Raw genomic sequence first — 133,779 nt, 5'->3', positions numbered from 1 at the left:
AGTTTCCTATTGTGATTCCATATCCTCTTTATATGCCTTGACTGTACGCTCCTTTTTCCTCGATATGAAGGCTAGGTTATCTTTACCGGCTTTTAGCTAACATGTCAGCTTACTAAATTTAGATGATTAAAGAAAATCGTATGCACATGTTACCCTCTAAACTCGAATATGAATCTGGATTCCAGGTTACTGGTTATCCAAGTAAGAATAGAGGCCTATATAGCAAGCCTCCCATGATATTCAGGTCGGACTCCAATGGTGAAGATCTGGAAGGATATGCTGGTGCTTGGCTTTATGACTGGTCTGTTTCTGAAATTCTGTTTTTAGATTGGCGCCATGGATGAAAACTGCTTTTATCTTTTTTAATCTCCTTCGGTCTGGGGTCTCCAAGGTTGAAACTACTGAATTTGGCGAACCAGGAATATCCACCACTAGATCATGGAGAAATCCATCAATCTGATCCACATCACTAGTGATGAATATATGGTGGTTAAGATCTCATTGCAAATTACTTGGAACCCAAATATAGTTTAAGGTTTTGTGCGTCCTTTTATATGTATTCATTGATTGCATCTCAAAATCTAAGAAAATCTTTGATTTTGGGTTTCATTGATCAATAGAAGCCGGCAGACTAACCCAGCTGTGGAATATTCGCAATTAGGTGATGGAATAATTCGTTTATATGTCATGTTGTCCTCCATTTTATTTGGTGGTTAGGAACTCATTGCAGAATTTCTTGGGACTCAAATGACCTCCCTGCTAGGCTGCTAGCATAATCGTCGGCTCTGTGCAGCAGCCTTTTGTTGGCTGTGATCTACATTCGAGGAAATCTCTGTTTTTAGTGGTGTGCATGGTAACTCATCTGTCCTCTTGCTGGGCATCATTCATCATTTATGGGACAGCTGGATCTACTGTTTCATTTCCACAGTAAACAGCCTGAGCTGTTTTGGTTTTTTTGTTAAGTGACGATTCAGGAACGTGCAAAAACTTGTTTTGCATATTCTTTTTCTCCGGTGATGATAATCAATATAATACTTATCGTACTCATTGCAGTGCTCTCATTGATGAAAGGAGAATATTGTCTTAGATACAACTCCAGTGACCGGAAAAATCACAGAAAATCTCTACGGTCGCCCCCATGATATTGAATGAGTGGTAAAAGATGGAGCACTATACGTGGTGCAGGCAGGACCACGAATCCAATATTAGCAGGCATCTCCAGATATTTGGTTTTTATATTGCATGTAGCGTGTCAGCGGTTATAATTTAAAGTATTTTTTATTTAAAAATATATTAATATAATAATTTTTATTTTTTAAAATTATGATATTAAAACAATATAAAAATATTAAAAAATTATTTAAAATTTAAAAACAACACGATCCGCATAGGCCTCTTTTGGAGTCGCTCTTGTTGTAAAGCAAGCAACTCCTGTAGTAATTTGAACGGGAGCCCACAAACGCACGTGAGAGAAGTCAGGACTAGCATCACCTCTGCTGGAGAGTTCTAGCTACCTATCGCCTACTCGTCATCCTTCGCACGCTATACTTGAACATCTGGAGAAGAAATATCGCCTGCTACAGAAAGAGGTGTTTGGAAAGGGATATTTTGAAATATGGTAAGATTAATTTTTAAAGTATTTTTTATTTGAAAATATATTAAAATAATATTTTTTTATTTTTTTAAAATTATTTTTTGCATTAATATATTAAAATGATTTGAAAATATAAAAATAATAATTTTAATAAAAAAATAAAAATAAAATTATATTTTTTCAAAAACACTTTTAAAATACAAAAATAAATAAGCTTGAAGAAAAAAAAGACTATTCGTTAAAAATTTGTACCTTTCTTTAAAATTATATAAAATAGGCGAGTGTTTTTGATGGATTCAAAGAAAATCTTTCAAAAAAAAAAATACTGAATTCCATGGAAAAGATCGCTAAAAACACGTTGAATTTACAAGAAGTTACTGATAAAAACTTGCTTCAAGTTCTAATGAACTAAAGGTAAAAGGTTTTGAGGAAAAGGGATTGCTTCTAGGAAAAGGGACTTTTATGATGTTATGTAATTAAAGTAATGAACAGTGATGATTTAGAATATTAAACGGAAGAGTATTGGATGATAAAGGTATTATCAGGTTTTGTTTGCTCGTTATTGTTTATTATCAACTCTTCGCACAATCTTAAAAGCACATTAATCACCTCAATCTTTCCAAGTGACAGATCCTTTTATATTGATATTATAACCAAAGTTAAATGACGTGGAGTTTTATTATTTTATTGTTAATTTAAATAAAAATAATTGTGGATTGGAGTGGTGTAATTATATAATTCTCTTGATCAAAAAACCCTTTGTAGTCATGTAATTAGGGGTGGGGTTGTTTTTTTCGTGGGATATATTTAGTGTTAAAATAATGGTTAAGGACAAAATGGTCTGTTCAGTTTTTTTGAGATCTAGTATCGGGGAATGGCATGGCTGCTAGTTTGCAAACCCGCGTACCTCGATTGGCAAACTCGCTTACTGTACTTGTTGAGATTTTGCCAATAAAGCAGGCTCGTTTTCATTATTTTGAGGGTGTTTAAGAGAATGGTAATGGTTGATTTTTAAAGTATTTTTTGATTAAAAAAATATTCTTGGTATTAGGACATTAAAATAATTTAAAAATATTAAAATAATTTAAATTTAAAATAAAAAAAAATATTTTTTAAAATACATTTTTAAAACACAAAAATAATTATTCTTACTCTGCCTGTTTTGGGCTTTTCCTCTTCCGGTGATAGGTGAAGACTTTTTCTTGCGCGCACACGACACGTTTTGTGGACCTACTGCTGGATAGAAAATGGAAAGCCGAATGAGAGAAAGGGTTTATTCGTGGGATCCTTGGGCTACCGTGCTGGAAATATTCGTTTGTAACTTCCTTATTCCACTCACAACCATGGTTACATGACATTATCATCTAGGAGTCAGACATGGTTAAAAATCCAGGTAGTGGGTCGGAAATTGAACGTATCAACTCAAGTTTTGAATTTTTTTCTTATTTTTTTTAAATAATATTATTTTAATTAAAGAATTCAGTTTTGATTTTTTTTGTTTAATTTAGTTTGTTAATGTGAAAAAAAATAATAATTTAGTCATCATACTTTCATTACACGGATCTTGATTTTTTATATATATTAAACTGATTGAGAACTTAGCTTTGTAACTTTTTTTTTTAAAAAAAAAAAAATACCTATGGATTACTACAGTGTTTCCCTTACATGATTTTTGTTTGGCTAGTGTTTCCTCCACATGTTTATTTTTTAAATTATCTTTGTTAAATTTATTTTTTTAATATTGAGTTAGTTGAAAATTTAGCTTTAGCTTTAGCTTTCCCCACGTTTTTTCATTATAATTATTATTATAGTGTATTATATTATATGACTGTTTTTTTTCTTTTTAATTTTTTTTTAATGAATTGTTTTTGTTTGATTTAGTTTGTTAATGTTAAATTTTTTTTTATTTAGTTATCATATTTTCATGATATAAATCTCGGGTTTGATGGGTTAACCTGATTTGACGAGTTATTTTTTTCATTTAGTTTAGTTTGTTAAAGTTAATTTCCTTTCTATTTAATTATCAGACTTTCATGACATGTATCCTAAGCTTGACATGTTAACTTGGTTTGATGGGTAAACCCGTTATTTTTTTTTCTATTTAGTTATCAAACTTTCATGACGCAAATCCTAGGTTTTACGGGATAACTTGGTTTGAAGGGTTAACCCAATTAATTCAATTTCTTTTTTTTTTTCTTCATTAGTTTTTTCCTTTATGTTGATTTTTTTTCTTTGTTTTTTTTAATTAATCTATTAAATTATCACACTTTTATGACATGACCTTATAGCCAGACCCACATCCAATATTCTTGGCTCCGGTGTTATAGTCAGCTTCACTTAAACTTGGGTCATGCAAGTTTAATTTTATTATTAATATTATAAATATTACTTTTAGGTCAGGTGTTGCAGCCAGACCCGAGATTTTTGGGTATAACTTTGTAGAAAAACCCAAAATTTTTAAATTTTTATTTTTTTTTAATATTTTTTATAAAAAAAAATGATCCGCAGCATCACGTGGTATCAAAGCTAATATATATATAAAATATGAGCATGGTTGTGCTATCTCGGTGACATTTCCAACAATATTCATCAGGATTGACGAAACATACTGTCGACTATTCTCCCTCGGTAACTCGTTTCAACATTGCCGCAATCATTAGAACAGATCTGTGGTGAAAGGAGGCGTCGGTCAATCTGTCATCTCAAGTCAAGCATGAATTGCATGATCATGCTCTTAGGATCCAGTTTTATTCGGATCCGAATATTATTCCCGGTGCAATTCATATGAATGGCCCAACAAGCCACTCTTGTTGGGCTCAATTGCAAGACTCGGGGTAGACGTCTAGACTTCATGTATGATTGAAAGATTTGGATCCCACAAAAAGAAAGGAGGTGGTGAAAGCTTCTAGGACAAGAAAGGGTAATAGAACAAAGAGGGGAAGTCTCTCTCTCTCTCTCTCTTAACGAGAAAGGAGAGAAAGCCAGAAACCCTAGGGCACCGTCTCATCAATTCATTGACTAACTACATATTCTTGTAAATAAAAAAAGGTGCCAAAATCCATTTAATGGAAAACCCTAAAACTACCATGGTGCTTAATTCGATCAGGAAGATAAACCGTTCTTGAATCCATTGACCATGTGCTAGAAGAAGAATCTTGTTTGTGCGAACACTTAAGAAATGGATTTTTTTTTATAAAAAAAAACATTATTTTTCTTTGTAAAATAACCACCTGGTAATACATAAAACCAATAAAGTATCTGAAAAGTGTTTGAATATCTTTACGTTTAAAAATGTTCTTTTTTTAATATTTTATTATTTTTATTTTTTTCTATTAATAATTAAAAAATAAAATAAAATTTTTTTTAATATATTTTTAAATAAAAAATACTTTAAAATATAACGATTACAAAACTACCAAAAGATTTCTTAACCGGCGTTTGAAAGATTAGCTTGAGTATGTGTCAGCTCCCCTCACCCTAGCACAAAACTCATCCCTCATAACCGTGTAAATTACAATTAAGTCCATACAGTTCCAGAAAATATTGAATCGGTCCCTATAGCTTCGAATATCATAATTAATCCCTTGACTAGCTTTAGTTATGAAGAATCTCTACTCATTATTAGATTTAGTTTTTATCCGTTAATGTACAATTCACCTTTAAATGTATAATAAATAAAGAAAAAACTAAATAAAGGACTAAGTTAGAAACATACATTAAGAATATATAGATTAAATTTAGATCTTTATAAAGTGAAGGGACTAAAACAAACAAATACTCACGAACAGTGAGTATGTTATAATTTAGGTGTCCAAATCCAAAGACGCATCCTAATTACGCAATTCTGAGAGTATTATAAAACCAAGACAATCCTCCCCGACTCCAAACACACAAAACAAACTCAACCCCACACCACACCACACCACACCACACCTCTCCTCTTTGCTCTGGGGTTTCGCCTCTCTCTCTCTCTCTCTTAGAAAATTAAAAAAACAAGAAGAAGAAGAACAATCTCTCGCCTTTTTCTCTTAACTCCACTCTCTCCTCATGTGCATGCTTCCTTCTCAGGTCACTCCCTCTCTCTTGATCTATTTTTTCTATTCAGTTCTCTCTTTTTATTTACAATCAATCTAAGGGATTTCTTTCAGATTCTTCTCCGATTCCTTTTCTCCCCCAATTCCTGGCTTTATTTTGTGGTTTTGATTTTGATTTTTTATAATTTTCTTAATATTGCAGTTGTAGTAGCAGTAGTTGAAAGGGTAGATTGTAATAAAGTGGAAGCCTAATGGCAACGATACGATCGAGTTTGCCATCGAGATTACGGCAGCTTTTGTCCGGTGATAGCATCATCGGTCCATCTATTAAATTAGACTCTGAAACTGTAAGCTTTTTATTTACTTATTTTTGTTTGTTTTCAAGTTTAATTTTTTTTTACTGGTTTTTCTTTCGGTTTTGAAATCTTAAGAACCTATTAGGGTTTTTGTTGGTTTTTTGGTTCTGTTTGATGATTATAGTGGGATTTTAATAAAGGGTGTTGCTCTATGGCTGTTTAATCAGTTTAACTACAGTGACTGCATATTGACTTTGTGATTAAAGTCATAATTGCTGTTAGTGGTAGTTTTTTTTTTCTTGGTTTATTAGTAGGAGAGGAGGTTGCATATAATAAAATATATCTTTGGCATAGTATCTGGCTGGTCATTTAAATTTAATTATTATTTGAATTTGAATATAGCTTAATGAGTTTGAATAGCTTTATGGGTTTAACAGGCTGATGCGGGGTTGGTTGAAGTTTTTCTAGAGTAAGAGTGATAGTTTCTAGCAGGGGACATGAGATTGAGCATGTTACTATAGCACCTTTGCTTGAAACCCAAGGATTAAACTTTGGATCTGTGTGTCTTATTGTACCCGAGTGGATTTGAATAAAAAGTTCTAGTGGGGTCTAGAGTTTGGTCGAATTCCAGAAACAGAAAGATAACAAATGCTCTGCTTTTGCCCGAGTTTCTTCACAAGAATTTTTCTCTGAGGAAGTTTGTTCCCATCAACTCATGACAAGTACATTGAGTCTCTGCAGTCGAGCATCCCTGGTAATGGTGTTGTATAGAATGTGCAAGTAGCTATCTGATAAAGGATATTCTAGTTCTGCTAAGGTTTGGACATTGAATGTGATACCTTATAGTGTATCTAGAAGTAACTGTCACCTAGAAGGGTGCTTAGTTTCAATTTTATTTCTGTACCTCTAAGCAGTGGTATCTTCTTCCAGAGTGCATATTAAAAGTACAGATAGCATGCCATTTTGAATAATGAATAGTAGGTGGTTTGGCACTATAGAAAAATTCCCAATACATGTTAAAGTGACTGTCCTTAATTTCTGAAAGAAATTGTGCATTTTAAGTTCTACATTGCCCAGATTGTTATCTGTATATTCTCTGCAGACCAGTTGGTTGTATGTATTAACTGCTCTGACATGTGCACAATAATGTTAGTTAAGGATCTGCAATGCTAAATAATCCAATTTTTTCTTTTCTTATCTGGATAAAAAAGAATATATTATTAGAAAGAATTGAATATGATCAAAATAACAAGCACAGAGTATCCTATGAAGAAAATAACATCACAATCAAGACGATATGGCTTACAAATACCACTGAATATCAGCTGTTGAATCAATCGACTGTGTCTGCTTAGGTTGCAGTTACTGGACCATTTTTCTGTATTGAGAACCTGTATACTCCAGCTCGGATTTGGTTTTATACCAAATCTTAAACCCTTTCCTTATCTCCAATGCCTTTAGATAATTTAAAATGATTGATTCTGGATATTCTTTTGAATTTTTTTGAACCTATTAACTTTCATTTTCATTAACTTTTGCCCACATCTGAATGCTATTGCACTGTTACATTAGTTATTGGTAGATTTAATTATTTCTTGTTTCATTATTTTGTTGCCTATTTTTCACAATGTTGCTTAAAATGCTATTGATGCTAAATAGCAGTGTATTCCTTGCGTCCTCATGATGTCATGAAGCATTATTATGGTATCTGAATCATATTTACTTGTAAATTTTGGATAGGTGGCTAACAGTTTTTTTTTTTCTGAAAACCTGTTGTAGATATTACTTCGTTCCTTTTTGGTGAAGTTAAATTTTATTTAGATATTTTATGTTCATTGTCAATTTTTCTTTGTTTCTTGAAGTGTGTAACTTCATATAGCAGTTTATTCCTTTTGTCATTGTAAAGTAACAAAATAATATTGTCTATTTAAATCCTGCTTATATGTAAATGTTGATATGTTGCTAACCAAAATTTATGCAGATCAATGTGAATCCCTTCACTCATTTTGTTGAATTTTCAAAGTTCATAAATTCTTATTTTTTTAATCTCTAGTTTTAATCTCAATGAAATCTTATATTGCATTTTATTATTCATTTTTCAACTAAAGGTTATATACTTCTTTGAGATACCATTTTCTGTCACAAGAATTTCTTTTCTTGGCTCCATTGTGGTAATTATTTATCATGAAACAAATCACACCAGCCAATTCTAGGTCAAGCCACAAGAACAGACTCTTTAGTCTTTACCTGTTTTTGTCAATAGGAGAATAAGTTGTTTTGGAACTATCTGGATATTCTCGTTTAGTGAGAACTATTTGTTTTTTTATGCTACTATCAGAATTATAATTAATCCAGTATTTATTTTGTTTTGACGACTGGTGTCTTACTGCTAGTGTCGCATTCCTAACTATCTTGTTTGAAAATGAAAAACCACTCTTCTTTGCTTTTTTTTTTTTTTTACCTCAGTTTATTCGTAGGAATGATCTTGTTTAGTGCTATTACTCAGTTTTGAGTTTTCTGAGATAAGTTGCTTGCCATGCATCAGACACGAGGAGGGAGATTTTCCCCTCTAGAATCTTGGAGGATAATATATGTGGTGTTGCGTAGTTTGCATCGATTTGTTTTTCAAAAAGTCTGACCATGGTTTTTGTTTGCAGCCTCCTAAAATTAAAGCATTTGTTGACAAGGTGATCCAGAGTCCATTGCAAGATATAGCCATACCCCTTTCTGGCTTTCGGTGGGAGTACAGTAAGGTAAAGGCATTGTTTTGCTGCTGTACAAAGATTACTTGTTCTCCCCTTTTCTATTATTTATCTTATTTGTTGCTTTAACTTTAGGGGAATTTTCATCATTGGAGGCCTCTGTTTCTGCATTTCGATACATACTTCAAGACATACTTGTCTAGTAGGAATGGCCTTTCATTATCAGATAATATTTCAGAAGATGATAGTCCATTTCCAAAACATGCGGTTCTTCAAATTTTACGAGTGATGCAAATAATTTTAGAGAATTGCCATGACAAGAGTTCATTTGATGGCTTAGAGGTATGTATCTGATTTGAGTCTTGCATTCTGCTCATAGGTGTTTGATGTTCACTTTTTTTAAGCCACCTGAAAATGGATGGATGTTGAAAGTTTGTTTGTAGGCCTTTTTACTCTGTCAAAAGCTTCTGTAATGTTTGTTCTCTAATAAGTTTATATTGGTGACTTCCATCAGCATTTCAAGCTCCTTTTAGCATCCACAGATCCAGAGGTTCTTATAGCTACATTGGAGACTCTTTCAGCACTTGTTAAAATCAATCCATCTAAGCTGCATGGAAGTGGGAAGTTGATTGGATGTGGCTCAGTAAACAGCTATCTCCTGTCTCTAGCACAGGGCTGGGGAAGTAAAGAGGAAGGCTTGGGCTTATATTCATGTGTTATGGCAAATGAAAGAACACAGGAAGAAGGGCTTTGTTTGTTCCCATCTGATGAAGAAAATGAACTGGACAAGTCTCAACACCGAATTGGCTCAACCCTTTATTTTGAATTGCATGGTCTGACTGCCCAAAATACTATGGAAAACAGTAGTAATACAACTTCTAGTTTGAGAGTTATACACACAGCAGATCTGCATTTACAAAAAGAAGATGACCTACAGTTGATGAAAAAGTACATTGAGCAGTATAATGTACCTCCTGACCTTCGATTCTCATTACTGACCAGAATCAGATATGCTCGGGCTTTTCGTTCTCCTAGAGTGTGCAGGCTGTACAGCAGGATCTGCCTCCTCGCATTCATTGTGCTTGTTCAGTCTGGTGATGCGAATGATGAACTGACTTCCTTTTTTGCTAATGAACCTGAGTATACAAATGAGTTGATTAGGATCGTGCGATCAGAAGAAACTGTTCCTGGAACCATCAGAACTCTTGCAATGCTGGCCTTAGGTGCTCAGTTAGCTGCTTATACAGCATCACATGAGCGGGCACGGATTTTAAGTGGATCTAGCATCAGTTTTGCTGCAGGGAACCGCATGATTCTCCTGAATGTGCTTCAGAAAGCTGTTTTGTCGCTGAAGAACTCCAATGATCCATCCTCTCTTGCCTTTGTTGAAGCACTTCTTCAGTTCTATTTGCTCCATATTGTGTCATCCTCAGCTTCAGGGAGCAATGTTAGGGGGTCTGGAATGGTTCCCACTTTTTTACCACTTTTGGAGGACTCAGATCCCAGTCATATGCACCTTGTCTATTTGGCCGTGAAAGCCTTACAGAAGCTCATGGATTACAGCAGTTCAGCTGTGTCACTGCTTCGAGAATTGGGGGGAGTAGAACTTTTGGCACAGAGGTTACAGATAGAAGTACATAGAATTATTGGCTTGGCCGGGGAGATTGATAATTCAGTGACCATTGGTGAATGTTCAAGATTCAGTGATGATCATATCTACTCGCAGAAGAGGCTCATCAAGGTGCTTTTGAAGGCACTTGGGTCTGCCACATATGCACCTGCTGGCAATGCCAGATCCCTGAATTCCCATGATAGCTCCTTACCTTCTACTTTGTCACTGATATACAAGAATGCAGATAAATTTGGAGGTGACATTTATTACTCAGCTGTGACTGTTATGAGTGAGATAATTCACAAAGACCCAACTTGTTTTCCTGTTTTGCATGAAATGGGTCTTCCAGATGCTTTTTTATCCTCAGTATTAGCTGGAGTTCTTCCTGCCTCAAAGGCTCTTACATGTGTTCCTAATGGTCTTGGTGCCATCTGTCTTAATGCAAAAGGTTTAGAGGCAGTGAAAGAAACTTCTGCTTTACGGTTCCTTGTTGATATCTTCACCAGCAAAAAATATGTTTTAGCGATGAATGAAGCCATTGTTCCTTTGGCAAATGCAGTGGAAGAGCTTTTGCGTCATGTATCTTCATTGAGAAGCACTGGTGTTGATTTAATTATTGAGATTATTGATAAAATTGCTTCCTTTGCGGACAGTAACTGCTCATCATCAGGGAAAGTTGTTGGCAGCACTGCAATGGAAATGGATGCCGAGAACAAGGAAAGTGAAGCGCATTGCTGTTTGGTTGGTGGTGTTGATTCAGGTGCAGAAGGAATCAGTAATGATCAGTTCATCCAGCTAGGTATTTTTCATATGATGGTTCTGCTTCACAGAACAATGGAAAATGCGGAAACATGTCGGTTATTTGTGGAGAAGTCAGGGATAGAATTTTTGCTGAGGCTTCTATTACAGCATAACATTGTCCAATCATCAGAAGGAATGTCTATAGCTTTGCATAGCACTATGGTTTTCAAGGGTTTTACCCAGCACCACTCTGCACCTCTGGCACATGCATTCTGTGGCTCCCTTAGGGATCATTTAAAGAAAGCTTTGACTGGATTTGGCATGGATTCTGGGTCCTTTTTGCTTGATCCCAGGACAATGCCAGATGATGGAATCTTTTCGTCACTTTTCCTTGTCGAGTTCCTTCTATTTCTTGCTGACTCAAAAGAGAACCGCTGGGTAACTGCACTGCTAACAGAATTTGGAAACGGTAGCAAAGATGTTCTGGAGGATATTGGACGAGTGCAGCGAGAAGTTCTTTGGCAGATTGCTTTGCTTGAAGATGCTAAGCCTGAGGTGGAGGATGATGGCACTAGTTCTGCTGCTGAGTCACAAGAGTCTGAACTGGGCACAAATGAAACTGAAGAGCAACGAATTAACTCCTTCAGGCAGTTTCTTGATCCATTATTGAGAAGGACATCTGGGTGGAGTTTTGAATCCCAGTTTTTTGATCTTATAAATCTGTACCGTGATCTTGGTCGTGCTACAACTGGATTTCAACGAAGGCTAGGTACTGATAGTTCTATGAACCGGTTTGGATCTACTCAACAGCCACGTCATACTGAATCTTCAGACACTGCTGGTGCTATCAGTAGGAAGGAATATGACAAACAGAGATCTTATTATAGTTCTTGCTGTGACATGGTGAGGTCGCTTTCTTTTCACATAACTCATCTGTTTCAAGAATTGGGAAAGGCAATGCTGCTTCCTTCTCGTAGGCGGGAAGATACTGTGAATGTTTCCCCATCTTCAAAGGTAGTGGCTTCTACTTTGGCTTCCATTTCATTGGATCACATGAGTTTTGGTGGTCATGTAAGTTCTGGATCTGAGGCATCTGTATCAACCAAGTGTCGCTACTTTGGCAAGGTTGTTGATTTCATTGATGGCATATTATTGGACAGACCAGATTCCAGTAATCCAATACTGTTAAATTGTTTATATGGACATGGAGTTGTTCAATCTGTTTTGACAACATTTGAAGCTACGAGTCAATTGCTCTTCACTGTTAACAGGACCCCTGCATCCCCTATGGAGACTGATGATGGGAATCTAAAACATGACAATAAAGAGGATGCTGATCATTCATGGATTTATGGTCCCTTAGCTAGCTATGGTAAACTTATGGACCACCTGGTGACATCATCATTGATTTTGTCTCCGTTTACGAAGAACTTGCTTGTGCATCCTCTGGTAAATGGAGTTATTCCTTTTCCACGGGATGCTGAAACTTTTGTTAAAGTGCTCCAGTCTATGGTGCTCAAGGCAGTGCTACCTGTTTGGACTCACCCACAGTTTGCTGATTGTGGTAACGATTTCATCAGTGCAGTTATTTCCATCATCAGGCATGTTTATTCAGGGGTTGAAGTGAAAAATGCAAACAGCAGCACGAGTGCCCGTATCACTGGTCCTCCCCTGAATGAAACAACTATTTCAACCATTGTTGAGATGGGTTTTTCCAGGTCTAGGGCAGAAGAAGCTCTGAGGCAAGTTGGATCAAATAGTGTGGAACTGGCAATGGACTGGTTATTCTCCCATCCCGAGGAAGCTCCAGAAGATGATGAACTTGCTCGTGCACTTGCCATGTCTTTGGGGAACTCAGAATCAGATGCAAAGGAAGATGCTGCAACTGCCAATAGCCAACAGCTTGAAGAAGAGATGGTCCAACTTCCTCCAGTCGAGGAGTTGTTGTCAACATGCACAAAGCTTCTGCAAGTGAAGGAGCCTCTAGCTTTTCCAGTTCGGGACCTCCTTCTGTTGATATGCTCACAGAATGATGGTCAATACAGGTCTAATGTCATCTCCTTTATTCTTGATCAAGTGAAGCAAAGCAGTCTGGTCTCTGATAGCAGAAATAATACCATGATATCTGCTCTTTTTCATGTTCTGGCCTTGATACTTCATGAAGATGCAGTTGCACGTGAAATTGCGTTAAAGGATGGTCTGATTAAAATTGCATCTGATTCACTTTCACAGTGGGATTCTGGTTCAATTGACAAAGAGAAAAAACAGGTTCCAAAGTGGGTAACGACAGCTTTTCTTGCGATGGATCGGCTACTGCAGGTGGATCAGAAATTGACAGCTGAAATTGTGGAGCAGTTGAAGAGGGATGATGTCAGCAACCAACAAATCTCAATCAGTATTGATGAGGATAAGCAAAACAGATTGCAATCTCCACTGGGGTCACCTACAAAGCACATAGATGTTGATGAGCAGAAGAGACTTATTAAGATTTCTTGCAGTTGTATCAGGAACCAGCTTCCATCTGAAACAATGCATGCTGTGCTGCAGCTATGTTCCACACTCACGAGAACTCATTCTGTAGCTGTTTGTTTTCTTGAAGCTGATGGTGTGAGTTTGCTTCTTTCTTTGCCAACAAGTAGCCTCTTTTCTGGATTTGATAATATTGCTGCTACTATTATCCGTCATGTCCTTGAAGATCCTCAAACCCTCCAGCAAGCAATGGAAGCTGAGATAAGGCATAAACTTGTTACTGCTGCTAACCGACAGTCAAATGGAAGGGTCACTCCACGCAATTTTCTTCTGAATTTAAGTTCTGTCATCTCTCGGGATCCAACAATTTTTATGCAGGCTGCACAATCTGTTTGTCAAGTTGAGATGGGAGGTGACAGGCCTTACATTGTGTTGCTGAAAGATCGTGAGAAAGATAAATCCAAAGAGAAAGAAAAGGAGAAGGAGAAAGCTTTGGAAAGGGAGAAACCACATACTGGTGATGCAAAGGTTACTTTGGGCAGTATGAATACATCATCACCTGGGTATGTGCAGGGGAAACTTCATGATATGAATTCAAAGAGTTCCAAAGCTCACCGAAAATCTCCCCAGAGCTTTGTACATGTTATTGAGCTTCTTTTGGATTCGATCAGCAGTTTTGTACCTCCCTTGAAAGATGATGTTGTGACTGATGTGCCATTATCCGTGGATATGGATATTGATGCTGCTGCAACGAAAGGTAAAGGAAAAGCAGTAGCCACTGTTTCTGAAGAGAATGGGACCAGTTGCCAAGAAGCATATGCATTGCTTGCAAAGGTTGTTTTTATCCTAAAGCTTTTGACTGAGATTGTGCTAATGTATCCTTCATCTGTTCATGTGCTTCTTAGAAGGGATTCTGAAGTTAGTAGTTGCCGGGGCCCTAATCTTCAGAAGGGTTCCGCTGGTTTGTGTACTGGGGGTATATTTCACCATATTCTTCACAAGTTCATTCCGAGTTCTCGAAATATGAAGAAGGAAAGGAAAATAGATGGTGACTGGAAGAATAAACTAGCTACTCGGGCAAACCAGTTTTTGGTAGCATCCAGTGTTCGTTCTGCTGAAGCAAGGAGGAGGGTCTTTGCTGAGATCAGTGACATTTTCTGCGAGTTTGTTGATTCTTGTGATGGCTTTAGGCCACCAACCAATGATATGCAGACATATATTGATCTGCTAAATGATTTACTTGCTGCCCGTACACCTACTGGCTCATACATCTCCCCAGAAGCTTCTGCCACTTTTATAGATGTTGGTTTGGTTAGGTCTTTGACTCAAACTCTTGAAGTGTTGGATCTGGATCATACTGACTCACCTAAAGTTGTAACCGGGCTTATCAAAGCTCTGGAGTTGGTAACCAAAGAACATGTCAATTCTGCTGATTCTAATACTGGGAAAGGTGAGAGTTCAACAAAACCTCCTACAGAGTCTCAATCTGTCAGAACAGAGAATATTGTTGAGATATCCCAGTCAACTGAAATGGGCTCACAATCCAACCATGATGCTATGTCAGCTGACCATGCCGAATCATTTAATGCCATCCAAAACCTTGGTCGATCTGAGGCTGTTACAGATGACATGGATCATGATCAGGATCTTGATGGAGGTTTTGCTCCTGCTGCTGAGGATGACTTTATGCAAGAAACTTCTGAGGATATGAGGAGTCTTGAAAATGGCATGGATACTGTTGGGATAAGATTTGATATCCAGCCTCGTGGGCAAGAAACTCCGGATGAAGATGAGGACGAGGACGAGGAGATGTCTGGAGATGAGGGGGATGAAGTAGATGATGACGATGATGAAGATGACGAGGAGCATAATGGTTTGGAAGAAGATGAAGTCCATCACTTGCCACATCCCGACACAGATCAAGATGATCATGATATTGATGATGATGAGTTTGATGAGGAAGTGCTGGAGGAAGACGATGAAGATGAGGAGGAAGATGATGGAGTTATTCTCCGGCTGGAGGAGGGCATCAATGGGATAAATGTTTTTGACCACATCGAGGTTTTTGGTAGAGACCATGCCTTTGCCAATGATACTCTCCATGTTATGCCAGTTGAAGTTTTTGGTTCTAGACGTCAAGGGCGTACTACATCAATTTACAATCTTCTTGGTAGAGGTGGCGACAGTGCTGCCCCCTCACGACATCCCCTTTTAGTTGGACCTTCATCATCAAATTTGGGCCTTCCCAGACAAGCAGGTATGTTTCAGTAGTTGGATTTTCATCTGCTGTAATATTAGTTCTTGTTTTCATTTATTTCTTGCAAGTAATTGCCTGTAAGTTTGTGAAGTCATTGTGAGTTGATCTTAATTTCCACATCCTTAAAGTTTTGAAATTTATCTTTCACATGATTTTTGCATTTTCCAGAAAATGCCCGCGATATGGTTTTTACAGATAGGAACTTGGAGAGCACCTCATTACAGCTGGATACTATTTTCCGCTCGTTGCGTAATGGGCGTCATGGAAATCGTTTGAACCTGTGGATGGATGACAATCAGCAAAGTGGTGGATCTAATGTATCTGTTCCCACAGGCCTTGAGGAGTTGCTTGTCTCTCATTTGAGACAGCCAAACACTGAAAAACTCTCTGATCCAAACCCATTGACAGGGGAGCCTAAACGCAATGGTGAGAACGTTCAGTTACAGGAACCAGAAGCAGACACGCAACCTGATATCCAAGTTGAAAACAATGCAAACCAAGAGGGCAGCAATGCTCCAACTACCACTTCCATAACAATTGATGGACCTGGCAATGTTGAGATCAGACTGGCAGCAAGTGAATCTCACACACAATCTGTTGAAATGCAGTTAGAACAGAATGATGCTGCTGCCCGTGATGTTGAGGCAGTAAGCCAAGAAAGCAGTGAAAGTGGGGCAACTTTAGGGGAAAGCCTTCGGAGTCTTGACGTTGAAATTGGAAGTGCTGATGGTCATGATGATGGTGGAGAAAGGCAAGGTTCGGCAGATAGAATGCCTTTGGATCCACAGTCAACTCGGATAAGGAGAACGAGCATGTCCTTTGGAAATTCTACTCTTGCAACTGGGAGAGATGCATCTCTTCACAGTGTGACTGAGGTATCTGAAAATTCTAGCAGGGAAGCAGATCAAGATGGTCCAGCTGTGGAACAGCAGATTGGTGGTGATACTGGATCTGGTTCAATTGATCCTGCATTCTTGGATGCCCTTCCTGAGGAATTGCGTGCTGAAGTCCTCTCTGCTCAACAGGGTCAAGTGTCACAGCCTTCAAATGCAGAACCACAAAACATGGGAGATATTGATCCAGAGTTCCTTGCAGCCCTTCCCCCAGACATCCGGGCAGAGGTTTTAGCACAACAACAAGCACAAAGACTTCATCAATCTCATGAACTGGAAGGTCAACCTGTTGAGATGGACACTGTCTCAATCATTGCAACATTCCCTTCAGATTTGCGTGAAGAGGTACATTTCTTCTTGTGCTCTGGTCATAAAATTTGTTTGGTATGTGATATAAACATATAACTATATTTCCATCCTCAGGTTCTTCTAACATCATCTGATGCTATACTTGCCAATCTCACACCTGCCCTTGTTGCGGAGGCTAACATGTTGCGAGAAAGATTTGCTCATAGTTATAGCAATCGCAATCTCTTTGGTATGTACCCTAGAAGTCGTAGAGGTGAGTCTTCTCGACGGGGTGAAGGTATTGGATACAGCCTGGAGAGAGCTGGGATTGCCTCCCGTAGATCTATGACTGCTAAGCTTGTTGAAGCTGATGGAGCTCCTTTAGTTGAGACAGAATCTCTTCAAGCAATGATTCGGGTGCTTCGCATAGTTCAGGTACCCAGCAAGAATATATTTGCCTTTGTGCAGTACTCTTTTTTTTTTTTTTTCTTGATAGTGTGGACCATCTAGATTCTGATAATTGTACCAATTGTGTGACCTTGTAGCCGCTGTATAAAGGTCCACTACAAAGGCTTCTCCTGAATTTATGTGCTCATGGTGAAACCAGAGCTACTCTGGTAAAAATCCTGATGGATATGCTGATGGTTGATAAAAGAAGGCCTGCCAATTATTCAAATGTTGCTGAGCCATTGTATCGACTCTATGCTTGCCAGAGCAATGTGATGTATTCGCGTCCACAGTCTTTTGATGGTAAGATCTGTAATTTAATTTCTGTATCTTAACATTTTTAAAAAAATTAGTTGCTATTTATTATTATTAGAAAGATGCCATGTTAAAAAAAAAAATGGTTCATGATTTTGTACTTTATGTTCTTGCACTCTGGAAGGTGGTCGGCTCCCTATCATTTGGTTGCCATTACCATTCATTGTGCTTGTCATTGTAACTGACACCATGAACACCCCCCCCCCTCTGGTTTGCTGTGAAAATCATCTCAAGACAATTATAATTCATCTGTTACATGCTTGAAGCTTTAGAGCTCTAATTCTTGATGGTGTATTCAAGGAGTTTCTGTGCTCTTTCTGATTTTTATCTTGTATTACTGGTGCATAGAGTAGTTAGTATACACATATGATTTGTTGTTTATTTATAGGAGTTCCACCCTTGCTGTCTCGGCGTATCCTTGAGATGCTGACTTACTTGGCTCGAAACCATCCCTATGTGGCAAAAATTTTACTTCAGTTTAGACTGCCTCTCCCTGCAATAAGGGAGACAGAGAATACTGAGCAGGCACGTGGCAAAGCTGTGATGATTGTAAGGGAAGATGATAAAAAGCAGCACGAGGAAGGATACATATCTATTGCCTTACTCTTGAGCCTCTTGAACCAACCTCTTTATTTGAGGAGCATAGCACATCTTGAACAGGTGATGCTTCACATAGTATTATGCTGGTTTTTAGATTGCTCATTGGACTGCAAAGTGGATATTGATTGACATGAATTCATTTTGCAGCTGCTTAACTTGTTGGAGGTTATCATTGACAATGCTGAAAACAAAACAAGTTTATCAGATAAATCCGAGGCTGCCACTGAACAACCATCTGGCCCCCAAAATTCCAGTTCAGATGCTGACATGAATACTGAAGTTGGTGCTACCACTTTAGGTGTTGCTGGTTCATCTGCTGCCAAACCCACTTCTGGTGCAAATAGTGAATCAGATGCTCAAATCATACTGCTTAACCTGCCACAAGCAGAACTTCGACTTCTATGCTCATTGCTAGCACGGGAAGGGTATGATGTAACTTTAATATGCTTTTCCATGCCTCATGTGGTTCTTGTGCTCATTGATGTCAACAAATAATTGTTTATTATCTTTCTGGCAAATTTCTAGCATCATCTGCTGGTGTCATGCATGGACTAGATATCATGGACTAAAAGTCTTATTTTTATTTCCTCAGTATGGCTCAGCTGACAATTTGTTGGCTCAACAAATTTAATGGCTGTTTTTCTATTGTCTGCAATTAGTATCATCGTTATTTTAGAGGTTTAGGATTTATTTTCACATATGCTTAGTGCCTTTGTCTTGACATGCTATGTTTCTCAGTTTGTCAGATAATGCTTATACTCTTGTGGCGGAGGTAATGAAGAAGCTGGTTGCCATTGCTCCAACCCACTGTCATCTATTTATCACAGAGCTAGCCAATGCTGTTCAAACTTTGACAAAATCTGCCATGGTTGAGTTACAAATGTTCGGTGAAGCAGTGAAAGCACTTCTCAGTACAACATCCTCTGATGGAGCTGCAATTTTGAGGGTTTTGCAGGCATTAAGCTCCCTTGTTACTTCACTAGTTGAGAAAGAGAAGGATCAGCATCTTCCTCCAGAAAAAAAGCATACTGCTGCTCTCTCTCTGGTATGTGACATCAATGCAGCTTTAGAGCCTTTGTGGTTGGAGCTGAGCACCTGCATAAGCAAAATAGAGATCTATTCAGATTCTGCTCCTGATTTGCTACCGAGAACTTCTACATCTAAGACATCTGGTGTGATGCCTCCACTTCCAGCAGGATCACAGAACATCTTACCATACATAGAGTCCTTCTTTGTGATGTGTGAGAAGTTGCATCCTGCACAGCCAGGTTCCAGCCATGACTATAGTATTACAGTTTCTGAGGTTGAAGATGCGAGCTCATCTGCTGCCCAGCAGAAAACCTCAGTCCCTGGTTTGAAAGTTGATGAGAAACATGCTGCTTTTGTCAAGTTCTCAGATAAACACAGGAAGCTGCTTAATGCTTTCATCCGTCAAAATCCTGGGTTGCTTGAGAAGTCTTTCTCACTCATGCTGAGGGTTCCGCGTTTTGTTGATTTTGACAACAAGCGAGCCCACTTCAGATCAAAAATAAAACACCAGCATGATCATCATCACAGTCCTTTAAGAATTTCTGTGAGAAGAGCTTACATTCTTGAAGATTCATACAATCAACTTCGCTTGCGATCAACCATAGATTTGAAAGGGAGGCTGACTGTTCACTTTCAAGGAGAGGAAGGAATTGATGCAGGTGGACTGACGAGGGAATGGTACCAGCTGTTATCCAGAGTTATTTTTGACAAGGGAGCACTGCTGTTTACAACAGTTGGCAATGAATCAACGTTTCAGCCTAACCCAAACTCTGTTTACCAAACAGAACATCTATCATACTTCAAATTTGTTGGAAGAGTTGTGAGTACCATTTCTAGATGTTCTTGTTTGATTGCAATGCTGATTGTGTATTTTCTAAAAGACTCTCATCTATGTCTGGCAGGTTGGGAAAGCACTTTTTGATGGTCAACTTTTGGATGTCCATTTCACTCGATCCTTTTACAAGCATATTTTAGGAGTTAAAGTTACATATCATGACATTGAAGCTATTGATCCTGATTACTTTAAAAACCTGAAGTGGATGCTTGAGGTATGCTCAATGGCCATTAACCACCCCCCTAACCAATTATGTGTACACGCACTCTTTGAAACTTATTAGCCTACTCCTTCATGCTTGCAGAATGATATAAGTGATGTTCTGGATCTCACTTTCAGCATTGATGCTGATGAGGAGAAGCATATACTGTATGAAAAAAATGAGGTAATGACTTTGCACTGACTTTGTAACCAAGACGTCATGGATGATGAATTTTTAATGATCAAGTGTGATGAACACAACATAGGTGACGGACTATGAACTCATTCCTGGTGGGCGTAACATTAAAGTCACAGAGGAGAATAAGCACCAGTATGTTGATTTAGTTGCTGAGCATCGTTTGACAACCGCTATTCGTCCTCAAATAAATGCCTTCTTGGAAGGATTCACTGAATTAATTTCCAGGGAGTTAATTTCAATTTTTAATGACAAGGAGTTGGAATTATTGATAAGTGGACTTCCAGATATTGATTGTGAGTTTTCCCCAATCTGTTGTCCTTGCTTGCATTTATGTTGATATTTTTTCATTCCCTACCTTCTATCCAAAAATTCTTGTGATATATGAAACAAGGTTCTAAAAGATTGTTCCTTGTTGATGTCTTCCAGTGGATGACATGAGGACCAATACTGAGTACTCTGGATACAGCCCGGCATCTCCTGTCATACAGTGGTTCTGGGAGGTTGTTCAAGGGTTCAGCAAGGAGGATAAGGCTCGGCTTCTGCAGTTTGTGACGGGCACATCCAAGGTATTTTACTTTACACTTGTATGTTATTTTTACAGATTCATGCCATAGGGTTCTCAACTAGTTTCTGACAACGGATTTTCTTGATCATTGACATCTCGATGAGATTGTAGTATGCTTGCTAAAAAGTCTTGCTTGGAAACAAATTCATAATCTCGGGGGATTGTTGTTGCATTCTTTTGATGCTTTAGATCATTTTCCTGGATAAAAATGAGGGAACTCTTAAGAGGTCTAAGAATGGTTCTTTCTACTTCTTCCAGGTGCCTTTGGAAGGCTTTAGTGCTCTCCAAGGAATCTCAGGTTCACAAAAGTTCCAGATACACAAGGCTTATGGGAGCCCTGATCACTTGCCTTCAGCTCATACTTGGTATTCTTGTATTACAGTGGCTCTTGTTTTTGTTAAGATTATATGCAGTAATATGATGTCTCTGGCTGCATTCCTTCACTTCGCTCCCCCAGTTTAAATTTTTGTTGATGGGGAAAATATACATGAGATTCTAACCTAACCAATTGGTTCTTGTAGTTTCAATCAATTGGACTTACCGGAGTATCCTTCAAAACAACATTTGGAAGAGAGGTTGCTACTTGCCATTCATGAAGCCAGTGAAGGGTTTGGATTCGGTTAAGCTATGGGGGCATTGCAGAAGTTATTTGTAGATAATGTGTGTCACAGGCCATGATTAGAAAAGAATTCGGTGGCATTGAGATGTTGAGTTGAAACATGTTAATATACTGTACAGCCGTCCTATAATTGGCTATGGGAAATCCTTTGGCAGTTTTTCAATTTGCCAACCTGTGTTATTTGCTTGTGGCTTTCCTTCTTACCTGAAATTTGTTTTGGGGCTTGTTCAGTGATTATGGCCATTGCAGGTTTTCTCAACGAGTTGAACGCGATAATCGCAGCCAATTCCTGAGTGTTGGGGGAGGACACCAGCTTCCATTTTATGTCGCAATCCATGCTCTCCAGGCACCGAGGCTGCAAAGTAATCGCGTTGAACTTAATTTATAAAAAATTCAATTTACTTTTACAGGATTTTATGGTGGGCGGGCCGGTGGGGTAATGACGTTCGATTCACATCATAATAAATTTTCGGATATAAACATGGGTAGGGTTTAATAATTGAACATGTTTGGTTTCTGGAAAGGGAGGTGAAAATCTCCTTGTAAGCAAGTTCAATTTCCTCCGTCATTAACACGGCAGTAGGACATGGATCAATGAAACTTTATTCTAAAAATTTCCTTGTAATTTTATTTTTCCAAATTTACAAGGCATGGTCATCAGTTATTAACCTTAGCGTCGATCAAAACACCAGGAAATATAGAACGAAGAGTGAAAATCATAATAAAGAAACTAACCAATACCATCATCAAACTAAAGCTATCATGGCCAGGAATCTACCATCAAATTAAAATTTGTCGTGGTCGGCCTTGATTAGGGAAACTTGCGGGAAATTCTAAAAGTAGATGCAAACCGCGTGCGATGAAATGTTGATGTACATGTCAACGTTAAAGTGGGCTGATATGGACTGGATCAAGTTTGCTGTATTCTCGATATTGTAGAAGTTTTGGAAGTTTGTGTTCATATATAAATTTTAGTATGAAAGTGTGTTTTTGAGGTATTGTGGGTAATGTAAAAGCTTTTGCTAAATGTAAATTGTAGTTTGGATGAAATTGGATACTTGGCGGAAAATAAATTTCATATGGGAGTGTAATCTAGTACAATGTGCTTATGTTATTGATGAAGCATGAATATATTATTTATGTGATAGTTAAAGTTGAGATAAACTAAGAATATACAAATTCTCGTAGTAACTTGCATACCTTTATGCTTGAGTTAGAATGGTCATTGAAGGAAGGAATGCTTGATTTTGGCCAAATAAAAATGTTTGCCTGTTATCATTGGAATTATGAGAAAAATTTATATGTGTTGTGTACAAACTATTTATCATGAGATATTATGTCTTTGGAGTGAGAAGTTGACATCATAAGAGATTATGTTTCTGGAACAGGAAAAATATTATCATTATATATTATGTTTTTGGGGGAGAAAAATAATACTTGAAATATTATGTTTTCATAATTAGGTTCAATTTATGATATCAATATATCGTGTCTATTGGACTCAATTCAAGGAGTTTATAAATTTATTTTGAATTTTAATTAGTAATTTTATTTAGATTTTTCGAGAAACTTTCAATCTATGATCTTTTGTTGTTCATTTTCGAAATCTAGCAAAGAATTAAAATAATCTCAATTATTATAGAGCAATTCAAATATAACCATATTAAGAATGCAGAAGGCACTGCTCTATTTAATATTATTAATTTTTTTTAATGAAGATATACAGTGCTCATGTCAACCACAATCAAGATTGGATTGCATTTTTTATTTATTTTTTATTTTGTAAATACCCGTGTTCTTTGAACTGTTACAAATGAAGAGATTGTTTTGAAAGGTCTAATTTAATATGTTACAAGCACCACCGAAAAAGAGTAGTAAAAAAAATCCATACACTTCTTTTCACATATATTTTGACATGTGCTTTGATTAAATCACTTTCATTTCTCTAAATGAGAAATTGCAAGTACATTCAAACGACCTTCACCTAATCTATGTTCTGCTAACATATAAGAAAGAGCTTGAAAAGAATCACCACTGGCAGTTTTACAAATCACATTAGCTGGAAAGGCAATAAAACTTTCACCTCAACCAAACTTTGAATTTGTTATCCCTTGCTCCTGCACCTTGATCTTTGTTGATTCTGTTTGCAGTATTGGAGGTTGTCTTCTGAGCACCACGAATTGATTTTGTACTTGTTGTAATCTTTGCCGATACTCTAGAAGAGTCAAGATGCTTTGCCTTGCTTGATTCAGATGGCAATCTCTTCTTCTCGAGCGAAGAAGCTGATATCAAGAAATTATTCTCCATCCCTCTGCTCTTAATGTCTCCTTTCCTCCTCAATTCACGGAGGGATGTATTTCCCTGGAGTAAGCTAGGCTCTTGGTTTATTGTTCGGTTCGTGGAGTTTAAGCTTTTTTGACCAAGGGGATCAACTTCATATATGTTTTCCATTCTTGACAAAACTGGAGTGGCTTCTGGCTTTTCAGCAGAGGGTGGCCTTGGCAAACAATCTCCTTGTTCATGTTGTCTTAGCTCTTCTCCAAGAACATTGATCTACGTAAATCATAGCAAAAAAAATAATTGTTACATCGTAATGGCCAGAACTTTTTACAAAAATTACATAGAAACATACATTAAAGAAAAAAAGAAGAAGAAAGAAAAACCTTGTTTAGAAGTGACTGAGATTCGGAATTTTCTTTCTCCCATAGTTTGTTTTCAGCTTCCTTCAACTACAACACAACAAAAATGGTGTTAACCGTGTGCTAGATTGGTGGATTTTCATAACAGCAGACAACACAGTGTAAGCAGCACCTTTTGTTGGAGCCTCTTTGTATGAAGCTCGAACTCATGTGCTCTCTCTTTCATTCTGTTTTCAAGCTCCTTGACCTGTATAGCACACGAAAAATAACTATTCCAACTTCCAGCACCTAAAACTCTCTATCAGTCTGAGAATAAAATGAATAGTGTTTCCTTTTTTATTCACAACATAAAAAATCAACGTATAATTGACAAAAGGAATCACAAACATAATGAGTGGCATTGTTCAAGGAAATATTTAGTACACAAAAGTGCTGCTTATCAATCCCTGTCATCACGTTGAAATCCAGTAAATGTAGATTAATAATATGAACAATCATGATTAGAGGAACAACATTATTTGAATATCCACTAAACCTAAGACCTCCATTTTTCAGGTATTAGTGCTCAGTGTCTGCCAGTGGGGGATTGGTGGGAAATTGGTGTCTCAAACCCAAGAAAGCGGGGACTGCATTCAACCACTTCGATGTACCTCTCTTGTCCTAAAATATTTACTCATGCAGTTACACGACTTCAAAAGTTTATATTGTAAGTTAAGATTGTAAGAACCATGCAATGAAGATTCATAGACGCTGCTTCTTCCTGCTCTTTCAGCTTCTTCTCAAGCTCGTTGACCTATGAAAGGCATCGGAGTCAATTGCCAGATTATTATTCAAAGAAACAACATGAAGTAAAACCGTTTATCTAACAAGAAACCTTCTGCTGGAAATCTGAGCAAATTTCTTCCTTTTCTTTCTTTCCTTCTGAAAGTTGTAACAGCTGCTTCTCTAGCTGTCTGCATAACTCTGTCTTTGATGCAAGCTGACTCTCTAGTTCATTGAACTTTTCCTGTTGGTTTTTGAAAAGCTGATCCTTGACTTTGGCCTTGCCTTCTACATTTTGAAAACCCTCTTCTAGCTTGCGCATGGCATCCTCTTTAGATCTCAATTCTTGCTTTGCTTTGTCAAGCTTCAAAGAATTCACAAAAAGAATAAAACCTAGTCGATCATCCTTTCCTTTCATCAATATAACAAAATGTCTTTTACTATCTATAAGCTTACCATTGTTTTGAACTTTTGAAGCTCACCCATATCAATCTGCTTCTTTGCAGGACCCAACTCAACCCCTCGAACCCGAGTTGCGAAGTTTAGAGAACTCAGAGTCTCTCCTATGTCATGCTCAGAAGGGCTGATTTGCACTAACATAAGGGTTTTCGAATCACCTCCTGGAAAACATGAAGGTTTAGGATGATTATTAATATTATTATAATATAAAAGTCTTAAGCATTTGAATAATTTTAAGTGGAGTTCTGACAAGAAACCACTGTATAGTGTATACACCATATATTTTACAGTATTTCAATGCCCTTTTACTTGTCATCGATGGAAACATACAAACTTAATGCATCTATTGTATTCTATGTTCTAAGCATTATATAACCCCCTTGTATCATTGTCTGTGATGCATCATTTGCTATAATCGCTCCTTTTGCTTGGAATAACTCATTTTAAAAACAAAAATTATTACTTTGATATGTTGTCATGAGTAAAAGAATATTTGCGATGCTAATAGCTGATATATTAGAGGTTCTGGTACTGGATACGAACTTGTATTTCTTGTAGCTACTTACCCAACGAATCCTGGAGTAAATGTGTGAGCTTCGAGTTTCTGTCAAAAACCAAAAGAGGAAGTCAGAATAATTTAATTTGCAAGCCATATTTGAATATTACACATCAAGATTCAAAGGGAACCTGTATGGAATATGACTACTCTTATTTGCCAAACAAGAAATAACATCCCCAAGAGCTGAAAGTGATCTGTTTATATTTTGAGCTTCCTTGAGTCGTTCCCCTTGAACCTCTGTTTTTGCCAGCCTCTCACTTCCTGCCAAGTCCACAAGCCATAGCTTGCTCATAGTGCACTCATCATTTACCAAGTTCTTTGCTCTGACCATTGTGCAAAGCATGCTAAACACATAAGAATATGGTAATGTCAATGTATACGTAAATTTAACATTTTATTCTGTTAACATAAAGCTTGATAGTAAAGAAATGAATTGCAGTAAAAATAAATATGGAGAGAGTTCCATCAATGAACACTTAAAACTTAAGCATGGCAAAACCAAGTTCAAATAGGCACTGACCAATGAGATCGGCTACTACGTTCATTCACATTGTTTGACCCCACGGCCCTTGCATTGCTTCCAGCCTGCAAAACATCCCAGGCCTGCTTAATATTCTCGACCTTTGCTTCAACTATCCCCGGAACATGCTGGACCCCATCAGATACTTGTTTTATATCCAACCTAAAACACAAATATATTCTTAGACGAGATCTTTTTAATTTGACAATTGCATGGAGAAAACAGCCATAAAATATTAGAATGATCAAATTACAAGGGCAAATTCCTTCTCAGCCAATTTTTTTTTTTTTTTTTTAAAGTTGAAAGTTTTGAGTAATCAAACGATATTTGTAGGACAATGATAATACCTCTTTGTTGTTGCTGTTGAGGTGGCTAGCAAGTCTCTGATTTGCTCATTGTAAACTTCAAGTACGCTAACAGAAATGTCATATGTGACAGTTTCTTTCCTTTCCTCAGCAATTTTAAATAATTGATGTAAAGTGCGGTAGTTGACTCCTCGGTTTTGCTTGGTACCTTCCATGGTGAAAGTCTTTCCGGTTCCAGTTTGCCCGTATGCAAATATGCAAACATTGTAACCATCTAACACGGAGGTCACCAGAGCAGAAGCATCCGCGAAGACATCAACTATCTTAGTTTAAAAAACAATAGTCAATATCTGAACCTTTTCGTTTCACCCTAAGAAAAATAAATTGAATAAATAACCAATTTGTCCACTATTTTGTCGTCCAAAACTAACCAAACTACAAGTTACATAGTTTTGAAGGCCATTTCTCCGAAGGTGCTCTGTTCAAATTCAATAAAAGGCTGGTCATCACTTCTTCTCTCCATTAGAAAAATAGGGTTCTTATGCTTACTATTGAACTTATTGAAGAGATAAACTATTGAAGTGATCATCAGAAAGACTAGTAAAACGAGGTTGCACCTGGAAAATATAAATGCCTTCAAAAATAGATAATGTATAATAAAAGAAGCATTCACTGTGTGTATTGTTGAAGCTCAAAAAGAGTTTTTCAGAGAAACAAGAAATCTTTTACTATAAACATCACCCAAACCAGTAGCAGTGGATTACATGTCACAAAATCCAAGTACTGTTCAGTAAGTTGACAGTTGAAAAACAGAAAGAAAAGAAAAGGAATTTCAGAGGTGCATGCCTTGATCGTCCTTGGGAGCGTAGACTCGATCAAATTTGAAAATTTTCTTAGTGGAGCCACTTGTAATTACTGTAAGATCACCATCCTTAGCAGCACTAAAATCTACCACTGTTTGACAGCCAATTGACATCTCCTCCTTAGTCAACGGGCGGCACCTACAGAACACTCTTATGTTCCCTGAGATATTAAATAATAATAAAAAAAAAGAAGCAGAAGCAGAAGCAGAAGAAAAGAAAAAAACTTAGAATGGTTCAATCAAGAAAGAGAAAAAATGAACCCGAGTTTAGAATATTAAGTATACCCTTTGCCTCCAGCGCTTGGTTATAAAGCTTCTTACTCTTTGCCTGCTCTTCATTTAACTTCAGTTTGAGGTCTTCGTGTTGCGCAACTGCAATTCAGAAAAATCTTACAATTTTTTGTCTATCAATTTAATTTTACAGTTGATGCAAGATTACCTATGTCTTGAACTGCAATTATCATCTTGTTTAATTCAGGAATTGTATTGGCACACGCATGAGCTTCATGGAAGAGTTGAGAGTGCTCTATCTTCATCATCTACAAATGGATCAACAGATGGTATTATCACAGATATACAAATTGATTTCCAAACATTTCCACATAACATTTGTCATTCAAAAAGTAATTTACCTTTATTTTCTTTTCAAAATCATCAATGGCTGCAGCCCACAGTTTCTTATCACACTCATATCGTCTAGAAACATCTCTCAATTCTGCATTTTGCTTTTGCATGGCTTGATCTAAACAAACATCAAAACCTGGTCAGTGTCGCTTCAGTTTCTAGTAACAAGCCTCAAATCCAATTGGGTCTATCTTACCTAATTGCATATTTCTGAAGAACCTGTTGTCAAGTTCCATCCTAATCTTCTCGAGTTCCTCGTTCGCCGCAGTCAGTGACATCCAGGCCTCGTGGCATTCATCTGTCTTGAGTTGGCATTGAGCCTTCAATTCCTCTATCTTCTTTTCGTACCTCGCTAAAGAGTTCGTCCTCATAACTCTATTCTGCAGTCCACATCAATTTAAGGCTAAGTTTAAGCAAAAACTCAAGTCTTCACTTCAAATTTCAAAAAACTACCCGTCAATACAAATTGCATCTCACCTGATCAGATGAAACTTTTACTTCAGCGGCGCAATTGTTACACAGTAAAAGCTCCTGTTTAACCGAAGATTCTGCATTCAATTTATAAGATAGGAAAAACCTGAGTCTCGGAAACGAACCTAAAAGGACGGACCAATATGGCAAATACAAAACGGAAACGAGAGCTTTACTTGGCAATTCTGTCGCCTGCTTTATATAGATCCCGCTAACTATTGGGCTCCCTACAACCCCATCAAACCTCATAAAAATCACCCCATCTTCCCCGACAGAAACCCTAACATCCACCACTTGCAACGGTTTGTTGGCACCAACAATAGAGTACACATCAAGCTCTGATATAACCTGCCATTTAAAAAAAAAAAAAAAAAAAAAAAAACTTTATCGTTTTAAAACAAATAAATTCATTAAAAAAAAGAGAGAGAAGAGAGAGAGAGAGAGGACTGAGTGCACTTGCCTTCTCTTCTTGAATAAAGACATCAAAGACTCTCATTCCTTTAGGACCATTAGTGTGAACTATCTCTGCAAAATGAAGATCAACCAAATACTCTCCAGCCGGCATGTCATTGAACTTGTAACTCAAGTTGGTACCAAACCTCGCTGATTGATAAACAGAAGGTATATCACCACCATTGATTATGCTCTCATCTGTTCTTATAACATCTCCACCTTCAAAACAGCAATCTTTCTCAATATCAAGATTGATATCCCCCTCTTTCTTTATAGCCCCGCCTCCCGCGTTTACAAATATAACTGGCCTCTCTGTTTCAAGAAACACAAAAACTCATGCTTATACATTTAATCTTGAAGTTTATTGTTAATAATACTTGTAACATTTAAGAAGGCAAAAGGAATGTTTAGTATTCATTAAAAAAAAGTAAAATAAAACCTTTGAAATTATTGGTGTTTGTTAACCCTGACTGGATCGATCTCGAACCAAAAACGCACAGCATGGAATCCATGAAATCTTGGGCGTCAATTGGGAAAGTGCCTATCTTCTTGTTTGCGGAATTTTGGTCACCAGTGGTGTCTTTTAGGGTTAGAATTTCTGGGATCTGAGAGAGAATTCTGTATAGTCTGTTTGTTTGGAAGAAGAGAAAAAGGAAAGAGAGCTTGGAGCGTGTTTAATTTGTTATGTTATGCGCTTTCTTTTTCCGCTCGTGCTGATGAAGAAGGGAGATCTGAGGTTTTCAAAATTCAAATTTATATGACCGTTAATTATTACTCTTTTAATTAGTGGGCCGTGGATGAGAGGGTTAGCGACCCGGCCCCAAAATTTTACTCCCTTTCCTTTCCTGTTTTTTTTTTTTATATATATATATATAAAATAAGGTAAAATTATAACAATCCCTTATGAAAATTTGAAGCTGGCCAGGAAAATAGTGTTATCCCAGTAATTATTTATTGGTTCATCTTAAAAAAAACACAAATACAAAGAAATTTTTTTTTTACAAGCCACTAAAAATAATAAGAATATTTTCATCTAAAATTTTTCTTTTCTAATTTTATCTACTTTTTTCTTTGAAGCATGTCGATAAAATAATTAATAGGATGTCATTAGTTACTCATTAAGTATTAAAAAAAAATTTATCTACTTGAAACAGTATAAAATTACATTACATTTTTTTTTTAATAGTTAAATTAAAAATACATAAATAATTCAAAAAAGAAGGTTAAAAAAACACTAAATTGAACAAAACTAAACAATGAATTTTATATTGCTCATCCACTAAATTAAATAATTATCATATCCATTCATATTTTGATAATTGTTTGTTTGTTAATTTAAATAGTAATTAAGAATTCTTGGACATAAGATATAGTTTTTTTAATATTTTTTTAAATGTAGACTATGGAAAGGGGTTTATCATTATCTTAATTTTTTAATAATTTTTATAATTTCATAATAAATCAAAGAGGCTGATGTGATGAACTCAATAAAACAAAATTTAATTTTTATCCACACCATAGAATAAATAAATTACACTATCAAATTACATGTATGTTTTTTTTTATAAAAAAAAAGGGTTGGGGGATGATAATTTGGAAGTATATTATTCTGCAAACGCTAAGTAGGGTTAGGGAACTAGGAATTGAAAAGATGATGTTATTGCAGACTTACATAGAACTTCATCAGTATCAAAGTCTAGGATGTTTGGCTTGCCATATTTGAGGACATATTATTTTATAAACAATAGTCCTTTTTTTTTTTTTTGTGGCACTCCTCCTTGCTTGTTTGTTTCTCCTTATTTAGTTGTGTTTTTTTTTTCTATTCTTTTAATTACTTGTTTGGAGATACCTTTTAGCGTTGCTATTGTTGGTTCCCCTACCTTTGTAATTTTTGTTTCTCATGTGAGGTTTTGTTTTTTTTTTTTTTTTATTATTAACATAGGATACTCAAGTCAGCTTGTACGTACTTCGACTAATTTTTACTGGTTCTAAAATTAACAACCAAGTAAACTTTCAGTGTCCATTAATATTAGCAACCACAAGGCTCAAACTTGAGATCATAAGAAAAAAAAAATTTTGATTCCAAGTTCGTACCATTGAATCACCTGGTAAACGGTTGTTTTGCTCTCTTTCTATTTATTTATAAGTTGTTGTTATGTATGTTTTAGGTTTCTTTTTTTGGTACAGTGGAAACAAAGAAGAAGAAAAAAACTATCCTTGATATCTGGTATCAATAAAATCAGCAAACAAAAAATGAGAAACCATTGGAAATAGGATTCTCAAATAAACAACTCAATCATGTGTGTTAAGCTCCCTCAGGTACAAATTGCATAAATCTAGATTTCTCAAGGACCATGTTTATTCCTTTTTAGGATCTTCAGGCTAACCATAAACATCAGTTTTTTTTTTTTAATTTCTTAGATGATATTTTTGTGTTGCCTATCTATTTCTTTCTAAACTATTATCCGCCATGTTTTTTGTTTTTCCACCCAATTCTCTTTGTGTGTGTGTGTGGCCATTCTTGCTTTATTGTGTTTTTTTTTTTTAAAAAAACTTTTCCTTTTCCTATACCTTCTTTAATTAATTGTCTTTTAGCTATTTCCTTGGTAGATATTCTAGAAAGGTGGGGCATGAGAAGGATGCTGACTTCCCAACCAATAATGCCTCATTATCAATATCCCTGAATATATTACAACTCACGTGACAAAGGGAAACATCCTCACATAGAAAAATACTGAAGTACACTCATAACATCAGTCTGGGAAAAATTAACCTTTTATGCCATGAGACCAAACACCACATCATGTCCAAATATGGCAAAACTTACGATGAAATTAAGGAGGAGATTGCCCACCATGTAAACATATTTCCATAACCAATAGTGATGAAAAGGCTCCATAAATAAATGATCTTCATGAATCTCTATGATTGATCTCGATAAAAACCTCCATGAATAGTCTCCATGCAAATGAATCTTCAAGATCGCTAGCTCTCGTCAAAAATATCCTTGAACATATAGTCTTTTTTATGCTAAAGTTTTCCTAACATGAAAAAATATTTTAAGACAACGCTGGTGTTTTTTTAAAAAGCAGAAAAAAATATAGTTAAGCGTGGAGCTCCACTAATAAAAAAAAAAACAAAGAGAAAAAAAGAGAAGAAAAGGAATTAAAAGTTAAATCCATAAAAATAAAAGCATCAAACCCTAGTTCAATTATCATATTGAGAATTGAAAATACGAAAGCTAACTTTCATATGATATGACTTTGTTATTCTTTAGTAGCGTCCTCCATTTTTCTGTTAGCGGTCAACGGGTTTTAGGGTTCCCCTTCCGCTCTCTCTGAACGCTGAGGTTTGTTATTTACTGCCAGTAAATATAGTTTTGCTAATTTGGGCCAACTGGTAGGATCTTTGTAGAATTGCTGATTTGGGCTTCTGTTCTTATTGGTCCGCTTGCAATAACGGGCTTCTGTTCAACGACGCCCATTTTAACGGTCGAATTTCCACCGTGGACCAATGATTTTGAACCGTCACGTGTAGTTTATTTGCGTGCCCGTAACGCTGTCTTTACTCTCCGCTGACAAAATGGCCTCCAAATCAACCCAGTTACGAAGGACACGTTCCCTCCAACAACGACATCTGAAGCACGTTTCCCTAGAAACATCCCTCCACACTATGATCCCTGCACCCTCATTACACCTGATAAAACCCTTTAAAAAGGGTAAAAAGAATAAAGAAAATAAATACAGTCTTTCTCTCTCTTCCATGTCTCTCTCAGTGTGTGATCAACGAGCGTCTCACGGATCGGATCTACGCTTTTATAAATAAAAAAGTAAAAAGAAAAACGAACGCGATCAACGCGGCTTTCTCTCAATTGACTCGCACGATGGAAAAAAGAACTGTGAAGAAATTTAGCTTTTTTAGGGTTTCGATTGTTCTATTTTGATGCATTTGTGGGTTGCGACCTGAAATTATGGCACAGAGAGTTTTCTGTATTTGAATATTATTTTGTGGCTTATTATTTGGATAATTAGCAGTGGAAGAAGTCGAGAAACTACGAAAATGGCAGCCTCGCCTGTCAAGTTTCTCTTCGGTTTCTTGTCGCTTTCCGTCACTTTGTGGTTGCTCTTCATGTAAGTCATTCAATTAAGATCAATTTCTTTTAATGCGTCGAAACTTGGATTGATGATCGCTAGCATAAATGGATTGAAATGGCTGGTAATTTAGGCGCGTGAATGGATGTAAATAACCTTTTCTTTTGCGTGTTGTTGATAGAATGTAGTTGACTATGGTTCATGAGTGAAGCCATGGAGATGGATAAATGAATGACGGAGTCATGTTAATGTTACTAAAAGGAGACAAGGAGGAGTATATGATTATGTTTTGATAGATGATTTGGGTTTAACAAATTGTTTGATTTTTTGTGGTTTAAGACATACTGTTCAGTTACCTTAGCGTTGATGGTAGATAAGCTTCGTTCAAAGTTACAGGCAGTTTTACGTGCTGAGATTAGATTAATTTTTATTGTGCATCTCTTTGCAGTTTTGCTTCTAGGTTGATGGCTTGGATTTTGAGTCGGATCTTGGGGGCATCTGTTGGATTTCGAGTTGGGGGATGGAAATGTTTGAGGGATGTTGTGGTGAAGTTCAGAAAGGTCAGTCCCTTTTTTAAAAATTGATTCCATTTTAGTTGTTCTTTCAAGAGTGAATTAGAGAGGATCACCTTTTTTGACATTGTACTAAATCCTTCTTCCATTTAAAAATAAAAATAAAATTGAATAAATGAATGGCTTGTAAAAGTAGGTTTATCCGCTGGTCATAATTCACATTGGCTTATATTGGTTGAATGATTCCATGGTCTGGGAGAATTTTTCTTAACTGGAATCTACAAACTGTCTGTCCCTCAAAAGTAGATTTTGACTTCAAATATACAATGAGCCAATTTTACTAGAATTGAAATGTTGTTGTGAGTTTGAGATGAAGAACCTAGTGTATTCTCCTCAAAGAATATACTGGTTTAGTGTATGAAGCATCGGACCATGCAATTAATTTTGTTATGAACTTGATAACTTACAGGGTCCTGTTGAGTCTATATCAGTTGGCGAGGTTAGACTTAGCATACGTCAGTCTTTGGTCAAACTCGGGGTGGGTTTCTTTTCCAGGGATCCCAAGCTACAAGTATTAATATGTGACCTGGAGATTGTAATGAGGCCTTCTAGTAGAGGGACAAAGAAAACAAAAACTCAGAGACCCCGATCGCGCTCTTCAGGCAGGGGAAAATGGATGGTCTTAGCTAACGTCGCAAGATTTTTGTCAGTTTCTGTGACAGATTTGGCTGTGAAGGTGAGTATTTTTAATAGTCACTACTGTAAGGGAATAGCATATGTTTTTCACCATTCATTTCATGGGTAAAATATAGCATACAACTTGTAGTTGATCATTTTGTCAATTTCTGTTGTTTTTTATTTTCAATTTTGTATTGGTTTTTGATTATTTGGCTTCCATCTATTTCTTTTTTTTTCCTCCGCTTTGTTTAATAAAAGAATATTTTTTTACTAAAGGTGAATAAAAATGAATTTACAAAATTAAGCACCAGAAAATTTAGAAAGACACATTTTCTTAACAACTTGTTAAATCAGCATTTTTTTTTTTTAAAAATCTGCTTACCTTCTAGCAATCCTCTTCCTATTGATGTAATTGAGGTTAGTTATATATGTATCCTTTCATCAAGATAAGTAAATTGTAATAAGTTTAAAAATAATACATATGCGCTGATTGCATTAGCTCTTTATAAGTTATCTAGGAGTATAGCTGTAGTTTTTGCAGGGTCCACAACTGAAAGCTAATTTCATGTATTGATTGAGTCAAATTAGTAAATGTTTAACACATCAACTGATCTGATCTTAGTCAAATTAGTAAATGTTTTGGGTTTGTGTTTAGTATCAATCTGAACAGCTGAAACAAGTTCATTTTGTTCCAATTTTTGTGGACTAAACCCTGGTCAATGTAAACTTGGTTCTACCTGACTTGATCCTGACCTGCCCCTCGACCTACTGGTTTGCTTGGCCTCTAGTAGTTGGAGTCTGTTTTTTTTTTTCTTTTTTTGACAATGAGACTTGAACATGATTCTTTAAAAGGATTGGGCATAACAATGTGCTAAGACAGCTACTGCTCATGCAATGCTAGAAAAGGTGGTGCTGAAAGTACACCTGGAGGTTCTTAGAGCACCATTCTTTCTGAATTTGTGATATTAACTTATATTTTACTCACTTATCATTCCCCCCCTTTTCTTCTGTTTTATATCAAAAATTGTTTCTGGAAACATGGCAGACACCCAAAGCTACAATTGATGTCAAGGAACTGGGATTAGATATATCCAAAGATGGGGGGTCCAAGCCAAATCTGTATGTCAAGCTTAACATATTACCTGTTCTTATCCACATGGGTGAACCACGCATCATTTCTGACCAAATGCCTAACTTCAACAATGGAGGATGTATTTCTTCAGGAGAGGTGGCATTTGGTAATATGGACAGGTCTTCTGCTGCTTTTTTCTGTGAAGAGCTCTCTCTCTCTTGTGAATTTAATCATGATAGGTATTTTTCTCTTGATATGTTCTTTTCCTTTAATTGCAGTTGTCAGAAATCTGATCATAACTGCTCTATCAATCAGTGATTGAGTAATGGCAAGATTACCACTGCTGATATTCAGAGTTTTAGGATGTTCTTTAATTCAGTTCTGACAGTTTGGATGCATTTCTTTCCTGCTCTCTTCCTGTTAAAAGTTCTATAAAAAATGTCTTTGCCTCTTATTTCAGCTCTAGTTACAGACATGCCTGGTCTGTCAATTAAAGGTTCTTATGTACGTCTCTTTTGGATGTAGAGAAGTAGGTGTAATAATCCAGAATGTGGATATTAACAGTGGAGAGGTCACTGTTAATCTCAATGAGGAACTGCTTTCAAGAAAAAGGAGTTCATCTGATGCCTTTGCTCATATGGATAAAGAGTTGGTTGCTGATTCTTCAGTTTCTAAAAATCAACGCAACAAACAATCAAAACTTGTAGCAATTACAAAGTATACTTCCATGTTTCCGGAAAAGGTTGGTGGGCTTTCTATTTATGCCATTTAGATGGGATTGCTGATTACCACATGCCCTCGCTGTCTTCATGCTTCTGTTTTCTATTTCAGTTGCTTCTTTTTGTCTATGCAACTTCATATCTCATGCTAGAATAAGGCTATATATGCAACATGAAAAGCTGGTATTTGCACATCTAGATCCCCTAATTCTCTAAGTATGGTGCTTTTGTATTTCTTGCTGATTTGTTGTAATTCTCGGTAGTTGATTTGCTACATCCTCTCTCACGAATACCCTCCATATTTCACATTTAGTTGTTCCTAGAGTTTGCTCATGCTCAAAAAGTCTAGTAGTATTTAGTTCTCAATTCCCTATCTTATCCTAAGCTTACATGGCAGGCCTCTTCAAATTTGAAAATTTTAATTGTTCCTTGAGCTTCCTATTTTCTTTGTCAGAGAACATATTTTAGCTTTTATGAGTTGTTCTTGATCTATATATAAATTACAAAAGCCAGCTCTGTGTCAAGATAAGACACGTGCTACATAAGCCTGATTTTTGCCTAATAATCTGAATGCCAATGGAATCAACTGATAATCTAATTTTAATCTGACAGGTTTTCTTCACTTTACCGAAACTGGATGTTAGGTTTGTTCATCAAGAACATGATCTTGTTGTTGAGAATAATATAATGGGCATTCAATTAAGGAGCATCAAATCACGATCCGCTGAAGATGTGGGAGAGAGTACACTAATTGATGTTCAAATGGATTTCAGTGAGATTCATGTATGAGCATAACAATTGTCAGAGCTCTTCTGGTGGTGTAATTTTCATATTTCTCATGCTGTTTGGCTTCTTGATGACCATGCTTTTTACATTATATTTCAGCTTCTTAGAGAAGCTGGCACTTCTGTCTTGGAGATATTGAAAGTCGACGTGGTCTCATCTGTCTACATTCCTATACAGGTAATTCCTATAATTTCAATTACTGCAGTTTAGCATCTTTGTTCAGCTGATTTCCTATAGATGTATAATGGTGAGGGGCAATTGTATCACTGTGCTGAATCAGATAACTGACTTTGATGCTTACTTTTTCCTTATGCTGTTAGCTGAACATATATTGTTTTGTACTGGCTGATGCTTGGATAGCATTGTTGGAATATAAGAAATCACTTATCATGTTTCATGGTACCTTTTCCATATCCAATTAAAGAGATGCTCACATAGATTGCTGCATTTGATACTTTTCAAGGTTTCTTAAACTAGGAGGAAAAATAATCCTTGTTGGTTTGTGTTTTTTGGCACTAGTTAGATGTTTTAGTACCCTCAAGAGTTGCAGGGGTTTAACCCATTCTCCCTGCATATTTGGCCTTTTGATGGTGCAAGTTGCCGATTTATTGGCTTTGGAAGCAATTGATGCAGGCTGCTTTAATTTCTGAAAAAGCAGGCTTGATTTTAGATTAACTTTTTCCAAATAATTCTTTTTTTTTTTTTTTTAGTTTTACATTCCTAGTTCTTGATGGAGTCAAGTGTGATGATTATCATATCATTTAGTTTTCTTTGTATGGTGGTGAGGATAGATTTTTTTTCCATCTTATCAGTGGGAGTATTTTTCTTTAATTTTCCTGTTGGAACACAGGTCAGGTGGCAGATTATAACTTGGTGTTTACACCCTTATAGTTTTATGGAGACCCTACCCTTTCTTCTGAACTCTTCGGTCAGTTCTAAGAACTGATCGAAATAAACCTACATTATGTTTTATATGCATCTAGTATTTAATGCCTTCTTAACCTAATCAAAAGGCACTTACTTATCAGAAGAAGAACCTCATCAATATTGGTAGCTTTTATAAGAACTTTCTACTGAGAAAAACCTATATCATTTTTTCAATGAATCAAAAAGTCAAAGTTACCTTAGTTGCTGTTATTTTCTGTTGGAAGTATTATAAGACAGTATTTTGACATCTCCACAAAAGGAATACTCTTTGTCAACAGATCCCTTTTCTAGTTGCTAAACATTGTGGGAGTGCATATCCTCACTATTGTGGATTTGTTGGGTCATAACAGCTGATCAATTGAAGGAATGTGTGGATTTTCTTGCTCTTATAGGTCACAGGTCCTTAGAGTTCTTTATAGTGATTTTTTCCTATTGAGAAAAAGAAAATAAGGCTTTATGTATCAATTGAGAAAAAACTATTTTAAAAAAATTGCTATCAGATAAATAAGGTTGTTCGATCCAGGGATGCACTCTTTCTTTTTGTTAGAGAATAATAAATTGAGCACTTTTGTAACAAAAATAGCAGAGTGATTTATATCTGTTTTAAGGCTGGGGAACTTAACAGTTTATTAATGATTCCATGCCTATTGCTTTGCTTATTCGTTGGATGCTCTGACTTTCAGCCAATCTCACCAGTTAGAGCAGAAGTTGATGTTAAGCTTGGAGGTACACAGTGCAACATCATAATGAGCAGATTAAAGCCGTGGCTGCGCCTCCACCACTCAAAGAAGAAAAAAATGGTGCTTCGAGAGGAAATATCTACTCCAGTTAGGTCTCCGACCACTGAATCCAAAGTCATCATGTGGACATGTACTGTCTCTGCTCCTGAGATGACTATTGTACTTTATAGTATCAATGGTTTGCCTCTGTATCAAGTAAGTGATGTGCATATTAAATTATTAAATGGTATTGAATTTTGTGAAAACAGCTGAGCTCTTACCTTAGCTCTCTCATTTTGCTGGTGCCCCATATCTGCAGGATTTTTTTTGTGTTTGTTAATTTCTAGTAATCTTCCTCATTCCAAAATCTTTTTATTGTTATTATTATTATTATTATTATTATTATATAGTTTAGGGGAGAGAGGGGGGTTTTGAACTTGCAACCTTCTCTTTGGAGGAGAGGTTTGTCTATCATTTAAGCCATGACTTCATCGCTTTCTCACAGACCAGAGCATGGAAAACATGTATTTAAAATTTATCTCCTCATTTTAACTCTCAACATGATAATTTATCTTTAGTCACTTCCAGTAACTGGACCTTGCATCTTAAAAGTTGAAATCTTATAATGTTTATCCAGCCTTTTTAGCCAATATTGTAAGGGAACCATTTGAGTTAATGCATCTAAATTCCATGATGGTGAAATTGCTCAAACTTGTCAATCTAGTTGTCAGAATGTTAGTTGGTCATGTGCACTCTTGCTTCACACTTGACTCGAGACATTTATTGTGAACAGGTTGTTTCACCTTTTTAAGGAATTTCAGGGTCACACTTTAAAACGTTTAGGTATTGTATAGAGACTGTAGTGCAAAAATGAGAAGGAGAAAGTCTAAATCTTGAGTCTTTTTTGCATCTCCAAGTAAATTGATATTTCCCACATTCTTTTGTTTTTCTCTTTCAAGCTTCTCAATTATGAACCTAACAGAAGGATGAGAAGTTGAACTCTCTATTGGGTTTTATCTAGTGGCATAGCAAACCTAGGGTTAGTTGGGCCATCCAAACAAATACAATCAAAGTTTAATTTTATGCTTTAGGCTGAGTGAATGATTTTTTCATCTCAATTGCTCCTTTCTCCTCTTAAAGGATTCATTTCTACCATTTGCTTAGGACATCTGGGAATTGGTCCTCTTAGTATCTCTTACACCCAACAGACACTGCTGGTAAGATGTGTAATTAAGTAGTCAGCCATCTATATCTCCCTGCCCAATTCATAATTCACCATCTTTGTGAAATATTCATCAATATCAGAAAGCTAGCTTACTCTGAGTTTGAAACCTCCAAGTCTCAATCATATAGCATCTTAACTTTTAATTTCCTTGTGCAGGGCTGCTCCCAATCATCACATGTGTTTGCAAATAACATATCAAGCATGGGAACTGCAGTGCATATGGAACTTGGTGAATTAAACTTACACATGGCAGATGAATATCAGGAATGCTTGAAGGAAAGCCCATTTGGTATGGAATCAAATTCAGGTGCCTTAATGCACATAGCAAAGGTTAGTTTGGATTGGGGCAAGAAAGACACTGAATCATCGGAAGAAGATGGTTCTAGATGTAAATTGGTCCTTAATGTTGATGTCACTGGAATGGGTATTTATTTGAATTTTAAGCGTGTAGAATCACTTATAACAACTGGCATTTCCTTTCAAGCTCTCTTGAAAAGTCTTTCAGCTTCTGGTAAAAGAACAGCACAGAGCCGAGGTGGTCGGTCATCTAAACCATCAGGGAAAGGGACTCGATTCTTGAAATTCAATCTGGAACGCTGTTCGGTAAACTTTTGTGGTGACACGGGCTTGGAAAACACAGTTGTTCCAGATCCCAAGCGTGTCAATTATGGATCACAGGGTGGTCAGGTAATAATCAGTGTTTTAGATGATGGCACTCCTCGTACTGCAAGTATAATGTCCAGTGTTTCTGATGAGTGCAAGAAGTTGAAGTATTCTGTTTCTCTTGATATTTTCCATTTTACTCTGTGTATGAACAAGGAGAAACAGTCCACAGAGATGGAACTTGAAAGAGCAAGGTCTATGTATCAGGAATATTTGGAGGAACGCAGTCTTGATACAAAGGTTACAGTGTTTGACATGCAGAATGCAAAATTTGTACAGCGTTCTGGTGGTCTTAAAGGAATTGCCATCTGCTCTCTCTTCAGTGCTACTGATATTAAAGTCAGGTGGGAGCCTGATGTACATCTGTCACTAATTGAACTAGTTCTGCAATTGAGGTTGCTTGTACACCATCAGAAGCTCCAGGTTTATGGTAATGAATCCAAGGAAGATGCCTCTAACATGAAAGACACTGATCAGAAAAAAGAAGCCCCTTCAGCACCAGAACATTTAGATAAGCATAAGAAAAGGGAATCCATTTTTGCTGTTGATGTGGAAATGCTCACCATATCTGGTGAGGTTGGAGATGGGGTTGAAGCAGTGGTTCAGGTTCAGTCAATTTTCTCTGAGAATGCCTGTATAGGATTGCTTCTTGAAGGGCTTCTTCTCAGTTTCAATGGGTCTAGAGTGTTGAAAAGCAGCAGAATGCAAATTTCCCGTATTCCTAGCACTCCCAGTAGCTTGTCTGATGCAAAAATACCAGCCTCCATGACATGGGATTGGGTGATTCAAGGGCTTGATGTTCATATCTGCCTGCCATACAGGTTGCAGTTGCGCGCCATTGATGATTCCATTGAGGATATGTGGCGGGGTTTGAAGCTTATAACTGCTGCTAAAACTGCACTGATATTTCCCATGAAGAAAGAAACCTCAAAGCCCAAAAGGTCCAGTTCAGCTAAATTTGGAAGTGTAAAATTTTGTATACGCAAGCTAACAGCTGATATTGAGGAAGAACCAATGCAGGGTTGGCTTGATGAACACTATCATCTGATGAAGAATGAGGCTTCTGAGCTTGCTGTCAGGTTGAAATTCTTTGATGAATTTATTTCCAAAGTGAGCCATTGTCCAAAAGCTGCTGAAACAGTTGATTCTAGTCAAGAAAGAAAGGTTATGTATAATGGAGTTGAGATTGATCTGCAAAGCCCATCAAATATTCAGGAATTGCGAGAAGGTATATATAAACAGTCATTTAGATCGTATTACAATGCCTGTCAAAAGCTAGTAACATCAGAAGGTTCGGGTGCCTGTGTGGAAGGATTTCAGACTGGTTTCAAGCCCAGCACTGCTAGAATTTCTCTTCTTTCTATTTCTGCTACAGAGTTAGAAGTAAGTTTAACAAGAATTGATGGTGGAGATGCTGGGATGATAGAGGTTCTGAAGAAACTTGATCCTGTTTGTTGCGAGAATGACATACCATTTTCTCGACTTTATGGGAGTAATATTTTCTTGCGTACAGGGAATCTGGCTGTTCAGTTAAGAAATTACACATTTCCTCTTTTTGCTGCTACTTCTGGTAAATGTGAAGGTTGTGTTGTGCTAGCTCAGCAGGTAACACTCAAAGTTGCTTTCCACCCTCCCCTCCTTCTCTACTCCAGGATGCTTCAAGTTTTCATCTCTAGTTTATGCTCATTTACCTTGTCTGGCTTCTCCATTATCATATTGAAAGAACAATGGAAATGAAATCTACTAGCAATTACTCACTTCTATCATGCCATGGGCTTGAATTCTACTAATGAAATTTATCACAATACTGATCTGATAGCTGGCCTTCCCATCTCAACTTATTTTTCGTATTAGTTTAGTTGATTTCCATAGTTAAGATTAGATAAATTAGCTGGCCTGCTGAAGTGAGACCAAACCAAAAAATTATTATGTATGTTGACAAATAACTACTACTAAAAGAGGTCCAAACATTTGAATGTATGTGGATGAAGAGATGGTCTACTTTGGAGAGAGGCCATCCCTTTAACTAAAATACCCTGGAATTAGCAGTAACTGGTTTGAGGTCATTTTTTGACAATCTACCCAAAAATGGTAGAGAATAAAGTTCGGAAACCAAAGGTTTTGTGGCTAACAAATTTAAGGGTATCCTTTAAACAGCATTTCCGATATGTCTGCACCAATTAATTTATTTGCGAAGTCAGATAGATTAGAGATTTGACCAGAGCATTTATTTTATGGCCACGGACCACTCTTTGTTCAATTATATGGATAACTAACTACAGCCCCCTTTCTCCTGAAATTAAACACATTCCAGTGCTCTTCATAGTATTTGCTTGAAACATTTTAGAAAAGCATAAAAATATTATGGTACAGGCATTTGTTTTATTGGCTACAGTATTTGATAATGGAAGGGACTAGTAAGTCAGTGACATGATTTTTCTCAAATGCTTGTGGTGTGTCTAAATAGTACTTTAGAATTGTGGTAATATTGTTTTCCCACAGTGTGAGGTGCAATATGATGGCAGGCTAAACTTCCTGTTAAGAATAATGTATGAAACACAAGAACTAGTATCTGTTCTTTATTTGCATCTCTATTCATCTGTGATGTTATGTCTTGACTCCCCTCCCCCCTGTGATTATGACTTTTCTCCTTTGAATCAGGCAACAAGTTTTCAGCCCCAAATTTACCAAGATGTCTTTATTGGGAGATGGAGAAAGGTGCGCATGCTTCGTTCTGCTAGTGGCACGACTCCTCCAGTTAAATCGTACTTTGATTTACCTTTACATTTTCAAAAAGGAGAAGTGTCTTTTGGAGTGGGTTATGAACCATCTTTTGCTGATGTGAGCTATGCTTTTATGGTGGCTCTTCGTAGAGCTAATCTAAGTGCTAGGAATTCTGATGCTCCACAAGTTCAACCACCAAAAAAGGAGCGTAGCTTACCATGGTGGGATGATATGAGAAACTATATTCACGGAAATATCACTTTATTCTTCTCTGAAACTAGATGGCACGTTCTTGCAACAACTGATCCTTATGAAAAGCTTGACCAACTTCAGCTTGTATCTGGTTTGATGAAGATCCAGCAATCAGATGGTCGTGTGTATGTGTCTGCACAGGATTTTAAGATTTTAATTAGCAGTTTGGAGAAACTGGCAAGCGGCTGTGGCTTAAAACTCCCTTCTGGTGCATCTGGTGCCTTACTTGAAGCCCCGGTCTTTACTCTCGAAGTCACAATGGATTGGGAATGTGATTCTGGAACTCCACTGAATCATTACTTGTATGCACTTCCAATTGAAGGGAAGCCTCGGGAAAAAGTTTTTGATCCATTCAGGTCTACATCTCTGTCCCTCCGATGGAACTTCTCTTTTAGGCCGTCCCCTCCCTCATGTGAGAGTCAATTGCCTTCTTCCTCTTCAGTAGATAGCAAAGTTGTGAATGGAACTGTCTATGATCTACCTTACAAGCCAGAAAATGTTTCAACAGTTTCCCCAACTTTGAATGTTGGTGCACATGATTTAGCGTGGCTGATTAAGTTCTGGAACATGAATTATCTACCTCCACACAAATTACGTTCCTTCTCCCGATGGCCTCGCTTTGGAATTGCAAGAGCTATCAGATCAGGCAATTTATCATTAGACAAGGTGATGACAGAATTTTTTCTCCGCATTGATGCTACACCTACTTGTATAAAACACATGCCTTTAGATGTTGATGATCCAGCAAAAGGACTTACATTTAACATGACGAAGATGAAATATGAACTCTGTTATAGCCGGGGTAAGCAGATTTTCACTTTTGAATGCAAGCGTGATCCTCTTGATCTTGTTTACCAAGGTCTCGACCTTTACATGCCCAAGGCTATCTTAGATAAAGTGGACTCTAACAGTGTGCCAAAAGCAGTTCAAATGACCAGGAATAATTCTCAATCCTCAGCTGTTAATAGAATTCCCAGTGAGAAACGCAATAATATGGGTGGTTGCACTGAGAAGCACCGTGATGATGGATTTCTTTTGTCGTGTGATTATTTTACAATCAGAAGGCAGTCGCGAAAGGCTGATGCTGACAGGTTATCAGCATGGCAAGAGGCTGGGAGAAGAAACCTTGAGATGACATACGTGAGGTCTGAGTTTGAAAATGGGAGTGAGAGTGATGATCACACAAGATCTGATCCAAGTGATGATGATGGATACAATGTAGTAATAGCTGACAACTGCCAGCAAGTTTTTGTTTATGGCCTCAAACTTTTATGGACTATTGAGAATAGGGATGCTGTTTGGTCCTGGGTTGGTGGAATATCCAAAGCATTTGAACCCCCTAAGCCTTCTCCTTCTCGACAGAATGCGAGGAAATTGCATGAAGAGAACCAGTTAGATCCCAAATCTGAGGTGCTTCAAGATGATATCTCCAATCTCCCTTCTATCAGTCATAAAGTAGATACCCCTTCTCATCACGCGGAGACCTCAGGAACTCTTTCATCTCCATCACATTCAGCTAAAGTAAAGAATTCATCATTTCCTTCAATTGGTATGTCAGCAGCACACCTTGTGATTTCAGTTTAAAGGATCTCACTTGGGAATACACATGTTTTATTGAAGAAGCAACATTTCAGAACTCTCACTGTTTTTTGGTGTGATGCAATGCTATTCAGTGTGTTTATAACTCTTTTAAATATACTTGATGATTGTAATCTCAATTTTGTACAAACGTTTTCTTAATTGAGATCTACAAACTACCATATAGCATAACATTACTGTTTTTTGCTTTGTCATCAGTGACAAATGGAAGTATTGGTGATTCTGAGGAAGAAGGGACTCGTCATTTCATGGTGAATGTTATGGAGCCACAATTCAATCTTCATTCAGAAGAAGCCAATGTAACTTTTGAACCATGACTTTCTTAAATATTTGCTCATGCAGTCATTAACTTCTTCTCTTTTCCTGTGGTTATGATTTACATGTCCATATCTTTTTTCAAAAATTTATGCGGAGAATATTTTATTAGTGAGAAAGGAATTTGAGTTATAGCAAGGACTAAGGAGGATAAGAAATTCTCCAGACATTAGAAGAGGACCAAATAATTTCATGATTGTTTTAAATGTCCTATTTTGTGGCTTTATCTTCTGTCTCATTACTTTTTTTTCTTTTTTGGCGTTTTATTATTAATATTCAGTTGATTATTTTATGCCATTGATATCCTAAGCACACCAGAAGCCTATGGGTGAGGGATTTTTGTGCTTAAGAAAGGAAAAGAAACAAAATATAAATTACTATGTTGGAAACCAGTTTGGTTTTATTACATCTAATCTCTGTTTTTTGAAATCGAGTAATTCCTATAGAATTTCAATCTCTCTTGTAAGATAGGTTTCTGCAGTAATTCTGGTTCATTCTTGTGCAGTGTAGTTGTGCTGGAAATGTAACATAGTTGCTCGATAAAATGTGTATGTTTAAGTTTATCTAATGAAACCTCTAACAAACAATGCTTTTGCTTTGGGGTCAATTTTTTTTTTCCACCAGGGTAGATTCTTGCTTGCTGCCGTTTCTGGTCGTGTTTTAGCTCGATCATTTAACTCTATTCTTCATGTTGGATATGAGATTATTGAACAAGGAATGGTCAATGGAAATGTACAACAAATTCCTGAACACGTACCTGAAATGACATGGAAGCGCATGGAGTTCTCTGTAATGTTGGAGCATGTACAGGCTCATGTTGCACCAACTGATGTTGATCCAGGGGCTGGATTGCAGTGGCTTCCAAAAATTCTTAGAAGTTCTCCAAAAGTAAAGCGTACTGGTGCTCTACTTGAAAGAGTGTTTATGCCTTGTGATATGTACTTTCGGTACACAAGACACAAAGGCGGTACTCCAGACTTGAAGGTAAAACAGCAATGTTATGCTATAGGATAGTTTTTCTAGATTGTCTTGCATATCAAATACAAAGAGCTTGGTTGTGTTTGATCACTTATTTTACTTGTGTGCCCTTGCAATCCTCTGAGGTTAATATTTTTAATGCTGGTTGTTTTATCAAGTTGAATTCTTTGCTTTGAACAATATGCTCACCTTTGATTTCATTTATTGTAGGTCAAGCCTCTAAAAGAGCTTACATTCAATTCTCGTAATATAATGGCAACAATGACATCCCGGCAGTTTCAGGTTATGCTGGATGTGTTGACTAATCTTCTCTTTGCACGGCTCCCCAAGTGAGGAATTTTTTCTCCTTTCTTCGATGTATTTTAGGAATCATGTCTTGACACTCTTTGATATTCAAAATTTTGAGTTGCATTCATTTTAACCAGGTTGTTCTTTTATGTCATGTTTTTGGCATATCTTACGCATGTAGAATTGCCATTGGAGTTTTGTTCATCAAAGGGCTTTTATTCTGTTTCTTTTTGTGCATCTTTTTCACCTTTCCCATCTGCATGTAGTTGACTCTGATAACTCAAAACAGTAATTTTTATGTTTGTTTCGTGTACACTGTAGATTAGAAGTGAACTTTGTGGCATATGCTTGGACTTGTCAGTTAATTTCTGTTTCAGATTGCTTTTAGTAATATGTGTAGGCTCTTTGTCAGTTTTAATTTGTAAAGACTCCAGTTAATGAAGATATCATCAGATAAAATCTAGGTTTAGGCCTGTAGATTCTATCCACCTAAAGCAACTGCCTTTTGATCTATGAAGTATTAACTGCATTCAACTAATCTCCTGAAATCAATGCATTTCTGCTACTGACTGGTTAGAGCAATGTCTGTTATTTAGGCCTAGAAAAAGCAGCCTGTCATATCCTGCTGAAGATGATGGAGATGTTGAAGAGGAGGCAGATGAGGTGGTTCCTGATGGTGTTGAAGAGGTAGAACTTGCGAAAATCAATCTTGAACAGAAAGAGCGGGAGCATAAGTTGATTCTTAATGACATCAGGAAATTGTCTCTATATAGCGATACTTCTGGAGACCCGCTTTCAAGAAAGGAAGTTGACTTGTGGATGGTCACTGGTGGAAGATCCACTCTGGTGAGGAAAAAATGGTGAACAATGTTAAAATTAGAAGTTCCATGAATTATCATCAAGTTAATTACAAATAAAAAAAATTGTCTTTTATTTAAATACTGTTTGTTTCCAGGTTGGACATTGATACTCTCTTCAAACTGTGGGGGAGACACTATCTCACATGATATTTGAATTTGGACATCTCTTGAAACTGTTTTGGTTGTGGTTGTGGTTCTAGGGTAGGGATCCCTTTGCTAGCACGCCCTACCATAATGTTTAGAGCGATTCCATTGAACTTTCACCTTCACTTGAAAGGATAACAGTTCACTTCGTGTTATTTTTAGGTTTGAGGGACTATATGTACATATAATGTGCTCATTACATAGTCACTCAAGTAAACCTCATAAGCACTTATTGAATACACAAGTTAAACCTGATAGAGCACCGCAGCAGCTTGCTTAAAGCTTGTCTCATTGCAGAATTACATTGAGGAGAAGGATCCATATAAACCAATGAGTTTGGAACTGAGGCTTAGTTTAGTCAAGTGCTTCCTGTAACTTTAGGCATGCATGCCCGCACACTTGCTTTGTTTAACTTTCATATATGTGCTAATTGATGCAACCTTTCAGTGAAAATAGCAATCTGTGTAGATTTGTGGTGAATGGACTTCTTTCAAAGTCTGCATGTTCTTTTCTATGCCTCAGCCATGAATTTTCTCAATGCTGTCCTAATGAATGTACAAGAGGTTGTGGAGAGGAAATTTAGTGCTTATTTTGTTCAACTGAAAAAAAAATAGCAGCCAAAATATGACTTCTATAGGTTCCAATTAATAATGCTCAGATTTCAAATCTGAAGTTTAGTTTTGAATGCACTGCTATTTGACAATAGTAATTGATATATGTAAGTTGGTGAGACGGTTTGTTTCTGTGGCACACATTTTCTTCTGAATCTTCTGTTGCTTGCTGTTTGAATGTAATCTAAAGTTTCAGCATTGAATATTTCTGTCCTGTGCGAAAGTTTGTTTCTGTTTGTGTATCTTCTTCTAGTATTATTGATAAATTCTTCAGAATGCTAGACTGTAATCTATTCAAGCTTCATGCTCCCAGGTGCAAGGACTAAAGAGAGAGCTTGTAAGTGCAAAGAAGTCTAGGAAGGAGGCATCTGTATCTCTAAGGATGGCTCTGCAGAAAGCTGCCCAGTTACGACTGATGGAGAAGGAGAAAAACAAAAGTCCATCCTATGCCATGCGTATATCTTTGAAAATTAATAAAGTTGTTTGGAGCATGCTTGTAGATGGTAAAACTTTTGCAGAGGCTGAGATAAACGACATGGTGGGCACCAAAAGCTTTCCTTCTTTCCTCTCAATTTCTTGGTCTCTTATCATTCAATTACTAACAAAGTAACTGCATCTACCTTAGTATTTAAAACTGTCCTTCATGAGAAGTTCTCTCTTCTCTTGTTTATTAAAAAGAAAAAGAAAAAGAACTTGCCATATAGTTACTAGAGCTTGGTGTCCAAGTCTAGGGTATAAGACATTTGTGTGTTTTATATGGTTCCAAATAGATTTTGGTGGCCTGTGATTCTTTATGTACTTATTTCCTAAAAAATCTGATTCTTTCAAGGATGTTTATTTTTCATGGGTTTTTTTTATTAACAGATATTTGATTTTGACCGGGATTACAAGGATGTTGGGGTTGCTTTGTTTACAACAAAGTATTTTGTCGTGAGAAACTGCTTGTCTAATGCCAAGTGTGATATGGTGTTGTCACCATGGAATGCTCCAACAGATTGGGGAAAGTACGTACCTTTCATATCTGTGTGCATTTAATGGTACTCTAGGTTACTTCCATTGTTATTGGTTAATCATTTACAGAGAGTTGTGGTTTCATTTACCACTTTGTTGTTTATAGTTGTTATATATATCACTGTGGTGAATGTGTTCCATAGTTTTTATTTGTTGATTTACGAGGCATGTCTTCTTGTTTATCATATAACTCATATATCATATAAATAATCTTTGGACGTTATAACTTTTTTGAGGACAAGAAAGGGCTTGGTTTTAATTGTGTGACCATAATACCTGTGCCATATTCTTTTTTTATTGATATATCATATATATATCACCGTGAGAAGCTGTGAGGCTTGTGTTTACCATGCATGTTTCTCATTTGTTGAATAAATAATCAGATACTTCCAGCAGATCATAGTACAATGATATCTAGGTTCAGGAATGATTTGAAAATTGCTTTATTAATGCATTGCTAGTAGCCATCCAGTAGGTTGTTGAATTGGAGCAGAGACTGCTATTCTGATACTGAGAAGTTTAATCTGTGTTCCTTTCTAATACCCATTCAATTGTTTTAGCTTTAAGTACCCTCCTAAATATTGTATTTATTATTAAGCAAAATGCAATTATTTTTGGCTGCAGAGAAGTCATGCTACGTGTAGATGCAAAGCAAGGGGCTCCAAGGGATGGAAATTCTCGTATTGAACTTTTCCAGGCAATTCAGTGCTCCTTTATTTTCCCATTATTAACTCTTCATGATGAGCATCAAGCAAAAATAGATGTAGGGTGCACACTACATATGTGAAAATTCTAATCTGTTGAAACCTTGAAAGTTTAAACCTCTCCCCACCTGTTTGATAATTCATCCAAGAGCTTACTGGATACTGATTAAATAGGAAGAAAGGAATTTAAAAGAGGACAATGAAGAATAGGCATTATATATTGACATAAATACACATATGCCATGCACATGTATGTCCTCTTTATTGCTGAATGTATTAAATACATGTATGTGCATGTGCTTGTGTGTGAGCGCGCAGCGCTCTTATTGCTGAATGTATTAGATACATGCATGTGCATGTGTTAGTGTGTGCATGCAAAGTGCTCTTATTGCTGGGTGTGTCTGATCATTTAAATGCCAAGAAGCAGAATAGCACAGCTCGAAACACTGATAAAATGAGAACATCGGATAAGTCAGTTGTCTTCATAATATTTTTTTTGTTGGTTATTTTTGTAAACCCACCCAACTCCATTCGAAGGCCTGTACAACCCTCTCAGTGTAGACAACCACATAAATCTCAATCTTCAAAATTTGTAAGAATCTTAAAACTGGCCATTGAAACCCCAGTCAGGAAAAAAAAACCTGTTCATCAAAGAATCCATACACCGATTCTGCTGGAAAAGATCCTTTGGCAGTTTTGCTTCTCCATTAACTTCTCACCAGCCTACAGCAATCACCTCTAATTTTGTTTCTTGGAGGAAAACTAAATCCCATTTATTTCTCACCTTCTCACTCTGATCTCTCTGACTTCCATGCATTCTAACAAATTCTTGATCACATTTTACCCAAAAGAAACGATACAGGAAAAAAAAATATGGAAATTAAAAGCTTTTAGGTGGCTAGTCAACCACTTGTAAGAATAATGGCAGCAATCTGTGTAGCAAAGCACCGCACCCAAGCACCAATTGTCTCATCATCATCTTTTTTCCTTTGAACTCATTACCAGAAACGTTGCTGTAAATGGAAGACCTAGCCACTCCTGCACATATGCTAACAGCCATTTATCCTTTGACATTGATTATATGGAGCAAATGGTAACAGGCACTCTATACATCCTCTCAACCTTTCTTCACATTTTATATTTAATCTTCATCCCTTTCTAAGCCTCATAAATATATGCACCTGTCAGTTCTGTCTCCAGTCTCTCTCCCACTAGAAATCTAGGGGTTTTAGATGAAATGAAAGAATATACAAGGTGCTTTTGTCAAGGAAAGAGAATGGAGTTCAGTGAGGGCAGTGCACACATCCTTTGGAATATGGAGACTTGGGTTAGATATGTCTATGAGATGAGCTGGGTAAAAGGGTAGGTGGAACTTTAAAAACGTTGGCCAGATAAAACCAGAATAATCTGCTTCTTATATGTAATCAAATATTTACAAATTATTATTTTTTCTTTTATTTTCCAAACCAAACAAAACTGAGAACTGATCTCTCTTTTGAAAAGCAACCTCTTTAACCTAAATGCATCCATTTGGTTAAATAATTGGGTTTAAACAAAATCTTGTTGACCCTTAGCCCCAATGACATCCCTGGAGAGGAGGATAACACTGCACTGTGCACATCGATTAGCAAATAATGTTACAAATCAAAAAAATAATCTGTTAGCAGTCATGATACCTGTGTACCTCCTATTACAACTTCCATCGCTGTATTTAATGCATGTAATGAAAGGAAGGACTAGAAGGTTTCTTCATTCTTTTGGTTCTGATGGTCTCCGAATGCTTACACTACGATAACCACTCAAGAAAACATTATATCATGTGAAGGCTCATGTGTGCTTAATAAAATTGTTTTTATGAGATCCCTAGAGGTTATTTCCACCTTTTGAAAAGTTCCTATATTTGATCGTTGCTTTATTTTAATAGAACGTTATTTTTTTCTACTGCAGGTAAAGATTTTCCCCCTTAAGATTTATTTGACAGAGACAATGTACAAAATGATGTGGGAATATTTCTTCCCTGAAGAAGAACAAGATTCACAACGGCGGCAGGTTAGTGTGAATTGTCAATTCTCATAAGGCAAAAAAGATAATTTGTTGAAGATGCTAAGGTTGATTTTGCACTTCCTGAGCTGCAGGAAGTTTGGAAGGTTTCAACAACTGCTGGTGCAAGACGTGTTAAGAAAGGCCCATCAAGCCACGAAGCTTCTTCTTCATGCAGTCATACAACAAAAGAGTCTGATGTCCCATCCAAAGTGATTGGCAGTTCAGCCCCTGAATTAAGGAGAACATCTTCTTTTGATAGAACATGGGAGGAGACGGTTGCAGAGTCTGTTGCTACTGAACTTGTCTTGCAGGCCCACTCATCTGGCATATCTTCCTCAAAAAGTGAGCCATTTGATTCTATTGAGCAGCCAGATGAATCATCTAGAAGCAAGTCAAAAGAGACCAAGCCTGTGAAGTCTGGTCGGTCATCTCATGAGGAGAAAAAGGTTGGAAAAACAAATGAAGAGAAAAGATCTCGACCTCGAAAAGTAATGGAATTTAACAACATTAAGATAAGCCAGGTTGGTTCATGGTGGGAAACAATCATTTATTGTATTGTATTGCATTGATTTGTTGTGCAGTAAGATGTTTCGTATTACTCTGTTGTAGGTTGAGCTGCAGCTTACATATGAAAGCTCAAGATTTAATCTGCATGAACTTAAGCTGCTGATGGATACATTTCACCGTGTCGAGTTTACTGGGACTTGGAGAAGACTGTTCTCCAGAGTTAAGAAGCATGTTGTCTGGGGAACCTTGAAGTCTGTTACAGGAATGCAGGTAATGAATCTGTGCTGAGATACATTTGCCGCTTCTAATTACATCAATCAATAAGTTTTTTCCTTTCCAAGGATGCAGTTTGATTCTATCCAATCCTATCTAGCATGAAGTTTGTGTTATTTCTTATGGCAAATGAGAGATACATGGAGATACTTTGTCTCTGTAATGAAAATGATATAAACTCAGATAGTCACTACACTGTGACATTGCTTGATTGACTACTCATCCCTTTTAGCATGTGTATTATTTATACATAAGCCTGAGGGAGCAGTTTAGCAGTTTAGAAAGGTTCCATAAATCAAGTCCTCTTTCACTCATTTCTTGTTTCGCTTTTTCCTTCCAATTGTGGAGCACAAATTTCAAATTTTGTATCCTTATCATTTTCAGATCTCAAAGGTAGTTTCCTTTCACTTAACTCACCTAACAGCTAAACATTATATCATGAGACAAAAAAAAAAAAAAGAGAGAGAGAGAGAGAGAGAGAACTGTTTGTTGATAAAGTCTGTAGATCAAATTATGAATATTTTAGCTAAAAGATAATGCAATTTATGAATTTAGCCTTGTATATATCAGATGAAAATTGAGCCGTCCATAGTGATGAGCTGTTAGTGTCTTTATTTCTGAATTTAACTAATCTGGTATTGAAAGTATGATAAAATCTCCTGTGTTTTCATTTAAATCATGTATTGATTTCCCATACTTTCTTAGGGTAAAAAGTTCAAAGACAAAGCACACGGTCAACGGGATCCTAATGTAGCCAGCGTTCCTGATAGTGACCTTAATTTTAGTGACAATGATGATGGTCTGGCAGTGCAATCTGATCAATATCCAAACTGGCTCAAGCGACCAACTGATGGAGCAGGTGATGGGTTTGTGACTTCCATAAGGGGTCTTTTCAATACTCAGCGTCGCAAGGCCAAAGCATTTGTACTTCGAACAATGAGAGGTGAAGCAGAGAATGACTTTCATGGAGATTGGAGTGAAAGTGATGCTGAGTTCTCTCCCTTTGCTCGGCAACTTACCATAACAAAAGCTAAGAGGCTTATTAAGCGGCACACGAAGAAATTCCGCTCGAGAGGACAGAAAGGTTTGCCAGATTTTTCCTACATGGATTTTGTTTTGAATGTGGAGACATTAATTGTTCACTTAAAAAGGATTTTGTACGTCATTAGCAACCCCACCCTGTCCCGTAAAAAGAAAAGAACAGAAATAAGAAACGTATCATGTTATTTCAAAAGAAATTTCATGGTTTTGTGCTATTGTTATGATCGTCCACACTTATCTTTGTGGTATATGGTACCATATTCAATTTCTGCTCATGGATACACTCTTTTCTTGTGTTTAGATTTTTATAATCCCCTGATTTTCACCATTATAACTTTAGACTAACTTCCATGCTGCCATCAGGTTCATCATCGCAACAAAGAGAATCACTTCCATCATCTCCAAGGGAATCCACTCCATTTGAAAGTGATTCATATAGCGATTCTTCACCATACGAGGATTTTCATGAGTAATTAGTTTTCTATCAGCAAAAAGAGATTACGAAGACTTTCTTTCTTCGCGGCAAAAAGGATTTTCCAAGTTACCTGGTAAGGCAGTTCAAGGGACCAACAGCATGCAAGAATGGAGCATGCTCAATGGTGACAGGCTACAAACACGATCACTTTCCAATGGTCGTTGACGGAAGGTTGACCTGTGCCGATCCTTCCAAGCCCGCACCAAGAGCCCTTACTGCCCTCCTGGATTGATTCAAAAGGTTGTATGTGTACAGTTTTTTGCAGCTACCAAGTAGAGTATACAAACTCCCAAAGCATTATAAGAAGAGTGTTGTCATCGAGGACATGGTTGGTCTGCCAGGCCTTTAACCCATCCGTCGGGTTTTAGGCCGAGACTCTGCAGTATCTTTGGGCTTCTGGGACAAAACCATTCGCCATTTGTTTTTCCGTTTCAAAATCTACTGGACTGAAAATAAAAAAAGTAGTTAAGCTTAAAGGAGGCCATGACATGTTGTCTTGTAAAGTTGGGGTTCATGGGAATGCAAATCCAAATATATATATATTTTTTCACGCCGATGGAATCTCTTGGAAAACTTGGCCTATCTAGTTTTTACAAGTAGAGTATTTTTTCATGCCTTTGTTGTTTTTTTTACAAGTTCAAGGCTAGGCCGGCCCTTCATGCTTGCTCGCTCCATGACACGAGCATTACATGAGGCGTTAAATAGAGATACTTCCTAGTTTAGATCTAGATTTCTTTTTTCCTTGTTTTTACATCCTAGCTGAAAGGCCAACGTTGACAACAAAATCCAGCCCATAAATTGAATCAACACACACAAGGTTTATCAAGCTCTGGTAAGGGGGATTGAAATGATACAGTCAAGGTGCTCTTATCACAGGTCGTATGGATTGATTATTTGATCGATGTCAATCTGCAGATTTCAGATCGATTTTGCTTCAAGAAGGCAATTCCACAACACAACACAACACGGTCTGATTCCAAAAGAAAAATTACGCGGTCCAGTATAACACTCGCATTAGTATTTCTACCAACTTTGTCGCATGTGTCTGAGGCCTATTATAACCTGCTATCAAACAAAACCAGGTACTAGACATCAGAATACCAGAAGCATATTTAATTTAGTCTTTTGGGCCATGTTAAAAATGATTTAACTAGTACATTTCAATCTTATAACAGCCTAACAGCCTAATCACATATATACTGGTAAACGCACTCAGGTGTGTCCTAACGAATCAGACACACACATGATCTAGCATTAATATCCACAAGAAGCGTTGCCCCGTATCTTGGTGTCGGCTGTAAGTAGCATCAAATCTCCTGTCAAGAAATCAAATCTACGGTTGCTAAATGCCTGTTTATGGTTACAGCTCTAGTTACAATTCACAATTTACACCCTTCATGAGAGATCAGTAACTTTCCCCCCATGTAGCATCGTGGTAAGAGGGATGGAAATGGCACCACCCATCTCCAATCCAAATCTCTCATGCATTAATCGAGAGAACCAAACTGTCACCTTCTAATCAAAATTATCAGGAATGTCAAGTTCTGTATCTGAAGGATTGGCAAGCTCAACCAGTGGCTCCTGCAAATACCAAAACTTCATGAAATAATGTGGTGTCACTGGAAAGCCTCATATTTCCCAACATGTCATCTGAAATCATTGGTTAAGTGAATGATACCTTATCATAAACAACGTAAAAGAATTGGACATATTTTAGTGTAAAAATGAAAATAAAAAATAAACCTCCATTAAATTCAATACTTTTTGGACAACTCTTCGTTGTTTAATAGCACATAACCATATTCGTGTGCTCGGAGTTCTTTGTTTTGTGTTTCTGCTCAAGAAACCATTCTTAACTATGCACAGTTGCGCATTAATGTTATAGCCGTCCCTGGGTTCCTGTATCTTGGCCTTCCAAACTACCCCTCACGTTATGACAGGAACTTTTTCTCAAACACAAGTGACATGACCAATGAAGACTAATCAATAGAAAATGCACTTTTAGCTCACCAACAAGGAAATCAAGGAGCATACCACATAGGACATGAGCAAACATGGCATCAGCACTTAGCAATCATGTAGTATTCTCATCAATTGATGTTCATATATATACTATACCTGCTCATCATCATCTCCGGAAGAATGGATAACTCCCATTGGCAATGTATTTGTAATATCTTCAGTAGCTTCTTGCAAAACCTGCACCAAATGATAGACACATGACCTGTTTGGGTAGGAAAAATAAATCAGAGGACACAACCAAGTGTTGGCAGAAATACTGATTTGAGTGTTTGATAAATTTCCAGAAACATATGCACACAGAAAAAAGAATAGAGTAAAAACAAATCATGTCATTGCTTAGCCACAGATGGGGGAAAAAAAAACTGCTTCCATTCATTGTAAAATTGCTGAAGCCAGAAAAGGCAGGAACTGCACAGTTTTAATCCAAAATCAGCAATAAATGGTTTTGAACAACCAAGAAGTTCATTCGCTTGCATATGATAAGGCTGGGATTGGAAGCATACCTCATCTGGATTGATAGAATGGTTGTTGAATCCTTCGCTAAATGCCTTAGAAAGATCTTTAGCAGTTCCCTGCATTCCCCGAAGATCAACTTAGTAAGATGAAACATCCCAGTCCAGTTATCAGCAACATAATTGCAATGGTAAGGTGAAATTGTACATGCTCATCCTGGTTACCAGAGAATTCCCCTTCAATGATGGAAGGCTTGACTTCGATCAGTGTTTCCTGCAAATCCCATTAACATGAGAGGTTAAACCAGTCAAACAAGTTAGCAAATGTATCAGTGCCATTACCTCCACTATAAATAATCAAATTAGAATTGAGACTAAAATGTAAATTTCACTGCTGGATTCAGAATAAGAACAAAAAAACAAAGCCATTGCATGGAACTATCATGTACATGAAATTAAGATAAAGCAGTGACAGGCTAAAAGCAAGCTCAAAACCAAGGTTGTAAGAGAGCAACAAGTTTTTAAAGCATCAATTCATAAAAAAACAGAATCAGCTTCAAGAACTGAACTACACATTCTGAAAAGAAAAGCAGCAGTTACTCATGGAACATACAGGTTCTATTTGGTCCACTGGAAGATTCCTTCCTCCTTTACTGAGATCCCTCAATGTTCCCTGCATACTCAACAAGGGAAACATAGAACCAAAAGGATTAATAACGTTAGAAACCACAGAGAAGCTCGACCTGAAGCATGTCCGGAAATAATCGCGTAACCAATGATTTCTAATATAAAAAAAAAGGTGCAATTTTAATCACAACCGCACAGGATTGAAAAAGAAAAGAAAAAGAAAAGAGAACTATAGGACCATTCACTACCTATGTTCCAAAAACATGGTTAATTTCAAACATTCACGTGGTTTATTGGTTTTGCAGAACTTAATTATATGCGTGCACATAAATTTATCACAATTTTCCCTAAGGGCCCCAACAACTAAGACTTCAAATGTTCAAATCCTAGGAGGGATGGGAAGTGGGGACTAAATTATTAAGACCTCGCTATGTAGTCCAGAGCGCTTGTTCAGCCTTTTAATGAAACAAGAAAAAAATCCCATTTCAATCCTTTAATTTTTCATTACCATGTAATCAAGGAGTGCAACAGAAGATTGGATAATAAGATTACTCATCAAGTGTTATCCCTGGACCATTATGATAAATGAGAAGTGGATTGTTCCTCAAATGCAGCATGAGTATCACTGAGTCAAATTGTCAGTAAGGACATTGAAGCTGTTGCAAACATGTCCAATGACTAAATAAAAGCTTCTTTTTGTGTATTTTCATATAAAAAGGGCAACTAAATGAACACAATTGATATCGGGCACTGAACAGATTTGCATAGTTGAGCACATTAAACAATGGGCAAGAGTAGAGCACAAACTCATTACCTTTCTTGACAAACTTGAAGACATCAGAAACCAAGAGTTAAATATCACCATTTAGAAACACCTATAAACAGATATAACTCCATATGATTGGCAATTGACTGTTTAACTCTATAGCTCCATATGCATGCAAAGCCATCACCATAACTCCAACAGTTACAGTTAAAATGAAGTTTAAAGCAAACAAACCTTATTTGCCCACATTAGTCCACAAGCATTACATAAAGTCCTAGGTCCAGCTGGCCCACGACGCATTGCTGGAGTATTATTTTCACTAACACCACAGTGCTTACATCTCTGGACACTAAAAAGCATTGCAAGAACACATCATTGTCGTAAATATTTTTAAATGGAGGATCTCAAACCCAGATTATGTTTTTAACTCACACAGTTTCTGAAAGAGGGGTGCCATCCTGAAGGCAACTCTGACCAGAGTCCCAACTTGAATCCCCTGGATTTTCTTTTAAGGATGCAAACTGCCCATTCTTGCGGTGCATTCTAGCAGCACAACAAAGAAGAGAGTGAGACATTGCCAGTACCAAAAAACTAGCAATGATATTACCAAACTTAAAGGATGTCTGGAAAGAGGTTTAATTATGTAGATTCACATTGTGACTCATTATTTCCACCCCTTACATTAAAGCACATTTCTTTCTGTGATAAGCATCTCTAACACCAACTGCTTCCTTGTTCCAATAACCACCAAATCATAGATGAGCACTTATAGGAAAGTATTTAAAGAAAATTTCCAGCAATAATTGCTGCACATTCAGCTGTCTCCATCCACTAAACTAAAAAAGGTTTTCATTCTCGGTAGCTCTCACCCAAACAGATATTTAAAAAGGAAATAAACAAATAAAATCATCTTTTTTTATTACAAAGAGAACTTGCAGTTCCTGGCAATCTAGTTTATTATTTTCCATGAACATAAGCACTTAACATAATCAGACAGCAGAAGAAACATTTTTAAAAAGGCCAAATTCAAAGTTAAAAGGTTTCATTAGAAGTACCTCTGTGCAACCTCTTTTCGCACAGTGTATCTTATTTTCTTGTCAAAACATCTCTCCTTCCTTTTTTCACGGAACCTGACAAGAGAGGCTATTCTTCGTGAAAGATTTGAGCGCTTTGGGGTGTCACCCACTCCCTAGAGAATATAACAAAGGATGCGTAAAATGTAAGCTCAGGAAGCAATGGCATTGCTCTTGATAACCCAAAAACACAGCATTACCCTATTATTTTGATCATATTGCACTTCAATAGTAGGTACCGCAGTAGGTATATCTCGTCCTCCCAGAAGCAAGAGCACTGCTTGCACCTGACAGTCAAAACCAATAATATCATCCATTTAAAGTAAGTGAACTCGAGACAGAGAACTATAGGAAGATCTCTGGAAAACTAATGCAAAGATGAAAAGAACAAAACAAATAATTGCATTAATTGTAAGTGTCCAGGTAATTGGGGTAATCCATGTATAGCAAGCAAATATGCATCCAATGTGATTGAAGAAGATGCAATCGATTTCTTCTGCAGTTCCCAAAAAACCACGGAAACAAATATACATAGTTCATGTAGAAGATTTCCTGAAAACCGAAAGCATCTCCATTCACGTATTAATGCGCACAAATTTGGTATTACTAAGAAAGCATCAAAAGTACGATTACTACTTTCCAACATATATGAAGTAAAAAAAGAAGAGAAAAACATTGTAGCACCAAAATAACAGCCTTCACACAAAATTCAAAAGTAAAAAATAAATGAATGTATAGTAACATTCCGTACAATATATTAACAAATACGTAGATAAGCATCGCATTCATACAGAATTCAAAAGTAAAACAGTCTTTACACTAAATTCAAAAGTAGAAAATAAACGAATATATAGTACCAATCCGTACAATAAATTAACAAATACGTGCATAAGCATCATATTCATACAAAATTCCAAAATATTAGAGTTAAAATTATGGAGAACAGAAAAAATGAGAGACCTTTTCAGGGGTAACAGCAGGGAAAACGTAAACTTCTCCTTCAAAAGAGAGAGTGAGTTCACTAGTCCTCGAAGCTATAACCACACCACCACCCCCACCACCAGCTCCGTGGTTGTGCTCTGCCACACTCACGCCTGAATTCACTTGCGCTACTGCTGCTTCCTCTTCCATGTCATCCATACCATCACCGTCTTCGTACTCTCCGTCGTCATCGTCCTCGATCTGTATTGGAGCTCGCGTTCGGTGGTCCTTGTACGGACGCACCTGTAGGGGCTGTGGATTTGCCGCCGCCATATGAAACCCTAACCGTCACCACCGACCGTCGTGGAAATTGGAAACCCTAAGTTAGATCACTCACCAACTACCACCGCGCCTGTTTCATCGAAGAGGACATATATTTTCTTTTAACTTAAATAAATAATGATAATTATAAGTTATCTAAATAACCGGAATCGGTGAGCTGCGAGTTATAATTTAACCTGAGGTTAGAAGAGGAGAAGAAGAAGAAGCTTCGAAAATGGAAGATAGAGAGACCTTAAAAATAGCTAAGATTTGCAGGGTCTGTACTCTGTAGGGGCTCAATTTGGAAATTTATTTTCATTTTCCCCCTTTTCTCGTTTTCTTTCCTTCAATTTGCCCCCTTTTTTATTTTTATTTTTCGGATTGAAAGCGAAGAATTTGTCAACTTGTCGAGAAGGATTTCTATCTGTATTTTAATCGAGGAGTATTCTGGGCTTGCGCGGGAGCATGATGTTAGGACGTGTGGTAATTTTGGGTCCTTGATGCTTGTTTTCTGGTGGGGTCCATAGAGAAGACGGTTCGCATGGTGGGTGATCGGATGGGCTGATGTGTTTTCGGATGATGATCCAACGGCTGGTACTAATAGACGATGGCGTGCGGTGGTGACAATCACAACTATACTGTTGGAGATTCCAAAGAGGGCCGGGTATCTTGGGAAATTACTAATATGGGATAGAGTGATAAATGCACATGGCTTGCATTTATTTTGGATAAGCAACGTCTTACAAATTACATTACATTTACAAAAGAAACTGAATGGTCCGCATATTCCACTGTTATTACATCCACAGGGGACTAGAATAGTTCTCTTGCTTTAAGGCTGTTGCAAATATTTGGGTGGTTTTGGGTTTTCACAAGGGGATGTGTTTGGCTGTGGGTTCAGGGGATGTCCTTAACTTCTCCTTTACACGTTGCTCATCGCTGAATTTATTTATAGTGGGGTGCTTGGTGCTTGGTGCTTGGTGCTGCGCTGGCATTGAAATCCAGCATGATGGGTGCGTCGCCCTTGCTTGGAATTTCAGCGATCAGTGCCCATGTATACGCGCCTTACTTCTACGTTACCATTGATTTCAATATCGGGAGACGTTGTGCGTTTGATCAGGGGAGAGTGGAGTGGAGTGGAGGGTGGAGTATTAGGACAGTTTTTTTTTATTATTTTATTGGTGTAATTATGATAGAATAATGATTATTTTTAAAAATATTTTTATCATCACAATATCAAAATAACAGTAAGATATAAAAAAATCAATTTTTTTAAAAACAACGGTCACACGTCATGCAATGTACTGCACAAAGGCGCGTAATGGTTTTTAGGTTGCTGATGATTTCACGTTTGTTTTTGGATTTGGACAAGTGTTTTCTTAAGTGGTTCGTCTCTCCTCTCTGGGTTCCGTTGTAGTTCAGTTGCCATCCAACTAAGTTAAGGTGTCCTGCTCCTGCTCTTTTTAGATTGGCTAACTCCTTTTTTAATGTTCTTTTGCCAAGGTGATCCACTGTTGCTTTTTGTCCCATTATTTCGGGACTTGAGTTTACCATGCATGTGTAAACTGTAAACTCTCTATTGGGTAAAATGTGTCCTCCATCTGGCTTACCTTTTCTCTTCTTTTGCTCTCATTTGTGTCTTTTAGGTGCTTTAGGAGGGGGTTTATAAGCTCTCTATATTTTCTCGTGTGCCATTTGCGGACGTTGCCATTGCTCAGCTTTGTGGGTTTGTAGGTCAGTTTTTGCGTTCCCTATCATTATACTAGTGCGTTTTCTGTTTTGTTTGGTCTTTGTTTGTATCCCTCGCTCTGGCTTTTTTTTCTTCTGGTGCATTTATGCTGCTGTCTCTTTTGACTGTGCTTCTTTTTGTTTGTTTCTTTGAAATTTTATTGCCTGTGTTGCCTTCTGTTGCCTTGTGGTTTGGGCTGCCAGAAACAACAGGGAGAACAGGGGTAGGACTCCTTTTCTTTTCGTTTAGGTTTTGTGAGGCCTGTGTTTTGTTAGCTATGGGTGTTAACCAACAATGTTATGCACATGAGATGTCTGACAGTTTACTCCTTGACTTTCATATGTCCCTTGCATCCTTCCTTTGCTTAGCGCCTGCTGTGCCTTCCACATTTGCGTGGCCTATATCTATAATCCGCGTTAGACTCTTGATCTAAGCAAGCATGGAATATGTGCATTGCTTGGGATTGAGTTTATATGTGTCCAACATTCTTGAACATGCTGACTACATAAATAATTAGTGTCTGACATGGTCTTTTCAAAATAATTCAAGATGGATTTGGTGCGGTAACATTTTGTGCATTTTGATGATGATTGTTATTGATTGATTTCTGAATTGTGAGTTTTCGTATATGTTTGTTTCATAGTTCTTAAGATCTTGAATGAGCAAGCAAACCGAGTAGTTGATGTATAGCTGGCAAAGTTCAAAGGAGTCATATTTGATAAAATTGGGGATTTGTTTCGTTGAATATGAAACTAAATTGTTCCATAAATCTTCTGTGTTAGTTTTTGTGTCGTAGAGAAATCAAGTTCCACCGAGTGGCAGTTTCTGTAAATACATCAACATTTGTATTCTCACACCAACGACCTTGTAAGTGTCTGTTCACAGACAACATGTTGCCTACCAATCTTTTCCCCGAAATTAAAAGGAGAATACCAAAAACAGATGACCTACGGGGAAGCAACGACCGTAAGCTCATTTCAGACCAAAATTCTCCACGGGCTCTATAGAGAAGTTTATGAAGTTAAAAGCATGCGAGGTTGACATGGAAAGTAAATTCAGGCTTGAAAACAATTTGGAGCATCCGGAATCTGGGCAAACTCATTGATGAGACTGATTAAACTTCATTAATCAAAATCCCGGCTTATTCTTTCCTTATTTTCAGAAAATGGTGGAGCCCAGCCTGCATGTGATTCAGTGGAGTTATTGGCACATTAATCAAAGCATTTGGAGCTATATAAAACTACCAATATAGATCATTGAAACTTTTATGTTATACATCAAAGAAGAATCCTCCAGAGGTAAATCTCATACACTGCTTAAGGTAAGGACAAGATAACTTCATGTATTGATGATGGCACTATAATATCTGTACATTCCACAGGAAAAGCAGGAATTAATTGATATAAGACCTTCAACATGAATTGATGCCGATTACAGTAGCCATTCTTGAAATACAACTCAGAAACTCGGTCAATGATCTGTTATTAAGGCTGTATCACCCCCATTGGCGTAAGTAACAGGATTGTTATGTGTATCGATAGCAGGAACAGAGTCTGATTCGTTGGCTTCTGTTTCACCCTAAATAAAAAAGCACGCACAGCATTTGCATTGCATGGCGGATTAGCAAATTGCTTATAGGCGGCGGGGGAGGGGGGGGGGGGGGGGACAGAATTGATGTGATGAGCAGTACCAAAGAACTACAATTTTATGCAGATAAGGAATATACCAGATCAATTGGAGCCACAGAATGCTCCAGGGCTTTCTTGGAGTGATCTCTCAAAGTTCCCTGCAGAGTTTTATTAGTCAAATACGGAATCCAATGTCTATTTTTTAAATAAGGCGGGTTGCATAATGTTCTGTTTATTTTGAATGGCATGAAATGAATTTCGCCAAAATTGGACTTCGGAGAGTTGAACATTATTAGAAGAGAACATTACAACCGAGACATCTTTCCAATAAATTGTAGCGTGCAGATAGAATTTAAAGCAAAGCAAACAAGAACAGCCTTTTTCTGCACCAAAAGCAGCAGTTATCAGATGGTTAAAGACCATTTGGCACAAACGCAAAATATCATTAAATCAGGAGTCCAATTCCAAAATAACGTATATCCACACAAGGATGCAGATGGGCCACCTCGAAACATTATATGGTATCACTGATGATCTCATCCAGTGATCCACCATCCTAACAAAATGTGTGTCTAAACTCCAAAATACAAATACAGCAAACATTATTTCCAGAATTAATCTTAGCCCTAGACACTCTTAGTCTTACATGGATGTCTCACTAACCTAGCTTCATGAATTTCAAAAACTTTCCCACAAAAAAGGAAATGGATATAGAAGAGGGAGAGATCTCAACTAATATGCAAGGTTCCAAGATATCATCCAGCATCACCATAGGATGCCCTTATCCTTTTTCAATAAGCTATAAGTTATAGCTACACCACCTCCATTATCTAGTACCATGCTTCTTCACTGCAAGGGCTCAAAACTTCTTGAGAAGTCAAAATCAAACTCAGTAAAACTAATTCTTTTTTCAGGTCCCTCAAGATAACAGCAATCCATTTATTTTCCATAAGCAAAATCATGAATCCCCCCCCCCCCTAAAAAAAGAAAAACATTCACCAATTCATAAAATGACCACTACCATGAATTAACAGAAACCAGCTAGTGGACATCAACAATTCATAAAATGACGAATACCATGAATTAACAGAAACCAGAAGGTCTAGACAAAATCCATGCTCAAGAGTTGAAATTACTAATAATTGTTTATGTTCTACCCTCCACCTTGCAAATACAATAAAGCATGGCATGGCCTTTAACACATGCTTATTTTAGAGCCTGATATCAGAGGGCTTCTTTGGTTCACTGGATCTTGACCAATAAGCTTGCCAGGCAATCGCCAAACCATCATCAAGGTAGCATTTGGAAGCTCAATTGAGCTTGATCTCATAAAGTTTTATTTGCTCAACGGTGTCCTGCTCAGAGCCTTGGGCAGCTAAAGCTTGCAACCACTGGGCTCCTTTGCATCCTTAGCCCTGCCTACTACATGATCTAATTTTACGTGGTGAATTGTAACATCTAGTTTTTCCTCGCAAGTTATTAAATTATTGTGATTTTTTTTTCTTTTTCAAATTCTTCCTCCACTCGTTCCATTAGCATCTCTTAAGTCTGTTCCTTTTTCGAGGTCAGCTCTCTCATCATAAAAAAGCAAAAATGAAGACTTGGACTCAGCTACTGGCTGCCAATTGGATAGCACCAGAGCTACTGTCATCCTCTTCACCCAATTTACAAAGTTAAAATTATTATTATCTTAACCTTGTTGTCAATTCATCATTCATCAAACTGAACACCTTAACATGAATTCTGCATCATATGAAACCAAACATATATGCACAAATATAAAAGTTTGATGACTTATAGCGATGACAATGTGGCATGGCATATCTAAACTTCCGAACCATAATCAGCAGCAACAGGCTACATTTGAAAGGTAGGGCAGAAACAAGCAAATACAATATCCATCAAACAATCACATGCAAATGTGCAAACAGTACATATGGAACTGAAAGCAAGTGTACTGACTTACTAACAAATGACATATATAACAATAGATACAGGATAATCATTATTTTTTTCAAAAGACCTGGACGTTAACTCAGCACCGAGAATGTATACATGCACTTTTCACAACAGTGATAACAATTTAAAAAGGGACAAGTGATAAAAGCAACAAGGTATCCGTGTTTTATGAAGTTCAATAGATACTCACTCTATTTGCCCAAAAAAGCCCACAGGCATTGCAAAGAGACCTCGGACCAGATGGACCACGCCGCATCATTGGAGTGGATTTTGAATTAGTGCCACAATGTGTACACCTAGACAAGGGCACAAATGATACAAATATTCAAACAAGTTAACAATAAAACTCCTTTTGGGATATGTTTCATTAATTAAGAAATATAGCAACTTACGAGGTTTCATGTTGGCTATCATCTTGTGCTGAATCCTGACCACCATCCCAGCCATATCCTCCCTCAGACTTCTTGGCAGAGGTGAATTGACCCTTATTCCGCTGCATCCTGATGTAGTCATACATATAAAATTAAAAAGATTTTCTTTTTGCGAACTAGTCTACATAAACACATACTACTATCAAACATCACAAAAGTAAATCTATGAGTAGATGTATATAATATGAGAATGCTGTGGTTCTGCAATGGCTATTGCAACTTTTCCTCTCAAGTTTTTTGTTTCCTGATGACAATTCAGGTTTCCTGAATAATTACACTCCCATAAAAGCAACAGCATACCTAACTTCCATGATTTTCTCATTCAGATAGTGCAATGAATGTGGATGGTACTTTCCTCTCATACTATGTTTCTCGGCTACAAATTATCATCGATAGGTTTTCAACAAGTAATAGAAGAACTGGGAAGGCTACTGCATGCGCATAAAAAAGTATTTTCATTTCAATTTGTTTTTCTAGATTACAACTAAGGTTACTTGGCTAAGTTTTTAATACTTTTCCAAGATCACTAGTGTATGATTTCATCACTTCTAGAATACATCTTTAAATAAGTTTCTCAGATGTGGTAATTGAGCACGGAATCATAAATTCAACAGTGTGAACATGTACACAAGGAACATGAATTTTTATGATGAATAACCAAAACATGATTTGTGTGTGCATATATGCCTCCATAAAGGAAAAAGGGAGGAAATCCTTGATGCACGGTTAAGAGCTCCTTTTTTTATTTATTCTGAAATTGCAGAAACAAATCATTTTCAGTCTCCTATTTACTAAAGTATGAATGCTCCGAGAACATCATATGAAGTACAGTTTCTCGGAAAGTTTTAGACCACTGAGCTCATTAGTCTCCCTAGTTTCAACAACTTGCCACAATATGTTTCTACCAGACCAATGACTATAAATGCATATGTCCACCATTTGGATCATTGCCGAGAATTAGTTAATCTTTATACCTGCTGTGAATTACCTGAACCTTTCCCTGTTCGAAGTTATTTATATGTTAAAAACCAGTAGATGTGAATTGCTAGCAGAATATAAAAATGCTAATGGTCCCTGAAACAAGTTTTTATTTTTTTGAATTTGATTCAAAATGAGAATCAACAAAACAAAAACAACTTGACACTTTGTTAGAACCAGTATTCCTAGCAACTCATGCAGTCATGTAATCATAAATCCAGAACATACATAAATAACCAAACCTGAGTGCAACCTCCTGACGGACACCATATCTAACTTTCTTATCAAAGCATCGCTCTTTTCTCTTCTGCCGGAACCTACTTAATGAAGCTGCTCGTTGAGGTTGAGTACACCGCGGTGGGTACTCCATCACACCCTATATTAAAACATAAAATGCAGAAAAATCAGATCAATTTATGCTATATCAACATCTAATATCATCATGATTGAGAAAATACCCTTTGATTTTGAGGAGTCATTTCCAGACCAGGAGTTAATTCACATCCTCCCAGTAATAATAATACAGCTTGAACCTGTAATGATTACAAAAAATACAGTGATGTTAACAAATTTCCCAAAAGCAAATAAGTCAAGCCCTAATTGTCCTTTTCTTTTCAATTACAGAGGGATAACGTTGTTCTCGTCACCCTAAACCACAAGATTAAGCCTATTTCGGACTCGTTTGAACAAAAAAAAATCACAAATATGAAAACTCTCAAATCTTTTTCTTGAACAAAATATATATGTAAAAGAAAACCCTAAATTGCATAATTCAGGGACAGAAACAGTACCTTGTCAGGAGTAACGGAATCGAAAACATAAACTTGTCCACGAAACGTCAGGGTGAGCTGACTCGAACCATCACTGGGCTGAATCCCGAGTTCCGACGCAGCGACACCGGCAGTAACGTAGACGGAATCGGGAGAGACGTCTTCGACGACGACTGCAGGGGTGCCGTCTTCGTAGTGAATGTGATGGTGGTGGTCGATAGGATCAGCTGGGGCACCGTCGTCGTCAACGCCTGTAGAAACGATCTGATTGTGAACGTTCATAGGCTGCGAGGGAGTGTACATTGGCGAATTTCGGGTGGAATTTGAAGCATTACAGAGAGGGGAAGAGAATTGGGCAGGCAATTTACGAAACCCTAACCCCAGGTGAGCGAACCATTGAGTGAAAGAAAAAGAAGAAGAATTCAAAGAGAGAATGTGTTTGATAATAAGCTAGAGAGTTAGGGTTTTTGTTTAGGGAACTCTTAGCGCGTTCGGAAAGAGTTGAGAGATAGATAGAGAGAGAGAGAGACCGGAGAGTGAAGGGCAACGACGGACGGAACGGTGGGGTGAGTTAGGCAAGGTAAGGGGAAGCGCAACTCGATATAGGGAAAAGTGAAAAACGGCTAAAATTGGGCGAAGGCCTCCAAATTGGACTGAATGAAGTCTACAGTGAGAAACCCACCATATGCCTTTATGAGTTTGTGATTTGAACTTGGATCATATTCTTTTCCTAACAAAAATAATTATAATTAAAAAAATTTTTAAAAAAAAACCCTTAAAAAGAGGAAGCTCTTCTGTTACAATTATAGCTTATCTCACTATTTCACCGTGGATTGTTACACTACTATCATGGTGTTTTTTTAATTGTTCATTAGTGACGAAAAGTTCAATTTAGTTACTGAATTTGATTTCTTCGATATTTATAGTTTTCCGTGTTGATGTTTTGATTCTAAAACTTTGTTATTTATTTTAAGAAAATCACTCTGGATATTCTATAATTATATTTTGTCTTCATTGTTTCATGAATTATAGAAAATAACATCGGTCATCAAAAATAAAAATAACACCAAATGACCAAACTAACACATGTATATTATATACACAAACCCAATAAATGACAAACACAAACTCATTTTCTTTAAGCTTATTCTTGACAAAAATTAAAAATACCTATTGCTTATAAAATACTATGAATTGTTATAATAATTTATTTATATTAACTTTTTTTTCCTTTTTTTTGTGTTGTTTGAGCACATGGTTTACTTTTTTTCTTTTCCTTTTTTTTTTGTTATGATTCTTTTAAAAAAAAATTAATATTGAAATGGTTGAAAATTTAATTATGTAATTTTCTTCTTTTTTATTTTATCTTTCTATGAAATTAACGTTGTTTACAGATTTATCAATGTAACTCAGGTTGCTCCAATTCTACATTTTATGAGTTTGGTGGGATTTCTTTGTTTTTTTTTTTTAATTGAATTTGATTTTTTTTATAATTTTTTTTTCTCATATAGTTAAAAAATAATTTTAGAGAAAATTTATTTTATTAGACTCTATAAAGCAACAAAAATTAAAGGATGTGGGGAAATTATTATTCATCAAACACTCATTGCACTATGAATTACAATAGTTTGTAATCCACAATATTTTGCTTCCTCTTTTTTTTTATATGATTTTTTTTTCAAATATGTTTTGGTCGATTTTATCTTTTAAAATTGGGATTGTTGAAAATTTAGCTTTGCAATTTGCTTCTTTTGTTTTTCTTTCCTTATATTAAGTTAACTTGGTTTATGAGTTTGTCAAGGTAACTCAGGTTGTCTTGATTTACGAGTTTTGTGAGTTTTTTTTCTTTTTTAATTAAATTTAACCCTTTTTATAGTCTATTTTTTTATCATATAGTTAAAAAATAGTTTTGCATGAAAAATCATGTTATTAAACTTTATAAAGTAATAAAAGTTAAAGAGTGTACATAAACTATTGTTCACCTACACACTTTGCAGTGTAAATGACAATAATAATCCATAGTGTTTTGCTTCTTTTTTTTTTCTTTTTGATTTTTTTTTCAAATTTGTTTATGTCAATTTCATCTTTTAATATTAGAATGGTTGAAAATTTAGTTTCATAATTTTATTTTATTTTTACCTTTATATAAAGATAACATGGTTTACAAGTTTGTTAAGGTAATCCAAATTGCCCTGGGCAAGGTGTCTTTTTTTCCAATTCAACTTGATTTTTTTATCAGCTATTTTTTTCTCATATAGTTAAAAAAAAATACTTTAAGAGAAAGAAATGGTATTAAACTTTATAAAGTTCATGTACCTAGCTCTTCATAAGTTTAACTAGTTGACTTAGTTCACAGGTCTGACAAATTTAACTTTTTTAAAATTAGTTTTTTTTATTTCATCCTTAGATATTAAAGTTAATTGAGAATTCAGATTCATAATTGGTTTTCTTTTACCTTTTATGAGGTTATTGCGGTTCTTAAAAATTTCTTGGTATTGGGTTGGTATTTGATGTCACAATCATCTATTTTTATTATCATATAGTTAAATAAAAAATAATTTTTTAAAAAATAAATATAATTTCAATGGAGTCCATAACTCAGTTCATATGTTTAGCGTACTATCTCAAGTTACTCAATTTACAAGCTTGACAAGTCTATCCAGTAATATGATCATTTAATACTAAATTGATTAGGAAATAGACTATATTATTGATTTTATTTGCTTTCTATAGAGATAATTATCTTAAATAAGTGTTTATTTTTAGGTCGGTGCTTAATTTTATGAACATCTATTTTTATCATGTAATTAAATTAAACAAAATATAAAAAATTTATTGGACTTAATAAAGTCCAGTACCCGGGTTGCAGGGGACCAAAGTCGATCTAATCTGTCATTGTCTCAATATTTTTTAAAAAATTTATCATCTTTAGTTTTTTTAAAAAGTTAAATTATATTTTTATTGACCATTAAAGTTTTATTTGGACTTATAAAATTGATTGATGTAAGTCGAACTAGATCCTACACGATTTAATTGAAAACTTGAGTTGGACAAAAAACTAAGTCATGAGGTTTTAAAATTAATTTACTTGGTAGATATAATAATACTATTAAAAAACTCATCATATATTTAATATTTTTTTTGTATTTTAAAATAAATTATTATAATCAACGTAGAGCACGAGACAATGAACTAGTTTATAACTGAAAGCTCTCTAAAACTTGTTAAAATCTCGCTTGATTGAAACTAAAATTTTTCAATAATCAAGTTAGTGAATGACTCTATTTTTTTTCTATACAAGCCAAGATCTAATGTCCCATCCATCAAGTCCAGCCACTTTTTGCACTAGTGGATATGTTTCTTTTACTGGGTTTTTGTTTTATTGTCTCTCAAAACTCCAGTCTTTTCAAAAAAGAAACAGACTTTAAAGTTTGTCAAGGCTATTGTTTCTGTTGAGCAACAAGCCCATGAAACTAAAGTTGCTCCCATTAGAATTGGAACTAGAGGAAGGTAATCAAAAGTTTTTATGTTCACATCTAAATTCTGGTTTGTTTGGTAATGTTTGTCTTATTCTTGAAATTTTTTTGTTGTTTGAGTGAAATCAACTTTTGGGTTATTGGGAGAGGCACATTTCCTCTATATTCAGTGTCCCACCCACTACATGTTATATCTGCATGCTCTTCAACATCATCAACAATCTTATAACCATTCTTGTCTGCATATTGTATTTGTCAAAATAATATGTCGCAATTTAGGTAGCTGAAAAAAGCAATGCCAGCTCCCATTGATGCACTTGGCAAAGTGGTAGGATTTTACTTATTATAATTGTATATCATGATTATGATTATGATTATGATTATGAGATTTGAGAAATAAATGTCAAAATTGTATTTTCATGAAGATGTATATATGATACAATATGAAATTGTCCCGATACATGTATATAGACAAGATGTTAAAATAGTTGAGCATAGAATAATATAAGAGAGAATACTTACATATTTAACAAGAAATACGTCTCTCTAATGATATGTTCCATGAGACACAAATAAAGAAAGATATGATGAAAATGATGCCACATACCTTAGCTATAGCATCTATCAAATATTTGATACTATGTACAAGATTAGATGTATATTGTGCTTTGAGCATATCAAGTAGATAGCGATCTAATCCAGGTGAGAATCATTGAAAAATATTTAAAACATTATGAAATACTTAACACGAACTAGAATATCTTTCTAGTTTATGGAGTATATAAAATAGTACTTTATGGCTATTTTGATGCTTGTTTTCAACTAGATATTCATGATAGGGAATCTTGGTCATGAAATGTTACTCTGAATAATAGTGTTGTAAGTTAGAAAAGTTCCAAACAAGATACTATAATAGATTTTACAACTAAAGTTGAGTACACATGAATTTGATGGGATAAAAAAGATTATTTGAATCAAGAAGTTCACTACTAAACTATTTATCGTTCATAGCATTATTGATCCAATAACTTTATTTCATTATAATAATTACGCCATTACATAAGTAAATAAACCAATATCTCATAATCAAACAGATACTTAGACAAATTTATTTGATTATAACTTTGTAAGTTCAACCCAAATTCTGGATTCGGGGGAATTCTTGAAGACAAGAATTCATTCAAGGGGAGAGTATTGTTAAAACTCTTGCAGGAAGAATAAAAAGGAAGAAGGAGCCAGGCAGGAATTCTAAATGCCACGTGAAAAATGTGTCAGTTGACAGTTTGAAACAATTAGAAATAGTTAGTTACAAGAGAAGTTAGTCATTCATTCATTGACAATGTATATAAACCACTGCTGAGATTACGTGGGAATTGAGCAATTACAAAAGAATTCATTTCTAGCTTCTCTTCTCCAGTACTGTTTCCAAGGCTTGTTAAGGCTAGGCTTCAACACAACTGTTTTGTGGTAAGAACCTCAGGGAGAATAAGAAGGAAGGCCATGGTGAAGACAGAAATAAGGGACCCAGTTCTTTAATTCTAGCACAGTTCACAAAAAAAGAGTAACTGCCGTTGCTACAGTGACCCATTTCACGGCAGAGGACCCAAAGCAGAGAACTTATGTTTAAAATGTCAAATACTTATTTTCCTCGTACAATTTCAAGTCGTTTTGTTGATAAAGATTACCCATGAAAAACTTGTATCACACCACCATGAAACTTCAGTATATGAAACAAATTCAGGCGGAGACTCTACCCCTTGTGTAAGCATATGATTCAAATCATCGTCTACGCAAGCTATGCTGTTCAAATCAAAAGATGTATTTGAAATCAAACTTAAACAATATTTTTTAAAAATTTAAATTTACTTTTGTTTAAAATATTTTATATATTTATATTTTCAAATTGTTTTGAAATATTAATGTCAAAAATAATTTTTAAAAAATAAAAATAAAATATTATTTTAATAAATTTCTAAACAAAAAACACACAATAACTATCACATTTCCAAACACACCCTAAATTTTGAAGAAATTATTATATTAGAAATTCTGTTTCAGATGTGCACTCACAGAGACATGCGAACTAGAAAAATCCATCACAACCAGAAATGATCCAGCAAGATTATAAGTTGCGCGAGTTATTTGCATCTCCAATGAACTTTACAAGTGTCTGATAAAATACAAGCAACAAATTTCACCTCTATAAAACCCTATCTGTACAAAGGTCGCGCCGATCTAAAGAAAACGTGCTGAGATACAACTGTTGCTAATACTCAACAACAATTCTATTCAACCCTATAAGAATATAACGAACACATATGTGCAAGCAATCAGATTCTGTCTCACCTCCTAATACATAAGATGAGAAGACTGCTCGTGGCAGACAGAATGTGAACAATATGTCAATTTGAATTATTCAAGGTCTGTGTAAATATTGCGACAGGAAACCGAAACATTAATCCACTTCCAATCTGGTAGCTGCTAACTTCATACATCCTTGCTGTCTTCATGCACAAGAAATGTGACTGAGATCCTGCCCAGATGGAACGGGTCTATTAGTCTTGACATCCATTACAGATGTGAACAAATATCCAGTATCCTAAGCATGTGTTCCTGTTCATTATCAAAAGAAAATTTGCATCACAACAGGAAGGAAACAGAAAGGAAAGTAAAAAAGAATCTCTCAACATTTATTTTATCTTTGTCAAGCATAGGTAATTCTAGTTTTTCCATAAAATCCCACTTCATAGGGAAGGAAAAGGTCTTAAAGCCAGAACACATATTCTTCTTGGGATAAAAACAAATCATACACTTGACAGAAAACATTCCGGAGATCTATGGAAGCAATTTTAACAGAAAAAGCTGCATCCTAATATACCTGCAGTTGTGTTTAAGAGTTGAGAGAGAGGATTCACATAACCAAGTTTTTATGGGATTTTGCTCTTCGTATGAGTTTTTCCTTGAGCAAATAATTCACATTGCATTATGCACATACTTGCAAGTGTGTGCGCAGCAAACATTGCAGGAGAAATTACTTGTAGCACTACAAGTGATCAAGAAAAAACAGAGAGATGATGCTATTCGGTAGACAAATACCAGAAACAGATCTGACAAAGAACCACAAACACATAGTGCTAAATTTCGTTAGTTAAGGCACCATCCTTAGCCATGGGCCAAACATTACAAGGAAGATATGCCAGTACAATATCACGCTATTTAGTGGTAGGGGATGAGAAAATTAGAGACGTGATAATCTAAGAATGAAAAAAACAGAAACAGAAGAAAAAAGAAAAACTTCAATAAATAAGTTTGTTCAGATCATCACATGGGATGATAATATATTTGGACAAGCAAGATATGCTTTTTAGTGGCAAAACACTAAAAGTAGGGAGGAGATGATATAAAAATGCAATAAGCATTTCAAACAAGAACAAAAACGATACAGAAAAACTTCAAGAAACAGCTTTTATTGGGATCATCTCATGGAATGAGAACATATTTGGACATAGAGTTCATTAAATGGACCTGGCCTAAAAGCATATCATGCTGTCTGGTCAGGTGCCCATACAATTCTCCTCTAAAGAAAGCATCCTTTAACAGAAACATTTTACCTCAAGATGTTAAGACAAAAACAAATACTCCAGGGATAAGCATCAAGTAAAAACATAGCATAAATTAAGCGTGATGATAGACACATATGAAGTGCAGTCAGCATTCATTAGAAAAGGCAAAATGGTAGCAGCATACCCTAAATTAATATCAGCAATCGGCAGAGGCTGTTTAACTGCATCTCTGACCACTGATTGTAGATCTATCCTGATACAGAAGATTTAGATTTCATACGAGGAATGCTAGTCTTACGAAGTTGAGGATTTTCTATGGAGTACACAAGAAGGCTTCCATCCTTGGTCCCAGCTAAGAAGCATTCCTCCACAGTTACTGTAAGACAAGTTATAATCTTTCCAACTCCATTATACCTTTTGACAATATCAAATGTGTTCATAGAGCGCACGACTATCTGTCCTTGGTCACCTGCGCAAACCAAGAACTCACCACATTTGCTGAGTTCAACACAGTTGAGGCGCCCATTAGATTCAGAGGTGGCAAGGTGCTTTCCGTTAATAGAATACAGATGTAAACTGAGATCCTCATCAGCATAAAGGACTACCCGCCCATGCCGAGATGCAACGAGTTTTGACAATGCATTGCCAGATGGATGGCGTAAAGATCTTACATATCTTCCCTCCCTCAAGGTATGGAAAACACAAGTTCCATCCTTTGAACCACTAATAACTAAATCAAGCTCCACACTAGCACATAAACATGTAATTATGTCATCGTGACCACAAAGAATATGAAAGGGAGTTTCAGCAATGACATAATCTTTACGGGCTAGTTCAGTCGGTGTGTTTCGAACTCTCTTTTCAGTGATTCGGGCACGAAGAACCTCCCAAACCATGACTGTTGTGTCGTAACTTCCAGTAGCAAGGAAACAACCATCATCTGTCACTGCAATTTTCATAGATTTAAGAGATATGACGTGCACTCAAAGAATAATTCAAAATAAACAAATAACTATCAAGAATAAAACATTTTAATAAGCACCATGAAAAAGATATGGCAATATATGATGAATAGAAGATCATGTGATACAAGAACAATGCTACATCATGAGATTAAATGATGGTGGAAGATTCCACTCCAGAGCAGTCATGACATTATAGAAAGAGAACTCACTAGCGTGCTATGACACTTTGGCTGGCCTTTCTACTTGTAGAAGCTTAAAACGCTATCCAAATAAATGTTATCCTTAGCAAAATTCAAAACAATGATACTTGCAAATTATCCTTTCCCCTCGAATAATTCATGCATCTGTCATCCATATGCTCCATTTCAAGAATGGTTTATATTATATTCTCTTGCACATCCCAGAAAGCAAAAGTAATTGGGGTTGAAACTTGGACAAGCACAGGTCCATCCCTACTTTGACTTTGTAATTTAATTTTGAGCACAACAATAGGTGATGCCAAGGATAGAACTCCCCACCCCTTGGTCCTAGAGATTTAATATCCCATCAAACAACCATTTGACTTCAAAGCTTAATTGCTAGTTGAATGATTTGAAAATTAGACAAAGGGCAACCCACTGCTACCTTATGTTGATTTAATTTAATAATAAGAATTAGGGCGCCAAGGCTCAAACTCATGACAACTCTGAAGAATCATGCAACCAAAATGCTTAACATAGGATGGTTTTTATTATTTTCTCAAAAGCCCTAAAGCAGAAGCTCTCTAGGCTGAAACTTGGCAAACCACATGCCTATTACAACCCTTTGCTGAATTTTGATTTAATTTGATTTAACTATTATAATAGGGTGTCAATAATCAAACTCCTGAATGGTCATAGAGGCCTGTTATTGGGGACACCAAAAATTGGTTTATGTTATGTTCTCTTACAGCAGATCCACATTTTAATGTGATTCTTAAACATATCAACTTATGGGTGGACACAACAGCTTCAATACAAAGAATTACCTGCCACACAGCTGACCACATCTTTATGTTGTCGAGTGCTCTGCACCATTCTTCCATCACTTAAAGAAATGACTTGGAAACTATTTTCCCAATTACCACATGAGATTAAAAAATTATCAGTTGGTGTTTGCAATATTGCAAAGCATTGTGCTCCTAGTTCAACATTTTCAGCCAAAGGACTGCCAATTTTTCGAGCAGAAAGAACATCATAACCAACTCCAAATAGCGGTTCCTGCAAAAGTTTGAAAACTTGTATTTAATACAAATGGATCCCAAGAAAATTTTATTGTAATATATTTTAAAAATTACGGGGAACATTTAGTAATCTACATGAGAAAATACACTCAACCTGGAAGCTAGAGAAAGTGAAATTTCCACCAGATTGAAGCTGAGTTGTCAACCACATCTTAACTGACAAAGTTAGCCCTTGGTTTACGAGAACAATATTCGAATCCAAAGTACTAACATATAATACAGCTGAAGGTGGATGACTTGTACTAGATACAGTGGATGATAAATTAATGGAATCAGGTGCGAAGTATAGAGGACGGGCAATTGGAATTGGAGGCCCCCTTCTTGGGTGTTTCTTGCGGAAAATCTGAATTGGAGTTTGGCCAAAGTTTGCAATCTGGTCTTCAATTGCTGATCTCTGCAACTCATCTTCCATAATGTCCAGATCAACAGCACCTTCGTACGTTAAATAATAAAAAATATTTGCAGCCTGCAATCCCATTTCATTTCCGAAGAAACTAGTGAATATGGAAACACTAAATATCAACCAAGGCAAAACATGCATCACTCGTGAAAAATAAAATTGAACAAACCAACAATACCTCCACTGCTGGTTTTCCTCGCTGCTTGTAACCAAACACCAAATCAATCCAGTGATGAAGATTTGAGCTAACATATTCACTTTCAAGTGCATCTCGATTTTTATTTATAAATAATTCAGGTGAACCCTGCAAAAAAAGATTTAGATAAAAGTTATTCCAGATCACATGTTAGAGATAATAATAGACTTCCAGAGAAAAAAGTGAAATACAACACATGGTGTACACATACATCTCAACAGAATCCGTTACACAATCTAAACACAACATAACAGACCACCATTTATCAAACAACTTCCATCTCCAATTGAACTTTAGGGTTTGATGTTGCAGGGGGTTTGAAAGAATAGATAACTGCCAACAAAACCAATATATTAAGTGGCATGGCAAGAGAAAAGAGGAACTCATTTGCTCACTGGTTTCAAGATGATGCAAACTCCAAGATGGCCATGACTCACAGAAGTGGGCATCAAAGAATTATGACAATCTCAACTCATTAACTTCATGGAGCATATTATTTATTAAGACTAAAATTGATATTTGGTATAGATCATGTAGTTTAAAGTTTATTTCATCTGCTTGTAATTTGAATTAAGCTTGATCCCAGTTTGTATTCAACACCTGTCCACATTAGTTTCCGTGGCACATCACATTTGCATAATGACAAAAATGAGTTGCTTTTGGATTAGGATAGCAACACTTGTCATAGGACTAATGGCTGAGCTCTAGAGTATATCAGAAGTTCGAGGACCTTGTGGCTGCTGCAATTAATCCCCTCATCGTCATTCTTGGATATCTCCCCTACCTCTCATTTGGTTTCTGGTTCCCTTCCTCTATCATTTGTTCATTCTCTTAATATTTACAAAACCTAATTATTATATGTTCCTGGATATTTTAATGTGATAAAATTCAAAAATTAAAATGCATAAATCCTCCCTTTCAGTTTTACTTGGAATCTGAAAGGCTGTACAAGCACTTTCTCCTTTCCAGTATGACCTACAATATAGTGCTGTCTGAACTATAAAGTGCATGGAAAAGTTCGTACCTTGGCCCAGGGAGGGAGGCAAACATCCCCTAGTGGTTCCCCGTCCTGTTTGACTCCCAAATGATAAGAATTTGAATTAACAAGAAACTCCGGCATGTAAAAGAACTCAGGAATCAACTCCTTCACATCACTAGTATTAGAAAGACAATTTCGATATGTGCCTTCAATGCTTTGGAAAAGGCGATCTGCATGATCAAACTTACCACCCTGATAGAAAACAATGGTTTAGTAAAGTTATGCCAACAAATGATAGAAAAGAACTGAAACACGTATTAATACTAAGAAAACCATATTGAACCAGATAACAAGTGAAACACAAGTTATTACCTCAAATACTACAAGGCTCAGCTGAAATGAATTCTATGGAAAATCAATTAAGCCACCGACTTTCATCTTCATCTTATTTCATCCACAAATCTTTAAATATAGTAAAATACACCTTTTCTCGACCTAATAGAACTTGCTAAAAAAAGCTTTTTCAAAATAATAAAACTTCTTAGAAAAGCTAGCTATCAACTGAAGTTTGATGCATAAGTGAATGTTATTCCTCCTCTCAAGATTTCCAGTCACCCATACTGTCATATTCTATTTCTAATCACAGTAAGATAATTAAATTACAAAAAAGGGTTCCACCAGTGTGGTGTCCTAAGTGTCAATAGAAAGACTTAAGTCAAAGCATACAGAGCATACAACTATTACAGCTGTATGCTTGAATAGGAAATAGGAAAGCATACAGCTGTTACAGCTGTATGCTGGAATAAGAATATAAATGATTGATAGGAAAGAGGAAACTTATTTAAATTCCTAGATTCCCTTTTTTGTAATGGCCATGTACAACACAACTTTTCCTATATAATGAAAGCCTAGTCGAAAGGTGAAGGCAATTCAAACCATTCTGTTATGGTATCAGAGCTTGGTGTTTTCTCACAGAATTCTTAAGATTTTTTGTTCTTTCTTAGTCATAGCTATATGGAGAAGTCAGATAATGTTTGTGTCAGATTTACTGGCAAAAATTATGCTGCCTGGACATTCCAGTTAGAGATTTTTCTCAAGGGAAAGGAGTTATGGGGCCATATAGATGGCAGTGACAAAGACATGGTTGCTGAAGGATCTGTGGTTGCTAAGGCAGCATGGGCTGCCAAAGATGCACAAATAATGTCCTGGATTCTCAGTTCTATGGAGCCACATCTGATCCTTTCTTTGCGTCCTTATAGATCTGCAAAGGCTATGTGGGATCATCTCACTCAAGTTTATAACCAAGACAACAATGCTAGGCGTTTTCAGCTTGAGTTGGCTATTGCCAACTATACCCAAGGAGATCTTTCTATTCAAGATTACTATTGTGGTTTTCTGGCTTTATGGAGTGATTATTCTGATCTTGTTACAGCCAAGGTTTCTGCAGAAGGTGTGCTGGCAGTGCAACAAGTCCATAAAATCAGCCAACGAGACCAATTTCTGATGAAATTGCGACCAGAATATGAACCCATTCGTGCCTCTCTAGTCAATCGTGATCCTATTCCATCCTTGGATGCTTGCTTTGGAGAACTATTGCGTGAAGAGCAGCGTCTCCATACTCAAACCATTATGGAGCAAGCAAGAGTTGCCTCTGCCAGTGTCTCAGTTGCTTATGCTGCTTCTGCTTACAACAAGGGGAAGAGTCGCGATATGAGCAAGACACAATGCTATAGTTGTAAGAAGTATGGACATATTGCTCCCCATTGTCCTCATAAAATTTGCAACTACTGCAAGCAGCTGGGTCACATCATTAAGGAGTGTCCTATTCGTCCTCCTCCACGCCCCAACAAAGCTTATCACGCTGCTGTTACTGCTGCTGGTTCCTCTTTTTCACAGACTCAGCCTCCAGCAAATTTACTCACCCGAGAGATGGTGCAAGAAATGATTGTGAGTGCTTTCTCCACACTTGGCCTTCAAGGTACTGGTTCTTCAGCCCTTACTTGGATCTTAGACTCAGGTGCTTCCAATCATATGAAAAACTCTTTGCATGGGTTAAGTAATATCCGCAAATATTGTGGATCCTCACATATTCAAACAGCCAATGGTAGTACTCTTCCCATCATAGCTGTTGGTGATGTACCTCCCTTTTTAAAGGATGTTTATGTCTCACCCAAGCTTGCTATAAACTTAGCTTCTGTAGGTCAACTTGTGGACAATAACTGTGATGTAAACTTCTCTAATCGTGGCTGTATTGTACAGGATCAGATGTCCGGACAGCTGATAGCGAAGGGGCCTAAGCACGGACGTTTATTTTCTCTCCAACTTCCTATTCCACGCACTTTGCTTCCTTCCTCTGTTTTAGCTTTCTTTTGTACTGCACCTAAAGTGTCCAATGAAGTTTGGCATAAACGTCTAGGTCATCCAAATCCTAGAATCCTCTCTCATTTGTTGAAATCTGGGTTAATAAGTAATAAAGAACATTCAGCTTCAACTGTGTTCCTTGATTGTGCTACTTGTAAACTTGGCAAAAGTAAAATTTTACCCTTTCCTTCTGCTGGCAGTAGAGCCACAAACCCTTTTGAGATAATTCATAGTGATGTCTGGGGGATTAGTCCTGTCATTTCTCATGCAAATTACAGATATTTTGTCACTTTTATTGATGACTACAGCCGCTATACATGGGTTTATTTCTTGCGGAACAAATCAGAAGTTTTCTCTATGTTCAAACTATTCTTGGCATTGGTTAACACTCAATTTTCTGCCACTGTTAAGACACTTAGATCAGATTCGGGAGGGGAATATATGTCTCATGCTTTCCAATCATTCTTGCAATCTAATGGTATCGTTTCTCAACGATCATGTTCCTATACTCCTCAACAAAATGGAGTAGCAGAACGCAAGAATCGCCATCTTTTGGATATGGTTCGTACCTTGCTCATTGAATCTTTTGTTCCTCCAAAGTTTTGGGTAGAAGCACTCATTACAGCAACTTATCTAATCAATAGACTTCCTTCACAAGTCTTAGGTCTAGAGTCTCCATATTTTCGGCTTCATCATTGCCATCCTATATACAACAATCTTCACACCTTTGGGTGTGTATGCTTCATGCATCTTCCTCCACCTCATAGAAATAAACTTTCTGCTCAGTCAATTAGGTGTGCTTTTCTTGGATATAGTATTACTCAAAAGGGTTATCTATGTTTTGATCCACACACTAATCGCGTTCATGTTTCCAGAAATGTTATTTTCTTTGAAAATCAATGTTTCTTTCCTTTGTCTTCATCCTCAGCCACTTCTCTTGCCTCTTTACCCTCTTTTGATGACTCTTCTCCTTTGCAAAGTGTTCCAGTTGACAGGTTCCAGCCACATTTGGTGTACAAAAGAAGACTTCCTGTGCTGCCCCCTTCAGCTTCTGTCTTGTCATCTGCTCCTCCTTTACAGCCTTCTGTGGCTTCTGAGGTACCTGTTTTGGCTCCTTTACGCCGCTCCTCTAGAATATCTGTACCACCTGCTAAGTATGGATTTACCTCATCTGTGGTACATCATTCTACTGCTGCTCTCTCTGTCACTTTATCCTCTATTTCTATCCCTACTGGTTATTCACAGGCAGCTACAGAACCATGCTGGCAGCAGGCTATGCAGGAAGAGTTAAATGCTCTAGAAGCTAATCAGACTTGGGATATTGTTGATTGTCCTTCTGGTGTGACTCCTCTTGGGTGTCGATGGGTCTATTCTGTTAAAATCAAGGCTGATGGCAGCTTGGACAGATATAAAGCACGATTGGTGGCTCTTGGAAACCATCAAAAATATGGAGAACATTATGAGGAGACCTTTGCTCCAGTGGCTAAAATGGGTACTATTCGAACAATTCTGGCCATCGCAGCATCCCAACATTGGTGTTTGCACCAATTGGATGTGAAGAATGCCTTTCTTCATGGTGATCTCACTGAAGATATATATATGCGACCACCAGCTGGCTTATTTTCCACTCCTACCTCTGTTGTGTGTAAGTTACGCCGCTCCTTGTATGGTCTCAAACAGGCTCCTCGTGCTTGGTATGAGCGATTTACTTCTGTCCTTCTTCAATTTGATTTCCTCAAAAGTAAATATGATGCCTCTTTGTTTCTACGTAAGACTGCAAATGGAGTTGTGTTTTTATTGGTGTATGTTGATGATATAGTCATAACCGGTACTGATTTCGCTCTGATTGATCAACTCAAGCAGCATCTGCAGAAATCCTTTCACATGAAGGATCTAGGTCCTCTCACATATTTTCTTGGTCTAGAGATTCATGCTGGTTCCCATGGCATTTTTTTATCCCAACACAAGTATGCCATGGACTTGGTGGCAGCTGCTGGTCTCCAGCATTTGCCACCCCTTGATACTCCAATGGAAATTAATCTCAAGCTACGCAAAGATGAGGGTGATTTATTATCAGACCCAGCTGCATATCGTACACTCGTGGGCAGCTTACTCTATCTTACACACACTAGACCTGATATTTCTTTTGCCGTACAGCAGGTTAGTCAGTTTATGGCTTCTCCAAGGCATCTCCATATGGCTGCTGTTCGCCGTATCATTCGTTATATTCATGGCACAATTCGACGTGGCCTTTGCTATCCTGCTGGTACTTCCCTTGATCTTATTGCTTATAGTGATGCTGATTATGCCGGGTGTTCCGACACTCGCCGTTCCATTACTGGTTGGTGTATGTTTCTTGGTCCTGCACTTATTTCCTGGAAGAGCAAGAAACAAGATCGTGTTTCCAAGTCTTCTACTGAGTCTGAATACCGGGCTATGTCCCAAGCTTGTTCCGAAATCATCTGGCTCCACGGGCTCCTTGCTGAGCTGGGTTTTCAGCAGCGCACTCCTACTCCTCTTTTTGCTGATAATACCAGTGCTATTCATCTTACCGCCAATCCTATCTTCCATGAGCGCACAAAGCATATTGAGGTGGATTGCCACTTCATTCGGGACGCATATGCGACAAAGACTATCTCACTTCCACATGTGTCCAGCACTCTTCAGGTGGCTGATGTTTTTACCAAGACTCTCACCCGCCAACGTCATCATTTTCTTGCTACCAAATTGCTGCTTATGGACCAGCCCGCATCAATTTGAGGGGGGATGTCAATAGAAAGACTTAAGTCAAAGCATACAGAGCATACAACTATTACAGCTGTATGCTTGAATAGGAAATAGGAAAGCATACAGCTGTTACAGCTGTATGCTGGAATAAGAATATAAATGATTGATAGGAAAGAGGAAACTTATTTAAATTCCTAGATTCCCTTTTTTGTAATGGCCATGTACAACACAACTTTTCCTATATAATGAAAGCCTAGTCGAAAGGTGAAGGCAATTCAAACCATTCTGTTACTAAGAAGGAGAGGTTGGATTCATCCTATGCTTCAACATGTTCTGCTCGAACCTACATCATTGTGGTCGAGGGCCAAGGATGGGTAAAATGGAAAATAGAGAGAATTGACGAAAGAAATTTGAATTTGAAGTTTCACATTTAATGGAAAACATTCAGGCAACTTTCCTTATAAACAAGAAGTCAAATGTGCTTAGCCTCTCTTTTATGTAGACGAAGCGGACCTTAATGACAAATGCTTTTACTAGGAGAATCCTAAAAGAAGTTGTTAATTTTGTTTCAAAGACAACCAGAAAAGAAAAGAACAAACAAACAGAGAGAGAGAGAGAGAGAGAGAGAGAGAGAGAGAGAGAACTCTCAATTTCTTATTATGATGGGAAAGAATAAGAAGAACGGAATAGAATCTCATAAAAGCAAATGGGAAAAAAAAAAATGCATGCATAGCATCATAATCCTGTGTACACTCTTTATTCAAACACTCGTTATGGAATAAGTGAATTTTGGGCTCCTTCATGGTGTTCTAATTTGATGCTTTCGGAGGAGTTTTATTAGCTGACATTCAACAGAGCTGGCTAGCCTTTTAACTTTTGTTGTTTCCTTCAGTTATGCCTGATCTCAAATCTTTGTATATATTTTCTTTGTGAAATCCTTTTCTTGAATCAAAACAATAAATGGCTACATGCACCATCTACTCATATCACATTAAGCTTCCACATGCTGTATCAGATATTTAACAAGAAATATTTAAAACCAGTACCTGCAAATTACGGTGAAGAGATGTGAATGGCTCTAACCTAAGAAGGTAATAAAGCACAATCCCCATGCTTGAATAATGAGACCCATAGTAGAAGCTGCGCCAAGTAATGGAAGAACTGTCACCCATCAGGGAAAACAGGAACTAGCAAATACATGTAGAAAACAATCACAGGTGTTGAAATATGGATGAGAATTACCTGGGTATATCAGGATCAGAGAAGCTGCGATACCTATCTTCAAACACCTGATTAGGAGAAGCAGATATTAAAATACTTTTAAAAAGCTTAGTTAGAAAAACTGTGTTCATCATTCTAATAAACAGATGATGAGAAAACAAACCTCAAAACGTTTTACATCAAGAGCTCCAACAGGTTTAGTAAGATCCCGAAAGGTCAAAGCCTTGTTAAAATCAAGATCCTCAGAGGAATAATCAGCCAAAACCCAAGGGAAGACAGGATACTGTGTCAAGTCATTGTAAGATCTTCCTGCAAGTGTGTTGAGGATCATCAGGTATTCAAAGTTCGTTATATCCCTTCTCCTCCAACTCTCCCTGGCAATTTCTGCCATCCGCAAGGCTACATGCCTATCAACAAATGAAATAGTCCCACTCTTGTCCTTACTAATTCCTTTTGGAAACAGGAATTCATTTCGTGTAGCAACTATTAATGTTCCAACTTCTTTTGCATCCTTCTGTGATGCGAAATTCAAGAAGACAGGAGCAACAGAGTCACTGAAGAAAATCTCTATTGCACTGTATCTAAGCAGATAACGAGTCCAATGGACAGCTTTTATCTATAACAAGAAAAAGGAATATCAACAAATCAGGTTTTGTACAAGTGAAGAAGAGAAACAAAAAATTACTAGAGTTTACCGACCTTGTCAACACTCCATCTTTTATGTCTCCTGACATGTTTTAACTGCCTTTGCTGCACATTTTCATTTGCTGAGACTGTATTATCAACAGAAATCACCTTCTCAGGGCTAAAATTGACATGTATAGGCCAGTTAAGAGACTTATGTTGCTGTTCAAGCTTGTTTGCATCAGACTTGATAGAAGCTTGGAAGTTTTTGAATACAGATGATCCTCCAGTACCTTCAACCAAAAACTCACCAAAAAAGTGCAAGAAATTTTTCTTGACTGCCAAATTTCCAGCCAGTTTTCTTTTTGGTGTTACAAGTACACATTGAACAGACATGAGAACCTGAAACAGGAAACTGGCGTAAGTAATGCAGCAATTCTAGCTCTATGTATTCTCAAACTTGACTCAGACATACCTCACTAGTTTCCGTTTCTTGTGAAGTGGAAGAAGAATCTCTTTTGTCTCGTACAATTTCATTCTGATCGCTACTGTCTCCAACAAGATCCAAGTGTTGACTCTCTGAAGGATCATCAGGGATAGGTGTTGTTTGCCCACTGGTTTCAGCATCATTTTCACCAGCTTCTGAGATCACCTCATCAGTTATCCTGCGCACTCCCTTCAATAGAAACTGCTTCATTTGCTCAGGAATATGGCCCACAAAACTATTTTTGGTTTCATTTACAGGAAGAGTATCCTCATTGCTAGAGGATGAAGGAGGAAGACATAGCTTCTCATCAAAGTGATAGTTCTGTCTTAACTTGGGTCTGCGTCTCCATGCATCCTCTGTCTTGTCAAGTTTCCAGTGCTTTACAACACAATTTGGAAAAAGATTAGCTGACCATGGACCTCTCTCATCAATCAATGTGCGGAACATGTGCATCCACTTCTCCTATCAAGGCAACACCAATTGTTTTATGAGCATAATCAAAACATTCAGAAACAGTCCCAAGGCAATAAGACAACAGTTAGAAAAGAATGTATATGTTATACAAAAACCAACATACTGCAACATTTTGCCCCTCTTCCTCATGCACAAGCTGCTGCGCAGCTCTTCTACTGTCATCCAAAGCAACAATTGAGTTCAAACTATTTTGTATCTCATCTTCAAATGCTTTCTTGTTAGAAGTTTCCACAGTGGAATTCTCATCCATCCTAGCATGGAGCTCTTCCAACTGCCTGGTGCGGTCAGATATTGATGATTTGATGTATTTTGCCTCGTCAGAAACCTATAGAGTAAAATATAACAATTGATCAAAAGAGAGAAATAGACATAAACAGACCTCACCATCTAACTTACCATGATCCATTGAAAAGAGGCCATCCTTTTAAAAACAAACGAAGGGCTCCACATGAAGCAGGGTGAAATTTTTGTATAACTTGTTCGTGTGCTCTTTTTCTTAAAACAGGCTTCTTCATTGTGGAGCATAATCTATAGCTAAGAGTATGGATGTGTTGATGTTTCAATAATTTCTCATAGATGACCTTTTCCTATTGTTGCATGTACAAAATATTTCATTTTGTTTTTATATTAGTTTTTTAGTTCTTATCTTAGTTTTCTTCAATAGACTTCTTGACATGCATATTTGCCTGTAGTGAACTATGTACTAAATGCAATAAGAAAAAAGATTTCATCACATCTTCGTACCAGCTATATGAGGTATGGCCTTACATGTGTAAGAACCTGACAACAACTTCAACTGAAGTTTTTCTAAATGTAAATTACTAGCCAGAATGTAGTCTACAGGAGTAGATTTGAGGAAGACAAGCAGGAGTCTCTTAATACCTCTAGTTGCAAGAACTATATTCGACTTTATATTAATATATTGAATCCAGATCATAGAATCAGCTTATCATATACTTCTTTTACTTAAACTTAAAGCTTCTGATTGAAAAAAAGCTGCAGGGTTCTATTTTGGCCATCCTCCTTACTGTCATCATACTATCAGTCAGTGTGTTATGCTGTACCAATTGGCATTACAATCATGAATCTCCCTGCTCTCCCCCTGGACACTAATATTCAATAAATGATCCCATATCCCACAAGTAAAAGTCATGACAACTACCACCACCTTTTTAAGGAGAAGAAGTACCACCAGGCTATCAGCTTATTGATCTTTAACTATTGAATGCAATGAAAGCAAACAGAGGAATAAACATCAAGAAAAAACCAAGTAGAAGTCTATGCATAAAGCTGTATGACAAGAAAAAGACACTAACGAAACTTACCGCTGCAAGCACTCGATCCTTTTGAATTATACTGTGAATAGAGCTGGTGTCTTTTGAGTTACTCCCTGTATCAGAAGAGTCATCTCTACCCACAATGCTAGTAGCCAGCATCGATTTACCACAGTTGATTGTTTCTCGAATTAGGTGAGATATAACATGAAGACGAGCACCATCATCTAACACCCCATATTCAGACCTTACAGCAAGCAAAGACCTGGCCACAATGACAAAGTCACAACCCTAGGTTAACACTGTAGCAAAGAGATCACAGGTCAGCCTTCATGATTTATGCAAACCAGCGCAGCCATAAGACAGAAAATCTAAAGACAAAAAAATGTAGTTAGGAGTTAAGAAATAATACCAGATGAAAAGCTGCAACCTGCTCTTACTCTGCTCATCATCGGCAGCCAGAATAGAAGGTAAAAGTGCAATAACCTGTTGCACACACCGAGATGCTCTTTCTAGGGAAGATCTGCAAAGATACAGAATAGCAAGTCGGAAAACAATTCTTGGGCACCTCTCCCCTCTTAAAAGCATAGCTTTGTCAGCAGTTTTATTTGGTTTTCCAGCTAATGCATTGCCAATCCCCCCTGACACAACAACCGCAGCCATTTCTGCTGCAGGAATATTCAATGATTCTACTAAGCCACGTGCTCTTTGACCCAATGATGGTCCTGCTGCTGCTGATGATTTAAGCATCATCTTGCTTGGCCCTTTGCCATTGATCTCGCTGATAATAATCCACAAATTTTCATACAAATCCCACCACTTATCATTGATCACTTCACCTTCATGTGTGGTTGAATGCTTGCCACCCCACGGATTTCTAAAAAAACGACAATTTCATAAAAACTGTTAAGCATAGTACATGACTATATGAAAAGAAGTGGCTATTTGAAGCACTTGAAAATCATAAAAATTATATTGACAGCTACCTCCATGGGTTACACAAGAAATGAGTAAGTTTTGGGGGCTTGATTTACTGTTTAGGTTTTAAAGTTTGATGGCTAAAAATTGGAAATCCAACAATCAGTGGTAATTTTGTAATTTTATAGTCAGAGGTACTTTAAAACTACCATAACTTTGAATTATTCTATTTAAGATGACATAAGTTGATGAGTCTTGGCAAGTTTAATAGTAATTTGCTTTCCTTCAGGTCACATCTTGATATTGTAAGTCTTTTCATTTTTCTGAATTAGGAAACTTTTTTTACACTTATAGAATTGATTTAAAGTTTTAGGGAGCATAACCTCTTTGGATGTTATCTCACCCTTGGATGGTGAGACTCCACTAAATCTCAATTTGATTAAAGTTCAAGAATCCCTCACCAAAGCTCCATTTTTCATAAGAAACCCCTAGTCACAGTTAAAAGGCTGTGAAGAACCCATTTTTCACTGCTCCTCTCTTGAGCTAACACATATTCCTTCAAGTGCATCATACACCAATATATGCCTATGTGTTCATACATACTCTTTAGCCCACCATTTAAGCTTCTAACCATTGGTCAAATAATCTTAGTTTTGGCTGTTGCCTATTTTCAGCCAGCCAATACTTTTTTTGTTCTGAATAAAACTATTCTTAACCCTGAATTGACTGTAACCTAAGAAAATCTAGATCTTAAAAGCTTAAGATCAACCTCAATGTACAGCATCCATGATCCAATTTGAGTTTTGTCCAATCAGAGATTGACGCATGGAAATATCCAAGTTGAATAGCCAAATGATCATAAGAAATAAAGAACACATATAATCTCCAGGATAGTTTGCTTCCTTTGCATCAAAATAACTACATCTATTACAAAAACTTCTTAAAGGAGGAAGGAAATTTTATGCTTGTAGAACACTCAGAACTGAAAGTAAGTTAATTTGAACCTCAGAAAAAGTTGTTTAATAAGAAACAATACCAATTTTCAAGCACAGCTTTGTATATTCTAAAATATTTTCTTGTGTAGAACCCCTTCCAAGTAACTGGTTTCACATATTCTTTCTACATATAGATTTACACGCATAAAACATGCAAGTTGTATATTAATGAAACTTCATGCAGGGACAGAACTGAGTATTCAGGTGATTATGATGCTCATTTCAATATAGTATTTTTGAAATGGTATCTCCCAGGTTAATAAATGAAAGTTAATGGATAAAGCCGGGGGGGACAAAAGTACACCCGTAAACAGCACAAATATTGGGGTCAGGCTAAAATTGAGTCAACTGAAATTACCAGAGAGATTAATGTAATGGAAGTCTGTCTGACTACATTCTTTATCAAGTTTCATCATTATCCATGCATGCATTAAAGAACCAAAAAAGGTTTCATTTTAGACAAGTTAATTCACAATTAAAAATAATAATAAATCTGACAACAGAAAGTGTCTTAAGAAAGAATAACAATTGAAAAACATAGTGACAATACCTAGATGTCTGATTATTAAATTCTCCTTGCACAACCTGAGAGAGTGCAGAACTAAAATTCTTCTGACTTTCTAGTTCTGAAGAATCAATCGACACTTCAGAGCTGTTTTCTGGAAACTACAAGAAAGAGAGAGCATTTATTTTGCTATTCTGTAGCAGAAAAATATAGAAACAGTATTCAAAGCAGTTTCAGTACTGTAAAACAAGGAGATAATGCTTTTGCAAGCCCATGGCATGAAAGTTCTAAAATCTTCTGCATAAAGAGAAAACAACACCAATAATTATGAAAAAAACAAAACAAAAATGCAGAATATTGTCGTTGGTTTTTTACAAAACAGACAAATTTGCACAGCACTAATAAAACATTGAAATGATAATAACTTTGACTTTGCATAATATTAGATTTTATATCAGAGCATGGATAACAAAGTCATGCAAGTCAATATAATAACAATGTGAAAAACAACTGTGTAATTTACCATCATTAAAAATTTGAAGGAAACACTCCTTTTAAATGCAATTGACCCAACAGGGTTCAAGCAACTAATTAAGCATCACAATGGACTCAAATCTTCCTGCTAAGTCCTTTGGGGTCATCCCAATGAACTTAACTTCAATAACTGCACAGGAAAGTATAGTCATGCTAAGGCATCAGCAAGATAATTGAAGAGCCACATACCAAAATCTTATGATCAATTTCAGCAACGAGCATCTCATCCATCAGTTGTAGAAGATATAATGTATTGTCCCGACAAGGTTGTGCAGCAAAGATGTTTTCCTCAAAAGAAGAGTCTACCAGCCTTTGAATCAAGTCCTCAAAGATATCATGAAGCAACTTTCTACGTGAGATGCCATCCTGTTGTAAATGTTCAAGCAAAAACTATTCTTAAACTGGTGATAAGTTTTAGGTAAACATAGACAAAACATTGACCGATATTCATAATGCAGCCAGGATTTCAACATACTTGGTCACAATGCAGGAGTAAAAAATTCACCGTCTCTTCCAACTGTTGCCAGCCACCTTTTACTGAAAGCATATAGTGGCAAAGAACAACACAAAATAAACTCCTCACCAAATTCTGCTCGAGTCTCTCACTATGAGTTTGGTCTTGAGATTCAACTATATAGTCTTTGATCACGTTAAGTTTTAAAATGGCTGTTAACCATGCATTCCATCCATATTCCTATTTGCAGCATTCAAATGATTAGAAAATAGTTTAGAAAGAGTAGAATAATTATTCATGGTTAAGAAAGTGTGTGGACTAACTATTTGGAGTAATTATACCATCAAAGCTTCAATGTTTGAAGAATTTGAATCAAGTAGATCAAGCAGATCCCTTATTAGTTTTGTTCTAGTGGATACATCCTCACAGCTAGACAAGAATCCGAATATGATAACCAAGATTTGAGGAACAAGAAAATGAGAATTATTTCCTTTGCTTCTCTGCTTGTCAACCTGGTTATATTTCTGCAAAACCTGCATAATATCAGTTTTCATTAAAGCAGTTTAGAGATAAATCCCATGGTATACTTTAAACCAAAATGGTATCCCATTGAGCAAATGATTGGTGAGCTTAATTACTATATTGACGGGATGAAAGGAAAAGTTGAACTATTCACAAAAAATTGGCAATCACCTGTTTGGGACTAGCACCACCAAGAAGAACATCAAACAAGGCTGCACACAAATTATCTGTCAGTGGAAATCTGAACAACCTATCAGATATAGCTGAGAAGACTGGCTGCATTTTTGAACTGACTTTCTTCTGGCTTTCTGAAACAGATCTGGATCTCCCAACAGAAAGATTGAAGAGTCTTGGTGTCTTCCTCTCAGATTGTAAACCAACCAGAAGTCTTCCCAGAAACTGCAAGCTGAGAAGTCTGATAGGCTCATATTCCCTATTGGAAACAAAAAGGAAGTTGAATTCTAAGAATCTGAGAACCATTGATTCAAATCCTGAATTCTATGAAAGAAATAGAAGCACATCTAGAGATAAATATATGCAAATCAAAGACAGATATTCTAAAAGTGCCATGAGTTCTGAAAGAAAAGGTTGAATTTTTCGATGTTAGAGAGTAATATAAAATCATTATTACCATTGATTCAAATCCTGAATTCTATGAAAGAAATGTCAATATATTCTCCTTTATTTCATTTCTTTAATAGCTGTCAGTGCTGTCAGTATATTCTTCTCTTTCTTATTCTATTTCTTTCATAGCTGTCACTATATTCTTCTTTCTTTGTTTAATTTCTGTTATAGCTGTATATCCCTTGATTCTCTCTAAAGATCTCAATTATTGTCTAGGCCTAGTATTAAAGTATCTGATTATGTTTATTAGATCCTAGAATTAAGGGATTTTGATACTTCTTGATGTATATATATATTGTAACTCTCTTAGTGAAAAATACAGAAAACATTTCAGAATTTCTCTTGTATTATCTTGTCATGGTATCAGAGCCAAAATTCTGAAATCAATTCATCTTGTGTCTAGTTTCTTCTGGTTCTTCTATTCTGTTTTTTTTCTTGGACTTGATCTTTTGGTTCTTGTTTCTAGTTAAATCATGTCTCTAGAACGATCTGAACATTTTCTTGTTCGATTTACTGGAAAGAACTATTCTGCCTGGGCTTTTCAGTTTCAGATTTTTGTCAAGGGAAAGGAATTATGGGGTCATATTGCTGGGACAATTCCTGCACCTGATAGTGAGCAGGAAAAGGAGAAATATGTGAAATGGGAGGTGAAGGATGCTCAGATTATGTCTTGGATCCTTGGAAGTATGGAACACTCCATGCTTCTCAATCTCAAGCCTTACAAATCCTCTAGAGAAATGTGGGATTACCTGAAGAAAGTTTACAACCAAAGCAATACAGCACGAAGGTTCCAATTGGAACTTGAGTTGGGTCAACTCAGTCAAGGCAGTATGTCAATACAAGAGTTTTATTCTTCCTTTGTAAATCTTTGGGCTGAGTACACAGACATTGTGTATGCAAGTGTACCTCTTGAAGGACTTGTTGCTATTCAAAGTGTGCATGAGACGAGCAAGCGTGATCAGTTTTTAATGAAGTTAAGAGGGGAATTTGAAGCAATCAGGTCCAACCTGATGAATAGAGAACCAGTTCCTTTCTTGGATATTTGTGTAGGAGAGCTTCTCAGGGAAGAACAACGGATCATTACACAAGCTGTCTTGGAGCAGAAAGCTCAAAATTCTACTCCAATTCCTGTTGCATACACTGCTCAAGGGAGGTCTAAAGGAGGCAGAAATATGTCAAATATCCAGTGCTATAGCTGCAAAGGATTTGGGCACATTGCCACTACTTGTACTAAAAAATTCTGCAACTATTGTAAGAAACCAGGGCATATCATCAAAGACTGCTCCATCCGGCCTCCAAAGAAATCTGAAACTGCCTATAATGTCTCGGTTGGTTCCTCAAATACTCCTAGTCCTGGTCAGTCCTCTATCACCCCTGAAATGGTCCAACAAATGATAGTTTCTGCCCTTTCTGCTTTAGGCCTTTCAGGTAACCGAAATTCTGTTCCTAAGCCTTGGTATTTTGATTCTGCTGCTTCCAATCACATGACCAACACTGCCTTACCTTTAAATAATGTTCAAAAATATAAAGGCAATCTTCATATTCGTACTGCCGATGGTAACCCCTTGTCTATCACAGCTGTTGGTGATATTTCAGCTCTTTTGAATACTGTCTTTGTGTCCCCTAAGCTGTCCACTAATCTTATATCTGTTGGCCAATTAGTTGACAACAATTGTGATGTTCATTTTTCCAAATCTGGTTGTTTTGTGCAGGATCAAGTGTCCGGGAAGATGATCGCGAAGGGACCTAAAGTGGGACGTCTATTTCCCTTGCTTTTATCTCCCTCTCCTATGTCAAATTATGTTGCATGTAATGTTGTTCAATGTGATAATCAGGTGTGGCATAGACGTTTAGGACATCCTAATTCTCATGTACTTCGAGTCTTGTTTAAATCTGGTTTACTAGGAAATAAAAATTCGACTTCTTCTAATAATGATATTGTTGATTGTGCATCTTGCAAACTTGGTAAAAGCAAAACTCTTCCTTTTCCATTGCATAAAACCAGCACCACCAAACCTTTTGAAATCGTGCATACTGATGTTTGGGGTATTGCACCTGTTATTTCTCATGAACATTACAGATATTTTGTTACATTTATAGATGATTTCACTCGTTTTACTTGGGTATATTTTCTTCGATCTAAAAGTGAGGTCTTCTCTGTGTTTAAAGTCTTTCTTGCCTTAGTTGAGACACAATTTTCTGCCAAAATCAAAATTCTGCAATCTGATTCAGGTGGTGAATATATGTCAAATGCATTTCAATTTTTTCTTCAAAGTCATGGGATCATATCACAACGTTCTTGTCCTTTCACCCCACAACAAAACGGTGTGGCTGAAAGAAAGAACCGTCATCTTCTTGATGTTGTTCGAACTCTCCTTCTTGAGTCATGTGTTCCTTCTCATTTTTGGTGTGAAGCTTTGTGTACTGCTATTTATTTAATTAATCGATTACCATCTCCCCACTTGAACAATGATTCTCCCTATGTTCGTTTGTTTGGACATGCACCAAATTATTCTAATCTTCATATTTTTGGATGTGTTTGTTTTGTTCACCTTCCTGCACATGAGAGAAATAAACTTACTGCCCAATCTGTCAAGTGTGCTTTCTTAGGCTATGCTGTCACCCAAAAAGGATTTCTTTGTTATGATCCACATGCACGTCGAACTCGTGTCTCTAGGAATGTCATATTTTTTGAAAATCAGCCTTTCTTTTGCACCCAACAGCCTTCAGTACTTCCTTCTCTATCTGTTTTACCATCTTTTTCTCCATCGCCAACACCAGTACAAAGGTTTAAACCTGGTTATGTTTATCATCGGCGCACTCCTGCTTCTGCTCCTTCTCCAGGTCTCACTGAGGTTCCTTCACATCTTCCTGCAGCATCTGATCCTGTTCTGCCCATTTCTTATGATCCCCCTCCTCTTCGTAGAAGCTCTAGACCTCACAAACCTCCTGAAAGGTATGGTTTTTCAACTCCTGTGGCTATGTCTACTACTCTATCTTCTATTTCCATTCCCACTTGTTATAGACAGGCTAGCGCACATGAGTGCTGGAAACAAGCAATGGAGGCAGAACTTAACGCCCTTACGGCCAATCATACTTGGGACATTATTTCTTGTCCTTCACATGTCAAGCCCATTGGTAGCAAGTGGGTTTATACTGTAAAACTCAAGTCTGATGGATCTTTGGATAGATATAAAGCTCGATTGGTTGCTCTTGGCAATAAACAACAATATGGCTTCGACTATGAAGAAACATTTGCACCCGTTGCTAAGATGACTACGGTAAGAACACTTCTTGCTATCGCAGCCTCTAATGCTTGGCCTTTATATCAGATGGATGTAACCAATGCCTTCTTGCATGGGGATCTTAAGGAAGAGATTTATATGACACTTCCACCTGGTATGTCCACAAAGGCTTCTAATGCAGTTTACAAACTCAGACGCTCTTTGTATGGGTTGAAACAGGCACCTAGAGCCTGGTTTGAGAAGTTTCGCAATACTCTTCTCACCTTCTCCTTCACCCAAAGTCAATATGATTCATCACTTTTCTTTTACAAGACCACCACTGGTATGGTATTTCTCTTAGTTTATGTTGATGATATTATCCTCACTGGAAATGACATTGGGTTGATCACTGAGCTTAAACATATGCTGCATAGTAAATTTCAAATGAAAGATCTTGGACATCTCATATTTTTTGGGGCTGGAAGTTCACTCTAGAGATCATGGTTTGTTCTTAAATCAACATAAATATATTCAGGATCTCATTGAGCTTGCTGGTTTAAAGGATGCTACTGCTGTTGATACACCAATGGAGGTGAATGTGAAATACCGAAAAGATGAAGGCGAGCTTTTGCCTGATCCTTTTTTATATAGGCAACTTGTTGGTAGTCTTATCTACCTCACCATTACAAGGCCTGATATCTCCTATGTTGTCCATATAGTCAGCAAATTTATGCAGGCACCTCGAAATCTTCATCTTGCTGCAGTTCGTCGTCTTATTAGATACTTAATTGGGTCCTCTACTCGTGGGTTGTTTTTTCCTCAACATTCTACTCTTACCTTGACTTCTTATAGTGATGCGGATTGGGCTGGCTGCCCGGATACTAGGAAGTCTATTACTGGCTGGTGCATTTTTCTTGGAGATGCTTTGATCTCTTGGAAGTGTAAGAAGCAAGATTGTGTCTCTAAATCTTCTACAGAGGCTGAGTATCGCGCCATGTCTGCAGCTTGTTCTGAAATTGTGTGGTTACGTGGTCTTATTTCTGAACTTGGGTTCCCCCCAACTGCTCCTACTCCACTTCATGGTGATAATACTAGTGCTATTCAAATAGCTGCAAATCCGGTCTACCATGAACGCACCAAGCACATAGAGGTGGACTGTCATTATATTAGGGAGGCCTTTACTCGAGGTGTTATCACTCTTCCTCATGTCAATATTGCTCTTCAAATAGCTGATGCCTTTACAAAAGCATTGACACGCCAACGACATCAGTTTCTCAGTCGCAAATTGATGTTGTTCGATCTACCCGCATCAATTTGAGGGGGGATGTCAATATATTCTCCTTTATTTCATTTCTTTAATAGCTGTCAGTGCTGTCAGTATATTCTTCTCTTTCTTATTCTATTTCTTTCATAGCTGTCACTATATTCTTCTTTCTTTGTTTAATTTCTGTTATAGCTGTATATCCCTTGATTCTCTCTAAAGATCTCAATTATTGTCTAGGCCTAGTATTAAAGTATCTGATTATGTTTATTAGATCCTAGAATTAAGGGATTTTGATACTTCTTGATGTATATATATATTGTAACTCTCTTAGTGAAAAATACAGAAAACATTTCAGAATTTCTCTTGTATTATCTTGTCAAGAAATAGAAGCACATCTAGAGATAAATATATGCAAATCAAATACAGATATTATTCTAAAAGTGCCATGAGTTCTAAAAGAAAAGGTTGAATTTTTCGATGTTAGAGAGTAATATAAAATCATTCTTGAGGCTTCATCTAGGAGCTTAGGTTGAACTAGTTCTTTGACATGATATCAGAGTCTTGATAACCAACTGGTCACGAGCCAAGTTAATAGAATTAAGCACAAGGTAATGGTGGCCCCATGCAAGTTTCAAGTTCAAAGAACTTTTACACCTAGGAGCTTAAGCTTTTAAGTTGAACTGATTCTTTGACATTCACCACTACAACCATTTAGGAACAGCAGCATCGTGAAACCATATATCAACTCCAAACATAGGATAAAAGTATATTTGCAATGCACACATTCTCGGGCTTTTAGGGGAGTGATCTTGCCTTTCTTTCCTAACATTCAACAACTTTGGAAATCACATTTGCATTCAAACCTTTTCTTTTTCTTTCTTTTTCTTGTTGAAGGATGACTTGCTCTCCAAATTGTCTATAGTCTCTTTCTTTCCAATAATAATTTTTCTTTCTTTCTTCTAAGAAGAAGTATATACATATAGCAGAGGCACTTAAAATGTAAAATGTTTAACTAAAAGCAGGCCTGCTTTAGCAGTTGTTAAAGAGCTTTTACTAACTTGATGAAGATTCTGGAGTTGATAATACCTAGTTTAAAGTCTAGCATATCTACATGTAAATGAAACACCAGCTTAATTTAACTCACCTACCAACCATGAACTCAAACAATTTTGTAGCCCCTTTTCAATTCAAATTTGCAAAAAGCATGCAATTGGTAACAAATTTCATTTCAATGCCTTCAAAAGCTCAAAGTCACAATAAAATTTGGCATTCTAGATGCTACATCTAAGGAAATCATCATATGATCATGCGACAACCTCATAGAATAGCATACCTCTGAAGAAGATTAACAAAAATGTGGCAACCACCAATGAGATTAACTTGTTCAAGGAAAGCAACAAGCAGTTGTTTTTGAGAAAGAGCACGGATGACCATATGCAGAACATCCTCAATGCATGCCGTATCCTGGCTTGTTTCAAAGAAGGCTATTATTGCCTTTATGTCTGCAGTGCCAATGCATTGCCTGCATATCCCAAAATTTTATATAAGAACTTGTAAAATAAAACACCAGATGAGAAACCAATAAACCAAAATAAGTTTGTTTCAAAGTAACTGCAGTAGTGGAAACAGTACCTGAGGCTCATCTCACCGAGACTCAATAAAAGAAGACGAATTTTGCGAGTTTCTTCTCTATTAGGTCTCTCTCCAATAATAACTTTGGTAATGGGATGCCTAAGAGGCTTGCTTCCAATAGCAAACCGAGATTTTGAGTTGTCCCAATAAAATTGACAAATTATATCAATAACACGAGGTAGCTGACACAGACTCTTGAGTAATCTTGGATCATTGTCAAATTGCTGGATGAGAAACATGTAAAGCTCTCGCTGCACCTTGTATACTGTGTAGACCCAGATGAAAGGATTAAGAAAGATGCAAGATATGGCATCTTTAACAAGCAGCTCAGCTAAACCTGAAGAAAAAGCAAAGAAGATAAATACTTTCAAACAAAAAAAGAATATGCACAAAATGCAACTAAAATGATTGAGGATAATCAATACATGAATAGAGTACTTTTCCACATGAATTAAAATTAGTGGATAGTTTATGATACACACCACAATTTGCAGCAACGTTAAACAGATGTTTCAAAGCTGAAAGGGTCTCCAAATTGAGTAGCTCTGGTGGAACTGATTGCAATAAAAATCCCAGTATTGAAAATCCAGAAAGAAGATGCATTTGCTGCTGATTTGCTAAATTATCATCTAGGACAGAAGCTATAAGCTCAATAACCTCAGCTGTCAGGCGTTCTTTTGTGATTGGTGTAAGCAATGCATGTTCAAAGGATCCACTTTCTTCATTGTCATACCTATCAGATTGGGAAATGAGAGGAAAAAACACAGACACACCACCGACACAGTAAATTATCTGTTGCAGCATGCGTCGTGAACATAACTGTGTACCGGCCATAACAGTTGCTTCAAATGCCTTCTTATCTAAGGCATGATCTGTTACCAGTGAAACATTAAACAGCTTCTTGCCATCACTTGCCTGAAAAAGAAACTAACTGCTTTGAATTTGCCCAAATATCCAAAGCAAGCTTTTAAAACCAAAAGTTTCATGATAAGACAACAAACCTGGGCATTGAGTCCAAAGATAATTTTTGATGACAGACCATCTTTAGCATCAAGAATTCCACTGGGCAATGAGCTATCATAAAAAGGTGTGGCTTCATTATCAAGGAACGAGTACATATAGCTTGGTCCTAAGGAATAGATGCCCTGGACTTGCTCAGAAGAAATGGCATCACTAAACAAGTAGACAGGACCAATCTGACCATGAAAAGAGAAGAAATCTCGAATGGAGTCCGGAAAAATTTCTTCTTCATTCTGAGGCGAATTAATTTTCATGCCAATACTACTGCTCGTCAATAATTCATTAACTTTTGCATATCTGAATCATGAAAAGATGCAAATCAGGGAGGAAAATCCCTCTACACAAATTGAAATGTGAATGAAATAAAAGACAGGAAGTGAGATAGAACCTGCATCGTTCAGATGCCACAAGATCACCATTCACATAACATCTCAACAGGCTACCCCCAGAAAATGTCCGCCCAATGCTATGAGTTATGCAAAGAAAATGCCATTTCTTACTGGCTAAATTAATATGAAATTGAATACGCTGTCGCTTCAGATTAATTGACTGCCAAAGACAAAGAGATAATATTAAATGAGAAGCTAACAAGAATCTTCTTAGTCCAAATTATTGATCAGAGCTCTTCATATATATGAATTACCACCACCAGAAGAATTTTCCCAGCCAATAACTTACCTCATAAACAAGCCTTTCATTTCCAACAGCTGCCAAGCACCCTTTTCCATTTTCAGAAAGAAAACTGAAAAGACCCATTGTTCCGTTTCTAGGGAAGCTTTCCACTCTAAGCCAGCACGAAAAAGAAAAACCCTTGCTGAGAGGCCACTGCACAGGTGTTTTAACTATAATCCCCTGCAGTAAGTTAAGAGAAAATGCAAATAGTCAGTTTTTGTTATATTATTTTTAATTTCTCTGAGAATGAGAGTGCAAGTATCCTGAAAAACTCATGTTTAAGGGTAAAATAAGTGTATTTTATCACGATAAAACAAATCACAAGTATAAAGAGGAGTTTAAAGCATCATCCAATTCAAAGTAAAAAAATCAACACAATAGCTCTCCAATCCAGCTGAAAACTAAGAACCTTACATCTCTCAAAGCAGTGACAAAAAAAATCTACCCCATAAACAATAGCCTCAAAACAGAAAGATCCTTAAAACTATTGAAATCGAGTTCACTTAACTGGACAAAGATTGCACAATAACACTGTATGTCAATGTAATTGGATATGACGACACAGGTTAATTTCTTTAGATAACTTCTAAGAAACCATAGGGACTTACAGAATCATTCCCGTTGAAATCAAAAAAAGTAGTTGGGCCCTTCTCATTGAGCATTGACAAAACAGTGGTCAATAATAGTGAGCAGTACTGCTGCCGCGTCCCGACTTTTTCACTTCGGAGAAGAGCAAAGATTTTACGGATATCCTTCCCAGATATGCTATGCCCACCAACGACCTGAATCAATTGCGCAATTTTCAAAATGGTGCTGTCATTATCTTCTTGAGAAAACCAATCAAGAAGAAAATTAAGCATTCCTGCTCTGACACATGAGGCTCGGTTGGAAATGGAATCCCTGAGCAGTTGCTGGAACATGTTGAGACCATAGTGCCGCAAAGAGTCACTGCTCTGCCCAGTCATAAAATAGAAAGTAATGATACAGAATATTGTTGTCAAAAAACAGAGGGAAAGAAAGGGACAACTTCAGAGATGAGGCAGTGGCCACTCCAAATCTGAGGAAAAGGAAACAAACAAATGGAAAATTTACAGTGGGAAACAATTACCAACCTTCTGTAGAACACTGAGATAAAGTATGATCACATCCTCATTCTGAAGCAGAACAACAGTGGAAAAAACTATATATGAGAAGCAAGTCTATTTCACTAACTTAAGATTATAAAAACATTTGAGTATATAGAGAAGGTAAAATAAGAATTAACAAATGTACGATCAACTAACAGTGACTGGCAATGAATTGTCCAATTTTCAGGCAAGGATATCACCTGTATGAGAGGGTTTGATTTTATATCAAACTTTCCATCAACAAGCATATCAAGAAGTGCATTTAAAAGTGCTTCACTTGGACGCCATTGACAAAAGTCCAATAGCAAACTTTGCATTGTCTGATAACCCTTGCCAACTAAGGCTCTAAACGAAGCCTACAAAAATTAATGGATTAAGTATAATTGGCATTATTAAATAGCCACATGAATAAAGAATTTTCCATGCATTGCAATAATTAAAAGTCCGTTTGGGAACGTAGTACAACCCGTGTTTCCAAAAAAATCAGAAGATGTGAAAGGAAGGACAACAAGAATCACACAAACAGGGTGATAAAAGAAAAGCTTTTATATAAAGTTGGAAATTGACTTAGTTACATTGAATCAGACTAAGCAAAATAAGATAAATTAAGCAACCAAACCAAAATTGTCAACACCAACCCGCCCGCCCCCCAATTTCCAAGCTTGTTTTGACATGTAAGGTGATCACTTGATTATCAATAGGACTTCATATACATGAATAATAGAATGAAAAGACTCGTATTAAGCCTTGCTTTATCCGATAACTAATGGACACGAGAATTTTACTCTATATCTACTGAGAGATCATACCAAGCTGCAAAACGTTTTAAACTATAGTCAAAAACCAACAGCCAGGTTAGTTCTCTTTCCCCTTAATATGTTCATCTTACTACTTTGCAGTAGCTCTTCAATGCCCATACCATATTACTAAACTCCCACATCTACCATTTCTTGACGATGGAGTTCCCAGCCACAAACACCACAAACAGGCATGTAATTCACCACCAAGCCCATTCATCCACTAATTCCTAACTATGAAGGACATCCATACACAGGCACACATGCATGCACGTATTCTCAATTATTGCAAGTACCAATAGCATTAATATTTTTAATTACCAAATGGACTTCAAACATACATGTCAAATTGTTACTTTGTAAATAATTCTCCATTAGAAACATCAGCCTTTCAACTGAAGTTAATTATTCATAGAATCCAAAGGTGAGAATATACAAGACCACCATGAAGGAAGATTAGAGGAAAACAAAACACACAAAACAAAAGCAGGAAAAAGAAATTACCTTTGAGTCATCATTATTTTCTAGGAGGCAGGTCAGAGTTTGAAGGACATTTAGAACTAACTTCTCTCCATTCACCTCATCAAGATTACCATTTAGTAATGAGACAACATGCAAAAAGCATTCGCCATCACGAAACAAGGCTTGGTAGTACTGAAAGAACAGATAACTATTAAGTAATCAAAACTACCCAAAAGCAAAGTTCTCATCATATATAACCCCCACAACCCCATTCATAGGAAAATAATAATAGCAACCATAATAAGGTCTATGAAATCAATATGACTTTTGAGGAAAACATACTGCAGGATTGGTCATGAGCATCTCTCTCATTCCAACCAATAGATTGATAGACAGCTCTGCAAAACTTTTCTCCCTTTCCTTTATTTGAGTGAAAGTCTCTAAATACTTTGAACATAAATGCAACTTTGCCTTTTGATCTTCTAGAGATGATGGAACTAACTGATGACATGGAAAAAGGTTAAGTTCAGTTGCCTTGGCAGCGACAACAACAAAAACTGTCAAGCAAAATTGAGTACAGTGAAGCACCTTCATGAGGTCAAGGATGCTCTCAAACACTTGATTTCTCATGCCTTCTTCCCAAAATAAATCAAACAAATAATCAATGCAAGTCCAGTCACCCAAAACCAAACTCCCTGCATCATCAGCAATTGAGAAAAATTTTGTGAAGAGCCCCATGCATGTATCCATGCATGCATACCAACTTTGGCCCATCTTTTCTGAATTAGGTCTCTGACCACCATGAAGTGGTAGTATTTTACTCTCAAGAGAAGGGCTCATATTTCCAGACCTTCTACACTCTTCGGCTTGAATACATGCAACTTTGAGGACCCGAGAAACTGCACTTAGAGACTTGAAGGAGGCAATCGTTTTCTCTGGCAAAAGCTGCAATATATGTAGTAGACTCTTTGCGAGAACAACAGCGATGTCAGGATGACATGCACATTGTTCTAAGGCATCCAGTAAAACAGACACCTCAGGCTGCAAAAAAGAAAAGCAAATTCTAGCATGACAAATGCAACACTACCAAGTTTATCAACTAATAACGAGATATTTATGGCCTTTGCAAAACCCAGATAACAAAGTGCCTCAAAATAGCATCTCTCCCCTTCAACAAACATTCATATTTTTAGTTCATAAGCAAGTTTGTTTATACTGAGAACGACAAAAAATGGAGGGCATCCTTTCAATGTGACTCCTATATGAAAGAAAAGTCACAACAACAAAGCTAAAATCGATAACATCAATGAACTCCAAAAGAAATAGATGAGAACAATTTTGTGACATTTATAATCACAGATAAGTCAAAAGATTTCCTCACCCTTTCGAGACCATGCTATTTCACTCCAAACAATGACATCATAAAAACTAAGATAGGAACATGGCCATGTTATGTTATTTTTCCCCTCCAACATGGATCACAAAGCTTAACCACTAAAGATGATGCTGCTCAGCTTATCCCAAAAACTAAGAAAAGCATAGATCATATCTAAAAGAAGACATGGGATTGCAAATGATTCGATATTTCCCCGATATCTTCAAAAACAAACGTCATCATGCAAACTCAATTACAAGGTTTTACCAGCTTATTCAAGTCAGACTAAATTCAATCTCCTTTCTTATCAGATAATATGTAAGAAACAAAACATCAATCTTAAAGAACTATTCACCATTAAGTCAAAAAGAGAATCATCAAGTGAATGAAACAAAAACCTACCAAGTTATCCACAGTTCCATTGCAAGTTGCAGCAAATTCCACAAAGGAGATTACTTCCATCTGTAGGATCTCAAAACTACTAATCTTTGTTTGATTCGAAATGCTAGTAGATGACAAGTTTCTGTCAAGCTGTCCTGGGAACCCTTGACTGTAACTGCCACACTCACCAGCCATTTCTTCTGAATCTGGTCCGAAGTGGAAAAAATTCTCAGAGAAGATAAGGTCCCATAACCCCTCTTCCCTGAATATTTCAAGTGATACAGGTGATGAGACAAGAACCTTCGTAAAGGCATCAAGTACACAGTGTTGTAGGACATTGGCAAAGACCCTGCAAAATAAACAAGCAAATAAAGGAAAAACGAGGGAATCATGGAAAAAACATGCACGGTAAACAAAATTTGGTGCCCTGAATTTCCTAACAAGAATACAGGGAAAGAATACAGAAAACACTCTGCGTCATCACCTTAAATGGTTAGGCAACTCCTTTTGATTTGAACAAGCCTTGATGCATGGAAAGACTGTAAGAAGAACCCCCATGACCCACTTAATTGAAAGTTCACCATATGCTGCAGAAATTGGCATTCCAATTCGACCAGTGTTTGTTTGGACATGGTGAGGTTTAATATTTTCAGGAGCAACAATGAAAGAACACAGCACCCCACTCAATTTGACAACATATTCATTCCAAAGTTTAGAATAAGCAGCATCAGCTGGAAGGGGAAAAGATCGCTCCATCTTTACATGATTCTCATTTTCCAAGTCAGAAACAGGAATTTGGCAATCATCCTGTACAGACAAATCCTTTGTATTCTGCTCACACTCTTGAAGCAAGAAGGAAAGCGAACAAAAGCTATTTGCAAATTTATGAATTCTTCCATTTTCACATAGGAACTGCAGGTTGTTCATATTACCAAAGCTGAATATTTGTTAAGGGCATTGATAATTGTTAGTACATAATTAACAGCCAAAATATTGAGGAATAAAAAAAAAGCTTTCTTTTTCACCTTTTGGACCAAGAAAAATAAATGGGGAGTCTGGGCCAGATACTAAGAGAACTCCTACCAACTTAGCCCCTGATACGATATATAATGTCCAATTTTCCTTAAAAAGAGAAGATTTCATGATTTTTTTTTCTTCATCAAAGGATACCTTTCGCTCCATGCAATTCAGAATTCTAAACTTCCTAATGATTGGAGTGTCAACTTAAAGCCTAGTTATCTTTTTCATTTCATAAACAAAATTGGAAAGCACTATGCGCACATAATCTGGATTCACTTCGAGGCAAGATATCAAATGGAGCAATGTAGAACATTAAATCTATGCAAATGCATGATTAGAAGGATACACGGCCTCTCTTAGAACTGTCAAAGACAGTACATGTAACTGGAATATTTTCAGCAAGGGATTCTCACCTCTGCAATAGAATGCAAACCATATATTTTAGGAAGACAAGATAGTGAGCACAACAAAGTTAAGACAAAGGTTCAACTTGAAACAAAAGCATATGAAAGAAACCAAAACAAACATAACATTATATTTCAAATGGAAAGGAAAAGAACTAAATCAGCATCTGATATCTTGTCATTGCTAATTACAACAAAAGCAACACTGCTAAACTTCTAACAGTCTCGAAACCATAATTTTCTAAGTGAAATAATGCCAACACAAGAAGCAAACTCAATGCTTTAAAAGAGAAATTAACTAATGTCAGAACTTTCATGCAGCAGACCAGATCACACACGCACGGCGAGAGCAGAAGAGCAGTGAAGTTAGAGATCGGAAAAATCAGAGGCTCAAGGCATTAACTAAAAATCTTATCCACTCTAGCAATAACAGGATCAATAGAAATTCCAATAATCTCCACCCCAACATTCTCTCCAAGCAGATGCGAATTTCAGCAAGCCTAACCACATTAGAATTGTTAACTCGGGCAAGATTAAGTTTATCAGTTTATGGCCTTCAACTTCTTCATGGTGTTCTGCTTCAGCATTGTGTAGGGGAAGTGGAGAGCAAATTTAAATGATTTGCCAAAAAATGGGAAATACAGAAAACCCTTTTTTCAGTAAAACTTAGTACTAATCTTGAGGATGCCTTATCTTCTCCATTGCGTTTCATTTTCTCTATTTTTTCTTGTATTAAAAAAAGGAAGGAAGACAATTCAATACATCATTGCTCATTCTTCCAATATTATCAACTGGATGAGTATTAACGCATTAACTAGATTTAAGGAAGACAAGGACAGTGTATTTTACATTTGGACATTCCAGTGATCCAAAAAAAAGTTGAAAAGTTTCTATTTTACCTTGGAACCATATTTCCTCAAGAGTGTCTATTTCATTTTATCTTAAAACTGACATCATCGAAGAGATTCCGATAACCATCAAATGCAATCATTAGATAAAAAAATGTTGCTTGCCAATCATCAAAGTTCTCAACAAAGTTTGCCATCAGATTTTGATATCCTAACATGAAAATTATTACCTTTCATCACCAACATGAGAGGCGTTCCTCAACAATAGCACATTAATTGATGGAAGCCCTTGTCCATCCAACAGAACTTCAAGCCCTCCAATGCTTTTAAAATGATTTTGACCACGTGGATTATTGGATAATGCTAGATGAAGAGTCCACAAAGTCAAATATTGAAGTGACAAATCTGTCCTTTGTTCTTTCATGCTCAACCTTCTGATGACTCGCAGCAACTCTGAAGCACAAACAAATTCAGTGAGTGGAATGTTGAATACAACAACACCAGGCCTCAATCACAAACTAGTCACAGGCAGCAGCTACATGAAATGTTGAATGCAAATAAGAATAAATGTTCAGCGAGAGTACTAACTTAATTGTGGACCATAGGAAAATGACACGAGAAGTTTCTATCAGGATTGATTGGTGCAACTTCTAAGCTCAAGTCACATACACTAAGTGATGACTTTAGTGGGGATGCCAAAAGATAGTATCAGGATTTTCGCTCTTTTTTTCATAAGAAGAAGAGTATTTAATTAAGCAAGAAAAGATGGTATCTAAAAAACAAAACTATACAATAAGATATCCTCCATGGGGGGAATCAATAAAAGAGCTTCCTGATCCTGCCAATGATGTGCTAGAAGCACAGGTGTAGAGCAAACATGAAAAGGTTAAAGAGTACTATTATATTCCATGATAACTACTTGGACAGGAATTGGTTCTTGAAATTTATCAAGCTATTCTCCATCCATGGACTGCCAAAGCATCTTGTAATCCTTTCCCTTCCCGACCACAAAGCTCAAAGATCCAATACCCTGCCCCACAAGAATGCCCAGCTAAAAAATGACCAAATGTATTCATAATTCAGAGCTTATAAATAATCAACCATGACACTCTCTCTACATGCATATGGTCAGATAAATTTCAATGTTGTGGAAATTTCCCTGCAGCATATTATGTGAGATTAAATATTTCAGAATTAAAGGAGTGAAATATTCATTCACGAAAAGAAGCCACATGAAAAACTAAAGGTGTGAAATATTAATTCATAAAAAGAAGTCACATGAAAGACCAACACAGCAAATGACTAGAAGCTAAAGCCTTCCCAACACAAGAGAGGATTGAAATACCAAGGGTGGGTGGGTGGGTGGGTGGGTGTGTTCATTGTATTTGAATATATAAAATCGTTGCCCTTAGAGATACATACAGGAGCAACCTTATGACACATCTGTGTTTTTTCTCTTTTCAGTAGAGGGACACTAATTACTAAACCAATTTAGAAGCATCCTTTTCACTATGCTTTATCAAGTCAAGTTAACATGTATAAAGATCTTAAAAGTGCCTACCTTACCTACTAACCAGTTAAGAACACCAGCTTCCATCACTGACACAACTGCCCTCTGATGCCAATATAGCCTCGTTTCAGTAGGAACCTCCACACCACTAGAAGATTCATTGGAAGATGCACCCCAACTGGGGGTGAAAAACTCTGCATGGCTACTGAACAACTGTGCTTTCTCATATAAATTTGTATTTAAATCAATATAACCACATATTATGGACACCACATATAAAAGTATTTGTTGCAAAAGTCGTGTCTTATCTAGAAAAATACTAGACAGACTCTCGTCGCCAGATAGTTCACTTGTTATTGATTTTAGATGGACAACAGCCCCTGAAAAGAAAGAATTAAAAACAAAAATAAAGTAAAAATGGGCACAACATTCTGACTTTTATGGCAGTAACTACTCTAGAAACAAAAGGACAGTATTCAAAGTTGTGGATAAGAAATTTCGATGACAGGCATCGAGTTAGAGACAGCAGCTCCCTCCTCGGACCCAAGAAAGAACCCAAGTGAGAATGTATCTTACAGTGATTAGATGTCAATACAGTCAAAAATCCATCGCCACATAAAAGAAAACAGCAAGAGAAGCAAACATTATGTGTGTACCTTTCATTAATGCAGTTAGCTTTTGAATCCCGCCATAGTATCCAAAAACTCTGCAGTTATGCATTGAACGAGTGATTATTGTTAAAGCATTCAACAAGGGCAGTCCTTCAGAAGTGATACTCAAACTTGTCGAATTCCCTGGTAAGTCCACCCTGGTGCGCACCACACTAGTGTTTACTGGATTTGCAATGAAAAAAGAATTATTAAACATGGAAAAAAAATAATCAATATGGAAAAGGTCAATAAGAAGGGAGGTAAGAATCATGCAACATGCACTGCCTTCACAAAGGTGTTCATTATTAAACCTAAAAATTGAGATATCACCAAACACTTTACATAGGATGCACAAGTATCACGTTGCCAATAACTTGTATGATGATGACAATAGTAAGAGAAAAGGCAAGATTTGCCACAATATGCCAAGAGAGGAGGAAATCAACTGGTTTACTAAGGTGGGAGTAACAATAATGATTAAAAAATTGGTGGGCTACACATTGTGCATAAATTCTAGCAATTAAAACAACTGTAAAAGAGCAAGATATTGTGTAATGTTGTGCTATGAGATTCTTCAAGAAAAAGAAGAAAAGGAAAGGAAAATGTTTTTTCCATCTGACGTTACTTTCATTGAAATGTCTTTGAAGACAATCTTATGACAGTTTTTCATGAATTTCTTCTCAATAAGTTGTATTTTGAAAATCATGGTACAATCTTATGTTAGCAGTTTTATTTAAACAGTAGTTCTTAATAAATTAATACAATGACATGTTACATGTGAGGCTCAGAACATGCTGTCATCTGCTGTATAGTATTATAGGCTTGATGGATAGTCATATCTTCCTAGGGTATACTGAGATGTGCTGAACAGGCTGTTCTTTTTTTTACCGGAAAGCAATAAATGATCCTGAGAACAGTGAATGATTTTCAATTGATGCAACTTGTAGGTTTTAAAAGACCACCAAGATCTTGTCGTGAGATAATTTCTTCAAACTGGATTGGGTTGGTTTGGGTCATTATAACAGTGACATGTCATCAAAAAAATTGGAGCTATTAGTAAAGAACAAATTCCGATGACTATATATTAGACCAGTTTCTTTAGCTTGTTGGTTTGTAAGATCTGAAGCACCCTTGAGTGAGAGAAAAATATAAACTAGTTCAGAAGCAATCTTAGACCACCACTGCTAGAAACATCAAGTCCATTACAATCATTAACAAATATCAAAAAAAAATTATTATCTTCATCAAGCAAATTGGAATTTCATTTTCTAACTTATACAGCTAAACAGACAAAACATCAGCAATCAGGATCTTACATTCAGAAACAAGAGAGGTTAACTGTGTGATCTCTTCAGTCAATGTAAGAATGATTTCTGCAGGGTGTCCAGCAGAGCAGCCAACAATTATATCATCAACCCGCAATGGATACTCCATGGGAGGCACAGTTGTCAATGCAGCCTCTGGCAGCTGGCTGGCATTAGCGGGTTCCCATTTCTCAAATACCATTAAAAATTGCTTGAGGAAGACATGAAATAGCTTCTTCTTTTCAGCCTAAAAATAGTGAATCAGAAAACATTTTTTTTTAGACAAGAGAACATTGTGTCGATGGCAAAAGGAAATTACAAAAGCTTGATGGAGACAAGGCCATCCTCCCTGAAAAAGAAAGCAAGCACCTAACCATGACACCACAAAGAAGCCCTGCCCCACAACAGTTGTCTCAAAGTGTACTGGTCCTTAAAAGTTGTAGCATTACTCAATTACAAGATACACCATAGAATGAAGAAGCTATTTCATGACACATTAGTATTAATACCCAAGAATCTCCACTGTAAATAAACAATCTACAGCACATATTCATCACGAGTGGGAAATGTAAAGATAAGCGACTATGAAACTCACCATTTTCTTGACACATTAGACAAATGATACTGGAAGATAAAGCCTTGTGAAGCCTTCTTATTTGTAAAAATCATGAAGTACTAATTATGTTGGGCACCATTATCTAGATAGAGGCCACAACTTTAGAGGGTACCTTGGCTTTCCAGATACAATGAGGCAAAGAAGAAGACGAATGGTAAGGGTGCTAGGAAATTTGGAAAAGAAAAGACTTGCAAGATATGCATCAGACCCTTCCAAAGCCAAAACTCTATCAGATTTCCTACTCAAGAGAAAAGAACTAAGAATAGGAAGTAAATTAATGAAATCATCTGATTTTCTATAGTTAAGATTCCAAAAAAAAAATGAAAATTCCAATCTACATTATCCCCTTTGATCGAACAAAAATAAGAAATAGGAGCATTATGCAAACAGGAGAGGTGACAAAGATGTGTAAACCTGGCAAACCTGGCAACTCACAGAATGAAGGCAAAAAAAGACATATACAACAAAGTGCAAACAATTGTTCATGACATAGTGTAAGTCATCTTTATTTTGAAACTGAAACAATAAGTATACGAGTGATAGACTGCAGCTTGCTACACAGAACAGCTCAAGAAACATGCTTCCTTTTAATAGTTCACTTGTTAAAACACGGACTTCCCCTGCTAAAGCAAATAAAATTTCATTCACAGGCCAAGCATTTCTATACCTCTCCTATCAATAAAATTATCACCTTATTTTATGTGATAGATCATCCATAACGAATACAATATAGACACAAGCTAGAATATATGCTTTACTTTTGACAAATAAATTAATTTTAGTATGAACCATCACAGGTGTTTACTTTCAACATGTCCCAGCTCAGCCTCTATCAATATATAAAACCTTCATCATTTTTCAATGGAAGAATTAGGGGATAGAAAAGCTCCAAAGACACAATAAACATGGTTGCTGCAAAACACATATCAAAATTATTGATTCATTCCATGTTAAGTCACATCTATAAATAGAAAAGAGTTCCTCTAAATTAATCAAGTTGTGCATGGATTAAAAAAATCTTTTTGCTTCAAGGACAAAAGAAAAATGACAGATGAATTTGCATAACACATTACTTTCAGCAACACAATATACAGCATAAGAAGCTGGAAAGATACCAAACAGTTTAATTGGAAAAAAAATTAAGACCATGATACTAGCAGTCATACCTTGTCAACAGCATTCTCATATTTCTCCCAGAGTGTATGTAAAACCGCCTCGTCACCTACTTCACTGATAAGATGGCCAAAATGTATGAATATCAAGTAGATTAACCCGCAGTTGCTATTTGAGAAATAGAAAATCTAGGGGTAAGAACTAAAGAGTGCACAAAAAATCTATGTCATTGCACTCCAGAGAAGGAGTAACAAAGCTTAAGTCTAACAGAAAAATTGTTGACACTTGCACTTGAAAATAGTTTAAGCCATTAATCAAAATAGCTACTGGTATATTTGAAAAGTTGTGTATTACCAGGAAATAGGAGGCAGACAAATAAATGAGGATCAGAATAGGGGAGTATAACTTTAATCCACCGTTAAATTAGGGGGCAGGAGGGGAAGAGTCCATCACATAAATAATTCCAAACAATGGCCATATGTTAAGCAATCTTCTCTTCTCCTGCTATACCTTATTCGGTATTTTGTAACAAACTTGTGTTGCTATTTTTACAGGCAAAGAAGCAGGCATTCCAATGCTTCTACTTCTTCTTTTTCCAAAACTTCAACTTATTGTGAAACTAGTTTATCATAGATCTAAACCATCCCATCAGCAAATCAACTTGATACAATCAGTCATTATTATAACATGATATATGTGCAAATAATAAAAAATTAGAAGCTTATGGGTGATGATGTACAGGATTGCACGTTTCCACAAGGTCATGACAGATTTAACAGTTCAAAAGCTTGACGCTTAATAGAGGGTAAAGGCCTTTATACAAGAACAACCATAAGCTTCGCAAAGACAAAGAACTGCATACCTCAATATTTTGGGTGTTGTGGAAAGGACAAAACAAAAAATATTTGAGGAGGAATCCATTTTCAAATCATTGAACAATTTATGGGATACTTGAGGGAAAGTAGGGAGTTTTATCTAGCAAAGCATTCTTAAGTTTTACATATTGCTCGTTCTGAATTTAGTTTACATGATGTGTATATTAAATGAGGATGACTGGTAGTCTTTCTCATAAATCTGCAGCACTCCATCTGTGCCTTCATTGACTGATTTATAGGCTTTAACAATTAAAAACAAACACAAACAGTAAATTTGAAGTGCTTTCTTTCCACATTAATAAGAATCCTCAACTCTTATCAAAGAAAAGAAAAATGCAAATCATGATAAGCTTGCATAGATTCAGACTAGTCACACGTACCTGAAACAGATCTTTGGAGAAGGAGGAGAAAACCTCCCAGATGATGACCCCTGGATGGACTCTCCAGTTTGACCACTGGATGTCCTTCGAATGAGATCAGCCACACCCTTAACAATGTTCATGCTTCCCACTATACTTACCGGAACAATCAAAACTTCACAATTCCATGAAAAAGATACAGATGGTCAATCCAGACCATTCCTTTTTGCGAGCTCAAGAATCTGTTTCCAAGGGAATGAAAATCACTAAGTCAAGCATGCTGCCTCTTTACTCCAAAGTTCAAACAATGTAATTTAGATTGCCGGAGAAAATAAGCATGACAGCACACTAATAAGAGAAACACTAAGCACATTTGCAGGTGCTATGACTGTGCTATGAGAGCTTACATATCCATACATGAATTGGTAGACATGTAAACATGAATTTATAGACATGCTCAAGTGAATTCGAGAGTCCATTGCACATTTCTCAAGCGCATTGTCATGTGCACTTAGGAATCCCCGATTAATAACTGCTCCATGGATATGATAGCATAAGAAGACACTATGACCAAAGATTCTTGACCACGTAACAAAAATGAAAAAAAAAAAACTGTTGCACATAGTACTTGTAATGACCTCAAGTTCACCTGCTTCAACTTGCCAGAAATCTTAAATTAGCAATAAAAGAATATTATAAACTAAAAACCAACAAAGCTAGTAAGAAGCAAAGAATAAAATTTATACTCCGACAATCAATTTTTTTGCATAATCTGAGAACTAGCAGTTATAATGAAAGATGCAAGAATTAAACCAGTAGTTGGGGGGAAATTATCAATTTGATCCTTGTAAATAATTAAGTTTAATAACCACTGATTATATGAGCATTAAGAACGAAGAGTACCTGATTAAATCGCAGGTCTGTAAAATACAATTTTAGGGTTTGGGGTTTGATCGCGAGATCTGACCTTGGAGTTTTTGACAGCTTTCGTTCTTTTACTTTTCTCTTTCAGAGGGGAAGGAACCGGAGAAAAATAGTGATCACATGGAGAAGCAGCTCTATTAAAAAAAGAATTTAGACCTCGAAAATGTGGTTTCGCGGGACTGCCCTTGTGCGTAGATAATTATTATTTATTTCCTCAATAATTTTCGAAATCTATTTTTATTTGCTTTCTTTTATAAAAGAAAAGTATATTTATATAAAAACTATGATTTAAATTTTAAAAATATTTTTTTATTAATGCATTTTTTTTACCAAAAAAATTTATTTGTGGCATTGAAAATTAAAAATTAAAAAAAAATAAAATTAAATGAGATAAACATTTCATTGTATATTAACACTCACTTTATTGTTCGCTCAATAGTTGAGTGATGTTTTATAATCTTCGCCAAAAAAACAAATGCATGCCTTTGATCAAGGAGTATTTTGATATTTTACAAGGTCATTTGTTATTATTGATTTGCATGTGGGTATTTATATCTATATGGTATTTTATGAATAGTAAGATAACAAAAATACTCCTAAGAATGAAAAAAATCACTTGTTCTAGGTAGGGGTATATAGGTATTTTTTATTTTTTATATATAGTTGAATTACAAATATACCCTTGAATCCAATAAATTTAATGCATTGGAGTCGAGGGTATTAGGATCTTTTGCTCTGTTTTTTTTTTTTTGTTAGTTATTAGTTTGCAGGGGAATAGCGTTGTAATTTACCATTAAAATAATATTTTTAATAATAAAAAGTTGTTGGTGCGTGACAGTTGACACACCAATAAGTGGGAGATGCCACGTTCTTTGAGTGGCGCATACAGTTCTCTCTGTTGTCAAAAATAGAATTTCATCATATAATCCGATTCTTTGTTGTCTTCTCTTTCATCATAAACGGTGCATATAATCTAAATATTCTTAGTTTATCGTTATTGCCCCCCTTTTTTTCCCTTCATTTCTCTTTCCTACCTCCATAACTATATTATGGTCCTTAGTGTTATTGCTATTTCAAATTCAATCATTTTAGTTTTGATTTTTATATTTTCATCACTTTCCTTTTTGTTGAAGTTTTATGTGTTTCCAATTTAACTATTAGTTTCTAATTTGTATATGTAACAATTTTTTATTCAGTCATTTTACTTTTAATTTTATATTTATGTCGCTTTGCTCTCTTGACAAAGTTTTTATGGCTTTCGGTCTTTTTCTTTGAATCAAGTTTATAACAAAAAATTTCAATGATAATAATAGTGATTATAGTTTGGTCTCTCTTTTTTTTTTATTTCTTATTGTTTTTCTTGGCTTTGTTGTTAAAGTTTTTATAATTTTTAATTTTTTCCTTCAAATCAAGTTCGTGGTTTTTATTTTTCAGTAGTACTAGTATCAATCGTAATGATAATAGCAGTGATAGTAATATTAACAATAATATCAATGCTACTAGTAAAAATAATAATAGCAGTAATGCTAGTTATGAAAATAATAATAGTAGTAGTAATAATGGTAATGAAAATAATAATATTATTGACAGTAATAACAATAACGATAACGATAACAATAATAATAATAATTAAGTATTTGTTATCTTGTATTGACTTAATCCTAATTAGTGTTATTACACATTTATCATTTCCAGTTTTTAATGTCATTTTGTACCCCCTTTCTAATACTTAAACATCATTTTTTGCACAAACAATGGTTGGCAACTTAGTAAGCCCGCGAGCCAAGGCTAGTATGTTACTATAGATTGGAATCATGATATGACAGTTTTGTTATTCTCAAACAAAATCATTTAATTTGATGTTGGGACAAAATGGGTTTTTTTTATAGAATTCATAAGTCATTATCATATTGATCGGGAAAAAAACCATTCTTCTTACATTTTAAATGCATGGTAAAATAACATAAATACTCCTGGAGGCAAAGAAATAAAATTGGGGTCCATGGGCTTTTTGGTCTTTTAACTCTCTAATTATACATTGAAATGACTATATTATCACCGAGAAAAAAAAAACTAACGTCCAAGGGTTTTTTTGTATTTTCATCATGGTTTTTTAGTTTTCAACTATATGCACGAGTGAAAATTAGGCTATTAACAAATATAGATATAGTTAAGAATAAAAGTTGGTGGTTACACATGCTTCAACAAGACTTCCCAACAGTCAAACGTCACCTTGCATGACGGTAATGGAAGCGTCAAGTCATCCTCTTCTAGTTGATTAGGCACGGTGGAGCAACAATTGGGCCCTAGTGGATTTTTTCTCTCTTTCCTAATCTCGAATTTCACATCAACCCTTCTATAAACTAGATGTATCATGTTAGTTTGTATTGATTTTTGGTCATCGTTATTATGATTGCTATTTTTTGTTTTTTTTTTTCATTTTCTTGATTTATTTTTTATTTTCAACTTCATTCCTTAATACTTTATCTCATTTAATTTTAATATCTAATTTGGTTTCCATTCATTTGATTGCTTCTTTATATATATATATATATACTAGCTTTGATACCCGCGTGATGCTGTGGGTCATTTTTTTTATATAAAAAATATTAAAAAAAATAAAAATTTAAAAATCTTGGGTTTTTCTGAAAAGTTTTAACAAAGAATCTTGGGTTTGGCTGCAACGCCTGACCTAAGAGTAGTATTTATAATATTAATAATAAAATTAAACTTGCATGACCCAAATTTAAGTGAGTCTGACTGTAACACCGGACCCCAGAATATTGGATGTGGGTCTGGCTATAAGGTCATGTCATAAAAGTGTGATAATTAAATAGATTAATTAAAAAAAAAATCAACAGAAACAAAAAAACTAATAAAAAAAAGAAATTGAATTAATTGGGTTAACCTTTTAAACCAGGTTATCCCGTAAAATCTGGGATTTGCGTCATGAAAGTTTGATAACTAAATAGAAAAAAAATGACAGGTTTACACAGAATTAACCGAGTTAACCCATCAAACCAAGTTATCCCGTCGAGCCCAAGATACGTACCATGAAAGTCTGATAATTAACTAGAAAGAAAATTAACTTTAACAAACTAAACTAAATGAAAAAAATAACTTGTCAAATCAGGTTAACCCGTCAAACCCAAGATTCGTATCATGAAAATATGATAACTAAATAAAAAAAAAATTAACATTAACAAACTAAATCAAACAAAAAAATTCATTAAAAAAAACAAAAGAAAAAAATAGTCATATAATATAATACAATATAATAATTATTATAATGAAAAAACGTGGGGAAAGCTAAAGCTAAAACTAAATTCTCAACCAACTCAATATTAAAAAAATAAATTCAACAAAGATAATTTAAAAAATAAACATGTGGGGGAAATACTGCCACCAAACAAAAATCATGTAAGGAAAACACTGCAACCAAACAAAAATCATGTAAGGGCTAAAGCTAAATTCTCAACTAACTCAATATTAAAAAAATAAATTTAACAAAGATAATTTAAAAAATAAACATGTGGGGGAAACACTGCAACCAAACAAAAATCATGTAAGGGAAACACTGTAGTAATCCATAGTGTTTTTTTTTTTCTTTTTTTAAAAAACTACAAAGCTAAGTTCTCAACCAGCTTAATATATATAAAAAACCGAGATCCGTGTAATGAAAGTATGATAACTAAACTAAATTTTTTTTCACATTAACAAACTAAATTAAACAAAAAAAATTCATTAAAGGAAAAAAAACACAAAGACAAAAGTCAAGTGTTTCACTGTGTGCACAGTGATACATTATATGTAAAAAAACATAAGAAACAAAAGCGAGGAAAAAAAAAAACAAAGCTGCTACAGTGAAAAACCCACGCGTTAAAAAAAACATATAAAAAAAAAGAAAAAAAAAGTTGCTACAATGAAAAAACATTTATAAAAAACAAAAGAAAAAAAAGGAAAAACTACTAGAGAAAAAAAAACCAAAAATGATAAAAAATAAGCCTAAAAAGAAAAAACTGCAAAAAAAAAAAGCTTAAATAAGTAAAAGGCGTGGCGAAGTTACAGTAGTTTCCCCACGCCTTTTAGTATATTACTTAATATATTATAGAACTCTAAAACGCGTGGGGAAAGCACTGTAGCTTTCCCCACACCTCCTATGCATCAGTGAATGAAAGTTGTTTTTTTTTTTTTTTCACCTCACTTTACTCATTATTATATTATATTATTTAACTGTCTTATTTTTTTTCATTTTTAAGTTTTTTTTGTTTTTTTAATGAATTTTTTTTGTTTGATTTAGTTTGTTGATGTTAAATTTCTTTCTATTTAATTATCAGACTTTCATAACATGTATCCTGGCTTGACGGGTTAACTTGGTTTGATGGGTTAACACAGTTAACTTTAGGTAAACCCGTTAATTTTTTTATTTAATTAGTTATCAAACTTTCATGATGTGAATTCCAGATTTGACGGGTTAATCCAGTTAATTCATATTTTTTTTCTTTTTCTTCATTAGTTTTTTTTTCTGTTGGTTTTTTTCTTTATTTTTTTCTTTTTAATCAATTTATTTAATTATCACACTTATATAATACGACCTTGCAGCCATACCTACATCCAAGACTATTGGATCTGGTATTGTAGCCACCCCCACTTAAACTTGGGTCATGCAAGTTTAATGTTATTATTAATATTATAAATATTACTCTTAGGTCAGGTGTTGCAGCTAAACCCAAGATTCTTGGGTATAACTTTGCAGAAAGACCTAACACTTTTAAATATTAATTTTTTTATATATATTTTTTATACAAAAAAAATGACCCGCGACACTGTAACAGCTTTTTTTTTTTTTTTTTTTTTCCTGTAGCAATTTTTTTCACTGTAGCTTTTTTTTTTTTTGCTTTTGTTTCTTTTTTTTTTATCCAAAATTGACTTCTTTGTCTTTGTTTTTTTCTTTTTTTTAATTTTTTTTTCAAAATTATCTTTACTAATTTTTTTAAATATTGAGCTGGTTGAAAATTTAACTATGTAGTTTTTTTCTTTAAAACATTGTGGATTGCTGTCATATTCTTATACATTGTTTTTTTTTTTTTTATGATTTATTTTTTTTTTTTTCGAAATGGTCTTTGTAGACTTTATTTTTTTTCTATATTAAGTTGGTTGATAATTTAGCTTTATAGTTTTTTTTTTAAATAATATGGATTGCTACAGTGTTTCCCCAACATAATTTTTGTTTTGCTACAGTGTTTCCCCACATATTTTAAAAAAAAATTATATTTATCAAATTTATTTTTTTAATGTTAAGCTAAATAATAATCTAACTTTAGCTTTCCCCACATGTTTTTTTTTTAATTTTTTTATTTGTTTTTTCTCTTTTCCAAAATTGTCAATTTTTACATTTTTTTTTTCAAAATTATTTTTGTTGATTTTATTTTTTTACTATTGAGCTGGTTGAAAATTTAGTTTTTTTGTTTATTTCTTTAAAACACTGTAGCTTTCCCCACGTGTTTTTTTTCCTTTTGTTTCCTTTTTTTTACATGTTTTGTTTTCATTTATTTTACCCAAAATTGAATTTTTAAAAAAATAATAATAATCTTTGTCATTTTTTTTTATATTGATCTGGTTGAAAACTTAGCTTTGTAGCTTTTTTTTAAAAAAAAAATGGATTACGACAATATTAGCTGTTTTTTTCTTTTTATTTTTTTTAATGATTTTTTTTTATTTGATTTAGTTTGTTAATATTAAAATTTTTTATTTAGTTATCAGATTTTCATGATATGGATCTCGGGTTTGATGGGTTGACTTAATGTGACGAGTTATTTTTTTCATTTAGTTTAGTTTGTTAAGGTTAATTTTCTTTCTATTTAATTATCAGACTTTCATACCTTCATGACATGTATCCTAGGCTTGACGGGTTAACTTGGTTTGATGGGTTAACCTAGATCATTCTGGGTAAACCTCTCATTTTTTTTTCTATTTAGTTATCAAACTTTCATGACGCAAATCTCAGGTTTTACGGGATAACCTGGTTTGAAGGGTTAACCCAATTAATTTATTTTTTTCTTTTTCTTCATTAGTTTTTTCCTTCCTGTTGGTTTTGAAAATTAGTATGATTTAACCTCGATCTTTTTTAAGGTTTTTTTTTATTTTTTTTTTAATTTCATCATTTGATATTAAATTATTAAGTCTTGAGTTTCCACATTATGATTTTATCATTCTATATTATTATTTTTTAAAATAATTTTGTAATCACCTTCAATTTCTATTTAATCAGTTGGTCTCGATCTGAATTGGGCGCTAGTGGATTTTTCTCTCTCTTTCCTAATCTTGAATTTCACATCAACCCTTCTATAAACTAGATGTATCATGTTAGTTTGTATTGATTTTTGGTCCTCGTTATTATGATTGCTTTTTTTTTTTCTTGATTTATTTTTTATTTTCAACTTCATTCCTTGATATTTTATCTCATTTAATTTTAATATCTAATTTGGTTTCCATTCATTTGATTGCTTCTTTATATATATATATATATATATATATATATATATATCATTTTCTTGATTTATTTTTATTTTTATTTTTAATTTTACCCCTTGATATCTTAACGCATTTAAATATTTGTATCCAATTTGGTTATCATTCTTTTAATTGCTATTTTTTATAATTTTATTTATTTATTTTATTTTTCAATTTAGTCCTTTTATATTTTTTTTTCATTTTTTTTTATATTAAATCTAGTCCTCACTGTTTTGATTGTTATTTGTCTTGTTTTCTAATCTTGGATGATTAGAAATGTTGCTTCGTGATTTTTTTTCGTGTTTCCCATTTATTAGGCAATCATAATTTCATGTCCCATGCCACATGTTTTGAAAATTAGTATGATTTAACCTCGATCTTTTTTAAGGTTTTTTTTTTATGTTTTTTAATTTCATCATTTGATATTAAATTATTAAGTCTTGAGTTTCAACATTATGATTTTATCATTCTATATTATTATTTTTTAAAATAATTTTGTAATCACCTTCAATTTCTATTTAATCAGTTGGTCTCGATTTGAATTGGGCCCTAGTGGATTTTCTCTCTCTTTCCTAATCTTGAATTTCACATCAACCCTTTTATAAACTAGATGTATCATGTTAGTTTGTATTGATTTTTTGTCCTTGTTATTATGATTGCTATTTTTTGTTTTTTTTTTTTTCATTTTCTTGATTTATTTTTTATTTTCAACTTCATTCCTTGATATTTTATCTCATTTAATTTTAATATCTAATTTGGTTTCCATTCATTTGATTGCTTCTATATATATATATATATATATATATATATATATATATATATATATATATATATATATATATATATATCATTTTCTTGATTTATTTTTATTTTTATTTTTAATTTTACCCCTCGATATTTTAACGCATTGAAATATTTGTATCCAATTTGGTTCTCATTCTCTTAATTGCTATTTTTTTATAATTTTATTTATTTATTTTATTTTTCAATTTAGTCCTTTTATATTTTTTTCATTTATTTTTTTATATTAAATCTAGTCCTTATTGTTTTGATTGTTATTTGTCTTGTTTTCTAATCTTGGATGATTAGAAATGTTGCTTCGTGATTTTTTTTCATGTTTCCCATTTATTAGGCAATCATAATCCCATGTCCCATGCCACGGGTTTTGAAAATTAGTATGATTTAACCTCGATCTTTTTTAAGGTTTTTTTTATTTTTTTTAATTTCATCATTCGATATTAAATTATTAAGTCATGAGTTTCAACATTATGATTTTATCATTCTATATTATTATTTTTTAAAATAATTTTGTAATCACCTTCAATTTCTATTTAATCAGTTTGTCTTGATCTGATTACTTGGACCATGGGTTTTGCAAGTCTTTTTTGGATGATTTTTTTCTTTAACTTTTGTTGTTGTTTTGTAATTAATTTTTATACATTTTTTTTTATTTTATCTTTTAATTTTATTATATGTAGATAGTTTTTGTTTTGTAAAGAAAAAAGTTATTTTGAAATAATATTTTGAATATGTTTAACCATACATATTTTTTCCTTTTATTTTATTAACTCGGTTTCATATGTGTTTTTATTTCTATTATCTTTGATTGATCTTAATAAATAAGTTTAGTTAATACAAACAAATGGATTATCTTAATCTACATTCATCTCTCAATTTTTTCACTTTCTCTTTTGGTTATTGTTAATGACCTTTTTTTTTTATGTATTTGCATAGATTATTGCTAGATGTTTGACAAACCATTTGATTTACACTTATAATTTTTTTATGTAAAAAAAATATCAAGATAGCTTTCGTACCCAAGTGTTTTTCTTTAAAAGAAAAATTACGACCCGTTGCGAAACGCAGGTCATATCAAATTTTTATTTCCCTCTAATTTCCCCCCCTTATTTTTTTTACATTTTTTTTTTTAAAATTCATCTTTTGAAAGTTTGATATATTAGGGATTCAACTTCAGACGATCTTATCGTTATGTAATTATTATTTTTAAAAAAAATATTAGTTTAGTGATTATCTTCAATTTATTTTCTAAGAGTTTATTCTGATCTCATGATACAAGTCACGAGTTTTGCATGCTATTTTTTTAACATAAGGGTTTTTTTTTTAGAATTGTTTTTGTTTGTGTTTAATTTTTAAAATATCATTTTAATTCATTTATTTTTTATACAAGTGAAGTTTATTTTTTAAAATAAAAATATTAATTTTTAAATAACATTGTTGGTTTGATTTGTTCGGCCTTGCATTATTGTTATAGGACGTGAGTTTATTCAATCATTTTTATTTTATTTATCTTTTAGGTCATGTGTTTTTAAAGATATAGATTTATCTTTTATTGATTAAAGTAAATAAGTTTAGTTAACACAATTGAGTGAATATCTCTTTTATGTGATTAAATATCTTAGTTTACATTCATTTCTTAATTTTTTTTTGTTATTGTCAGTGGTGTATTTATTTAAATAATTATTAATTTATTTAGTTAGATATTTAATAAAAAATGTTATGTTAAAAATACGTTGAAATAGTCTCCATACCTTGTTTATATATATATATATATATATATATATATATATATATATATATATATATATATATATAATCACAGTGTAATGCGAGTTAAATGACTAGTTTACTTATTTAGAATTACCATACGAAAAAGTGGGACGTCGTTGTATTAAGAAAATGGAGGTATCAAAGAGAAACGTATCTTTTAGCTACGAAGACACGTCGTCTATAATAACAAGTTTTTTTATCTGTTTTTCTTGCCAGCCATGCGAAATTAGTGGCAAGTCTATATCTTGAGATATATTAAAGAGAATAACCTGGAAAAGGTTTCTAACTTCACTGGAGATAGTTTATTTTTCTAAACCAGGCTCACCACCTTCGTAAATACTTTGAAGAAGTTAATTGTTATTTTAGATTTCCTTGAAGAATTTACGTTAAATTCAAGATTCACAATAACGAAAGAATTAATATTTGTGATTTTGTATGCAGATTTTCATTTTCAAGAGCATCGAGTGGCATTGATGCGGAGACAATCTTCTTTTTTCCCCTTCATGGTTTCTCAAATTAATTATTTATTTATTTTCTCATACAATTGCATAAAATTATCAAAGCACAATTTTGTTGTTGTTTTATTCGATCTTGTTTTTCAAGCCATGATAAGCATTTATTAAAAAAAACACGCTATTAATAATTTAAAAATGTTTTTATATAAAAAATAAATACACGAACAAAGAAGTAGAGCATAATTTTTAAATAGAACTTGTCGGGAGTTACAAATTGCAACCGGATAGTATAATAATTCACCCTTTTCTAATGCAACACAGTGATTTGCCTAGGAAAAAACAAAAGATAAAAACAAACAACTCATGACATTGTCTTGGTAATTATGATCAATCCTCCATGTCAAAGAAACAAAGGACAAAAATAAAACAAAATTCAAGACACTTTCTTTACATATTATAAACCAACAACAACAACAACTAAAGTTATGCACATACCTTTCCCATCAAAACGGGAAGGATGGCAAAGTTTGTGCATAATCCATGCTAAGAACTATGGTAGTCGGCTTTCCAGCAAAGTTTCCTCTTTTCCATACAAAGTTTGGAAAGTTTGCTTTTGCATGCCAAATTTCTCCTGTAAAAATAGTTGAGAGACAGACAAGAAAGAGAAAGATTGGGGGTGTTTAATTTTTATAATAATGTTGATGGTTACTTTGTGAACAATTATATATACATAAGTTTTTCTTATATAATTTCATAAGCATCTAGTCAGAACAGAATATTTATTTTTTAATTGCGAATCTTTTATACAATTCTTCTAGATTTATTATTCCTTTGTTTTTACATATAGTTGTATAAAAATTATCATAACATTTTTTTTTGGCTTTTTTTCACTTAAACATGCAAATGGTGACAAGTTTTTATATAAAAAAACATGTTCAGACACGTAATAAAAGAATACGTAAACGTGGAAAGTGAGTTTAGCTAAAGAAACTTTTCGCAAAAATTCATGACAAAAAAAAAAAAAAAAACGATTTGCCCCATGCAATTTGTCTCAGTGATTTATTGGATTTTTTTTTCATATCAAAGACACGTTGTCCTCTATTTTATTAGGGAATTAAATTTTTCTTCGTGTATCATGATAAAATTCCTATATAAATTAAGTGAAATGGACTACATGCATGCACCAAAATTTTGTTTTCAAATAAAAAAAAATAAAATTAGAAAAATGTTATTCATTATCCAAAATATAAACTCGCATCAGAAAGCAGAAATTAAGCTAGTAACAACTTATTTCGATTGGCATACTCGATCACATCCAATGTGTCATAAAGCATACGGACATTAATTAAAGGTTGATGTTGCAAAATAGACTTTTAGATAATAGATTAACACATATTTATATAAAAAAACATAGCCATTTTTTGTTTTTACTGTACAAAGGGCAAAAATAAATGGTACCTTTTTTGTAAGTTTCCATGTTTTGACCCTGATTTTTATTTTCATTTTTAGTTCATGGGTGCCGAGATGAGAGGAAAAAACATTGCTAAAAAATAAAGGAGAGAGAATATATGAATGGCCACATTCCAATCATAAAAATCTAATGCTGGTGTCTATTAATTCGTCTTGAATAAAGGAGATCAATAGAGTTACTTTTAATCTCTTACTATGCTGGAAAAAATAAATTTTATATAATAAAGGTATAAATCTTGTATAGTAAAGGTTTTTTTTATTCATTTTGATTTTTGATCTTGGTAGTTACTCTAGGGTATTTTTGAGTTGAGCATGGGTTAGGAAGGTACCATATGAAATCATTGATATAAAAAAGCTAGATCCTATTCTTCAATCATTAAAAACGATTAAAAAAAAAGTTTTAAAATTCAAGACATCGTCTTAAAGTAGAAAGATATGCCGTTCATTATGTTAAAAAAGAAAGAGTGAGGCACACAACAAGACTATTCCCTTTTTTTTTAGGCTCCGACATGCTATCCTGTATGCCAGCTCAATTATACTCAACTTCTTTTAAAAAATTTAAATCAACAACCTTTCACTCTCCTTTTATGATTTATTAATGCATATATATATATATATATATATATTAAATTCATGTTATTAAACTTAGATATATCATCTTTTCATTCCTTAACTAGTTGTTCTTTACGATATAAAAAAATGGCCATATTGGGCATGTCCATTTTCAGCCTAGGGCATGGGCTTTAAAGTTTAAACCCTTCCTAGCGATTTCATGGATTTTAGCTGGCGGTAGGCCAACCCAAAGGAAGTAAAGAAACGAATGAAGAGTTGATTTACCTGCGACGTACAAGTGTAACGCGACGGAGGCCCAGATATGACTAGGGGCAAGGCTACCTCAAATAACTTCCCAGGCAGCTCAGAGCGGCCATGTTTAGATTATCAAGTTTTCAGTGAATTAACATTATTTTTAATACACATTAAAAATCACAGATCTCGGTTATTCACTGTCTATCCTAACCTAATTTAAAATAAATGGTCAAATCAAGAAGAAGATTCTCTTTCAGAGCATAACAAAATATGAATTCTGGGTAGGAACAGGGCATGCTTGGGGAAAATAATCCATTGTTAACAGAGCATTCAACAGTGATCTTTGCCCTCTAACAGTTTCATGTTTCCAGATCGATGGAATTGATAGATACAGCAGGCTCCACTGTCGTTTGCTGCAGAATGTGATGGACGCGATCCGAAAAATCCAGTTCAGGAACTCGAGTAATGTTTGTCTACCACCATTCAACAAGCTGGCTGTTTATTAACAGGCTTGCTAGCTACCTGCATTATTTAAGGTATAAACAAAAATCATTTGATGACACTTTACTCGCTGGGAAAGCAGTGGCTCTCCACAGCTACGGCATTATAATAAGAATCACTAGATCTTAGTCACATTGGTAGGATTTTTAGTGCTGTTTTTAAGTTGCCAGGCATCGAGCAATTTGTCGTTCCTCATTGGAAATATAGTAACAGGACATTGCTTTTGTCTTTTACCGGAGAGAATGATAATAATTGTGTTTTAAATTATTTTTTTTTAATATATTAAAATAATATATTTTTATTTTTAATATAACCCATCTATATATATATATATATATATATATATATATATATTAGTTTTCATAACCACTCTATATTGGTCACATTGGTAGGATTTTCAGTGCTGTTTTCAAGATACCAGGCATCTAGCAATTTGCATTCGTCATTCGAAACATAGGATACTGTTTTGGCCTTTTGACGTGGATCGATCCAATTTAGTATCGTTGAAAGTGGTTCACGGAGGCATTTCACATCACAGTCCTTTCTAACAAATCGTCGTCGTATGCACTCGAAGTTGATTCGGTCTCCTGACCACAGGAACGGCACCCGTGAAACTACTAGTGGGTACTTATATGTGTGTTTGTATTTGAGTTGGAGGTTGAGGTTTAAGTATGAAATCATAAAAAATAAAAAATAATAATTTTTATAATTGAAATTTATGCATAAATAGATTATACCTAACCACAACCCCAACCATAAAAGTAAAAACAAACAGAAGCACCCGCGTCACTACAAATGGCATCTCTCCAACCACGCAACATACAGGTTAGAGATCATGGGACTGACCAAATCGATTCATTTGCAGTCCTTTTTTCAAATAATTCGGTAAGCTTTTCCTAGGATAAAAAGCAAGTTGTCCTTTTATTATCGTTGCGATGTGGACTCAGATCTTGTACGACCTAAGAAGATAATATATCGTTCATCTTAAATTTTATTTACATTATTATTAAACTTTGTTATAACAATTTAAAATTTAAACTTATAAAATCTCAACTTCAATATTAGATAAGCATGAGTTTGCGGTCCTGTCTAAATGCATCTCGTTACATGTATCATACAAGTTCATTGAATAATTTACAAAAGCATAAATCTACCATTCAATATTTATAGATTTTATGATGATGACGATGATATGATAGGATATGTATTTGGCAGATAATTTACGTCCCTAGTTTTGAAATATTCTTTTCCAGATAATTATACCTTTTGATATACTTAGAAATTGGAATTCTTTATTATGTTGATTTTATAATCTATTTTGTTTTTTCTCCCCGCATGAGAGATGAACATTCGTTATTTTTTAAAAAAATATTTAGTTACTTTTTGGGGGGTTTTGATGTCCTCACTGCTACATTAATTGCTTTCCGTTTATATCGATAAAACCAGCCTTTTCTTTTCTTTTCTAGAAAAACTCAAGGACTCCATGATTTATTTTTTCAAAAACATTTCATATTATTCTTCTTCAATAAAGTTTAATATGTTGGTTAGAAAGGACATTAAAGGTATTTTACTAAGTTTTTATTAGATTTAGATTCCTTATTATTTCTAGAATATCCCCCCCCTCTTGGCCCTGAACATGTCTCATCTGATTACACTTCCATGCTTTACAATGCCCCTTAAATACACAGCACAGAGATATTACATCACAAGGAATTACAGCACCCTCTGCTTGTATTATCCCTGTGCTCGTATCATTTACAGGTCGTGAACGATATCATCTTCAACGGATCAGCTTCCATTGTCACACTTCCAATAATCAGAGCAGTATTAGCTAGAGATATAATATTTGTTTTGATCATTCGAATTTCTAGAGTAATAACAGCCACACATCTCACACGGATGCAGAAAAGGTCCACATGAATTACAACAAGATTAAAATATCGTTCAATCAAGGCTATGTTTAAGACTCTGTTTTTAATTAACACTATGGCTTGTATCTAAAATCATGGTTTTAAAAAATTAGTATACTTGTAATCTTTTACAACAAAAAATTAATAAATTCCAGCTTCATCAGAAACATGATTTTAAAAGGGTTATCAAACGTCTATTTTTAACCTAATTTAATTACTTTTTTTATCAACTCAGTAACAAACAACCACCACGAGAACGATAGGGTGATGGGATATATCATGTGATGAATGATGTCTATATAAATGCATGCCAATCAAATTATCTTTAATAATTCCACCTGTAAACAACTTTGACTTTCATAATAAAAAAAAGTGCAAGAGCAGGTAGGAAACTAGTCATGCGGAGTAAAAATAACACCATTTGAAAAAAGGCCAAGTTTTTGTTTCGTTTAGGATTAGCTTGCAAAATCTTAACTATATATATATATAATAGCTCATTAAATCTTGTGGCACACGGATTTAGTTTTCTGAAGGAAAAATAAATGATTTCAAAATGATTATGAAGAGGAGAAAGAGAGCCCAGAGAGAGCAATTTGCTTCACTTTTTTTTTGGATTCGAGGAAACCCCACCCTCCGGAAAGCGCACTTTGTGGGCCCAAATAAGCGAGTAAAACCCCGGCTGTCCCAGGCTCTTACAAGAAGTGCACGCCCTGACTCGAACTCAAGACCTGCTGTGCAGATCTCAAACCCTTTGCCACCACGCTACACCCCTTGGAGACCAATTTGCTTCACGTTCGTGACTAACATGCATTAAGATGTTTTAAGTTACAAGCAGCACAAAATCAAGCATGGTCTCGTATCTTTCCTGCCAAGTTTTACGTAAATCAAGCACCCACCTAAGGTTTTTCTTCCAGATTACTTGACAGGAACGAAGATTAACTATAATCCAAAAACAAAGATACCCTAAAAATGGGGATTGCTTTTTAACACTGCATTTTCCTTTAAAGCTGTACCTATCAACGAACCTATATGAAACTGGACTTGGTGCTTGCTCGAAGCAGCGACTAAATAAAATGTGCGATGTGAGGTTGAAATTTAATGAAAAAAACAAAGGGTTCGATTCTCGATGGATTCTTGATAACACGCGTATTGATAGGTTTGCAATTCTAGCATTTCATAGTGTTTATAAGTTTATTAACAGTTTTATTAAAAATATTTTTTGTTTAAAAATATATTAATTTTTTTTATTTTTGATATCAACATAATAAAATAATTTTATATATATATATAAATTTTAAATAAATTTTTTTAAAAGCAACATTTATAAAATAAGATTAGTTTGGTGTTGGGGGGGGGGGGGGGGCACGTTTACGAAAGCTTCAGACTTTTTGAAAGATTATCCTCTAGGCTCCAGCTGCCTCAACCCACATAACGCGATTTTTATAGTTTGATTGATAATATAGTTGTAGTAATATTTTTTTATACTTTAAAAATTATTTTAATATCAGTATATTAAAATAATTTAAAAATATTAAAAATATATTAATTTAAAATAAATTAAAAAATTAAAAAAAATTAAATTTTCTCATAAATATTTTTAAAATACATAAACAAACAATCTTTAATGGCTCGCTTCTCTTTAAATTTTGTGTCCGTGCTATTTCAGTCTTGTCTACTATTTTTGGTCAGTAGTTGTTAATGTGGCAGATCAAACGTCCCCTCTGCATTTAGGTATATCAGTTATCACCAGCCTTTTCCAACCATTCAGGCTCATTACAAGCAACCTCTTGTCACATGTTAAAATATATCGCACGGGAAGCTAACGGTACTGAAAGAAGAAACATGGATGAATAAAATTCGCATCAAACAAAATAATTATAATTGACGAAATTAGATATTGAATTCTCAGCGACCTCCCTATTTGTATTCAAAAGACAAACCCGTGGTGGGTAAATGGGAGTTGCTTGAGTCCGCACATAAACACTGCATCATTTAACCAGTTTATTATAAATTATGATCAAGGTCGTCCAGATTAATTAATAATTGTACAATCCGACATCACGGTGAAAGTAGAAAAAAAAAATGTGAAAATAGAGCATTCATTTAAAGAAATTCTTAGATAAAAAACTAATTATACTAAAAAAAAAACTCATCCCTTACAATATGCCTTTCTAATTGTTTGCTTAAATTTAAAATGGATTTAAAAAAAAAATATGATTCGGGGATCGGGCATAGTTTGGAGGCCTAATATTTATTTTCTAAAATACGAGTATTAAACCCGAGAGTAGAATGATAAAATATTGCATTAAGCTTATAAATCCATTTTATCATTATGTTTCAAATTTAAATGGTGAATCATTACTCACTTTCAATGAACTCTTGAGGTTTCGTTAACCGGCCAGATCAACTCACAATATAATATAAAAATAATATGTTATAATAAAAATCACAAACAAATAATTTTAATATTACATATAAAAATCCATTCCTAAAGTCAGGTAATAGAGGCCGATAAAGAAGAAAAATAAGGAAACTAATTTGTTTTATAAATTTTTTTATTTTAAAACAATATAGTCACTTATGGGATAACTTTGTCGGTAACTAATACACTAAGATGTGAAAGATAAGGTGGAAGATATTTCCTAAGATACGATCTTAACTTCACAATCTAATTCCATGAAAACTAATTTTTATTTTTATGTTTATTTTTAAAAAACAAAGCATCTTGAAAAAAACACAAAAATTCCTACCATAATTTTTTTTTAAGCCAAAAACCATTTTTTTATCAAAAAAGGAAAATATCAGAATTTTTTTTTAAAAAGATACAAATAATCAAATCAAAATGCATATAAAAATCTAAGAAAACTAAATTACATTGAAATCCTTTAATTTTCAATCCCAACATGGAGGATTGAATTTCCCTTGTCACTCTAGACGCATAAAATTCCCCAGCGATTATAAATCCCTGGGGGTATCCAGGCATCAAGCGTGAATTTAATCCCCATTTACTCGTTCATATTTTTTTTATTGTCCATTGTTACAAAGATTATAATAAAACAATTAAGCCAATAAAAGAAAAATAAAAACAACCAGGACCAAAATTGAAAGGAGCTGGCAACCCCTGTAGATCATGGCTTGAAAGGAGCGTGCCCTCACGTGCCATATATAAAATCTCAAACACAAACACAGAAAAAAAGAGCAGCAGAACTTTCACCCACAAATCTTAGAAGCTGACAAAAATTAATCGTGATTTATTGGTGAATTTCTCATAAAAAAAAATGATGTGCTCGAGGCTGAGATCTCCATGCAAAATCAAGACTGTTGTGATTTGGTTATTGGTGTGGAAAATGGTGGATTTAGGTCTTTTGTTTACGGGAAAATTTGCTACAACTTAGGCTGGTTTTTCAGTGGGCTACTGCCTGCAAATGTTGCTGGGTTCTCATCCTAGCGTGAGGAAGGAGGTGCTTGTTGACGAGGAGATTGTTTTTGTTGGAGAATTTTGTGGGACTAGCTAGGTTGACAGCGGTGAGTTAGTTCTGGGCAAAATCTAGGTTATCGTGAGTTGTGTCTATGATGAGGGGAGGTCAAAGTTCTGTTGAGAAAAGATGGGGCTGGTGGCAATGAGTGTGGTTTTCCACTGATTTATTTGGTTTCAGTGTTGTATGGAAGAGGAAGAGGCTACGGGCGTTGTGGTGGCTGATGTTGGGTCTGTCAGGGGCTGTGCTGTGGCTGGTAATGGTATTTGGTGCAGCGGTTATTGGAGAAGAAAAGAAGATCAAACCACTGGTGTTGACAGCAATGATGGGGGGCACTGCGGGGCTGATTTGTCGCCGGGTCATTGTTTTTGAAGGGGAAGGGTGGATTTTCGTGGTAGCAATGTATTTCGGATTCTCTTGGTGGCTGGAGATTTAACGTATTAATGGGTGGTGGTTGATACTTTAGTTCGTATGAGTATAGGGTGGCAGTGTATTGTTTTGTGGGTGGCTTGTGGTGTTAGATGGAGGGGACAGGTTTGCAGCGTCGGTTAAGGCTGGCTGGTTGCTAGAGGGAGATGGGTAATCGGTACAGAGTCTACTGGCGTGGCGTGGCGTGGAGGAGGTTGTGAGAAAGCTTGGTGGTTATGGAGACTGGTTCACAGTGCTGGAGAGGTTTTATTCATTATTATGATTCACCCATTTCTATTATGAATATTTCTTTTCCAGTAATCAAATCACAACTTAAAAATGTATTTCCAATACCGATCTAGGGCGTCAACGGGAATACATTTCCAGGCGTAGGGGCAAACTAGGATTTAAAGAGTGAATATGAAGAAAAAAAATCAGGATAAGTTTGAAAGTAAAATAAAATGAAAGACTACATGAATAACGCATATTTTCTGCGGTGAAAAATACACATTTTAGGCTTCGTTTGTTTGCTTGAAAGTAGTTTCTTTTTAAAAAATGAATTCTGAGAAAAATGAATTTCAGAAAAGTGAATTATGAGAAAGTATTTTTCGATGTTTGGTAGTGTAATGAAAAATGAGTTGGAAAACATTTTCCAGTGTTTGGTTATGTCATGGAAAATAAGCTGGAAAATAACTTATTAATATTTTATTTTTCTCAAATTTATTAAAATAATGAGGAACAAATCTTACAAATTAAAAATTTGAATGAGAATGAAATTGAAAAAAAAATATAATTTCATAAATTATCTCAAATAAAATAAATAATAATCAAAATAATAGAGATCAAATCTAAAAAATTAAAAAAAAAATGAAAGATGAAGAAATTAAAATAATAATAATCAACATTTCATAAATTATTTCAAATAAAATAAGTAACAATCAAAAGAATGAGGATCAAATTTGATAGATAAAAAATTTCAATAAAAAAATGATAAGGAAAAAGCAAATAGCAATTATAAAAATAAGGACCAAAGTTAATATAAAAATAAAATTTTAAGAGATGAAATTAAAAAATAAATATTCAAAACAAAATATATATAGCAATCAAAAGTTTGAGGATCAAATTTGATATAATGAGCAAATAATGATATTTCTAAATTTTTCACAACTTCCGGAAAGTATTTTCCCTCCAAATTTTTCAGGAAAACACTTTCCTGAAAACCAAGCCAAATTTTCCTTTTGCTGGAAAGTGTTTTTCATTGACCAACTTTTCTACCGGCAACCAAACACA

General features: G+C 35.5%; 6 protein-coding genes across 15 annotated transcripts; 2 read left to right on the top strand and 4 right to left on the bottom strand.

Annotated features, from left to right (window-relative positions):
* Positions 1-5,475: 5,475 nt before the first annotated feature.
* On the top strand, positions 5,476-21,862 carry LOC118031285 (E3 ubiquitin-protein ligase UPL2). The gene is made up of 17 exons (XM_035035643.2): positions 5,476-5,662; positions 5,831-5,975; positions 8,582-8,677; positions 8,762-8,968; positions 9,141-15,705; positions 15,874-16,943; positions 17,022-17,321; positions 17,432-17,636; positions 18,037-18,308; positions 18,396-18,673; positions 18,987-20,097; positions 20,180-20,326; positions 20,417-20,497; positions 20,580-20,805; positions 20,939-21,078; positions 21,336-21,442; positions 21,599-21,862. Exons 2-17 carry the CDS (start codon positions 5,880-5,882, stop codon positions 21,699-21,701), a joined length of 11,004 nt encoding a protein of 3,667 aa, XP_034891534.1. The 5' UTR covers positions 5,476-5,662; positions 5,831-5,879; the 3' UTR covers positions 21,702-21,862.
* Positions 21,863-23,571: 1,709 nt separating this feature from the next.
* On the bottom strand, positions 23,572-30,072 carry LOC118031284 (kinesin-like protein KIN-14R). The gene is made up of 19 exons (XM_035035642.2): positions 29,790-30,072; positions 29,358-29,662; positions 29,074-29,245; positions 28,904-28,974; positions 28,623-28,806; positions 28,435-28,544; positions 28,242-28,341; positions 28,088-28,174; positions 27,787-27,963; positions 26,983-27,259; positions 26,636-26,797; positions 26,244-26,459; positions 26,123-26,160; positions 25,554-25,717; positions 25,210-25,461; positions 25,063-25,128; positions 24,508-24,582; positions 24,360-24,425; positions 23,572-24,249 (listed from the first exon to the last, which is right to left on the bottom strand). The coding sequence occupies exons 1-19, from the start codon at positions 29,860-29,862 to the stop codon at positions 23,776-23,778; spliced, it is 3,069 nt and encodes a 1,022-aa protein (XP_034891533.1). The 5' UTR covers positions 29,863-30,072; the 3' UTR covers positions 23,572-23,775.
* Positions 30,073-33,088: 3,016 nt separating this feature from the next.
* Positions 33,089-55,117, top strand: LOC118031282 (protein SABRE). Its single transcript, XM_035035638.2, has 22 exons — positions 33,089-33,480; positions 33,890-34,001; positions 34,423-34,689; positions 35,677-35,942; positions 36,229-36,445; positions 37,035-37,205; positions 37,308-37,385; positions 38,819-39,070; positions 40,236-42,347; positions 43,404-45,267; positions 45,516-45,616; positions 46,257-46,616; positions 46,821-46,939; positions 47,495-47,744; positions 48,827-49,051; positions 49,378-49,517; positions 50,149-50,221; positions 52,176-52,277; positions 52,364-52,792; positions 52,881-53,048; positions 53,757-54,135; positions 54,456-55,117. The coding sequence occupies exons 1-22, from the start codon at positions 33,410-33,412 to the stop codon at positions 54,563-54,565; spliced, it is 7,866 nt and encodes a 2,621-aa protein (XP_034891529.1). The 5' UTR covers positions 33,089-33,409; the 3' UTR covers positions 54,566-55,117.
* Positions 55,118-55,665: 548 nt separating this feature from the next.
* Positions 55,666-61,243, bottom strand: LOC118031283 (GATA transcription factor 24). 5 transcript variants are annotated; one of them, XM_073412687.1, is made up of 11 exons: positions 60,947-61,238; positions 60,468-60,840; positions 59,708-59,794; positions 59,490-59,623; positions 58,867-58,977; positions 58,669-58,783; positions 57,655-57,714; positions 57,250-57,315; positions 57,093-57,161; positions 56,686-56,766; positions 55,666-56,148 (listed from the first exon to the last, which is right to left on the bottom strand). In XM_073412687.1, the coding sequence occupies exons 2-11, from the start codon at positions 60,759-60,761 to the stop codon at positions 56,083-56,085; spliced, it is 1,083 nt and encodes a 360-aa protein (XP_073268788.1). In that variant the 5' UTR covers positions 60,762-60,840; positions 60,947-61,238; the 3' UTR covers positions 55,666-56,082. The 5 variants fall into 5 exon arrangements, 4 of the variants coding, with proteins under 4 accessions (XP_073268788.1, XP_034891531.1, XP_073268787.1 ...); XM_035035640.2 differs by having other exon boundaries at positions 61,002-61,237; XR_012171261.1 differs by having other exon boundaries at positions 56,686-56,791; positions 60,468-61,243.
* A 2,466-nt stretch (positions 61,244-63,709) lies between these two features.
* LOC118031281 (GATA transcription factor 25) lies at positions 63,710-68,939 on the bottom strand. The gene is made up of 7 exons (XM_035035637.2): positions 68,266-68,939; positions 67,933-68,007; positions 67,717-67,850; positions 66,458-66,565; positions 66,256-66,361; positions 64,205-64,264; positions 63,710-64,056 (listed from the first exon to the last, which is right to left on the bottom strand). The coding sequence occupies exons 1-7, from the start codon at positions 68,545-68,547 to the stop codon at positions 63,949-63,951; spliced, it is 873 nt and encodes a 290-aa protein (XP_034891528.1). The 5' UTR covers positions 68,548-68,939; the 3' UTR covers positions 63,710-63,948.
* A 4,890-nt stretch (positions 68,940-73,829) lies between these two features.
* On the bottom strand, positions 73,830-114,556 carry LOC118031280 (BEACH domain-containing protein B). 6 transcript variants are annotated; one of them, XM_073412583.1, is made up of 41 exons: positions 114,425-114,556; positions 113,479-113,699; positions 112,277-112,340; positions 110,507-110,741; positions 109,197-109,373; positions 108,597-108,920; positions 107,261-107,483; positions 106,125-106,193; positions 105,243-105,695; positions 104,780-105,107; positions 103,591-104,043; positions 103,345-103,503; positions 103,045-103,194; positions 101,944-102,099; positions 101,729-101,770; positions 101,225-101,569; positions 100,623-100,796; positions 100,333-100,493; positions 99,926-100,241; positions 99,407-99,839; positions 98,925-99,261; positions 98,626-98,814; positions 92,352-92,613; positions 92,000-92,191; positions 91,680-91,898; positions 91,394-91,594; positions 90,716-90,831; positions 88,665-89,129; positions 88,304-88,517; positions 87,082-87,303; positions 86,493-86,966; positions 86,093-86,419; positions 85,557-86,009; positions 85,415-85,461; positions 85,219-85,312; positions 79,130-79,336; positions 78,088-78,213; positions 77,604-77,975; positions 77,255-77,486; positions 75,468-76,229; positions 73,830-74,333 (listed from the first exon to the last, which is right to left on the bottom strand). In XM_073412583.1, the coding sequence occupies exons 2-40, from the start codon at positions 113,598-113,600 to the stop codon at positions 75,532-75,534; spliced, it is 9,831 nt and encodes a 3,276-aa protein (XP_073268684.1). In that variant the 5' UTR covers positions 113,601-113,699; positions 114,425-114,556; the 3' UTR covers positions 73,830-74,333; positions 75,468-75,531. The 6 variants fall into 6 exon arrangements, with proteins under 6 accessions (XP_073268684.1, XP_073268683.1, XP_073268685.1 ...); XM_073412582.1 differs by having other exon boundaries at positions 114,361-114,533; XM_073412584.1 differs by having other exon boundaries at positions 73,830-74,253; positions 114,361-114,533.
* Positions 114,557-133,779: the final 19,223 nt, after the last annotated feature.

Source organism: Populus alba, chromosome 11 (genome assembly GCF_005239225.2).
Source record: "Populus alba chromosome 11, ASM523922v2, whole genome shotgun sequence".
NCBI lineage: Eukaryota > Viridiplantae > Streptophyta > Magnoliopsida > Malpighiales > Salicaceae > Populus > Populus alba.
Note: the sequence above shows the minus strand (reverse complement) of the source record. Positions and strands in the feature narration are given on the sequence as shown.

Coding starts and splice junctions, on each gene's coding strand:
- LOC118031285 (XM_035035643.2), top strand. CDS start 5,880: ATGGCAACGATACGATCGAGTTTGCCATCGAGATTACGGCAGCTTTTG. Junction 17,322..17,431: donor GGGTGCTTCGCATAGTTCAG/GTACCCAGCAAG, acceptor GTGACCTTGTAG/CCGCTGTATAAAGGTCCACT. Junction 20,327..20,416: donor ACCTGAAGTGGATGCTTGAG/GTATGCTCAATG, acceptor TCATGCTTGCAG/AATGATATAAGTGATGTTCT.
- LOC118031284 (XM_035035642.2), bottom strand. CDS start 29,862: ATGGATTCCATGCTGTGCGTTTTTGGTTCGAGATCGATCCAGTCAGGG. Junction 27,964..28,087: donor CCAAGCGCTGGAGGCAAAGG/GTATACTTAATA, acceptor TTAATATCTCAG/GGAACATAAGAGTGTTCTGT. Junction 25,129..25,209: donor GCTCAGATTTCCAGCAGAAG/GTTTCTTGTTAG, acceptor TGCCTTTCATAG/GTCAACGAGCTTGAGAAGAA.
- LOC118031282 (XM_035035638.2), top strand. CDS start 33,410: ATGGCAGCCTCGCCTGTCAAGTTTCTCTTCGGTTTCTTGTCGCTTTCC. Junction 34,002..34,422: donor TTGTGGTGAAGTTCAGAAAG/GTCAGTCCCTTT, acceptor GATAACTTACAG/GGTCCTGTTGAGTCTATATC. Junction 37,206..37,307: donor TGGATTTCAGTGAGATTCAT/GTATGAGCATAA, acceptor ATTATATTTCAG/CTTCTTAGAGAAGCTGGCAC.
- LOC118031280 (XM_073412583.1), bottom strand. CDS start 113,600: ATGAACATTGTTAAGGGTGTGGCTGATCTCATTCGAAGGACATCCAGT. Junction 105,108..105,242: donor GAGTTGCCTAACCATTTAAG/GTGATGACGCAG, acceptor TTTATTTTGCAG/GGTCTTTGCCAATGTCCTAC. Junction 98,815..98,924: donor CTCGGTGAGATGAGCCTCAG/GTACTGTTTCCA, acceptor TGGGATATGCAG/GCAATGCATTGGCACTGCAG.
- LOC118031281 (XM_035035637.2), bottom strand. CDS start 68,547: ATGTACACTCCCTCGCAGCCTATGAACGTTCACAATCAGATCGTTTCT. Junction 68,008..68,265: donor ATTCCGTTACTCCTGACAAG/GTACTGTTTCTG, acceptor TAATCATTACAG/GTTCAAGCTGTATTATTATT. Junction 66,362..66,457: donor GATAGCCAACATGAAACCTC/GTAAGTTGCTAT, acceptor GCCCTTGTCTAG/GTGTACACATTGTGGCACTA.
- LOC118031283 (XM_073412686.1), bottom strand. CDS start 60,761: ATGGCGGCGGCAAATCCACAGCCCCTACAGGTGCGTCCGTACAAGGAC. Junction 56,767..57,092: donor ATTCTATCAATCCAGATGAG/GTATGCTTCCAA, acceptor CATTTGGTGCAG/GTTTTGCAAGAAGCTACTGA. Junction 56,149..56,685: donor CCGGAGATGATGATGAGCAG/GTATAGTATATA, acceptor TGGTATTTGCAG/GAGCCACTGGTTGAGCTTGC.